General features: G+C 38.6%; 2 protein-coding genes across 15 annotated transcripts; both read right to left on the reverse strand.

Annotated features, from left to right (window-relative positions):
* Window positions 1–6,600: 6,600 nt before the first annotated feature.
* Window positions 6,601–9,180, reverse strand: LOC134532350 (uncharacterized). Its single transcript, XM_063368778.1, has 2 exons — window positions 9,163–9,180; window positions 6,601–8,857 (listed from the first exon to the last, which is right to left on the reverse strand). The coding sequence occupies exon 2, from the start codon at window positions 8,852–8,854 to the stop codon at window positions 6,989–6,991; it is 1,866 nt and encodes a 621-aa protein (XP_063224848.1). The 5' UTR covers window positions 8,855–8,857; window positions 9,163–9,180; the 3' UTR covers window positions 6,601–6,988.
* A 13,591-nt stretch (window positions 9,181–22,771) lies between these two features.
* LOC134531716 (splicing factor U2AF 50 kDa subunit) lies at window positions 22,772–115,192 on the reverse strand. 14 transcript variants are annotated; one of them, XM_063367537.1, is made up of 12 exons: window positions 114,493–114,680; window positions 110,971–111,114; window positions 105,787–105,943; window positions 102,163–102,275; window positions 101,947–102,074; window positions 101,744–101,860; window positions 97,709–97,847; window positions 80,576–80,658; window positions 29,510–29,647; window positions 28,197–28,355; window positions 26,245–26,409; window positions 22,772–23,565 (listed from the first exon to the last, which is right to left on the reverse strand). In XM_063367537.1, exons 2-12 carry the CDS (start codon window positions 110,996–110,998, stop codon window positions 23,434–23,436), a joined length of 1,359 nt encoding a protein of 452 aa, XP_063223607.1. In that variant the 5' UTR covers window positions 110,999–111,114; window positions 114,493–114,680; the 3' UTR covers window positions 22,772–23,433. The 14 variants fall into 14 exon arrangements, with proteins under 14 accessions (XP_063223607.1, XP_063223605.1, XP_063223617.1 ...); XM_063367535.1 differs by having other exon boundaries at window positions 97,703–97,847; window positions 114,493–114,583; XM_063367547.1 differs by having other exon boundaries at window positions 29,510–29,632; window positions 80,576–80,655; window positions 114,493–114,568.
* Window positions 115,193–142,089: the final 26,897 nt, after the last annotated feature.

The raw sequence follows: 142,089 nt of genomic DNA on the forward strand, positions 1-142,089 counted from the left end.
TTGGGAGTTTTTAGTTCCCTTTTGCGTTCTTTGATCAATCGTAATACCTTATTAAATATATCGAGCACCTTCTCGTATTCTATTATCAAAAGATCCAATTCTATTGTTGATCTGTCTCCAATCTTAAGCCATTATTAAGCCATCACCTATGTTGTGATCTGCAATGTACTTTAGTCATCTATGTGTAGACTAACATTCGAGCATCAAAATCTTAATTCATAATACTAACCATTAGTCATGTGCGAAGGTCTCTTTTTAAATGCGAAGCGAAGTCGAAGCGAAGCTTATATTGTGCGAAGGAATGTCGAAGGAAAATCGAAGTCGAAGGATTTGAAATAACATAATTTTTAATATTAAAAAATTGTTAAATAATTATGTTTCATCATGATTATATAGACTAAAGAAAATTCCATTGTACCAAACATCTTCAAAAAATGTATACTACATAAGTACTGTTAAATGTCTTAATCCACAGGAAAAATAAGTACTTTTCATTTATTTAAAATTTGTAAAATTCATTCATCTGGTTTTCATTAGGTCTTTGAATATATATACTACAGTATATATATTCAAAGATTAGGCCTAGTAAAGTTAAATTCCACCTGGCTTTGAAACGTGTGAGCCAGCCATTTGAGGCTTGAAAATTGTCAATTCCAAGCCTTAGTGCCTCCATTCGTGCTTTTTCTTGCAGTGCTGTGCCCAAGATGGGTATGTTATTAGAGCGTGCTTGCACAATCCAATCAAAAAGATTTTTGTCAAGGTCACTATCGATACATTTGCTATATCTTTTCCTCTTCTGGTGCAGTTTTGCAGCATTTTCTTCAATTTTTGCTCTGTCTTTTACTATTGTGGACAGAGTTGTAGGTGCAATATTAAAGCGTTTTGCAACATCACACTTTTTCTTGCAGTTGTCAACAGCTGTAAGAATCTCTAGTTTTTTGCAATGCTGATACCCACACGCTTTTGGGTACTCATAACTTCTACGGGTAGGCCTACCTACATATGCTGCCCTAATACACTTAATATTAAAAATATAAACAGGTTATCCACGTCGTCATGTCGCGTCGCCATTAAACATGCTTCACGAAACGTCACAAAATGTTCACTAGCGTCGGAAACGTGCCACTAGATCTGTTAAATAAATGTTGCATACATATTACATTTGTGTACGATTGCGAAAGATGTCAATCTGAAATGATGTTTACAAACAAATTATAGGTTAGGTCATCGTAACAGAAAACAAACGGTAACAAAAACGCGTTAGTAGTCGTTGGCCATCGTATAATCCACGTTTTATGTATCTAGCCAGATATGGCCGCCATCGGCCAATATCCATTGCTACAAATTCAAACGCGAAAATATGCATTTTGTAGGATAAATATTATAATCGAATCGTTTTTTTCTTAATTGAAAAAGTTAAGCGTTTTTTATTTATAACTTTTGATTATTCCGCATAAATGTTATGTTGTTACACCAATCACACAAAAAAAAACGGACATTATTTTTATACGAATGAATTTTCTATCCGCACGGTTACCAGCACTGCAACTGCCATTTTACTCAACCAAATAAAGAAAACGTCTGTAAACAATTTCCACAAGACCTGTCGTTAAACAAAGCTATAGAATTGTGAATGAAATGAGAAAATGTTTAATATTTTGTGTATTAATATTGGCAAAACGATATGTATTAACGAGAAATTACCGTCCAGGGCTTTGAAAAACGTACGTTATATATTTATTATGCCTATTAATTTGCATGGCGTTTCAAGAGACCGGCGGCTTTATACGTTATACTGGATTGTACGTTAACAAGAGGGACGTACTAGAGAGAATTTGCTGTATACATAATCGGGAAATTACCCGCCGCAAATATATTTTGGCAGTATATACATATTGATCCAAATAGTGGGCCAAACGTTTCTGGCAAAAATCTTCGACTTTTCCACTCGAATTTTATTTTTGTCGAAGCCAAAGTCGAAGGAAAAAAATATCTTCGATTCGACTTCGATTACTCGAAGCTTCGCACACCCCTACTAACCATCAATCCCTCCTATTCTACTATGTCCCTTTTTTGAGACAGCTTTATTCAGTGAATGTTAATTGCAACTGTAACATCAGCTACAGGGGCTTTATTTTATTCCTCCAATATTATGATGGTTCACACTCGTCATTTGCATCATTACCATTATTGGCAACTTCATTACTGTTCGCAGCTTTATCATCCTTAATGTCAACGGGCACATCTAAATCTATTTCCTTTATTCCTTCCAGCTAATTTAATATTGGTCGCGATTTAAAATTTATTTCCTCACTAGTCATTTTAAATTGAATCGATCATCACAATTATTTTGTTCCTATGTTCCTCATCCAAAGTAGGAACCTACCATTAAATATACCTGATATTTCACCCGCATCCTCCTCACAGTCTTTATTTATCAATTTCCTAGTTTAAATCTTCCACTATGATCTCAATCGATCTGTTCTGGGAAGTTCTTTAATAATTTCAATTTATCACTGTGTTCAATGACTTTCCTTTTAACATGACTTCGAATCTGACATCACTTAATTATATTTTTGAGGTCCAGGCCAATATTTATGAAACTTTGAAATTTGACCCTTCTTGAGACTTGGGGTGTAGAGATTACACATTATCACCCTGCAACTTTTGACTTGCAGTTTTAGTACTCTTTGTTTTTTGCTAGCCACCTGATTTCTCTTTTGTACGATCTCATATTCTTCATCAACAGGATTTGGCCATAAAGTAATGAGACTGGCCGCTACACACAGCTCCAGTCGCCCGGAAGGCGGTTCCCAACCAGAAGGAGGAGGGGGGGGGGAATTTGTGGTGGGGGGTCTAAACTAAGCAACAAACCTGATGGCAGTCGCGTCCGAGCTCTGACGCAGTGAGGATCACACGTGGCGCACAAGCTGTTTTTGCGTTTTTGTCACGGTAGAAAACATCCAAAATGGAGTGTTTGCTGAAGCAGTGCTACGCGAATAAATTTTGCTTTTGCATGGGCAAAACTTCTTCCGAGACCCTTGCTTTGGTTCAAGAGGCTTACAAAGCTGAACCCCTGTCATGGGCCCAGGTTTTCCATTAGTTCAGTGAGTTCAAGAATATACAGGAGACAGTTGAAGACATAGAGCAATCTGGATGACCTTCAATGAGTGGTTTGGGCGAAAGTTTAGCAAGGTAAAACGTCTCTTGGACTCCAATCGTCGTTTTTAGTGTAATATCATTCGCCGAAGACCTAAAGATGAACAAAACAACAGTTCACAAAATTATTTTTGAAAATTTGAACATGCGGAAGGTTTGTGCGAAATTCGTGCCAAAAGTATTGAGTCATGAACAAAAACAAGTTGACATTTCCAGTGAGATGTTGGAGCAATTATAAAGTGAACCATACTTTCTAGTCAACATAATAACAGGCGATGAATCATGGGTGTTCCAGTACAATCGCGAAACCAAGCACCAAAGTTCGGATTGGCACACCTCAAACTCCCCGCACCCAAAAAAAGTGGGAATGTAAGTCCAAGATAAAGTCAAAGTCAATGTTCATTGTCTTTTATACAAGCATGGGATGGTCCAGGACAAACAACGCCGTAGTTTACAAAGAATTCCTTGCGCACCCGCACGGAGGCATCAAATGGAAACGACCGGAGATGGCAGATTGCTGGAAGCTCCCCCACGACAACGCTCCAGCGCACACCACCTTCGTTGTGAGCGCCTACTTCGCCCGGATATGGGTTGCAACCTTGCCAGATGGGCATGTGAGTCCGCCATATTTTTTCCTGTTCCAAAGCTCAAGAGAATCATGAAAGGTTACCATTTCGAAGATGTTCCCACCATCTAACAGGCTGTCGCAGTCTCTGAAAGGGGTTATGGCAACTGACTTCCAGGGAGCCTTTGCAGCATGGGAATCACATTGACAACGGACTATCGATGCCCAAGGAGACTATTTTGAAGCATTTCAACAATATGTACCAATTGGATCAATATTTTTTTTATTTTATGAGATCTAGTCTCATTACTTTACAGACAAACCCAGTAGTATTCTCTTTAAAAATTTTATATGGTCCTCAACATGTGTCTTAACTTTTCATTCACAGATTTCAGTACTTTATTCTCCTGAAGTAGGTAGTCTCATGTCTTCCCCATACAATTGATAGTGAGTGCTGAATCCAATCAGAGTATATGACATGTTATGATAGATGTGGACTGCCTAAGGTAAATATTCCACCCAATCACTACCATATTCAACATAATGTGAAATCATATCTGCCAAGGCCATATCATGCAGGTGTTTTACTCTATCATTTGATTAAGATCTGAAAGGGGTGGACTGTAACTTCTCAATTTGCAATAACTTACAGGTTATTTTCATACAGTGTGAGAACAAGTTACACTTCTGGTCTGATAGCAGTTTAATGGGTGTGTTCCATGCTTCAACACAATCTGTTGTACAAAGTGTTTCTTAACTGAACCGGCTGACTGATCAAGTAATGGCATGGCTTCGCAGTACCTTGTAAAATAATCAATTAAAATAAAAAACTTATTAAAATAAGTAAATATTTCAAAGAAAATTGTAACCATTCAATAAAATAAACTCTCAGAAAGCAAAGTTAAAATAATATTACTAACTCAACAAAGGTAAAGCTAAACATGAAACATTCGTTCTCCAGGGATACCTATGGGAATCATAAAACACTGAAAATGTGGATACAAAGTTAATAAGAAATTCTGAAATCATTCAATTGAAATGATTCTAATTGCGAAACCAATTGAAAGACTATACACACCCACAATGGTAATAGCACAGTACATACAGTTTCCTGTAAATATTACCTATCGTTAAGGGCATTCAACATATATTAGGTTTTAATTCTCTCTCAATTACGTGATGGTTCTTCCAATAGCTGCTACGAAGATCTGCAATGAAGTTATAAAGTTTGGTAAGTAGCAGTCGACTACAAATTGTACGATCATGGCACAGCTACTGCTTCAATCGGCCGGAACGTGAACTTATTCTCGTAGGTAACAGCAAAGACGAAACATCGTGGATTGACTCAATGTATTAATCTCTTCAATGTGGCTGGCATCTTATCATCCTGTAGCCTGAGACACACAATTCTAAGAGTTGGTCCAAGTATGAATTTCGCTGACTATTCACACTAATTCCACATGTTCTTGTAGAAAACATTTTTTGCTACAAATAAATTGAAGTTTAGGCCTCATCTTATTACTTAGCTTACTAGTATCTCGGTACAACAAAATTATTGTCCTTATAACACGTAGTACACCTGATAACGATTAAAATAAGTTTTAACTTCTTGAGGAATTTTACTAATTTCAACCACTCTTAAGAGTGAGCGACAGGCGGGAGACGGAAGGAGGAAATGACAAAATCGTGGAGGAGCCACGGAGGTCACGAAAAAGCCTAGCAAACAGTTCCAGAATATCCTCATAGAGGGCACTGTCGTAGCTGGGTAGCTGCTGTCAATCAAGCAGGATTAGCTGCCGCCACTGTGTCTGCCTAGAGCGGTTGGGGTTGGCTTGGGCCTTTATGAAGAGCAAAACAGGAATGGTGAAGGGGGGAGGGGGGAGCGATCTCGTCCTGTGGCGTAGCTGGCATGTGTAAGGCGCAAGGAACGTGTATGCGCGTCCGCTATTTTTGATCGTCAGTTTCTAGCGCGTGCAGTACATGCTCACGCGCATCAAAAAATATGTCAACCCAACTCGCCATAAATCAAAAACCATTTAGTCAAACGACGTCCAAATTTGTCAGTATAATTGTGAACTGTTTTGCCAACAATAATATCCATTACCGTAATCTTCTTAATGTAAATAATTTCATTTAAATATATATAATAAACCTAGGAGGCCTTAAAAAACCTAACCGTGACTTGATGTATTTGATTTTTAATTGCGAAGTATTTTAAATAAAGAAAAGATAATTTTTTCTGCATGCATAATATTGCTAAATTTATAGAAATAAAAATTGTATAAGTTTCAACATCTGTTCCAAAATGCTGCAATTTAAAACCAAAATATTGTTGAACACTTCTACAATGAGATATGGCAATTCCTCTTGTAAGGGTGCCAATACATGTTTTTTAACACCATATGTCTTGCTGACTCCTGCAATATGTGATGTCGATGAATCAAAAAACCAATCCCTGACAAAGAGAACTCTTCTTTTTCAGCTTCTTCTTCAGCGAATGGTGCGATATGGTAAACACTGCATCAAAACACAATCATGATAACACGAAATGGTTAATCGGGACATGACTAAGCTTCGAGGCGCGGCTAATAGTATAATATCGACCAACTTAGCAGCTTGGTACGCTGTTGATAATATTTACTCAGTCACTGAACTGTTCATTAGTGCTACATTCGTTTAGTCACAAACTATTTATTGGTTGCCGCAAAAAAAAATCTCTTCCCACAAAATGTATTTTCCTCAATATAATAAATGTAATGCAAAGGGGCCGATTTATAATTATGCTGCTTTTCAAAAATGTTCTGTGATTATATAATTTCTTGAAAACTCATGCCAGTTTTGCGCATCTGGCGAGACAGCTACAGGAATACCGTAGAATGGGGATACTTGCAACAGAGAATGAATTCAACAATATATTACACTATGCCAGACTCATGTTAATGGGATAAATATAGACATGGTACATAATATATGCATGTAGAATACAATGATATGCACAAAATGTTTTTACCCAAAATAGTTTTCACGAATAATGACAAAATATAGCTGTTGCAAGTAACCCCATCAGTGGGGTAACTTGCAACACTTACTAAATCATTTAGGAATTACAAGTTAACACTTATGTGGGGTTACTTGCAACAGTTGGAATATTTAAATACTATATTTAAGTAAAAATGCAATAAAATAGAAACCAAATGTCACAAGAAACTGATCAGTAAACCCATAAAAAAAAAATTAACAATGCATGTTATGAATCAGGTGAGTTCATTGAATTTGTTCAGTAAAATACTCTGTAAAAATATGTCGTCCTCGTACTACTCTTGGTTCTCTCAATATTTTCACAATGTTTTCTTTCATCACATTAAAGGTATCTTCCACTGATGGGAAGAGAAATACTTTTTCGGCCTTAGCACTTTTACGGAGAAAAGAACAATAAACAACAGATTCATTCTTTTCCAAGACTTTAGCAACAAAGAACCTTTGAACTGCCTTATTTGATCTGCTATCATACATTAACTTCACCAATAAAAAGTCACCGGTTTTGATAAGACAGAAGTTCGCAGTCTCATGTTCACTTTCTGCATTCTGATGCACATCTGTCATTTCAAAATCCACAGATTCTGATGAAAACTTGGACCATGTTCTAGCCTTTGCATATGGAGTTGAAGTTGTAGGAGCTGAAGTTGTAGGAGCTGAAGTTGAAGCTAAAGTTGAAGAAGCTGTAGTTGAAGGAGCTGAAGTTGAAGAAGGGTCCTGGTCAATGCTGGTATCTTCTAAACTTCCATTTACACTTAGACCAGGATTAACATTAACAACCCTTCTCTTGCGAACTCGAGGGGCTGATGACTGGCCAAATCGGGCTTCTCGCAGAACCTCAATGAATGCTTCAGACCAAGAGCCATCTGCTGTTGAGTTGGCAGAGGAATCTTCATTCTCAGCTGGAAGTTTATTTAAAACTTGTTGCGGATTGAACGGATACAAGCCAGTTGCTCTGAACCCTGAGCATAAATTTTGCGAAGCATTTTCCAATTTTTCCAGTGTTGCATTCAAATATCTGGGAAATAAATTTTTTGGTATTGTCCCCTTGTACTTTGCTTTGAACTCTGCAAGAGTTTGTCGCCACTTAATTTTCAGAGGACGAAAAAAGGCTACATCGAGAGGCTGACAAATATGTGTGCTGTTTGGTGGCAGTAAAACAAATTTAATGTTATGTTTCCTGCATTCTTCAATGACTGGCATGGACAGATGGCTAGCAAGATTGTCCCCAATCAAGACTTTTGGAGAATTTCCACCTCCTTTATCGCAAGATCGGAAATAGGGCAATGCTATATTGCAAAACCATTTTTGAAATAGGTGACCATCAAACCACCCACTTTTGGAGCACCCGTATATTGTACCCTTTGGTCCGTTCTCCATCCATGTATCATACAGGTGCTCAGACTTGTAAACAATCATGGGTGGTAATACAATGCCTGATGCTGTTCCTGAGAACATCACAGAAACGCTAACTTTGGAGTGATCCATAACACGTTCTGGGTACTTTGCCCCCCGTCTAACCACCACCTTTGCTCTTTGCGGATCATCTGTCATATTGGTTTCGTCGTAATTGACGATCATGTTTGGTTTTACTCCATGCAAAGAGATCTGTAAGTTAGCAAAATATTTCTCTAGAACTTCTCTGCTAACACCAGCCCTTGCTCTCGTAATGTTCTGACAAAATCGTGGTGACAGAATTTTCTTGTGCCTTCCTATAAAAGAAAGATACCAATCCCTACCTGGCATATTTTTTTTAAATCTAAGTTCTGTTCGCCCCTCATTATCTAAAAAGCTTTTAACAAGTAAACAAATATCCAACTTGTCAAATGGAAACCCCCAATCACTCGCCAATAAAATCCCATGAACCAGCTTACGTTCTTCATCTTCTGTCAGCACTGCAGGTCTTCCATAACTTTTGGGGTGCTTCTTTTTGAACGCCCTGTAGATTGTTGATCCAGTGATTCCATACTTTTCACCAGCTTGTCTGTATGAAAGGCCTTTTGTTTTTACATCTTCTATTGCAGCTAAAAGGCTTTCCTTCGAAAAATTGGCATAACTACGATGTCCTGGAACTTTCTTGTGTTTTCTGGCCATAACCTAAAACACAAAAAAAAAAAAAATTACATAGCCTTTACATTTACCTACATAAAAGGGCAACATTCCGAAGTTAAACTAACAGGGGAATTAATATGAAGTTGGTAGGTATGTAATAATTACAGAAAAACATATGTGAAGGTTGTATTTTAGGTTTTAATTGATAACAAAAGTGGGTGTGTCTGGGTTGCAAGTTACCCCACTGGAATCACAAATTCATAAAAAAGCCAACTGACAGAAAACGAATTATCATTGCATGGTATGACTATAGGATACACTTCTTGACACTACATTAAAGCCATACATACCTTACAATGTCTTTAGATGTGTACTTCTAAGAACTTCTACAGGAAGTTTCCAGATGTTACTTTTTGCAGATTTTCAATAATAATATTTATTTATGAAAAACAAATGCACAAAACAATAAGTACCGCCTAAAACAACATGTACAAGCTGCAACAGACATTTGTAAACAAATGGCAATAGAAACATGTACACATCGAACTGAATCATGGTAGCCAACACACAAAATATATTTACCTGTAGTTTTGTTGCAAGTTACCCCACCATTGCAAGTATCCCCATTCTACGGTACGGAATTGTATGATCGATGCTATAGGACTTATTATAACAAAGCGTGGGCGAACCGAGCATTCAGACTAAGATTTATAATGATTTAAACAAATCGGTTGTTCCCGAGTGTAATTATGCCATCAAAAGCTGGCTTCATTTCGTGGAAGAAAAATCTACTTTACAAAAATTACGGACGCGAGCGTGATAGCAGCGTTTATTAAACATAGTACGATATTCACCCATATACACTGTTTAAAACTTGGTTCCGATTGGAACAATATTTTTCAGAGCGAAAATTTGTACGAACACAAGTCATAGCCTCGATTGTATACACATGGTTGTTATACGTTCTTTGAATGTTCAATACAATGGGGAATTTTGATTTAGTGAAGTAATTTGTACATAAGTCATTGCAGTTTTTACTGTTAGTCATGTAAAAAACTCCGAAAATAAAATAAATAAATAAAATATTAAAAACAGAAATATAATTTCCAAAGAACAACAAGACAGAGTCAGATGTATTCGAACACAGTCTGAACCAGCTAGGAAAATAAAAATAAATATGGACAATACAACGAAAACATCACAGACAATATATTTAACCTCAAAAAAAACTAGACAGCACAAGAATTCCGAGAAAGGAACTTAGTTAAGAAAAATAATGTATTGAACACAGACGAACACAGTGGACATACAGTGAGAAAGATTTGATGCAGGCAGACAGAAAAACTGGACAAAACAGCAAACACATAAACACAACGATGAAAAAAATACTATGGACAACACAACGACGGCAGCACTAACAAACACAGAAGTTTTTAAATGACAGTAGTTGCGACGCGACGTTTCAGGAACTGACATCTGTTCCCGCCATCAGGCACAAACAGACTGTATGTGCCTGATGTCATTGAAAAACTTCTGTGTTCGTTAGTGCTGTCGTCATTATGTTGTTCACAGAATATTTTATTTCATCGTTGTGATTATGTGTTTGCTGCGTTGTCTAGTTTTTCTGTCTGCTTGCATCCAATCTGTCTCACTGTATGTCCACTGTGTTCGTCTGTGTTTAATACAATTTTTTTTACTAAGTTCCTTTCACGGAATTCTTGTGCTGTCTAGTTTTTTTGAGGTTAAATATTTTGTCTGTGATGTTTTCGTTGTATTGTCCATATTTATTTTTATTTTCCTTGCTGGTTCAGACTGTGTTTGAATAAATCTGACTCGGTCTTGTTTTTCTTTGGAAATTATTTTTCCTGTTTTAAATATTTTATTTATTTATTTGGTTTTCGGAGGTTTTTACATGACTAACAGTTCAAAACATAAATGGCGTATGTCCAAAATAATTCACTAAGTCATGGTTTTTATAGTAAATAATATTACAACCAGGCACTATAAGACACTCACATTTGCGCTTATTGTATATTGTAATTTTTATGCTATTGTAAAAAAATTATTTTGTACATTTTATGCTAATTCTGTTAAATATTTTCGTTTTGGTGCTTACTGTTAATTTGTTCTGGGGTATGTTTAGTTAGCAGTGTATAGATTAATATAGAGAAAGTGTTTTGTGGTTCGAATCTTCATAGAGACACGGTTTCTTTAAAGTTATCTAGGGTCTATTTTCTTTAAAATTCCATTAACGTATTTTTATTAAATAACCAGATATTTAAAAGTTGTAATTGTAATTTTTTGTAATTTAAATTGTTGTAGTGTTATTTGAAAGCAGTGTACTTCACCAGTGTTCAGGCCATATGCACTTATTTCAGATGAAAACCAAGATAATTTTTTTTTTCCAAATAAATGACAAACTGTCGTTGAAATAAATAGTGTAGTTAGGATTATATAAAACAATAGACACTTCATTAACACGTGCATTACAACTATGCCATAATAACAACTTCCGTGACATCACGTGTGTGGTATTAATTTTACGAAAATACAGCAGTACGCATTCAGAAATGTTAATAAATTTAACTAAAATACACGTTGTATACTAAAATAGTTGCAGCAAAGTCTTAGCATCCTTAACGAAGTGCCTATTTAGTTACGAGCCGTTTTCTGGGCACAGGAGTTGTACATTTAATTTTAAGTATGTACCTACCTATGTTCCCTACACAAAAGTAGGTGATTATTGCTTGTACCCAATATTGATGTTTCAGTATGTACCTATTGACCATGACACACAAACGTATACGTATCACGAAAAGGGAAACGTAAAACACTCGCGTTCTACATTCACACGTAAGTATACACATATTCGCATCCGCAAGCGTAAGAGAGATGTAGAAATAGGCAATGCCGAACTATTGTGCATGTGTTCTTCCATGCAGCTAATAGCAATTCACTATTTTATCACTACGTATGCCATGTACATGTCCATTTTATTCTTATTTTTTGTATAGTCATTTTAGGGTCCGCGGCGGTCGAGGGGTCAGACCCCTCGCCACCCACCAAAGCGATCTGGGTTCGATCCCAGCGGGGCAGAAGCCCGGAATTTCGCATGTAGGAATCGTTCCAATTTCGTGGTTGGCGGGGTTTCTCGGGGATCTCTCGTTTCTACCTCCCCGCTCATTCAAGCGCTTCGCCATTGCAGAGCTTCATTGCTTTCATCCCTTAGGGCACGCAGATGTTTACAGGCGCCCAATAACAAGTCTGCACTCGGGGTACGATACCCTAACCTCAGGTACCTTCCCCATACGATATTTATGTATTTGCTAGTTGTTTCCGCTTTATTATTTAAGACGTCATTTCTTCTGTCTGAAATATCAAAAAAAGTCTAGTTTGGTGTACACCTCTCTTTCGGGAATACCAGTTTTGAACGGCCAAAAAAAGGCGGGGTAACAACGATGGCTCAAATGAAAAAAAAATGTCAATAAACAAACAGAAGTATATTTGCGGCACACTTTTAACGAATGGAAATATTTAGTTTTAGAGCTAGATTAAGCACGAAATTCCAACAAGTAATGCCTTCGGCATGTCGGTTAATCTACATACATCGTGACTTTAAAACCGGTGGATGTAGCAATGATTTTATGAAATGTAGGTTGTTTACCTTGTTTGTTGTGTGCTAATTCACACAATTTTATGTTTTTTTTACAGTATGATATATAAAACTTATTTCTTTAAAACCAAAAGTGACATTTCAGTACATTGATTTATTTACCGTGAAACACAGACAAGCTAATTGTTTAAGTTTTATCAAAACGAAGCCGAATGTGTTGTGTATAAATGCATTCCGAGATGTAAAAATTACAGTAAGTGATTAATCATACATTAGCGTACGTGTGGTACGATATTTGACATATATTTTTTTAAGTGCCCAGACGCGCGAGAGTAACAAGCACCCAATCAGTTACGTGAATATGAGATGCAGTGATATGCAATACAACCAGTCACGAAATCTTTTCGCGAAATTCAGGCGTCTCTAATTATAAGCCGTTTGACTAGTTAAATGCATCAAACAGAAGTCGTCATGCACAATTCAACGTAAACATAAAAACCGATGCATGTTTATAATTTCACGTTTGAGCTCGTTTACAATGATGTTGCGTGACGTCAGTATTTTTTTACGCTTATTGGCGCAAGTTTTGTTATGTTTCCGTGAAATCCGTACACTGTAGAACGAGCTGACGGAGTATCGTAAATGGTCGTCTTGCATTTACTAGATGCGTTTCCGTTTGATTACGTTTCCGTGTCATTACATAACGGGCTTTAATGATAACAAGGTTTACTGTCACTGGCCATGAAGGCGTACTGAGAGTAGGGAGGCAGACGTGTGAGATTAACAAAATTGTAAGTGAACAGGGAAAAATAAGGTAACGTTAATAAAAATTAATTATAAATAATTCAATATGATTACTAATTATCTCTTTGAACATAGAATCTGTTGATGCAAGTTTCTTTCAGCTGGCACAAGGAACTTGAACGACAGCACTGATACACTCTGCACTTCCATGGTTCAGTGGTCAGAAAGAGGCAGGTAACAAGGCACTGCCCCCTTTCCTGATCTTGAAGAGAGATAAGCGGCTTAGCGCGGTCTCGCCAGACCCCACTACGAGCAGGTAGTACATGGTTCAGGGAAGTTCCCGCTGCTCAATCCTTAGCAGCACTGTTCAGCGCTCTTCAGCGCGTATTATTTTTAAACGGCTGCGTGTAAAATTCCAAAAACAACGCGAAATTGGACTTTCAACTAACCTTCGATTAGAGTTTCCAGGCAGTGCACAGACATATGTTAGGTATCAAACGATGCAGAATTATTTCTACTGTATAATAGTTTAACTTCCATTTTGATTCATCGAATACGAACTTAGGTGGAAATAGTTTCACAGACGTCTGCACTCGCTACGTGTGAAAAATTGGTAATATTAGCTGATCATCGTTTGACTTTCCCAGATATAGCTCTGACATATTTTAGCCTTAACAAATATCCATGGTGCTTTGTCTCTATAAGGGCTTCATCCCATCTCTCTACAATATGTTAGTAACTTGTAAGAGGCGATTTCATAAAAGACTGCACTTCTACATTATGCAGAGATTTATAATTTAATTATTTTATGATAGAATTATTGCACCTATTAAAACTAAATTTTATTTTACAGGGTGGCCACCCATTTGACATTTTGAAATTCCTGGTTTTTTCCAGGTTTTCTCAACTCACTGAAATTGCATGGCAACAAACTTGAAAATTATAAATCACAACAAACAATGGCTGTAAAATATTTTTAACGCCGTAAAATTATTGAACTACATAGGAATTATTACAATTAGGTATATACACTTAGAAGATAACAGGAAATGGACAACTTACTTGTTACTTTCTTTTCATTGAAATCTCATCTTCAATTAATGCAGCTGCTTTTGCTGCATCTTCTAGCAGTTTAGCCTTCTTGGCTTCCAATTCCTTAATTTCTAAGGCTTTCCTTTTCTTTTCTTGGATAGCAACTGACTCTTCATGCTTTTGTTTTCGCTTGATTTCTGAGAGTTCCACATATTTTGCATGAGCATTCCGGCACGAATGGATAAGACTTTTATCAATTAGAACTTTTCCTATGCCCCCTAAAATTGATACAGAATCATACACCTGTCTTAATGCTATCAGGCTCTCTTCATGTTGATTTTCAACAAGGCATTCTGCATTTACTGAAAAGCCCCTTTCCACCGATGCATTTCCATGGGACATAATCAGCATCATTTTAACCAACAATGTAAGATTTGGTGAAAGCTTATCAACATCAACCACTTGCATCCAAAATTTATCCAACCTTACTTCATTTCTTCTGTACGATTTTACAGATTCCAGCAGATATGGTAACTTGCATAGCTCCCTAAATTCACTTTTTATTTTGTCTGCTAACAAACCAGCCATCCACCTCTTCTCAACAAGTGCTTCTAAAAGTTTTTGCATCCTGTGTTGAGCTAATGTGGGACTAGCACAAATTACTGCTGGATCCAAGCAGGATACATTCTTTGATAACCTAAATGAGAGAGGCGACTTAGAAAGAATCTTTTGTACAAATGATTTGTAGAATTTGACACAATCATGTTTGAAATGAAGAATATCTACTTCTTTCACATGTAATTTAGAGTTCTTTAATGCATCTTTTGTGGAAAATCCCAAGTCAACATTCTTTGCAAATACAAGATTGTCACTGAGTGTTAGATCTATCTTCGTGATATCTTTGTTCTCAATTATATCTCCTTTCACAAACCTTTCCATTACAGATTTGACCATCAAATGAAGAGCACTATACAGAAAAGGAGCCATTGGAGCTTCATTCTGAAATTCCTTAAGGAAAGGCTCCACTTCTGCTGCCATGGCACTAAAAAAAGCTAATTTAGGCCCAAGAAGTTTGTCATTTAAAAATTCAGAAACAATTCTGTAGCTTTCACAATCTGGAACTTTCTTTTGTTTGGTAACATTGCTAGTGTACAAAAGTAAGTCAGGTAGCATAGCCTGAGCCCTGGATGCCACTTTAGCATTTTCCACCCATCTAACTGAACAGAACTTGTGGGGGAATCTGGATGAGTTTGTGTAACTTATAAAATCTCCTCTCCTAGAAGGTGAATTTTTGAACAAATTGTACAATGCCCTTAAAAACTGAACCAACTTCCAGCCTGTAGATGTAACACCTGTCTTAAAAGCATTATGCACAGTGTGCAGACCACATGTTCCTAATTGAAGAAAGTAAGGAGCATCAACATTCCCTTCATGTAAAACATATTCAAGGTCTTTAACTACTTTAAGATTTACATTTGGCCCATCCATAGAAATTTGAATGGTTTTCTCAAGAAGCTGAGGAGGGACTAATTCTTGAATAGCTCCCAGAAGGTCACTGGCACAGGCCTTATTAAGGAAAGCAGAAGTGAAGTATCTACTAGTTACCTCATTGTTATCATCGTCCCAAAATTTGACATGAATGTCCATTTGCTGACGTTGGGAGATTTTATTAAAGCTTTCATCAAATGCCAAAACAACATGAGGACAACTATTTAACTTATTTTTTAGTTTTTCAGTGAAATAAGGAGCTATTCCATGTACTACTGTGTAAGCTAACTTTGTTCTCTGTATCTGCAATTTACTAGCTATGGTACTGTCAGCAAACATGATGGGTAGCAAAGATGCCAAACCAGCAGCACTCCTAAATGACAAATGAAACATAACACTTGCTAAACACCATAAAATCTCTGCCTTGGACGTTTCTTCGTTAACAAGAAAAGTTTTTAATGCCGGAACTACACTGCTTGAGCAAGGCAAATCTAAAGATGGTGTAAGTGTTACAACCGAAGATGTAGGCTTTAAATCATTTTTTTTCTTAACGAACACATCCATAGGTAAAGATCTTGCCTTATTTGCTGCCGCAAATGTGTGCTTTGCACCTTTAGCATGACTAACAAGGGCGGTTCTACCCATACTACTAATATTGATTTTTCCATTACACAATTTGCACAATGCATTTGTACTACACTTGGGGTCCCTTTCCACCCACTCAAATTCATCTTTGTACTTATCACTGTACGTGGTAACGGAACACTTCGGCATATTAATTACACACTGTTGCAGATCACATAACCTTACTGTACAGAAAAAAAGTTATATTTACATCATAAAACAAATAGTTGTTACATCAAACTCTTTCTGTTGTTCACGTAAATATGATTTATTCATCATAAAACAAATATATGCAAAATCAAACTCAAATGCGGCGATTTATATTAAACGATTACTGTAAACATAAGACGGACTTGAGCCACGCACAAAAATACTTCAAATGATAAATCCTCAAATGCTGCGCGTATGGACTTCTAAACGTAATATTCCAACATCTCACACACTTCACTTGCGAGTTGCGTAGAAAATCGTATAACCTTGTCCGAGCACTAAAACTGTACAACAAAGATGGCGAAGCGCGCGTGCGAACGAGGAAGCAAACAAGTCATGTGACTTGACTGTTGACTGCTAGAATGCATGCTGGGAGAAATATCGATCGATCGCTGTGCGCGTGCGTACCTGCGCAAGCAGACTCGTCACATTTTTTTTAATAGACATCGAAAACTGGTTACTCGCCATCATAATGCGTTATTTTAACTTACATTTAATAAGATAATTATTATTTGAAGAGTTTATACAACAAATGTATTGGAAAGCTAAGGTTATTTACTGCTGATGCGTATACATTTCATGATGAAAAATCCCGCACATACACGTTCCCGACTCTCTACGAAAATTCCTGGCTTTTTCAAGGTATTCCCGGTGCTCACGAAAATTCACGGCTATTTCACGGATTTCCCGATTTCCCGGTTGAGTGGCCACCCTGTTTTAGTAAACAAGAAGGTTACATGCATATATAGTTAACGCGTCAGACACGAGACTTTTTAAAATTCTGTATAAAACGGCTTTAAATTATTAAAACTTAAGGTTTAATATCTCAATTAAAATGTTATGAAAAATTTCGAAACTACGTACAGACAACAGTAGCTAAATAAAACTTTTGACAAAATTTCATTCCAATATGCAGCAAAAAATTTAACTAACGCTCACTCTTAAGTAAAATTGTCTTGAAATATGGAATTCAATCCTGTTGGTTGGAAATAATGTTTTCCAAAACTAGAATTCGTCGATACATGGCTGATTTGCACGGAAGTTCAAATAAGATTAGAAGTTTCCAAACTAATGCTCTCGGATATTAGAACTTCTTCCTAGTATGCACTGGCCAATCAACACAGCTCTTACAAATTTGCCATACAGTCATAAATTATTTCATTCCAAAATAACAGATCAAAGTTCACTTTCACACAGTATCAAAATTACACCTGAATCAAATTTCGTCATATATAAGGAGTATTCTGCTGGGAGTTTTCATTAAAATAAAATTTACAGATATATAAAAAAAAATTACAAAGGAGACTTTTAATTGGCTATCAACCAAACTTACAAATCAAAGATAAGTATCCAAGTAAGAAGTTATTTAAAACGTACTGAAACAAAACCACAGAGGTTACCCTCGGAATTGCAGAGTAGTTTGGAAAAATGTTAAAATATTTAATTAGCAATTAATTATTTAAAGCAGTCTTTACAGTGTATAACCAAATTCATTATGAAATTTAAATTACAAATAATATTAAATATAATTATTTATTTCATGTTTACGTGAGGTTGACTGTTTCATAAATTGGGGTTACTTGATTTTAAACGCTAGTTTCACAAGTCACACACTTCATATAGATACCCTTGAAGAATAGCTGATTATGGTCAAGCCACACCCTTCATAGCACATCGTGTTATTTAATCCCAATTTTTTTTTTTAGTTTTGAATTTCTCAAATGATTCCTGATGCCATATTTTCCCCCACCGGCATCACATGTGCATTCTGGTTGTGTTTCATATATTTTGTTTAAAATTAACACATGAGCCCCACTCTTAATAACTATCTCTATTAATCCGCAGAAGCAGGTAATCTCCGGAATTATTGTAAATAAATTCCATGTTGAATTATTTATTCACGAAACACAACTAAATAAATGGTCGCATAGTAAAATCAATACAGTCTGAGATCAAAACACATGTTTGCAAATGATTACTATGCTTCTCCTGAAACGACTGACTAAACTACATGTTGTAACAACCCAGATTACATACAGGCTTCCTCATGCAATCCAGTAATAATCATTTGTTATAATTTTTTTTTTTCATATTTCAGGTTAGATTATCAAATTATGGAAAGTTAGTTCCTTTTAGACATTATTGTGAACAAAATTCCCCGGGTTTATTGTTTTTATTTTTAAAATTCATAAGTTTATTTTTTGAAGTAATTTTTTTTTTGCGGTCTTCTTTGTGTGGGAAGGCGTGCTGACGTAATTCTTTGTTTTTCCACGACCGAGGCTTTGTTTCACACGCTAGGCATGTGAGTCACTGTCACGGGAGTGTGAGAAAGAGACAAAATCGCTGCGGCGTGGGGACAGAAGTATTTCGTGGAAGTTTTTGTTGCTGTGCGCCTTGATTGGCTGACAATTACGTCAGCGAGCCTGCACAAAGGGAAGGAAGGCTGTAATTCAGTCATTGTCTGAACACCGGGCAAGGCGGTCGTTCGAGCACCGGGCCGAGCAGGCCGTGGCCAGGCGATGGCTCCACGTTTTTCGCCTTTCTGAATAAACAGTTTAATTTATTTTGATTTAAAAAAAAGACAGGTAATACATCGAACATCGAGTAAGAATTTTTTCATGACCTGCTACTAACCTGTATGTTCCACACATCACATAATTTTGAGCTAGCCAGAGGTGGTGAGTGGTAATGTTTACAGAAAAAAAAACCAAGAATTCATGAGAAAAAAAAATCAACAGAATTTCATTATAGTAACCATTTCACAATTTTTTGAGATGCCTAAATGTCAACCTAAACACAAAAAGCAATTTGGTACTTCCTGTGAGTGAGGGATTGGGCATTGTGCTGCTAAGGTTGTTTTGATTGATTCGAGTAATAGTTACTAGACAAAAATAACATAGTGTGATTTTTAGGTGCTCTCCAAACCATCAGTACACCGAATTTCAAACTTGTTCTTTTCCAACTAGTCCACTGGCATAAATGTTCTATAGAAGTTATACAGTAAAACCTGTTCCTTACGAACACCTGTATAGCGAAATCCTGTTTACAACGAAATCATGTCTAGGTCCCACCCAAATCCTATACAAATACATGTATTTTTACCCTCTTGTAACAAAATAATTATAACGTGTGATTTTACAGAACTCCTCTATTACGAATCAACAAAATAAATGGCACTGTACAAAATACACAATTTTGTGGTGAAATACTTGAGTTCTGCTCAAATATTAACGTAACGTAAACAATTGTGGACTGCCATCTTGCTCTGCATCATAGAACTATCCACACTACACAGAAGAGAGCAGTACGTCGCCAAAGAAGCAGCCGAAACAAAGATGACATGGTACAGTTGGTCGACTGCGCGCGATAAATTAGTCGTCAGTGCTGTGTGTCGATCTCTCGAAAGCACGAAAGTTGTGCGCGAATTTGATATCGGCAGTTGGTTTAGTCTATGGGTTTAGTCCGGGCTTGTATGAATAATCTTTCGTGAAATTTTTGGCTTTGTGTTCTGAGTTTATTGCTGCAAGTTTATTTCCGTCGTGTTCTCAAGCAATAAGTATATGTATGGTAGATTTTATTGTTTTAGGCATCCTAATAAATTTTTTTACTGTACAATTGTACACAATTGTTTGTAAGAAACAATTGGACATTCAATTGCATCTGGTTCTAACCACATACGAGGGTTAAGTGCAATCATCAGTACATACACGGAATTTTTTAGAAACTATGGACAAGAAAAAGAGAAAAGCCATTTCTCTTTCAACGAAGCTGGAAATTCTTCATGCAGTAGATCTGGGCGAAAGAAAAACAGATGTTGCAAAAAGATTTTCAATTCCGAACTCTACCTTGTCAACAATACTTTCGCAGCGAAGTGATCTTGAAAGTAAGGGACTTGTACTTGGTGCCGAGAGAAAAAGACAGAGACACTGCAAAAACGATAATCTTGATAGTAAATTATTTGACTTTGTAATGGAATGTCGAGCAGCTAGCATACCTATCTCAGGATCTATCCTTCAAGAGAAGGCCAAATATGAGGCATTAAGAATGGGGATAGACAATTTCCAGGTATCGAATGGTTGGCTGCAAAGTTTCAATGTTCGTTGGAACCTGAGTACTCTGAAAGCTGCTGGTGAGGAGGCAGCTGTTGATCCTTGTGTCCAAGAAGAATGGCAGCCACAGTTGCGAAGACTTACCAAAGAATATGCATCGCGGGACATTTTCAATGCGGATGAGGCGGGTGTTTTTTTATAACCTCCTCCCGGACAAAACTTTTGCTCTGAAAGTAGAAGCATGCCATGGGGGGAAGCGGATGACACCACCGAAGAAGTCGACACTGAGGTACTTAGGCCATCGAGGCAAGACGTGAATTAGGCCTTGGATGTTTTGGAGAGATTATTTCTGACGTCTGAAACAAGTAGCTCTGGAACAAATCTTAAAATGTTGCGAGAACTTGAGTGTGGTGTGACTAATGAGTTAAGCAACCATACCAAGCATACATATATTAAAGACTATTTATCAAAGCAGTAATATTAATTGTTTACATGTTTTTATTCTGTCCATGCTGTAGTTTAGGTATTTTTAAGTTAATGTGCAATTGGCTGCAACTAGTTCTCTCGAGTGCTGCAACGACTGTATGTACATACAATATGATTTCCTGCCCAGTTATTTTCATCTAGGTATGTAGTATGTACATTATATACAATTTATTTCCCTAAATAATACATGTCTTAATTTGCAATTTAATGCGAATAGTGTTAAAACATGACTCTTGATTCGGTGCAATGTTAAATATGCATTTGTTATTTTATGACATGCTTTTTTATAATTTTGGATTTCACCTTTTTATAAAGAAACCTCTCTTATTACAAACATAACAAAATCAAGTCCCCTCAGTTTTGTTATACACAGGTTTTACTGTACAAACCTTATTCAGTGTTCAGGATTTATCCTGATCACCAAGCTTAACACCAAAGTATCCATGATAAGCTCTCTTTACAAGGTCACTAACAGTCTTCCTGTTAACTTTTAATATGTATTCTCCACATAGGTAGCAAAAAACACCAGGATGATTTATACAACTTCTTCTACTGGAACTCATTTTTTATCAACTTTGAACTATCCTGCACAGCTAAAACTCACAAGCTGATCTCAAATTTAGTTGCATTGAAATGATGGGATTCCCAGCCTGGGGTATCCCTGTGACGAAAGGAGTCAAACAGAAGGTTTTACTTCTTTTTTTACACTTATCTCCAAAGTAGAGCTCATAGAAAAAAAACTAATTTCATATTCAAGATTCAGTGCCCCAAATATAGCTACAATCAGTTCCAAAATCCTAGGCACCAAAAAATTTTTTTCTTGTTATGTATTATTTATTTAATTTCCCAGAAGCCAATACACTACACATTTAATTATATGTCAATATGTATTTGTTATAATACCTATGTGAAAAAAATTTTTTAGTGGTGTCATAATTCTTTCTATTCAAATTCAACATTTGTATTCGAGAATTTGATATTTGTATTTGATTCAAACTTAAAAAACTGATATTCACACAGGCCTTACTGGCGTTAACGTTTTTTAATGTTTTTAGCAATGGAATATTTTCTTTCAAACCTAACTCTGAAGTTGCAGTACTTACACATTAATGTAACGGCATCGGATGCCTGAATGCAGTTACTTTTAAACTCGTTAGCTCGTTGACTTGCAATAACCAAATTCTTGGAATTTTTTGTGTGTGGAGCAATTAACATTTAAGACTGAGAATACATATTACTGTGTTATTTACACTGTCTTTGTTAAAACTGCAAGCAGGTAGTTATAAAAAAAATAGTTTAGTCTCTGCAGATAATAGACAGTTTCAATGCAAATGCATAATAAACAGTAGTAAACGTGGGGGGGAGTGGGGGGAGGGGGAGAGAGAAAGAAAGAGAGAGAGAAAGAGAGAGAGAAGGGGGCTGTGGCTGCCTTCAACGGAGGACAGGAAGGGAGAAGGATCATGTGACAGCTTCCTTAGCGCTCTTACCCCCTCCCCATGTCAAGGAAATTCCAAGTTTTGTCATCTGTCACCCTGAGACCACATTTCAAAGGAAGTAAAAACAATTGTGGTCAAAACAGGCATGAGTATCACAATTTCACAATTAATTTTGATGCAGAGCATGTAGTTTTTCAACTAAGCTGTTCCAGCTCTCTGCGTGGCATGTGACAATACCGTGATGTTCTTGGTGTGGAGAAGACGTACAAAACACAAGCACAGTAGGAAATTTTTATTTGAGCAGAAATTCATGAAGATGGAAAAGATTAGAAACTCCACATTTCAACTTCAAAACATCATTATTGGCGTTATTTTTTGAGTTGAGAAAATATTGCCCAATAACTAGCATACGATTAATTTTTACTGAACTAGGATATAAACAATACAAACTTTATAGCTAACAACTTCTTGAACATAATTTTAATATCCATTATTTTACAGAAAGTACTTACTCTAATAATTAATACAGATAACTTCAAAAATAGGCTAAGAGTTTGCATTCCAGAATGTATTTAAAAGTTGAAGCTTTTATAAACTAATATTACAAAATGTTTCAGAACTTACATGGAAAACATGTAACAGTACTGCTTAAATTGATACTAAACTGTTTTCAACTGGACTCCAAACAGTATGCTTAAGATAAATGAGAACTTTTAACTGTAAAACACAAATAGTAGATAAGAGTACTGTATTTTGTATGTACTTGTCCATATTGTTTAAAAATGCCATTTTCTGCACCCAATGTCAACTTCGTATTAACTCAACATTTCAGAATTCATCATTTCTATAGCTCATAACACTCAATTTTCATTTGAACATTATATCTTCACAACAGCAATCACATCCGACAGCTAAGTAATTACATGCGTTTTAAAAATGTTAGAATTCACGTCGATGATACTTGTCTGGATCAAAATAAGATGTAACCACAACACGATTATTGAACTTGCGGCCTGTCAAAGACTGTTGTGCTTTCTGACAGTCGATAATAGAATTGAATTCCACAAAGACCTGAAAAATAAAAACAAAAACACTGAATTACATCAAATTAAGAGTACAGAGTAACCAATTTGTTTTAACTCTTTCAAAGAAACAGGAGAAAAAACTTAAAAAAGTAAAAGGAAAGTAGGGATGTGCGGGTACCCGATATTTTCGGGTACGGTTCGAATCCACAATTACCCGAACCTGGAATCGTTGTACTTACATGGATTCAAACAGTATTACGGATATTTACAAATGTAATAAATTTATTTAATACAGCTCAAAAATACTAGCAGTGAAAAATCAAATTAGGCTACTATTACGTAAGTATTATAATATGATGTATAGAAGAAAATTAATTTCCCTGTAATTATTTATGCAATGAATAATGTCCTTATTCAACGAGCGTCACTGTTGAGCACGTAGGTATATTTCAGTTTGTTTCACATGTCAGATTTTGTCATATAACCATTTATTTTAATATAAAACTTGCAGTACACTTTTGAAAATGTTTTTTTTTTGCAGAAACTCTAAATATTTCCTGCAACTGCGATTGATATGCTCGTCGATGAGATTTCCTTACAGCGCGGGATTCGTTCAAATTCATAGTTACCTCCATACTGGTCTTTGTATTTGAGTATTGAATTGTAATTTACAATATTTCATGGTGAAACAGTTTTCAGACATCGGTTTAGAAAAAAAAATGAGTTCCTATAGTCATGATGGGGCATGTGTGCTGCCAGTGACGTCAAAACGAAAACATCATAGTTGACGTAGCTTTGTTTGGAATTTTTTTCGCTAAAACTTCAGATTTTAAGTCAAAGTGTAAAACATGTGCACGTGAACTTAAATGCACCTCTGGTAGTACTTCAAGCATGAAGAAACATTTAATGCTGCACAAGAAAGAGTATTCTGAAACTTCTGAATTCCAATTGAATTAGATAGGCCAAGTAGGGAATATTTGAAACGTGCTTCATGTTTTGAATTTCATCGTTTAGAGGGTTTATTATTAATTAATTTAATATAATTATAAACATTTCAATCTCAGTGTAAGAAATAATTGCCAGTAGTTACAGTTAGAAAAAAGAGAACACACATTATTTTTAATTATTCTGTGCTAAATATTCGGAATCGGATTCATATCTCAAATATTGCCAGGGATTCAAATTGGATTCGAACCAAACTGAAAATCAAGGATTCACACATCCCTAAAGGAAAGGAATTTGATTAGCATTATTCCACTAGACCAAAAATATCTTATGACCAAAAAGAAAACAGATTACTGTGAATGTCACTTTACCATTGTATAACAAAGCTAAAATAAAATGCTTATGGCAATAAAAAACCCAATTATGTAAAGAAAAAAAAGCTGTATTTAGTTTTTTCAATAAATACATGACTGTTTAAAGAACTCATTACATATAGCTTGAATCATCTACAATAATATAATTTTATATATCTTTAATTCATTTAAATTATTGTGTTAAATTTAATAAAATTATACAGTTACAAACAGTCGAAATTCGTATTAGTGATAAAAAAAAAACAAGACAAAGCCCTTTCAAGCTCTCAGCATCGCATCGAAATAAACACACAATTATAGAACTGAAGGTGCAGTAAAGAAAACAAAATTTAGTAGAAGCCACCCTTAAACTTGTATGACCTATTGATAGTTATCCGCCATCGTTATCTTTTTGTTTCTCTCCACACATTCCACAGTGCTATCAACAGTCTCATTTTGCACTTCTCTTGTAGTAGGCTGAATTGTTCAAAGCTTTGAAAGTAAAATGGGTTGCCAAAATAAAAATTTGTTTATTTGATGTTTTTACTCTTCTTAATAATCACTTAACAAATGCATAATGTGGCAAAAACTTATTTTTAAATGTGAAGAACAGAAGAAACTGAATTATTTTATTTATACATTACATCAAAATTTATACTAAAAATTAATGAATTAAAACTTAATTGTGTATATATATCTAAGTCATACGAGCCAATGAGTGGGGAAGTGATGTGAATGCAGTAATGAGGAAATGCATCAGGAATCTGGAGTGCCCAGAGAAAACCTAATGGCTAACAGTATCATCCACGTTTCCTACGAGTGGCGCCCGTCAAAAAACCAACTCGGATTTCCTTGGAGGGAATAAAACCAAGAAGTTTATATCAAGAGCAGCACAATCTCGTTTATCCAACCTTCCCTTATTCAACATTGCATATTATTCATAGTTTTACTGTAAAAACAAAATCACAATGACATAATGATGCTGTAAAAATGGTGAGACTTGGCAGCAAAGAAACTGCACATGTCTGGAAAGCAGACTACATTTTGTATTATAAATAATTTCTTTAAATCAATACAGCACTGAACTTTACCAGTGACTTAACTTCAGAGAATACTGTAACTGTGCAAGTTTTCCCCCTTTTTTCTCTGCTGTTAAAAATGATTATACACGTACCGTAATGTGTAAAATTTTAACACAAAAAACGTTCAATACTTTTTCTTTAAACCACTCTATTATCGAATATTTTCACTTAGCTGACGTTCTGCTAGCCCATTTATGTTGAATTATTGAGACACTGCTGTTCATTGAAAATTCTCGACTTTTTATTCCCTTCCAAAACCCAATACAGACACTATGTAAATGAATACACATAAGAATATATAGATTTTCCACACTAATAACATGAAACTGATAAATATATCCTCACCTTCCCGCAGCCCGGTACATCCACACCCTCGATAGGTCTTGGAATTTCCACAGAGCGCACCACTCCATACTTGTTACATTCTTCTTTGATATCTTCCAAAATGTCCTCATATTCTTCTTCATCACGCAACTCATCAGGTGTCACCATGTTCAGGAGACATAACACCTGAAACCAATACGTACCGCAAATAAGTAACATGCTATAAATAAATAATTTTATAAATTGCCTATTTTACACATTTGCAGAAGACCCTAAAAATAATTTTTAAATGATACCAAAATAAAATACACTCACGTATTACTTTAAAAAATATGATTTTGTGAATTAACTGTCAAGTAATTAGGCCAATTTTTTGTTACGATAACTTACTACCAGTGACCCAAACACAACTGCAACCTTGGTTAAAAATATTACAATGAACACAAATTGTTGTTCACATTAATTATTAGAAATGTTCAATTTGAGATAAAAATAATAAATAACACTGCAAAAAAAAAGATAATAAATAAAATTGCAAAACCAAAAAAAAAATATTATTGTAAAAATTTACAAATTAAAAAAAAATTTAAATTAAATTATTCAAGGAAATATGTAGTTAAATTATTTAAAAAAATTAAAAAATGTGTTACATCTGATAAACCTATAAGACAGAATTTTTTTTATATCTGATTAAACCACAAAAAGACTACATAAAAACCTTAAAATTAGGCCTGTGCGAAAATCCAAATTTTCGTATACGAATGCAAATAATAAACTTTTAGTATTCAATTTGACCTCGCATACTAACACTTTGAAATAACCAATATTCGTTTGCTTATGAATACTTGACATAGCATGCCTCGTGTGTTTGTCAAATACCAACGTTCACAGGTGAGATTAAATCATTTTAGTGATATAAATACCCTTTTTTGGTGTTTAATGGGACTTCAGAATCAAAAACATGAACAATAAACATCTTTTTTAAACCTACAAGTATTAAAAGTTTTTTCGCTACTACATATCTCGCTATACAGTAATAGAAAAAATTGCGTAAACATAACCAATTCAAAACACAGCATATTTCTCATTTCAAACTTTAAAATAAAATACTATTAGTTTCTTTTCATCACACGCACTAAAAGTGGAGAAAAAAATAAACATCAACAACCATGGACTACAACACCACAAAACATGGACACTCCAGTGAATGGGCATTAAAAGACGTAATTGTCGTAGTTTCAACGGTGTATAAATCATTAGCCACAATCTAACACAATGTGATACAGTAGCAGCTTACTTGCTGTCTGTATCTATGACAAAACAGACGTTGCGACTCAAAAGTATATAAAAAAAAGCAACCTAAATATTGCTGAACTAAAAATACAAATTACCTGGCGCCAGTTGACAACGAAAACTCTGGGAATAACTAGGGTTTAAATATGTAAATATAAGCTTATTCAATCACTGCTTTGGAATACAGCATTAAAAAAAATCACATGTTTTGTAAAAAAAATTGATTACAATGGATTTCACTGTATTTTGTGGTTCGTGAAAATTTTCTGAATCAATATGCAGGTTGCGGAAAATAAGGCGAATAGGAACTGAATTGAAATTTTGGTTGGCTGGTTGGTTGATCAGGTTAAGTTAGGTTAGGGTAGCTGCATAATTAAAAACCAATTATTTCACAATTTAAATATTTTAACGAACATTTTTCACATAATTATTGTAGCTAACTTAGTCAACCCTTAATTTTAAATTATATTAGTCTAATTTTACTAAGTTTTTTACATGACATGGAATTTTTTTTTAGTGGGATTATAATTCTCATTCCACCATTGGAATTCAATATTCGTATTTGTAAATAATTTTACGTTCATATTTCATTCAAAATAAAGAACTAATATTCACACAGGTCTACTTAAAATACTTTCAGCTCTGTAATAAATAGTGTAAACTCAGCGGTGACTACTCGCCTCTGTGGCGGGCCCGGCCGCTCCGACCATGGTCATGCCAGGCACCTGTAACTGCACTGGCGCCTGCTGGCCTATCTGGGCGTTCTTCGCCCCCACGCTGGCGCGCTGGACTATCAGCTTCTTGTCGCCCAGCTGCATGCCGTTCAAGCCGGCTATGGCCTGCCCAAACACAACACAGGCTTCACACACCATTCAATCAATCACCTCTGCGACTACTGGCCGTTTCTTTCCGTTTGGCATTCAATTAAACAAGAATCAATACGCTCGATACCAACATTTTCAAACTGAGTGACTTACCTGCTTTGGTAACACTAAAATGCAATGAATTCATGGAATAGGGCAGCATAACGTAACTTTAATATGATTATACTATTTCCAAAAGTTACCTGGAAATAAAAATTTTCTGTTTTGAATCATTGAAATGCTACTATTTTAGTATTTAGTATTAAAATAATATATAAAGTCAATTGGGAAATATATATGGTTTCTTGTCCGATCATTATGAGGTAACATGTATTCAATACAAATAGAGTAAATCTCTGTTAAGAAGTTTCTTGAGGTACTTAAAGACATTTATTTGTTTACAAGAAAAATGAATCGAAGAGTAAAATTGTATCTATTTATAGGTCCAGTGCTGAATTTTTAAAACCTTTTATAAAGGAAATTTTTTGTGGGATTTTTCTTACTGTACTAATAGGTTCTTGGAACACTTAAGTGCTGGCATGTATATTAATTTTTTTCTGTTTTGAGCAAACATGATCTAGATGTAATATTAAGAATTACTTTATAAAAAATACAGATTCCACTAAATAAAAATTGTACTAGATTAATGATGTGTACACGTACAAGCATTGCCCCTTTTTATCTCCTGGTAATTTAAATGATTATATTAATCTATATAAAAATAAAACCAATGCCACAAGTTCGACAAATTAAATAAAGCTAATATTTAAAATGACCACACTGCATATTACTTATGCGTACTAAAATTATACCAGCCAGGTTTTAATAAACTTGTGTACATATTTTACTTTAATTTTATAAAAATACTATACACAATTGCATGCTTTTACAATTACTGCTTTTAACTATGAACAGTCTTCTTATGTGCTTATGGCATGTATTGATGAATATTAACATCATAAAATCATTTATTAAAACATTATAACTATTTGTTCTCAAAGAAAACTAAAAGTTTTAGTTTCATTGAACATAATCAAGGACTATGACCAAAGCCTTTATCACTATTATCTATGACTACATAAACAATTAGGAACAATGTTCTAAATTGCATAGTGAAAGGTGATCGTTACCTGATCTGTCATCGTGACATCAGCATACTCGCAGAAAGCGTATCCCTTGCTCAGTCCAGTCGCTGAATCCTTGACCAAGTTGAAGGCTCGCAGCTGCCCGAATGACATCAGAAGCTCCTTGACCTGAGATGTAAAGAACTAGCTAATAAGTAGTAACAGAAATAAACCTCACTACGAGAGACAAATGTATTCTAAAAGGGACAAATTTTACTGCATCATTACAAACAATACAAACTCTAAAATTGCACTGTAAAATAATTATTATGAATTACAAAAATTAAGTAAAGAAATATCAAGAAATTACTTTCAATGATGAAAAAATTATTGCATTTTTAATATAAAGAACATAATTTACTCTATAAACATTTTGCAAAAAAATGAAAAAAGACAACACTAGTTTATTTTTAATAAGTAATATTAAACTGCAGAAAAACATTGAAAACATTTTTTCAACAAAAAAATACCCATCTAAATTGGCACTAATAACAATAACAATGTTCTTCAAACAGACACTACCTTAAGTGTAATGTACAACTCATTTAGAACCTAAATAGACCAATTTAAAAAATGGAAAATTTATTTGCACGTTTTGGAAGTTTGTTAAAGTTCAGTATATCTTCTGCAGTTTACTATTCAAAATCTCTGTTATTACCATTAATATCAGAATTTCTCAAAAACATAAATTTAATCACAAACAGGCAAGTCTTGAAATGCATTTACAAATTTAAGTTTTCATTATTTTAAAGTTCAGGCTATTAACAAACATCAAAAATAAAAATATAGATGCTATATAAAACTTAACTGCAAAAACACATACTTTAAAATATGTATTGCCATTAAGTTTGAAAAGTAAACAACTCTCTGTATTTTCAATGGGAATATTTTATGCAAAACTACGTCTAAACAGTGTGATATTGAAACACCCCCAAACCTAGCCTCTTTCACAACAAGAAACCATAACTGTAAAACAAATTATCAAGCGGCATTAAATACAGTATCCACACTCCAGGTGTGTAACCCTGCTGAGACTCCTATCCACTGTGCCTGCTCCCCTGGACATAATGAAATGTACACAACGAACCACAAAGAAGGTATTTAAATTCTGCTGCCATTTTAAAATTGTACTTTCATTATTACTTAAAAGCATGCCATAACTTTAAAACCTCACAAATCAAGGGGCAAGTGTGTATGCTCTATGAAGAGAAGGCAACATTGCTAGGGTACTGAATTTGCCCAACTCATAAGACATTCAAGATAAATCTTGTCATGTTTTAGGCTAATCCAATCATAGGACACATCCATACCCACATTTTGGGTTACAATGAAGCTTCTGCCAAACACCAAAGCAATAAAAGCAAATAAACAATAGTTTAGATAGTGATGTTTTAAGACATCTTAATTTTGAGGAACATAAGTGCATCTCAGGCCTGAGAAGGCTTTCAAACATGCTGGAAAGGATGATTAACGAATATACACTGTGTATTTCATTTGGGGTTTGGCACCATGTCTAACTTCCATATCGTCACATAGTAAACATTTACTGAAATGTTAGTTAAGCGGCATTAGCTAAGCAATGATACTGTAGTTATTAATTTCATCTAACTAGACGGGGCCAGGTTAAGTATGGGCTCAGTGATGCATGGTTGAAATAAGCAAGCCTTAAGGATGCAGGGTATAAAGGGAACAACGGGCTGATAGTAGTAGAGTTGAAGGGGGCAAAAAAAGCCATACCACCATTCAAGGACCATGTAGTCTGCATTTCAATTTTGTTCACATCTGGGTTGTTGGATGAGAACAATCACACAATTATTCCTTTTGCTCTGTCTATTCATACTCCAGAAGATCACAGATATCTACTTGAAAAGGTCACTCAAAAGAAAGCAATAGAACCATCACTTCCTGAGAATTGGGGGGGATATTTAATTAGTACAGTTTAATATATATGATTCCTTGAAATTTGTAACTTGGTAATCATTTAGCTATATAAAGAAAATTTATCTCTTAAAACCATTAAAACAGTTTAGTACCAACAATAAATAAAAATAATAAAAATTAAATTTTCATCCCTTTGCTTTCAAGAATTGCCTGCTTATGACATAAGAAGCAAATGCTAGTATCAAGGTTTGATTAAACATCCACTAATGTTGATTTTAAGCAAGTATCAGCAAGACAACTTCACAAACTGTGTGTTGCCCAGACAATTATGTTACAAACAATTATTTTGGATGCCACAGTCAATAGATTAATTAAAATTATTTTTACAGTGAGCTCAATAAATAGTTCATTTTAAATATTACCATGAAAAAATTAAAACATCACAATAACAATAAATTATATATTAATAGCAAAACATTTCAATGCTTTTAAAAACAAAAAAAACACAAGATAAACACTAATATAATCATATAAACTAATCCCATTAGTAACATGAAATTCCACCAACTACATACACACCTATAAACCTTATCAAAGAATAACTGCTAGTACTCTAGTGAGCTATCTTAAACCTAACCAGAAAAGCATGGGAATGTCACCATATTTCTACAGGTAACAACTTGCTTCCTAATAGAAACTGGTTACATGGCATTACAAATAAAAGCTGTGACAAGCACAATTTTTAACAAAACAGTTTTACTAAGATATGGCCGGAAACTCTTGTGCAATTGTCACATGACAAGACATCAACCGACTAGTGTGTATCAGTGGTCATTAACAGATTAACACATGAGTAAAAAATGTGTGCATTAGCTGTATATTATTTTGTGTGTTACTACTAATGTTTTCATAAATTAATAAAGTTTTTCTGCAAGCTGCATTATAAGAATCATTTTGTCTAAATTGTTTTTACTGAAATGCTTTAAAATATATTTTTGAGAAGGTTCAACACTTTCATCAGTTCCTATTATAGAGCCAAATTTATAGTCCCGGCTTAATTTAGATTCCAAATCTCCAGCACACAAGATAAACACAGAATGTTTTGACCATAAGTTAATGTGCTACAACGTGGGTGAAAATAGACAATAATTGAGCATACATACTCAAAACCTATGTAATTATATTTTCTTGCCTATTTTCCAAGTTTTCCAAGCAGACTTAAAAAGATAACCGAGATCCAAAAAACCAATATTACGTAGTGTGCACAGACAAAATATATGCTATGATTAACAGTATAAACACATTTGAATAAAATCTGCCTCTCACATTTCAGAATCATCTTGGGAGTATCACTAACTTCAATTTCAACACGTTTGTGCTAATTACAAAAAAGGTATTATTCACAACATACTACCTACGCTAATGGTTTTAAAAATAAACACCAGTAGTTTGGTTCCTTTGAATACATTTTTGTCATTTATTTGGCATTGCATGTCCTCCGCAATAGTTTAATAATTTGAGTTTCACTCTTGTTATAGAAGCTTCTGCTAATATTGCATAACATGAGTAAAAATCAGGTGTGATATTTCTGTGAAATTTTTTGCACCATGGAAAAGTCTATAAACTTAAAAAAAAAAAAATAATAATAGACACCATTACATTTTCAAACAAAACATTACATGATATAAGAGTAAAAAAATTGGAAATTGAAAACATTTTATTATTGTTTTTGTGCATTTATAATAAATTTTATACTGGAGGCAGGACAATTTGATTTTGAATTCTGTTCCTGCATGGCAGTTCATATCTCTTTGCACTTTTATTGCAAATAGCAATGTACAAGAGAACCTCTGTTTTAATTACAGCTTTTTTTTTGTTTTCCAATTATTTGCAACATTTTATTTCGGTCTTGTTTCAATGCAATAAATTCCCGTTGATTACAACGTGCCTACAATCTGCTTCTCACACTCTACGCTATCTGTTTATACTATACTAGCTGCAGTACCCAGCGTTGCCCGGGCTGAACAAAGGGTGAAGGGGAACTGTTTAGAGATCAGATGTAGTTAGTAAATTGTCTTCTTAATTTGAATGTCAAGTGTGCAAAATAATTTATATCACTTTCAGATCCAGACAGACGTTCTTCTGCCAGTTTATAGTTATTTATCTGGTCTGTATGTAATATAGACTCTATAAAGCAATATAGAAAAAAAACTGAAAAATAGGGGATTACTAATATTGAAAATATTCCATTATCTAGCTAATGCTCGGCATGCATTGCAATGCATCATTCAGTTTTGTTTTGTAATATGTTTGAAGTAGTTACACATATACAAATAATCTATCCATGTCTCTAAATATATATTTATCTCTATCTACATCTATAGTCCTATATATCTATGTATCTCTCTATCTGTATTTATCTCTTTATATCTACATATATACCTCACACTATCTCTATGTATTCTATATGAGGGTAATGATTGCTTCGTTGTTAATATCACATGGTTGTTTTTTACTTGTATGGGAAAATTATGAATGATAAGGCATCTAGTGCATGGCAACAATGTTAATAGGCAATAGGAAATAAACTTCTAGCGCCTGCGGCATTGTCAACACACACTTTGTACGTGTACTGCATGTTGTATCTAACCTCCAATGCATTTGATTCTAAATTGGACTTTTAGTAAGAATCCCTAATGTTATTGATAATATAATATAGCCTAGCCTTCCTCGATAAATGTACTATCCAACACTGAAAGAATTTTTCAAATCGGACCAGTGGTTTCTGAGATTAGCGCGTTCAAACAAACATAAAAAACAAACTCTTCAGCTTTATAATATTAGTATAGATATAGATTTACATAAATTCAAGTTCCGTGTGTCATGTACATTGTACGTAATAACACTTTCATGTGAAATATCAAATCCAAAATGCTGTTGTGAACAGTAATGCTGTAGTTCCTGTTATTTTCAGTATGCTCATTTTTACAAAGTACTCATTAAAAATGGCATTGACAGACTACCAACACTGGTCCAATAATGGCATAGACTGAGAAAATGTTAGCATGCTGCAAATGGAAGTCCTGACTTCCATCAGTAACGTATGAATATATTTACAAAAAATTCATATTTTGCCAATATCCATTACTCAATATCGTTGATAATTTTAATTTAAATAAACAAAAAAATTTGTATTTTACTGTCAGAAATTAACTGAATTTTTGTGTTTATCTTATCAAGATGGTATCACGTAAAAGATGGAAAACTTTCTCAATTGATAACTGAACATTTTAAAATGTGTGGATGAGCACAAAGGTACTACTCATGTTTCACTAGCTGAGAAGTTAAGCATGTCTATTTCCACTCTGAATACAAGTGTGAAAAATCATGAAACGATTGAAGGAAATGCAGTTCAGTGTGTGGTTTTTCAAAGATAAAATATATTCAAGCACTAAAATATGAGGAACTTGAAAGTACTTTATGAAGGAATGGTTTGTGGGTGCAAGGGCCTCAAATGTACCCATTAACAGTGCATAAAGATGCAACTTGCAGCTACACGGCTTGGAATGGATGACTTCTGGGCATCAGTTGGATTGACTGTTTGAAATGACATAACCTTGAATATTAAGTAGGGATGGGCCAATAAATTCCTTAAATACCATCAAATCCTTGTATTCAAAGGATTTGATATTCAAGGAAAAAAGATCTGAAGAAAATTTTTACAGAAAATAGTGAAAATCTGAAAACGTAGTTCATGAATAAAACATTATAGTTAATATATCTCATTTCTTGCACATTATTTAATTTTGGACCCTTTATACTAAGGTTCTGATTCGAGAGGTATAGTCAAAAGTACTTTTTGGTATTCGGATTAAAGATTCGGATTAGAGAAAATTGGGAATTGACCCATCACTAAAAAAAGCAGTATGTGGAGAAAATTAAAGGTAGACTATTAACGTGGAAGTGTGGAAACAAGATCAGTTACACACAAGGATATGACCCAAAGGACAAATGAAACAGGCCTGTTTTGCTCTCTTCTCCCAGAAAATTTACCAGTTTTGCTATCATTCAAATACAATCTTCTGATGCTCATTTCAGTACTTTCGCGCTTGTGACACAATGGATTTAGAAAAAATTTATAATATAAAACTTTATCACTTCCACGAATATTATAGTGCTTATATCACAGATCAGTCAAAGGTGATTTTTAGAAATTTATTTATTTGTGTTGCGTCCTTCGCACTATCTCTTCTTCCTGCCACAGAAATCGCATTTGTAGATGAAATAATGCCAATGTCAAAAAATGAACTGGAGGGTTTTCTGGGTGATAAAAAAAGGAACAGAAATAGTGTGTAATGAATCATCAGTAATGAATACTGAAGATAGCCTAAATAATACTAGTAAAGATATGCCACAAGAAGGATCAGATGCCAACAAGGACTCATCCGAAAAATGAAAACCCAGCACTTGTGAGGAAAAGAAAAGAATCTATATTTCACAAAAACAGGTTCAATTTTCATAGAAAATAGTTCTTCCAAGTGTTGTCCTAAATCTATACAACATATAAGTTATTCAAGTATTTTTTTAATGAATATATTTTTTTCTCATACAAGTGCAGAGACAAAGTAGAGTGTAAAGCAAAATCCCCACAAGCCTCCTTGCTTTCAGTGATTCGGAGCTCCATAAGTTTCTAGGGTTTGCATTTCCTGTGTGTCGATGATTTCAATACAAGGTTGTATCGGAGTACAGTTGTTGGACTTGAGATTGTTATGAACTGTATGCAGGTCAACATGTTTTAGAAATTTTGTTTTGTTTCTTCACTTCAAGGATAATACTAACAAGTTACTGATGAAGCTGCATCTGAATACGATAAGCTAAATAAGTTACTAAATATGTTAGCCAGTAATATTGGCACTAGAGAAAACCTTTATTTGAAATCCTTTTAAAGTAATTGTCCGTGTACAAACAGATTTGTTCAACAAAAGCTAGGCATCATCCTAAACAGTATATGCTGTTGAAACCCCACAAATGGAGCTATAAAATCTTTGGTTTATGAGTAGTATCTGGATTTGCCTATAAATTGGAAATCTACTCCGAAAAAGAGAATCGAGGTGAGAAAAGTGTGAAAACTGAAGATGATCGTGGTGCAAGCAGCAACACTGTTGTCTACGACTCTGTAGGGAAATCCCTCAATGCTGCAGCTGCAAAGTGTATTTTGTTAACATTTACACATCTGTGCCTTTGGTTACATTCCTTGCAAAACATGGCATACAATCACTAAGCACAACTAGGAGGAATAAAAGATCAAACTGCAAACTCCCAACTGATGAGGTGATGAAAGAAGAAGAGTAGCTGCATTTGAATATGTAGCCCAAGAGGATGGTGTCTACATTTTTAACACACTGTGGAAGGATGACAAATGTGTCACGTTATAGTCATCATACCTAAAAAAACAAGTTAACTGCCCAGCAGTGATCAGAGACTATAAACCAACACATGGATAGGATGGATCTACTTGAGAGACTCATTGGATGATACAGGATTTCAATGAGAACAAAGAAATGGTACGTGAGACACTTCTACCATCTTGTTGATATGGCTGTTATCAAAGTTTGGCTGCTTCATCGGCATTGTAAACAAAGAATTATTGGATTTTTGTCTAGAATTGCAACAACTCTTCACACAATTGACACAAAGACCCCCTCCAGCAGACGTTCAACTCCATCACACAAACCACTTTCCTATTTAGAGCTCAACAAGAGTAAAGTGCAAAATCCCAAACTACACATCTCGGACATAGGTACATCCTGTGCGAAAAGTGTGGTGTAATGTTTTGTTTAAATAAAGATATTGTTTCATACAACATAAGTGAATACAGTATTAGGTGGTGAACCATTGTATCCAAGTAAAATCTAGAACTGCTAAAATTTGTTTCATGCAACATAAATGAATAAAGGAATAGTAAACATTGACAAGAAAATTTTTAAATAAGAAAGAATATTACATCGTGCTTATAATTTAATTGTTTACATTTGATTATATTCCAGTTTTTAAACATTCATGTGCATAACTTAGTATACTGAATAGCTGTAATATACACTTTTATGAAAACAGTTTATTATTTGATACATAAATTGACATTTTGCATGCATAATAAAATTGTGTGCATTAAATGTTCACATTTTTAATACTACTATGTCCATAATTATTCATCTATGTAACAGAGCAATTATTTAAATATATTTAACCTACCTATGGTTATATCTATGTATTTTTTTTAATGTAAAACATTATTGACCTTTCTCATTCAAATTATTTTACAAAATTTAAAAAAAAAATAATTGTACGGTTAAAAAACTATATTTTACTCCGTGTGATATTTTTGAGGTAAATATATATGTGTAACCAGTTCTTAATTTAATACTATGATTATTTATTAAATTTATATATTTTCAGACATAAAAAACTACATATTAAAATATTAATGCATAATAAATAGAGAAAGCTTATTAATCCAGCACGTTCGGTACTACGGAATTGCCTAATAGCAATTTTGCCAGATTATCGAACGTCAACAGTTTTAAAGGGAATCCCAAATACGGAATGTAAAATGTAACCTGCTAGGAACAGAGAAAAATGTACTGCATGAACAGCAACAGTAAACTCTGAGAGAATTAAAAATGCCAGCAGCACAGTAATGCCACCTGGCAGCTTCCAAAATAATCTGAGCAAGAAAAGCTGCATGATTGGTGCCAGATTAAAAAAAGTGCTAAACCACAGAATGTCAGAATTAAGACGTTTAACTTTAAAAACGTTTATTTTCACTAAATGTATATTTTGTCAAAAATATCCAGGGTATCAACCTGAAATCAGTATTGAATACTGAAATTATGGTTATCACCTTACTCCAGGGCTGCCACCACTTTGAAAACAATATCCTTGATTGAAATGTGAAATATCCTGTAATATCCTTGTTTTAAATACAAAATATCCTGTAAAATCCTGTACATTAAAAAATACAAAAAATTATGCAATTTTTATGAAAATTACTCTATCATAATGTACGTGAATTCTGCCATATTCTTCCTAGAAGAGATATAAAACAAAGCATTTAGCATTGGCAATTCAAGATATGACCTGTGCCCTGTCTTGATAAGGTTGAGCTTACTAAATATCTTTTCCACCCCTGCATTGCTGTGTGGAAGGATAAGTATTGCTTGCCTTTGCAAGTTTACAAAGCAGTGGAAAACATGTTTTCCCATTAATTTCATACTGTGACACTTAATGCCAGGCCTGCCACCAAATTAGGTTCCTAAACCCTCTTTACCGCATTTAAAAATCCTGTAAAATTTATAGCCGTAATTGACATAATTTATTTTTCGCAGTAATTTTAAATATACATTGCATTCCAAAACATAATTTTAAAAAAAAAATCAAATGAATGTAAAAAATGTTTAAGATTTGCCACTTACATTACAAAACTAATAGTTGGTATCACAATAAAATGAAAAGTATTTTAAAAATTTCTCTTCAGTATAGGCTTTGGTGCTTTTATTTACAAACTATAAATACATCTATACAACTGAAGTTATTTACAAGTTTAAAAAAACAAATGTATTTCACATCATTAACTAGCTACTTTTTCATGTTCTGTGCTCTTTTCCGCATCTCGTCAGTGGACTTGAAAGCCAGACATACAGATGTTCTCATTGTGCAATGCAACAGCGCATTTAGCATTGGTGATTCCATTGACGATCTGTGAACAGTTTTGACCATCTTGAGATCGCTGAAAACCTTTTCCACAGCAGATTTTCTCCAGTTGCAGCACCACTCAAAGCCATTACTTTGTACAGATGAGTTTCAACAATCTCAGATGGAAAGAACCTTCCTAACACTACAACCTGCCTAGTGACTGTCAGTTGATTCATCAATCATCAGTGTGAAAAATTGTGTTTTCATTGCATAGGTAACATATCTGCAGCTGATGTTTATCAAAGATTGAATAATTATCTGGCTAGTTTTATTGCGAGAACAATGAAAGTTTCTTGCGATTTCACTATCTGGAAACATTTGCGGGACAAGTTTCGTGAAATTATCACTGAGTTTCACAGATAAATTGTTTTCACAAACGAAGTTCGCCCATAACAGTTCCGCATCAATTATTTTGTTTGGTTTGGTTACAAAACTCGTCAAAGAACAACTCTGATCAGCAGCTCGTTGGTTTTTCGCATGAACATACGTCTTCAAGCCGCCCTTTGTCACGTTCAGTTCCGAGTTGCAAGTCGAACAAACGGCGGAAAATTCCGTTTTGCCACGCCTAAACCATTTCAATTCTTGCTCCCATTCTTTACGATAACGCTGTTTATAAAGTGACCTGGCCGGCGAAGCCTTTCATTTTTTTTTCCATCACAATCAGCTAAGACCAAAACTACTACTTATATCACGTATGAAGTTCGTAAACAAATGCCGCACCTAAAACATTGTAATTGCAAAAAATACCAAGGTTTACTGACGCCATGACACTTCTTAGCGTTTAACTCAATAAACAAAAAACATTTCCCCCGAAACCATAGATATTGTACTTCGTGAAACGATATGTGGGAGTATATGTTTTTGGTTTGTGGTTAAACGATTGGAAGTTCCATGGCGCTACACGTAATGTGAGTGTTCGCTTTACTGTTGGATGCTTGTATGGTTTGACAACTTCAAATAGGTAGTTGAATGTAAATATTTACACGAACGAAATTCAAATATGAAAATATCGGCGAAGCGTCGTAAATATCCGTGAATGTCACCGTTTATCCGTTAGTCCGTTTTAAGCTTCAAATATCCGTGAAAACGGATAAAATCCGTGAAAACGGCAGGCCTGCCTTACTCTATTAGTACACCATACCAAAAATTGTTAGATACAATGTATTTTATATAATTCAAAGGATTCAGACACACTAACCTCAATATTTGGCATTGACTTATAAAAAAAAATTATAAAATGAGAATGAATTAGGGTTTAATGTCTTGCCATTAAACATTACATCAGGTTTTCTCAATTGAGTGATAAAAAAATATATAAAAGAATATTATTTTAATATCCGCAATTCTGTACATGCCAGTTATTATTTATATATATATATATATATATATATATATATATATATATATATATATATATATATATATATACATATATACATATATATATATATATATATTACACACACACACATATATATATATATATACACACACACACACACATACATACACACACATGAGTACATTTTAAATAAATAGAAATTTGATGAACCTGTATATATTTGGCAACATTCCCATTTGCCACATTATAAACAATTCTTCAGTTAAACCACTTAGCCACCAGAAGACTAATCTATACCTACAATCAGAGCTGTCATTTAGCTTCCACATAATTATGCAGAGAAAAATAATAACAATGGGCAAATTATTATAGAGCATTAATGTAAATTACAAGATATGTATCAATCCCAGTCTCAACTATTACAGCATATTATGTTTACTACCCAAATGAAATGTAATTTCTGAATTTTTTATTGTTCTAAAATTCAAATATTATGTGCCCACAAATTCCAAAGTATGTACATAGCTTTGTGTCATAGGTGGCTCAATACATAAGCACATTATCATAAAACCATTCATAATGCTAAAAATACTTTGCTGTAAAAAAAAATGGAACATTTTTTGCCAACATTTGCCCACTGTTTTCTCAAGAAATGTCTAAGTACCTATGTAAAAAAAAAATACAAAACCCTGAATTTTTTTTTCCTTATAGAAATATGTTTATAACACTAATTGGGTGGGGTACACACAGTCAAGTACTAACTCATAATTAAATAAAAATTTCCAAATACATACCAGAAAGTAATCTGCAGCATGTTCCAACTAAACACTACTATAGTAAATATTAAAATAAGTAGCAGTGCCTGAGATCAACTCTTTACAAGTTACTTATAATATCAATAATTGATATTTTAGTAAAATAATTTCCATCATTAACATATTACAAGAAAACGATGCTCTAAATAAGTGACGTGTTCACATGTTAAAGATTCAAACCTTTCAACAAAAAAAAAGACTTGATAAACATCCCACAAGAGGTGTCATATTTTATCATTTTAATATACTTTATAATTAGAGATGGGCCAATCAAATAATAAATTATAATCAAATCCTTAAAATTTGAAGGATTCAATGTTAAAGGAAAAGGTCTGAAGAAAAATATTAAAGGAAATAAAGCAAATTCAAAATTCAATACAAATAACCTCTGAAGTTTATAGCTAAATTTTTCTTCAACAGCATAGTTAATATTTTTCATTTATTGTACATTATTTTACTTTTGATCCTTGCCACCTCAATTCAGATTCAAGGGGTATAGGTATATTTGAGCTACTTTCTGGGATTTTAATTCCCGATTCGGATTAGAGAAAAATTGGGAATCGACCCATCACTATTTATTATTATTATTATTATTATTATTACCAATTTGGAATTATCTTTATAAATAGTATGAATAAGTTACAAAACACAAATCTTTAACCATTATATCTAAACAGTATCTTCAGTTTATATCAAATTTAATCATATTTACAGGCATTTGAAAAATTATGAATAGAAAACCGCAAAATTGCTTATAAATGTTTTAGTGAAGTTTTAAAAATGCTGATCAATGGCACCGCTGCTTGCAGTGTTAAAAGCAGATACTGATACGTACCGCTGCACCACCTCTGCTGTAAAGAACTGTACTTGAAACTCAAATAACTGCACAAGTAAATAAACAAAATGGTCCACACTTGCCTCCTGAGGTCCACCACAATCGTGCGTGCACGTGTTCAGGCCTCTGATATTATCGTATCGACAAGCAAAGGATGAGTCATACTACCCGCGATTGCGAAACCTTAGCTACGACAGAATGGGGGAGAAAGCAGAGGCATTGATGAGAACGTGTTTCAACAGCACACAAAACGATAATTTGACGCAAAAAAAAAATTAGTTTAGCTCGCTGGTCCAGAAACCTGTTTCATGCTGCAAGACACATCTTAAAACAGCACGACTTATGTAATTTGTAACATACTTAATTCAAACAATGCCACTGATAAACATTATTGGTTCCTATGAAAAGTATAAATGTTACAAATCACAGCCATGTTCTTTCTGCTGTAAAATTAGTTTGTAAGACCTGAAAAACAGTAATGTTCTTCGAAACCTGAAATGTTTCAACAAAATGTAGCATCCAGTTATGTTTAACCTGAAATACAACATAACAGTTGCTAAATTCTGGATAAGTCACATCTTGAAACCTGAAAAATCCACGTATAACTGAAGTGTGCTCGGCTGTCCCCACTTTCTCATCACCTAGATAAACCTGAAAAAGAGCCTAGCCTGGAAAGTATGCAAGTCGCACCAGATGAGCTGAAACTAAGAATGTAGGAGCCATTCCATTCTGCAGGGTAAACTAGTGAAGATCACCTCTCCAACTGACGACAGTGAATCAACTAAAACCAATAACTGAGGAGAGTATATAACTTATACGCAGAGAAACTAAACAGCTGATTTCGAAAGAGGAAAGAGGTAAAAAAGAAAATAATCAGCAAACTGTAAAAATGGAAATTTTGCAGGCAGTTCTCTTAAAACAAAAATTTCTGCTGCCACAGTCAGTATCCATATCATGTACTGTGCAAGAACTGGTATTTCTTCATACCCTACTTTATAATATTTGTGAACAAATCAAATAAAAACGATTACAACATTCTGATCCCTTATTACTTGAACCACTTTTTTATGTGATAAAATTAATAAAACTCACATTATCTATTGGCACATTAACAATTACTGAATATGTAAATGTATTGGATATCAAACAGCAGGCTAAAGATTGTGAAAAAAAAAATATACAAGTAAAATATTTAAGTTGCATTAAATTGCTGTTAACCTAGTTGTTCAGAAATCCAAATCTCAAAAAATTGCAAGTCACATTATGGTCCATATGCCAATCAATTTAAACTTATTTCCAGAATTCTAAGCACAATTTTGCATGTTAGAAATGTGTATTATATGTATGTATGATTTATATATACATATAGCCAGGGAATTGAATTTTAAGTAGTTAAATATATTCTATTGCTCTTGGCACTAAAAATTTAAACACAAGGCACAGTTTAATGGTGCAGATTCTGTTAAAGAACTGTAATATTTTATGATCTGATTAGGTCTCAGGGTCTCATGCAAAAATACAACCGTTCATCCTTTTTAGAGGTATTTGTGTGTTAGCAACATGTTAAGATGATTAGATTTTACATTAGTTCACGTTTTTAAATATTAATGAGAATTTACTTATTTAATTTAATTAATTGACAGTGTAATTTCACATATTTAATCCCTGTTGGATAAGTTTAATGTATGTTCAAATATTTTTACAGGCATTATTTGCTATTTTTCTTTGTCTGAAAGCAAGATGATACAATGCACCCTAAATTACATCAATGTTAAGATTGAGACAGGGACAGACAGGTGTACTTTTGAATGGGAACAGAAATCAGGTCATGGGTAATGTGTAACAAAGACTGCAAAGGATAAAGGTCAGTTTTCAGTACTATTCGCTGGAATTGTGCGGTTCTCCGTTATTGGCCTACTACTTCAGCTCTGTCTAGTGGGAAGAAGATGAAATCATCTGGGCTGAACTCAGGAAAAGTTTTCCGGACATTATTTAAATTAAAAATATTCCGCCCACGGATTCTATCATCATTTTAATTTGAACGACTTCAATTCCTAGTATAACTGTCATTTTTGATGAAAATAAATAATGCACACATGTTACACATGTTATGTTCATGTTGCCTCATTAGAAAAAAAAATTTATCAAAATTGTTAACAAAGAAATTGTTTACTTAGGAGTAGTACGTTTTAGTAGGTAGATATTTATGAAATTTTTTATAACACCATAAACTTACAAGAACTCGATACTTTTAAGCACTTATTTGTTAAATCTAAATGATGCCACATATAGTAGATCACAACTGTGCGAAGCTGGGGCGTTAGTAAATATAAAACCATATTAACTAGGCACAAATAAATAGGAAGTGAACAGCTATTAAAGGAAGGGTAAGCTACCATTCTTTGATTAGTTATATTATAGATTCATTGCATCATGTTTAGTGTTAAAACAAATAGTTTCCATTGTACAGTCACACAAAACATTCGTGTAAACGAAAAAGAGCATTTCTTCGAATCTGTAACCATGCTACTTCAAATCGTGCCTTTATTCAGTTGCATCGCTACTTCAAAACAACGTTTAATTAACAGTGTTACTTCGAGGGGCAGGTGTTCTTTACATCATTCTTTAAAAAAAAACATTACAGAACTTATCAGTTATTGTAAAATGAGATAAAAATCTCCAAATTTGTTATATTCAAGCACAGCAGTAGTTTTTTAGTTTGCAATAATAGAAAAATTTCTCATCTTAATTTTTGTATACACAAAAAAAAAAAGTAAATATGTATGAAATCAAAATATGAAAATGGACTAATTGATAACTATAATCAGCCTAGCTTTAATAAGTCTTTTCCCCACAATTTCGCTGCTTAGTTAACATTCTGTTCCATTCGCCAACCTAACACATATGTATTCATTTAGAAGTGCTGCTTTGGAGTTAAGTTCTTCAAAAAAGGCAGGCAAGGGAAGAGTATTTTATGTTCACATACAAATCATATCCATACATAATAAATGTAACACATACTTTGAATTAAATTTAAAAATTTCCAAAGTATTTTTAGTGTCCTTTTTAAAATAAAATAAAAATTGTGATTCAAATTATTCATTGTCAAATATTCATTTCACGCTGACATTCATCTCACATTGATGTTACTAGTAAATGAAACAAATTTGAAAAAAGCTAAGAATATAAAATTGATAAAATTTTTAACTAGTTAACTCAATTGAAAATCGATGGTAGATATATATTTATAAAAAAATTTAGAAATGTTGGACTACCTGCACTTTTACAAGTTCTAACTCAGGTGGATGTGCTAACTTGGATATCAGCAAATCTAGTGTAGAAAAGGCTTGGAATGCTGGCAAATATAATGAATCCATTATGAAAAATGCTGTACAAAATAGAGGAATTTCAATTTTTCAGACGAGCGTTAACTATTTGATTGAAGACATCAGAACTAAACAAACAAGATTAAAATCAAGGTAAGTTCTCTTCACAGTAAATGCAGAAAACCAAACAAGTGGAGGAAGAACCACAACTGTTTGTAGAACTCGCATGACGGACTGGAGTGAGATGCGAGAGAGCTGGTGAACACATTGCCTCCTCTAATTATAGGCTAAATGAAACATACACACTTACTAGAACAACACTTACCTGCTATACCTTGAGACAGCACACAGCAAGCCAATAACCAACATAAAATATAACCGACAAATTAAAAAAAAATACTATCTTTCACACCACCAGAGAGTCAGTAACTAAAATGCAATCATTACTTAAAGCAACCAATGAATGTCTCGCGTGAATTTAAAAGTAACAGGTGCATTGCTAAACTGCCACTTTGCCTGTTACATCACAGAAATATTGTATTTGCATCAGTGTTCTCCCCAGAGGCTTTCTGCCAGGCACCCATCATGTTTTCAACTCATTGTTCAAATACCAGCAGCTGTCATCAGCATCCTGCCCTCCCCAGCTTTTGTGAGTATTTTTTTAGAGGAATAAATATGTTTTGCCATTCAGAGGGATCAAATGGTCATGTACTTTCAAGGTCACTGGTGACCTACTTTATTTTATTTTATAGTTTGGGATATTCTTGTTAATATTAATTTCGATATTTAACTATTTTATTCAGAAAAGGTTTTTTTCCTATATTTTTACTAGTTTTAAAGGGCTTGTGACGTTTCTAGAACGTAGGACAGTATTTTCTGTAAAAGGAAAGAAAGATGCCAGACTCCATGGCACCGAAATGATAATCAGATACTTTATCGCATCCAGTGTTAGAGAGACGTTCAAAAGGACCTTCGGAGACCTTTTGGTTCGACAGGACCTTGTGGTTAACAAACATAGCATCAAAAACATAAACTCAAAAAATTCAAGTAAAGAGTAACACCATGACAATACATATGTTTTAAAATAGCCTACCAAAACATTTATCCTCACACCACAGATATTGCTACAACTTCAGCACTAATGTGGAAAAGAGCCTTGGGAAAACTGTTTTTGGTCTGTTGAATTAACAGCTCCGAAGTGTCATGGGGCCTCACATAATTGAGATATTTTATTGAAATCTACACATTGTTTACTAGCAAAGTGAAATGTAAATATTTACAGGAACATAATTTAAATTGTAATACATTGGGCCAATCACTGTATTTCCACAAATCGCCTTTAATCTTCAAATGTCAGTGAAAATCGACATCATCAGTAAAAATGGTAGGCCTTTATAATAATACCACCACAATAAGAAAATCCCACTTAAGAAAATTTCCCGCATAGTAAGTAGAGCAGTAACGATTCACAAAAAATTGCCAATATGCTGAAACAACTGTTGCCGATTCACCAAATCCAAACTAATATAGAAAAAAATACATTTTAGCTAAAATGTTTTTATAAATTTACTAAATTACCCAAAATAACTCATTCTAAGAAAAGCATGCAATGCAAATGCACATGTATTTTAGTTTCTAAACGGAACTTAACCTCTCTTTTTTAAACTTGGCTTTTTAGCTTGTTTTCATTCGTTTGTTGACAACCCGTTAGTTGCTTATTGTAAAATAAATATACTAATGAGGGCTGGAAAAATTTAATTTAATACGTAATTATATAAAATAAAATAATTTAATAGGTAACCATCAAATATATTAAGTCACAAAATAAGAAGTTTAAAACAATGAATTTAAAATACACAAAATTGCGAGACTTTGTACGTTTACAATTCCAGAATGGGAATTCCAATACAATCTAAACGCATCCAGCGGCCAAAATTTACGGTACCAAACATTTATACGGAAATGCGTTTCATGTGGTTGCTTCGCACGGGAAACAGTAAATGTAATTTACATTATGTTAAGTTCTATATTATTTGGTTAATATTATTTTATTTTATTTTCAAAATTTTACCCAAGTTAATTAAAAAAAGGTCTGCGTCACAATATTACGAACATTTGTCGTTTAAGCAGTTGGTATTTTCCATTGTTTTTAGTGGTAGCCATGCTCTAAATAAAGCAAGGTTTTGATTTTATCCAACTGCACTGCGCTGGTGATATATTTATTTACGATTTATTATATTCAAGAACGTTATTAATAAATAGGATGTTTAAGTTTGATATGTATGGTTGACACACGTAACTAAGAAATGATGCGAGTTCAAAATATGTAGTATGTAGTACGAAAAGTAAAAAGGGTACACGTGGATTTTTAGGTTATGACAGGCACTTTCTTTCTTCAATAGTATTGGCAGAATATTAATGTAGAAACGCCAATTCAAGTAAATATCGGCAAAATCGGCTTCTGCCAATTCATATAGGCACAGCTCTAATAATACGTTTTAAAAACTCTTAGCATTATCACTAGGGCCATGCAATTTTCGCGATCGCGAAAAAACGACGAAAAACGCGAAATATTCATTAAATCTGATTTTCCCACGAAATTTGCCTTTTTTTTTGACAATTCACGATAAAACACGCGAAATAAGCAAAAAATATTTATTAACTCGTTTGTTCAACACAACAGAGACAGTGCCACCTTGTACCACCTTACTACGAAAATAATATGCAATACGTTTTATAACTGTAAACACAGCAAGAAATTTCAACAATCTTTAAAAATCTGACGTGAGTAGAGTATTAAACTTGTATTCTCATAAATTCATGCGGTAAGGGATGTGGATTGGAATCCAAGCGGTATTTTTTTTCCCCGTAGCAACGTTACCAATTTATAATATATTTTTTCTAACCTCAGATAACTTGTTGTATATATAAAGCTCTCGGAAAAAAAATAAATAGAACCATCCGTCAAAACGATCGTGGTAATATATTTTATTAACGAAGTCACGCGCTATCTTCTTTGTTGATACTGCAAATTTGACCAAAGAGTCACAGACTCTTTCTATGCATAGATGTGTCTATCCAGATGTAGAAAGTCGCTCACCCGAACGGTTCCTAAGGTTTCCGATTGCAAGTAAAAAAGCACCATAATTAAAGGATTAAAATATTTTTATTTTACGGTCATTAAGTATTTTAAATAACGCCAACCTAACCTATAAGATAACGTTTAACTTCGGAAGATTTCAGGTTGTGCTTGTGGTTTCTATTTGAACTGTAAGTTATCCATCCAATACAGCACAATGTTTTTAAAAGGCAATATCGCCACTATTACAAAATGGCGCCGTTCTGGAAATGTTCAGTATTCACATTAGGTCCTGAAATTAAAAAAAAAATTTTTCTTGGAAGTAATTAATTGTTGGTTAGTTCAAATGCCAAAAACATGTAAAGGAATTTAAAAGTGATGGCTTTTTCATTTTTGATGATGGAAGTAAAATTATGATGTGCAAGTATTGCACAAGTATTGTATATAGTGTGGAGTGGCTACGAAAAGACTTGATTCCTGTAACTGCAGTCTGATACTTCAGGCCAACCATTTCAAGCATACTAGGGACATTGTTGTACATTTTAAATAAATTATCAATATAAATATACAGTGAAACCTCTTTAATACAAACCTGAAGGGACCTAAAATTTTGCAGTTTGTATTAACGAGGTTTGTATTAACAGGTGCATATGCTCACATTAATAATAATCGAAAAAATCAAGTATTGATTTTTTACTCGAAAATTAGTCAAATAGAGAATTAAAGAGGCTTGAAAAATTGATTGATTTTTTTCTGCACTTTTTTAGTTGCATAAATGTCCTTTACTGCACTGCAAAGTTTGTCGAAGGAAGACAAGACATCAGTGTCTACATCACTAGCAGCCAGAACATTTTCCAAGACAATTAATGCTGAAGTGGACTTCACTCTAAGAATTTTTAAAAAATATTTCAACCTCAAAATTAGTGTCAGAAATATATGTTACTTGTCATTAAAGTTAAATCAGTTGAAAAATAAATAAAAATGGAAGTATTTTACTTAATTCAATTTACACTTGCAAAAAAACACACACACAATAAATCTACATGGAAATTAAAGTCTTTTTCAATATCCTGAAGTCTGAAATATGTTTACTCATGTCATCAAATGTAGAGCTGTACTGAAGAAGCAGATTTTGCCAATATTTAGTTGAATCGACATTTCTGCCTACTTCCGATACGCTTGTTAATTTTCGGCCGATATTACTGAAAAACAAGAGAGACTGCCATAACCTAAAAATCCACGATTACCCTTTTCGCTTTTCGTAGTAGTACTGCATTTTTTCAGATCGCATTATTTCTTCGCAGCATGTGCCAAACGCACATATAAAAATTTAACATCCTATTTTTCAATAATGTTCTTTATTTTTAATATGTCATAAATAAATACATTACCGTCACTGTAAATATACATCTCGGTTGTTACGGTAACTGTAGTGCAAATGTGGTAGCTATCGTGCTTCTGTAGTAATTATGGTATCGACAAAGAATCTTTAGTTCTTTTTATGGTAATTATCTTAGGATAACAATTGGGTTTGTACTGTAGTTATGGTACATCATCCAATTTATTCGTAAGTTGTTGTTCATTTGTCTTTTCTTCATATTTACGTGCGCCATTACTTGGCTGCAGATTTAAGTTGATTTTTACGCTATCCCAGTCTGAAGGGGAATTAAAAGTGTTCGAATAAACGTGAACTTTGAAATAACCGGTATTTTATTAACGAGGTTTCACTGTACCTATCTTTATATATATATTTCTTGTATGCGTGTGTATGTCACTGAACTCCTCCTAGACGGCTGGACCGATTTTGATGAAATTTTTTGTGTGAGTTCACGGGAATTCGAGGATGGTTTAGATTCACAATTTGGTCCACTGGAAAATGTTTATTTAATTAATTTTTTATTTATAAATTGTTGTTGATCATTGAATGGTTTAGGTTTACAGTATATATATATGTGTGTGTTGTGTATTTATTTATGTGTTGTTAATCTTTGGATGGATTCTATGGATTGTTGTTATTACATTAAAATTAAAATAGAATTACTTATTGAGAATATATTATTATTTATTGAAAACACATTTTAAAGTGTAATTAAAAATATACATTGTGCAAATTTGTGAGGTGCAGTATTGAAGTGAGTAATTAACATTATTTTTTCGTAATTTTAATGATGCATACACGTAGATTCAATACCAATCAACTTAACCTACAATTTTAAATCATCAGTTCTCATTTTATTCTATGCAACTTATGACGTATTGAACGCCTCTTTAAAAATAAAAATATAAGTTTGTAAAATAAATTATAACATTTATAAAATAAAAATTGCATATAGTAATTAAAGTTTAAAGTATATTTAAAATTTTAGTTTTATATTTTTTTTTTATTATGTTTTTTATGATTTTTTTTAAGTTTTAGAATAATATATAATTTTAGGACAACGCCTGTTGGGTCCACTTTACAGTGTGTGTTCAGGTGGATTCAAGAATGGTTTAGATTCACAATTCAATCCGATAAATAATATTTTTAATTAATTGACCCGGCAGAGGGTGCTGTGATCAGATTCAGGGAAATTTCCTGTAAATATTTTCAAATTTAAAACGTTTGAACAGAACAACGTGTGTTGGGTCCGCTAGTATATGTATATATTTTTAAAATTTATCGCAAGGTATATGCATTAAGTGGCTTGAATATAAATGCATTATATATTATATGCTAAGTTGATTAGTTTTAATATGCTATTCTAAAGTTAATAAAGTGTATATATGAATATTTGTATAGGAAATTCAATGGAAAAATAATTTTTAAAATAATATTATTTGCCGGTAATTTTTTTGCCGATTTTTAACACCGCTTTTCAGGTTTTTTTAACGATTTTTTATACCGCTTTTACCCGTTTATAATGACGAAATACCTCATTTTTATTCACCACTTTCAGGTGGCCCTAATTATCACCTATTAATACATACAATTTTAGGCAAATTTAACCTTTTAGTACGTTTTCCCAGTTGATATGAATTGGAATTCGAGGTATAACACTTTCCCCTTTACCGACACCTGTTAAAATAGTGGCGCCAAGTACATTCTGCCCCAATTGTGTGATCCGAAGCCTCGTTCAATTACATAGTCGTGGAGCATCTAGATTTCGCAAAAGCATAACTTGTACATTTAGTTTCATTTGAAGATTATGTGAGGGTACACCCGAAAGTTCAAAAGAATTTAAAAACTCCTCAGGATATGAAGTGCTTTGTTCTGTATCCATGATTGTATCTATTGACAAATACTCCATTTCCCCTTGCACCTCTTTTAAAATATAAATGTTGATTTCATTAATGATATATTTTTTTAGCACCAATATTGCTCTTGTGCACAACCACTGATCCCTATTCAAATTTTTTTGAAAAGCTGGGAAAACTAGAGTAATAAGATCTACAACAATTTCTATTAAATTAGAAAATTCTCTTGAAAGTAAAATACAACCTTCAGCATAACCATCCAAACAACCATCACCGAAGAAAATAAACAGACACCTAACCTCAAAAATTAAAAATTGGTTGTCTGTAGTCAGTTTATGGACGATAGTTTAACGTGACGTCATAAAAAAACATTGATGAAATGATTACATACTTTTATCAATAAAATTGAATCATTTTTATTTAATTATCCCTATTTTGTATGGATACAAAGAAGGAGTGAATTGAAATATACAATTTAATTGACAAATTTACTTTTATTTGCACTCATTAATTCAAATATGTTTATTACTTTAACGAAGAGATTATTTTACCTATAACTTTTATACATGTTTGCTATTTAACTTCTTCCAATCTGCGTTATTCTGTTAAGGATAGGACGATGATAGGAAAAGTAGGAAACGAATGAGTGTGTTTCAAGTTTAATGTGCCTCGAAAAAGTCAAATCGATGGTTGTTCCAATCGAGTGGAAGAGAGATAGATGTGGCGCAAGCGTACAATGAGTGTAACGGGACACAGCGTAATAGGACACTTTTTTGTGCGTGCAGCCGGCGTTCATCTATTTATTAGACGTTGACACGTTAAAAAAGTTTAAGTATTGCTAGGCGGTGACAGAAAAATAAAATTGAATAGTGAAATGACAGTCGGTATTATAGTATTGGAATGGCAAATTATTTAATTTACTTTTGATATGTCAGATATTCAAATTACTCAAACTCGCAGTCAGACAATCATACATACATATATCAATTTTTTTGCCCTTTGGAAAAAATATTTTTTGACGTGACGTCTAATAAATCGATGAACACCGGCTGCACACACGAAAGTGTCCCGTTACACACATTGTCCCATTTCGCTGTGTCCCGTTACACTCATTGTACGCTTGCACCGCATCTTCCACTCAATTGGAACAACAATCGTTTTGACTTTTCAATCATTTTTTTTTTATTTATTAATATTATGTAATTTAATGATTGTCCACCGATTTTCAACAAAGTTGGTAAGGTTATTTAAAAGTAATGTTGAAATTTTCAAATACGTTTTTGTACGAACAATGGTGTTTTACAGTTACACATAATAATTCAAATTACACTCGGGATCTTTAGCACAATGTTTTAAAAACTATTGTAACATATTATAAATAAGTTTGGTGTATTTGGGATGCGTATTTGTTATAAAATCGTATAATAAAAACTAAATAATATTATTCCCCTACGGTGCTGCAATCTACGGTGACGGACACGAACCGAACGAGTCACGCTATTACATCAGATTCCACGGAAACCAGGCACTCGTTAATACATACAGTGAAAGTCCGTTGTAGCGAATACGGTCTATAACGTTAAGTCCGCTATAACGATAATTGCCATCGGCACCGTCAGTTTTGCATATGCTGCGTAGGATAAAAATTTCGGAAATAACGAATGCAGCGTGGGCTCATTTTCGCTATAGCGATAGATTACACACCTGTAATTTTGCTCTAAAAAATGAGAAAACATCTACAATTACCTTAATAAATGAAAAAAAGCTTCGCACAATTCCACGCGTCCGGCAAATGAAACAACGAACAACGCGCATGACGTGGCCGTCTTGGCAACACTTCACAAGGTGGGGCCCCACAGCGAGCATAGCTTGCCTCACGGCGACGAAAGCAAGATGGCCCCGCTGCGAGAATTACTTATTTAGAATCGCGCCGACTGTAGCCCGTAAATGAGCATAACTCGTCTCACACTTGCATCGTAAGCGTGCGGGGAGTTGACGAACACGGAACTTGTCGAGCTCGTCTCTTCTAATCAAAAGGAAGGGGCGTCTGAAGATGACGACGAACCAAGTGTCGTATCTGTTCCGGCGAAAACGTCAATGATGGAGGAACTTGACACAATCAGTCGTTTTTATCAGCATACAAATGCTTCGACGAAATATTTGATGAACTTCCAAGAGGTCCAGTCGTTTATTTTGTCCGAAAGTCTAGTGAAATCAAGGCAAACGAAAATGGATTCCTTTTTTAAAAAGTGATTTTTAATTTTGTGTTATTTTCCAAGGGTCTGTACAAGTGATTATTTTTGTGTTACTAACCAATTGTCGGAATAATTATTTTATGTAATTTGTAAGGTTGTCTAACGTAATTAGAGATTTTTAAATTTTTTTTTGTATTCAAAACTCCGCAAATATGCACCCGATAGCACCAGCTTAGCGCACGTCTCCAGACGGCCTTATCACGGCCACGCGGTCTCATATTTCATAGTCGGCAAGTGCTGATATAGCTTAAAAATGTTATTTTAGTAAGTTTTAAGTATATTTCCTTTACTTTGGTTGTGAATTTCCATAGTAAAAACAAGCGCGAAAATAATATATTTTAAAAATGCTGCAAAAATAAGATTTTTTTTTTAAATTTTGGCTATAACGAAAATTTGCTATAACATAAACTTTTGGCGCCGTTATAAATTTACGTTATAACAGACTTTTACTGTATTTTCCTTTGTTTATCGCGAGAGGCGTTATTATTAATGAATTATTAAAAAAAATGTTGTGCCCGGGCCACAATTGCGTATCGTTTTGAGCATTGGAAGACATAAAAACGTAAAATATTCTTGATGAATTTTAATCTGTGGTTTTCATTGCTTATTACAACAACAATTTCGGCAATAAAGGTTAATTATTCTTGTATTTTAAAAATCTGATTACTAGTATAATTTCAAGTATTTATTCTTTTATTATTAAAAAAAGTAGCATCTGTCGGCTAGTGCAGTAATAATAGGTTATGTTACAATTGACTAAAAAATTATGGTGATTCATATAATTGATGATAGATATTTGATTATATGTTTATTTATATGAAAACTTGTTCATGATTATATTTAAACTTTATAGCTACACGCCAGTTTTTAAAATTAATTACAAGTCATCTACACATAAACTGTTTCGTCCACTGTTTATAAAGTGAAGTGAAAAGTTAATGTGGTTTTCATTGCTTATTACAACAATTTCGGCAATAAAGGTTAATTATTCTTTTATTTTTAAAATCTGAATACTAGTATAATTTCAAGTATTTATTCTTTTATTATTAAAATTAAAATGATTCAATTTTATTCATAAAAGTATTCAATCATTTCATCAATGTTTTGTTATGACGTTGTCACGTTAAACTATCGTCCGTAAACCGACTTTACAGACAACCAATTTTTTATTTTATTGTATATGTACTTTACTAACCGTGTTTATAATATCATTCCTGTCATTTTTTATATTTTATTTCAAATCATTATTTGCATGCAAACTTAAAGTTAGTTTTTTTTATAAAAAGTTTCCTATGTGTTTTACTATACCCTTGAAAATAAGCGCACAAAATTTCATGATGATCGGTTGAGTAGTTTCCACGTGAAAGCATAACAAACAAACAAACTCACATTCGCATTATATTATTAGTAAGGATTCCACTAGAATTCTTTGAATAAAATGTGATACTTGACTACTACAATTGGACCTAATCCTCTTACAGCTGAAAACTGTTAAAACTTAAGTGTGTGCTAAAAATATTTTAGGCTAGTTGCAATTGGATACAACAAAGTTATTTCATTATGAGCAGTTTGCAAGTTGCAAAACACGCGGGAAGAAATTTTAAACCACCACCACCATCTACAAGTATGTAGTTTGGATTAGTCACATTTCTTTGCACGGCAAAAAAAATGAATGTAAAAAAAATACAGAGTGAGTGGAATCTTAATGTTAAGGGGGTGCCTCCCATTTCAGATCAAGATTTTATATTTACAGCAATTACAGATCAACTTGTAGACTTTTCCAATTGTTTTACTTTCACGAAATGAAAAATATATAAATCTCATACTTTTTGCATAATTAGCTGCCAAAGTTACATTTTTAACGTTATTGGGTTGTACAAATAAGGAGAATTTAATTGATTGCAGAACTGAATTTTTTTAGGTTTAACTGTCATGTCACTGGCTACTTGAAGAAATGATTTGAATTTCTTTCAGAAAATATTACCGTGTTTTCTCACATAATCGTCGCAGATTTTATTCTAAAATCAAGTTTGAAAAGTAGGGGTGCGACAATTTTGGGGAAAATTTTTTTTGTTAGGTAAAGTTATTCATAAAAACAAAACCCGTTCATGGAAAGTACGTTTATTTAAAAAAAGGCGGAGTATACAAGAGCACGCCAAACAATCTATATTAATAATTCCTTAAACAAAAACCTCTCTTCAACATTAAAAACTCTTAACGCGAACGCAAGCCACTAGAATCTGACGAACTAACGTGTCATAGTGGTAGTACACACTTGCCACGAAAGAATGCGGGCTATCAAATGTAGTTAACTCAGCACCTGATAGAGAGCGCGCGTTGCATCCAATCGGCGAGATATTGATATTCGACTACGTGCGCGCGCTCTATACGGGAAGCAACATAACCAAACATGAATGATGCGCTGGCTACATTTTTATAAGCGGTACGCCGCGGTAAAGCAGACAATCAGATAAAGGAAATACAGTTTAAAAACGTCTTTAAAAGAAAATTTACACGTCAGACAACTTTGTATTTCCGTTTATTAAATAAAATAAGTGGTAATGACCAAAATTAAATTTAAGATTACACCTACACCGCGGCGACGCAGACTATCAGATAAAGGAAATAACTTTTAAAAAGTCTTTATAAGAAAATTTACACGCCAAACAACGTCGTATTTTTCCGTTAATTTATTAAGTAAGTGGTAATGACCGAATAAATATTAGATTTCTACTTTAAAATACATCGTTTTATATGGAAAAGATACCTACACAAAGCATTCAGCATCTACTAGCGGGACCAAAAACATCATGCAATGTTTACGCGAGAAGTTTTTTTAACCCAATTTTGACAGCCTAAAATATGGTTGCGACGATTACGCGCGTGCGACGATTCTGCAATAAAACACGGTAATTTGTTTTACCTGGCATTTCAAAATTCTCAAATTTGTTACGATTTTGACAGCCAAGAAACATGAAATGAGTTTTTGTCATAGAGACACGGAAATTTCGCGAATCGCGATATCGCGAAATAACACCGCAATTTACCTTAATTCGCGACAAAACACCGAAATCGCACAGCATCGAGAAATAAAACTGATAATAATGAATTAGACCACCCATGCAAGACATCGCGAAAAACAAGTAAACACGACGTTGACGGCACATCGCCATTTTTCTAAGTTCCAACATGGCCGCTTTGTAGTAATGAAAGTAAATAATGATTTACAGTATTCCCGTCACGTAATCATGACAATTTGAAACGAAAGCAGTAATTGCAATCATAAACTAATTAAAAAGAGAAAAATGTACCTGAGCATCAACACAAAGTTAATAAAAAATACCGGCGATGTTTTCAACACAATATAGCTGCCATGATTTTCAACCCGCTGTATTTACACATTAATCTTGTAGAGAAATATAAAATTTTAATTGTTCCTTTCATGTTGAACAGTTAACAACCTCATGCTTTCAACTACGTTTGACTGGCTTGGCAACCTACTCGTTAGAGCTGTAGGTGTAGCAAACCGTATGTATTCGGTACTGACTGAGTAACGGGTGCGCCATCTAGTATCGAGTAACGAAACGTTACACACGGCTGGATTTCGTTACTCGCATTTTTCGTATGTTTTACGCATGCGCGCGCATATTCGATGAATTTACGTTACAAAGAACGATGTTTGTTAAAGTATAATATGGAAATTTGTCGTCCAAGTTTTTTACTGTTTATAAGAAAGTATTTTTTACAAATTAGAAATATGTATGTTTTTGTTCTTTATTATCGCGTATTTTCACGTGTTTTTTTGGTTTTTATCTTAAAAGAGATAATATAATAAAACCGCTCTAATGAGATTTAATTGTTTCTTGGTTAACAAAAACTGTTAATTATCAAATATTGTTAATTGTTTATATTCTATTTATTATTATTTACGTGACGTCATACTGTACGCGTACGCAATACGACTCGATTCGTTGCTGCAACATAAATTTGAATGTTATGCGGTATCATAAGTAACGAGTAACGTAGCGACACGATAGTAACGAGTACTAATTGTTATAGTAACGAATACATACGGGTACACTTTTTTTCGTTACTTTTACACCTCTACCACTCGTAAACATGAACACATGGCACTACGCCGATTGATAAGCAAAATCAGTGACCTTTAACTGCCGTAACTACACTTCTCAGCAAATGCAATACGACCGCAGAGCAAGTGAATACGGCGTCAACGGGACAAAGAACAGCAGCAAGAAATATTAAAAGAATACTAAGTTGAGACATTTTGTGCTGAGGCAGCGCGCTAGGCGACACCGGGCCGTGCCGAGGCAGCGCGCTAGGCGACACCGGGCCGTGCCGAGGCAGCACGCTAGGCGACACCGGGCCGTGCCGAGGCAGCGCGCTAGGCGGCACCGGGCCGTGCCGAGCTGTTTCAAGCCTACAATTTTTATTTGCCAATAGTGTTGACTTTAGAGTGCAGTATACGAGTATACGCCGTGCCACTATTATTTAGCCAAGCAAAACTTGTAGGTCATAAAACCAAAAACCGAAATTTGATTTTTTCAAAACGAAATTTAAGGAAAAATAAAACCATTTTTACGGGACTCTAGTCATAGAAATGCAAACCATATCATGAAGTAGCCAGTGGCATTGCAGTTAAACCTAAAAAGTTTCAATTCTGCAATAAATTAAATTCTCCTTATTTGTACAACCCAAAAACTTTAAAAATGTAACTTTGGTAGCTAATTATGCAAAAAGTAAGTGCTGTATATATTCTTCATTTTGTGAAAGTTAAACAATTGATAAGGTCTAAAAGTTTATCAGTGATTAAAATAAATATAAAATCATGACCTGAAATGGGAGGCACCCCACTAAAGTACGAGATGATAAATTGACATTACAAACATAAATTGAAAATAACTGAATGTATATATATTTTTTTTTATTTATTTAAAACTGAGAAATTCCCGTGGACAGTCGTTAAGACTTGGTATGATGGGCACAACAAATATACAGGGACAAACATAAGGTTATCACCTCAAACATATGGACATTTTACCTTAGGAGGTAAAAAAAGGATTATTTTGGTTGGAATTATTAGGGTAACAGTATCACCAAATAAAAAAAGGAGGAGTTCTAAATTTTCACACATCTTGCATATTAAATTTTACATTGGAAATGATAAGTGTTTTATTTATTTCACCCCTGTGGGAAGTGTGGCAAAAGGCGAAAAGTCCATGAATTTAATTTCATCAAGTCTAAGCACCTGGTCGTAAGCTTTTGTGGCCAGAGGCTTCTAGGTTAAGACCACGTCCATGAAAAAGATGTGCCCAATGTTTCAGCGTTGTGTTGAAGCCATTTTCCAGGACCTTTCAACAATTAAAGAATGTCAATAGTTTTAATTGGAATTCCATCTGTGAAAATGTAACCCGTTACAAAATATGAACCGACTGAAACGATACTCTCAGGGATAACTAACACGCTGGCAGCATAGTAATTCAGGGTGTCCAGCAAACCAGGATAGAAAAATTCCCTGACTTTTCCAGGTTTTCCAGACAAAAATGAAAATTTTTCCAGAAAAATTCAGATTGATATCTTTCAGAGATTTCTTAAATAAAAGTAACAAATCATTTGCAGTTGTGTGACCCAGAAATGCAGAGTTGTAATATCGTGTAAGTAGCAACAGCTTCCTTTTCCTTGTTCCAGAATCTGACGTAAATATCCATTTGTTGCATTTGAGCAACTTTGTTTAAACTTTCATCAAAAGCAAGAACAATATCATGACAGTCAACAACATTATTTAACTTTTCCTTTTGAAAGTAAGGAGCACGGCCTGACACAATTGTGTATGCTAATTTGGTTTTCTGTAATTGCATTCCAGCAGCTATTTCACTATCTGGAAACATTATTTTGAATAAAGATACACTATTGGCAGCAGACCTAAGAGAAGAATGCTGCATAATGGCATTCAAACACCACAAAATTTCTGATTTTCAGGGTGTCTACCAGATCTAGTAAATGAAATTCCCTGATTTTTCCAGGTTTTCCAGGTCTAAAACTGAATTTTTCCAGGTTTTCTTTAACACAATTACGACATTCCACGAAACTGAAAAAAATTCAAAACAATACATTGACGGGTTTCAAAGTATTTCAACTTACTTAAATTAGTAAAAATATTACCTTCTTCTAGACGTGGCCAAAGTGACTCAATTGTTGGCAAATAAAACATGCTGCTACAAATATTTCACACACTTACTTTTGCAAAAAACATTAATAAAAGGAAGCTCCCGTCAATTTCGCAGTGACTCAACTATTGCGTCTATAGCACTTGCTTTAGAACAAGCCAAATCCAACACTCGAGCCTTCTTAAACTGCAATGCCTTGATCTCCTCTTCAACTCTTCTTTTTTCTGCCTTCTTCTTGTCTGTAGCTTCCTTTTCTTTTTGTTTTGTTTGCAGGGCTTCCTTATGCCTACAACTAGCATTTCTTACATACTGTAACATAACATGGACTTGATGATATCAACATGCTCTACACCTCCAGAACGTTGAACAAAGTCATACACTTGTCTTTGTGCAATCAGTGTTTCTTCCTGCAAGTTTTCAGTCAGCAGATTAGAATTCACTGAAAATCCTCTTTCCAATGATGCATTTCCATCATCATCCTCACAAACTTTAGAAGGCCTGTTTTGGTAACTACTGTATGCTTATTATATATACTGTATGTGCCTTAAGAATGAGCATCCACAAGTGATCAAGGCGCCCATCTTCTCGAGAAAAAGACGAGAACAGTGCTTCAGAATCTTGCGAGGAACATACCAACTCATATGATCACTCAATGTTATCAGCTTCTTGTCCTGATAGCCACCTGTTTCGAAGACAACATTCTAAACTGTTCCTTTGGGAAGTTTGTACTTTAGGGGACTTTTGTCTTGAAGTTTTTTTTACCATAACCTTTGGACAAGTCCTAACATCATTTTTCAGTAACAGGACAGACTTTTCTGGTTATTTCTCTTTCTTCATGGCATGGCATACTGCATAACCCAACTTGATATTGTTAGCAGTCAATAGATTTTCCTGGTTATCTACATCCAATCGAGATACATTGCGTTTTTCCCTAAAGCTCTTCAGTACCTCTGGTTTCACAAACTTTCCTGCCAAAGTTAATAAAATGTCTACCAGTGAATCATACAGAAAAGGTGCCATGTGTGCTTCACTTCGGAACATTGTAAGAAACAATTCCAGCTCTGATGCCAAAGAGTGGAAAAATGTAAATTTTACTTCTAGACAGATGAAATAGAAACTTCACTAACAAATTTCTTTAGGTGGGGTAACGTTTTCATGGCACGCTCAGCAACTGCAGTAATTTCTAACCATCTGATTGCACAAAATTTCTTGGGAAAAAGCTCTGATCTAGTTATTCTAATGTAATCTGCCCTCCTTGCAGGTACATGCTTAAACAAAAAGTAACTGTGCCTCAAAAAACTAACAACATCCCATTGTGTAGCAGAAATTCCAGTTTTCACCATGGACCGTATGAAGCCCACAGCTACCAATTTATAGCAACGATGGCGAATCTTCACCAAAAGTGTCTGTGATATGTATTTTCAAAGCTAACAAAAATGCCCAGTTTACGTTAGGGCATCCATAATTACTTAAAATTAAATGCACCTGTCGGTGTAATCCGAACGCGGGAAGCACATGCCGCAGCACGTCACGTCAGCAGGACAACAGACCAGCTTGAACCAGTTTGTATCACGTGATTTAACGCCACTTCCGAATCCAATGGTAAATAAAAGAAAATGGGCGTGGGAACTGTTCTTTATTTGCCATTCAAAAATAAAAATAGGACGGGATACACTTGATGCTACGTCAATGCAAGCTGATCAATAAACAAAAAAGTATTGCCAACTACAACCTACCAAACAAAAATTCCCTGATTTTTGAAAAAATTCCCTGATTTTTCCCTGATTACAATATTCCCTGATTTTTCCAGGTTTTCCAGGTTTTCCAGGGTCAGTAGACACCCTGGATTTTGTAACACTGTCTGTCCTGAAATATTGTTCAACACCTCGAGAACTCACAGACTGGGATCTACTAGGCAAATCACTATTATGTAATAAAGAGCTTTGAGATGATTTGACGTTACCTGACGAATGAAGTTGTTCATTAGAGGCTTGTCCATCAGCAACTTGAACATTGAATTTGCTTGTGGTGACTTTAGACACAGCAGTAACCAATTTGAAAAAAATACCAACTGACTTGGAAGAATCCACTGCATTATTTGCAAGTTGGTGTTTTTGGCCTTTCATGTGGCTTGAAAGAGCTTACTCGACCATATTACTGAGGGAAACGACAGTCTTGCATAACTTACAAAAAAAATTAAATTTATCGTCCGGCACTTCCGCGCACCAACTAAATGCTGGGTCAAGTAGCCATGTCGGATTGAACGATGTTTTCTTGAATTTAGACATTATTCAATGAAATTGTAGAGGCCTAGTCGCAGCTCCAGTAAAATCTAGCAGAAAGACCGCAAAAGATTCGCAATAAACAAAGCCTACGTTTGTATGCAAATTGCTACAGTGTAAAGAAATATGCTACATTTTATAACTTCCTAAGATCACAGCACTAAAATTCGTAAGTATTTTGGCTATGATTAGAGTACAAAAATTTCCAAAATAATATTCGTATCTTTCAAAGAAAAATTTTTGTTTGGCAATCTGAGAGAACTGACGAAACGTATAAACAAACGGAAGAAACTGCAGTAATGGTGCCGGTGGTCGGTTCGGCCAGCTTCGGTAACTACAGTCGAGAACCGCCAAAAGTATGATATGTTGTAACCCAAAATATGGTACAGTAGCAATATATTAGGCAGACTAACTATGAACAGTAGCTTACAAGTTTACAATCTATGGTATTATCTGCCCCCTTCCTAACATTGCGTGCGGTATTATCATCAAAATACGGTATGCATGTCGCAAGTCCAGATACGTAAAGGAAAACATTAGTTTAAATATGATTTGATTTGTAAAATAGTAAAACTAAAGAATGTATTCTGTAAAACTTTGAGAAAAACCTTCATGATAAACGAATGGTTAGTAGTTTTGGTCATTTCCAGAACTTTCACAATTTTCCCTGACTTTTCCCTGACCACCAAAATTCCCTGACTTTTTCAGGTTTCCCAGGTCGCCGGACACCCTGTAATTAGACATCTGCGAATTGTGATTTTTCAGTTTGAATTGAATATCAAAAAAATTCACGAATTTCTAATTTTTTTCGAATTGAATTTGAGAATATTTATTAAAATAATATAGATCATTAAAAAATTTTTAACATACCACCTTTGAAAAACTTGTCGCATAATCCACAGTTTAAATCATGTAACTAAAATTAAAGTGAGACTATATTGAAGCACCAGATTCTCAAAAATTTAAAAAAAAATTAAAAATTATATGTCTGTAGCACTAACATAAAATCATACTAATTAGGTACTGTATTTTGTAAATTTACAGACTGGCAATCATTAGTGTGTTTGAACGTTTGACAGTGTTAGTTGGTTATTTTATAAAGTGAAACATGGCTACGAACATTATTTACAATAACACTTATTTCCACTTTTCATGGGGTCAAAGTAAAAAAGTTTAAAAAGCGAGAAAGTGCAAATAAAGGAAAGACCATAAAAAGTATCACAGCTTACCTTATTTAGCATGTTTGACTTCCAAGGATAAAAATATTAATAAAAATATCACAGCATAAGGAAGTCGTACAAAATAAAAATAACAAATTTACAGTTTTTATCGCTTAAGCATCGCACATTTTATTCTAAAATCAAGTTTGAAAATTAGGGGTGAGACTGTGGGTTCTATTATTATGCAAGAAAAAAAAAATAAAGTAATCTATAAAAACAAAACCTATTCATAGAAAGTACGTTTATTTAAAAAGTAGACTTTGCGAAAGCATGCCAAATAATTTAAATTAATGAGTGATGAATAAAACCATTTTATTCAATATAAAAAAAAAACCCTGAGGCCACTTGTGGCGGCCTCAGTCGTCTTGATTTTTTTATTATTACTTTTATGGTGCGTAAAGTTTGTTTTAAGATGAGTAAATTGTTTTATAATATTATACTAGTTAATGGTGTATGTAAATTATTTATTTATTGTTATTTTTTAATCATATACTTGTGTTATTGTACGCTTATTATTCTTATTCGGTAGTGGGACCCGCTAGAAATAACGAGAACGATCGAGCGGAGTGAGGGGTGGCAGTAGAGGAGGGGGGTGACGTCAGCTGACGTGAGAAAGTGAGGCGACGGCCAGCGGTTTTTGCGGTGAGTGTGTGTTTGGCGCCGGCCGCGGAAGTACTCGGTGCAGACGAGAATTTGCATTTTCAGCGATGAGCTACGAGTGTTACGTTATGTGATTAATATTAGGGATGACGGTAATGCCACGACACCCTCGGCGAAGTAACACCAGTGGTGGTATATGAGAATGCGATATCGTGGGCCTAGTGCACTGGCCATCAATGTAGCGCGATGCTAGAGGCGCTAAAAGGTGAGCGGGGTTTACATCCGACCCCGGCGGACACCGACTACAGAGGTATGCTTCTAGAACAAGTAAGTGCGAGAACTGGATTTGTACTTTTTGTTCGGCTGGTTTGACTTGCGGGCAACGTGTTTAAAAACAGAGTGCGGCGATGGAAATTGCTGGTAGAACTATCTAGACTGAAGGACGTCACTATTTCGTTTTTCCACCCTCCCCTCCTCCGTAATAGACTTTATGGGACTTTGGTTTATTTTAAATATAGTGTAAGAGTGTTTGTATGCAAATGTCACCAACGTACGTTAAATTTAATTATAGCAATTTAAATGGTATCATGAATTGAATTTATAGGTTCCTTTCCTTTTTTACAGTACTTAATGTTGGTCATTTTATTTCTGGTAATTCATTATATATATTACAACTATCACAATAAGTTTGGCAGGGCTGTCGGTCAATTTAGTACGTTAATGATTCCTTTTGCGCACTGGTCAAATTTTAAGCCAGTCCATGCGCGTCTATTTAAGTTAATTTTACTACACTTTCATTATCAATATGTCAGTGGAGACGCGTATACAGGACTGGCGTGGCGGGTGCGGACGTGTTCAACTACCCCGGTATAAGGGGGGTTGGCCACAAGTGCGCCACTCTGCTACGGCAGTCTTGTTATTGGTTTTTGCAGTGATAGCGAGAATTACGTTTTCAAGCATAATGGATACCTTAAATAAACCTTTGAATTCAAGTTTGGAACGCGAAGATTTGGTGGTATGTTTAGGGGAAGCGGGATTAAATGTAACAGCTGATGATGATGTACCATTTTTAGAATTGCTATGGGCGGAGTATAATTTAAAAAAGGAGCGAGATATGTTGGTATCTGCATGTGCGGTAGAACCCCCCGCGGAGGATTTGGCTGGCCGGATTGTGTGTGATTCTTTTGGTAAAGACTTAGATAAGTTTCCGGTGTTGAAAGAAAATACGATTGATGAATTAATTAGGTTTTGCTGGGAAGTGGATCGGGTGCAAGAAAGTTATATTTTTGAAAATGATTCACAGTTGTTGAGGAGCGTAATTGGTAAAAGCTATGGGTTAGCGCGTCATATTATTACGCGTGGTGTAAAAGATAAGTTATGTTGGGAAAAGGTTAAAGAGTTATTATGGCGGAATTTATGTCCTAAGCGGGTCAAGTTGGGATTAATACACAAACGGGTTGGACGTTTTCAGAAACCCGACGAGAAGGTGGCTGTATTTATGTTGGATGTGTTACAAAATATAAAATTGTTTGGGGTAGAATTTTCTGAAGTGGAAATCATTGATATGATTATTGAAAACATGCGTCCGGATATAAGGAGAGAATGTTCTTTTATTAAGAGGCCACGGAATTTAGAAGAATTACATGAATGGGCTGTAGAAGTCAATTTGTACAGGAAGAGTATGCGAGAGTGACAGGTCATGATCCTTACTCCAAGCCGGTTCCTGATCCTATGGTTGGTATGGGGGGGATTAAAAATGAGGTTGAAGTGATTAAAGGCAATAATCATTACAGAGATGGGGAGAGGAGTAAAAAAGAATGTGTCTTTTGTATGAAAAAAGGGCATTTGGTACAGTTTTGTTGGCGGCGTTCAAAGGGATCTATGGGGCACGGGGATATTAAGAATAACAGTAACAATAATAATAAAGAGGTTATTTGTTATTATTGTGGAGAATTTGGACATTTTCGTAAAGAATGTAGTAAACAGCGGCGGAAATGTGAATTATGTGGCTATTGTGGGAAAAGAGGCCATAGGTCGCCGAAGTGTAGGCTAAAACGGCAGGATAATCATTTAGATTTAAAGATAAGCATAGAGTAATGGTCATGCGGGAATCTAACAATTTCTATGCCTCTGTTAAAGTGGGCCCAGAGTCAATAAAGGCCTTAGTCGATACGGGGGCGAGTAAGAGTTTCATAAGTTGGGAGTTTTATCAGCATTGTAAACAAAACAAATTAGTTAAAAAGGGAAGTGACCTTATTGAGGAGGGGATAACCATTCAGCTAGCTGATGGGAAAGTCCGAGAAAGTAATAGGAGTGTTAAATCGCATATTAAAATTCAGAAATTTTCATGGTATCGTGAATTTTATGTAATCCCCGACCTTATTTGTAAGATGATTTTAGGTTTGGATTTTTTAAGCGACACCCGAACTGTAATCGATTGTAAGAAACAACAGTTGTGTTTTGGTTTTGAGCCCCGGTTTAAAGTAGGTTTAGTGAAACCCTTGGGGAAAAGAAAGGTGATTTGTGGTGGAATTGAAGGGGTGAGAGAAAGGCTTAGTGAAAAAGAAATTGAGAAAATTCAGGGTATTATTAATGAGTTTCAGGACGTTATTACCAAGAAAGTAGGAAAGTGTGTTATGGAGCCTTATGAAATTAAAGTTACCGATGAAGTCCCAGTAAAGTGTACCCCTTACCAATGCGCCCCACCTAAAATGCAAGCCTTTAGAGCTATAATTAAGGACTTGCTTAAACAAGATATCATAACCGAATCTAACTCCGCCTATGCTTCTCCGGCCTTTTTAGTGAAAAAGAAAACACCTGGTAAATATCGTTTGGTCCTTGACTATAGAATGTTGAACCAAAAGATCCGGGTAGATCCTTTCCCCATGCCTAAAATTGAGGTTATTTTCCAGTATTTAAGCCAAGCCAAATATTTTACCATTCTAGATTTGAATGCCGCCTCTCATCAATGTTTGCTGCAACCCGCTAGTCAAAAGTACACAGGTTTTGTAACGCCGTGGGGGCACTATGAGTGGAAGAGGGTCCCTTTTGGGGTGAATTTTGGTGCGCAATGCTTATCTAGAATATTGGGGAAACTACTTCAGAATGTACAATATAAGTTTGCCATGAGCTTTCTAGATGATATATGCATATATTCAAATTCCCTTGATGAACACCTGGAACATTTGCGTGTCGTACTTGGTAAACTAAGGGAAGCAGGTTTCAACTTGAACCCCGAAAAAATTTGTTGGGCGCAAAAGAAAATACACTTTCTAGGTTTTATCGCAGGAGATGGAAAGATGGAGATGGACCCCCAAAAAATAGCCCCAATTGTGAAATTTCCCCCACCTAAAAATGTAAAGGGGGTGATGAGGTTTCTTGGAATGATTGGGTTTTTTAGTCGTTTCATCCCCCATTTTGCTGAATTAAGCAGTCCTCTAAATCACCTAAAAAAGAAAGGAGTTGTATTTGAATGGGGTAAAGAGCAGGATGACGCCTTCAGAGAGTTAAAAAGAGCTATCTCTAATCCTCCGGTTTTGACCTTGCCCGATTTTAGCAAAAGATTTGTAGTACAGGTAGACGCTTCGAGCCTTGCCTTAGGGGGGGTGCTTTTACAAGAAGGGGAGAAAGGATTACAACCTGTGATGTACATAAGCCGTACGCTCAATAAACACGAGCAGAAATATAGTGTATACGAGAAAGAGGCATTGGCATGCATTTACGCCCTAGAGCGTTTTGAAAATTTTATTGAGCATGACGAATTTGATCTGTGTACCGATAATCAAGCTATCACATGGTTGTTTACCCATCCTCGTCAACTAGGAAAAATAGGTCGATGGGTAATGCGGTTAACCAGATTCAGGTTTAAGATTAAGCACATTAAAGGAAACGAGAATCCTGTCGCCGATGCCTTATCTCGTATGTATGAGGCTGAAGGACTGCAAGAGGAGGAATTGAATGAGCCTATTCAGAAAGGGGATGAGGATGAGGAAGAAGGGGTAGTAGATGATGAATGTTGCAATGTATTGGGGCAATTTCCAGAAAGTTTTGTAGACTTACGCAAGTGGCAAGAGGAGGATGGGGAAGTAAAGAAAATTAGGAAAGGGATATTATAATCACGGTATAAGAATTTTGTTTTTTTAAAGGGATTGTTATATTATGTGAAAGATGGTAAGAGGAAGGCCTTTGTGCCCCAATCAGTAGTAAATTTAGTTCTACGGTATTATCATGATTCTGTGGTAGGAGGACATGGGGGAATACAGAAAACCTTAGTGAAGATTTCCGAGTCCTTATATTGGCCCGATATGAAGGAAGATGTGGAGAAGTATGTTAAAAGTTGTCGGGTCTGTCAGGCCGCAAAACAGCCACGTACCACTAAAATTGGGGAATATGCGGTGGAAAGGGTTGAACGTCCATGGGAACGTGTCTTTCTAGATATCTTTGGGCCTTTACCCAGGTCGTTAAAAGGAAATGTATACTTGATGAACTTGGTTGATGGGTTTAGTAAGTTTTGTTTTTTTTTACCTTTGGGTGGTACTTCTAGTGGCCGTGTAGTCAGTGCCTTAATTGAGAGAGTATGGGGTTTGTTTGGTGCTCCTGAAAGTTTAGTGACTGATAATGCCACCTATTTTACAAGCCAGGTTTTTGAGCAAATGTGCTTTAGTTGGGGTATCAAACACTTCACTACGAGCCCTTATTACCCCAATCCGAACCAGGTGGAAAGGGTAAATAAAAATATTAAGATTGCTTTAACTATTTTTAGTCAAAAGGAGCATAGGAGATGGGATGAAAATCTGCAATTTTTGAACATGGCCTTTAATTTGAATAAACACGACTCCACCCAACATACTCCCGCGGAGGTGTTTTTAGGGAGAGATTTGAGTCATCCTCTGTTAAATGTATGGGGAATACACCCGGAAACTTTGAGTATTCATAGTCCTAGACGTTTGGAAGAGGTATGGGCAGATGTAGCGATGAATTTAGAAAAGGCTAGAAAGAAAATTTGCTCGCAGTATAACCAAGGTCGGACTCCAAATCCTTTCGCGGTGGGGGAGGAGGTGTGGTGTCGTGAACATCATTTGAGTGATAAAAGTAAATTTCGTACTGCCAAGTTGGAATTTGCCTTTGGTGGGCCTTATCGGATAATCAATTTTTGGGGCCAGTGACGGTCTTATTACAGAAAGTAGGTGAGAACTTAAGAGTAAAGAAGGCTCACATTAGCCATCTAAAGGCAGTAAATTGAGTTTTCAGTGTCTTCAATTGTTAAAACATCCACATTGTAATGTTTGCTTTAATAAGTTAAGGAACTATGTGGCCTAATCTTATTGTTATCCTTTTTTTGGTGTTTTAGAATTTTAGATTTTTAGTATGTAATGTTTAGGATACGTTTTGCCTTTTGCCTTTATATTTGCATTTGCCATTTTATATACGTATATTTTTGATAAGTTTTTTTGGATTGCTACAGCACTTGTTTAAAAGGGTTTGTTTTCCGAATGGATTTTTTGGAAGTTAGTACCCTTTAGGATAGTAGCTTTAAAGCTTTTACTGTAATTTCCGATTTTATAAACTGTAAGTTATTTTTCTGTAATAATCAATTTATTTAGTACTTTTCTCGTTTAATTTTTAATTTAGTTTTTTTTAATGATGTAAAACTTTTTTGAGACTTTGGCTGTAGGTCGTGCTTTTTGCCCTTTCTTTGTGCTTTCGAGTCTACTTACTGTTTGCGAGTGTTTTCTAGTTTCTTTCCTAGTCTTTTCGCGTTTCTTTCTTCTCTTGTTCGTGTTTCTTTGGGTGGCTTTACGTATCGCGGACCTGATAGTTAAAGGGCTCAAGGAAGTATTTTTTTTATTTTTTTTTTGTCGGGGTGGTTGAGGCCACTTGTGGCGGCCTCAGTCGTCTTGATTTTTATTATTACTTTTATGGTGCGTAAAGTTTGTTTTAAGATGAGTAAATTGTTTTATAATATTATACTAGTTAATGGTGTATGTAAATTATTTATTTATTGTTATTTTTTAATCATATACTTGTGTTATTGTACGCTTATTATTCTTATTCGGTAGTGGGACCCGCTAGAAATAACGAGAACGATCGAGCGGAGTGAGGGGTGGCAGTAGAGGAGGGGGGTGACGTCAGCTGACGTGAGAAAGTGAGGCGACGGCCAGCGGTTTTTGCGGTGAGTGTGTGTTTGACCGCCGGCCGCGGAAGTACTCGGTGCAGACGAGAATTTGCATTTTCAGCGATGAGCTACGAGTGTTACGTTATGTGATTAATATTAGGGATGACGGTAATGCCACGACACCCTCGGCGAAGTAACACCAGTGGTGGTATATGAGAATGCGATATCGTGGGCCTAGTGCACTGGCCATCAATGTAGCGTGATGCTAGAGGCGCTAAAAGGTGAGCGGGGTTTACATCCGACCCCGGCGGACACCGACTACAGAGGTATGCTTCTAGAACAAGTAAGTGCGAGAACTGGATTTGTACTTTTTGTTCGGCTGGTTTGACTTGCGGGCAACGTGTTTAAAAACAGAGTGCGGCGATGGAAATTGCTGGTAGAACTATCTAGACTGAAGGACGTCACTATTTCGTTTTTCCACCCTCCCCTCCTCCGTAATAGACTTTATGGGACTTTGGTTTATTTTAAGTATAGTGTAAGAGTGTTTGTATGCAAATGTCACCAACGTACGTTAAATTTAATTATAGCAATTTAAATGGTATCACGAATTGAATTTATAGGTTCCTTTCCTTTTTTACAGTACTTAATGTTGGTCATTTTATTTCTGGTAATTCATTATATATATTACAACTATCACAATAAGTTTGGCAGGGCTGTCGGTCACTTTAGTACGTTAATGATTCCTTTTGCGCACTGGTCAAATTTTAAGCCAGTCCATGCGCGTCTATTTAAGTTAATTTTACTACACTTTCATTATCAATATGTCAGTGGAGACGCGTATACAGGACTGGCGTGGCGGGTGCGGACGTGTTCAACTACCCCGGTATAAGGGGGGTTGGCCACAACCCATAACAAAAAACATGTTTTGTAATTATACGCATAACGATCATGCAGGTTAACTTGGTTCCTGACAGAGCGCGCGTGTGCATGCAGTCTGCGAGCTATAGATATAAATCTTCGACTACGTGCGCGCTCTCTATACGGGAATACAGGAATCAACACAACCAAACTGGCGCTGCTTACGTTTTTAAAAGCGGTATAAAGCGACTCCCGAGACGTTAAAGATGAAGTTTATAACTTTTAAAAACGTCTTTAAAACACGATTTACACATCAGATCACTTTGTAATAGGATTAATTAAGTTAGTAAGCAGTTTTATCAGAACGAATGGCGTAAACTGCATAAAGCAATAGGCGCATTGTAAACAACGGGAATTTATTGCATTACATCAAATGAGATTAAAACGGGACAGAAATAAAATGGTTCAAATAACGGGAAAACGTGAATAACGGTAATGTAAATTAGGGTTTCACTGTATAATTTTTGTAAGTGGAAGATGTAATCGTCCATTTACATTTCATTTAAACATGGGGGGGGGGGATGTCTTATATTAGTGTATCCGGGCCAGATATTGCTAGTCGAATTATTGTAAAATGAATTTGATTCAAATTCACTAATCGAATATCAAAAAATTCGGAAATTTTGAATATTCGCAGAACCCTAATAGTAATACAACCTGGTGCCCACGGTGAGGCTTGTAGTCCACCTCAGTCCTTGTTTTCTGTGAGTTTTCTATTTGCATTGATAATTTTTTTGGTGTGTGAAAAAAGTAACCCTGTCATCTTGATTTCAGAACTGATTATTTATTTAATTTTGATCATTGTTCTATTAAATTAATTCCTTGGGTTTACAATGTTAGTATCTCCATTTGTATTTTTAATAGGTGGTTTTTATATTTTGGGCCAATTTTTTTTTTATCAGCTGTTGATTTACTTGCTACAAATGGTTGATTGCATTTTGGATTTGCTAGCTCACGATCAACAAGCACAATGGCAGCACAAACACCTTCGGGGAGTGGAGAGGGACGTGTGACCCAGGATCTAAACCATCAACACGTAAAGAAGCACCACAAGAACACGACTAGCTGGCAGAGCTTTAAGACACACACACAGTTGCCTTTTCTGGACTACACGACTTCCTACAGGACGAGACCTGGGTAGCTGAACACCAAGTCATCAACCTAATCTACAGCTGCACATTTCATGAGTCGTATTGGATCCAATTTCTACATAAACATTTTAGTCATTCATTTGCTTCACTTTGTGGGTGCTGCAAATAGAATTTAAACCATATTTAATTCGGAACATACTACTTTCTCAACTTTCATCAAGTTTAAGTTTAATACATTGTACTTTTTTTTTAACTAGGTACCTCGACTGCAACTGCCTGGTTTGACTGCTGCCATAGTTTTTCTGATTGCGCAGCCACTTTCCATTTCAACATCCCTAGTTATGCAACTTTTTTTTCGGAACTTTGTGCAACATAACTTCAGTCGAAAATTTCTGTCCAATGTTATACTACACAAACTTTGGTAAACAACTGGCAAAGCTTTGAAGGTCATAATTTAACAATTATCTTTGGCTATATATTAAGACAGAAATGTAAACTTAAACTTATAAAACACTAGCTTCCCGACCCAGGCTTCGCACGGCTATACTAATGGAAAAAAATTAAGCCACATCTCCCATTTACAGTGATGTTAATAAAAAAAATTCAGTGAAAATTTATTACAATGCTGTATAATGTACCTGAGAGAAAATGAATAGCACCGATGGTTTCCCGACTCATGCACGCAACGTACAACTGATGTACCTGTACTTCGCTATGGCAGTCTACAGGCAGATCACTCTTGCACCACTCATACATGCCCCTCCTTGTGGGTACGCCACTGCCGCGCAATGCCCATTGCCATGGAGATGCAGAAGGCATGAACAATGCAAAATCCTGTTCTCATGCAGACAAAGTACCCACTGTTGCCTGGTTTTAACCACCCATGGGATCTAATTTTCGGAAAATGTCATCCTGCATAACATAAGGAACATTACTGTGAAATTTCAAGTCTGTAAAATATATATACTTGAAGAAAAAGGGCAATAAAAAAAACAAATTAAACACAGAGAGAGGAATTAACAATATTTTAGGTTTGCGATTTAAAGTGATAAAAAGTATTTAAATACTAATTGAACTCTTATGAGGGTACTGATTGCTTCGTTGTTAATATCACACGGGTGTTTTTTACTTGTATGGGAAAATTAAGAATGATAAGGCATCTAGTGCATGGCAACAATGTTAATAGGCAATAGGAAATAAACTTCTTGCGCCTGCGGCATTGTCAACACACACTTTGTACCTGTACTGCATAAGATATCTAACGCCCTCCAACGCATTTGATTCTAAATTGGACTTTTAGTAAGGATCCCTAATGTTATTGATAATATATGTAATATAGCCTATAGCCTTCCTCGATAAATGTACTATCCAACACTGAAAGAATTTTACAAATTGGACCAGTGGTTCCTGAGATTAGCGCGTTCAAACAAACGAACAAACAAACTCTTCAGCTTTATAATGTTAGTATAGATAATTAGTGATATCCATCTTAACTTCAAAAAAACCTTTTCAACTGTGTGTTGCATTAATGTTTCAGTTCAACCTTGTTGAATAATTCTTTACGTAATGTGCTTGTTCTTGTTGAATAATTCTTTACGTAGTGTGCTTGTTGAATTCCCATTTATTGGTCTACCAGTGATAATTAACCTTCTTTAAAGGATTTTGTCTACACATTCTGGTTAGTCCAAAAAGTGTTTTATTTGGGACTATAATCCAACCAGCATTTGAACAATGCTGCTGCATGTAATTTACTAGAACAGCTGTTCCTGTACTATAACAATGGCTCATAAGATTTTAGCATGTTAGTTTAATTACCGGCTTTAACGTTTTGAATTCTTTATTGAGCAGAAGATGAAGTATACGCAGGAAGAAAGCAGGCTTCTGTAGCTACTCGATAGTTAAGTCATGAATTTTTAAAATTATGTAAAAGAGTGCTCTTTTTTTAATCTTTTTTTTCAAAGAAATGTGCCCGGCTTTACTTTGGATATTTTTTCGGATTTTTTTTATTTAACCAAACTGACAACCACACTTTTCTATGAAAACAAAAAATTCCACGTAGGTGTAACTTTAACAGTATGGGACACAAAAATTTTTGTATGTCGCAAAATGTGGTAATTTTGTAGTTACAAGAAAATCTTTAAAAATTAATAACACCTAAACTAAACATAGCCTATCGTCGCAGCTGTAGTTATTCTTTACTTATATGTAAAAATATTTCAAAAAAATTTACTATATTTCTCGGCAAAACTTTAGATTGTATGTGTTATTTTATTATTTTACACAGTGGTCTTAAACTTTTGACCGGTACTGTATGTGATAAATAAAATGTAATATAGGAATTTTTCAAAAATGTGATGTGGAAAAGTTAACCTAGGATCCTGATTCAAGACGCTAAGTCATCCTATCAAACAAAACAGGATGGCAGCAATGAAACAATCGCAGGCTAGTGTATTTTCACATCCTGCCAATACGCCAAAGTCAGATTTTGCAGAGTAGACATCTTTATTTATAAAACCTGTGTTTTATTTCTAGGTCAAGTAGTTGTTCATTTCTTGAAGGTATATTTGGAAAAAACCCTGTACAAAAATTGTACTTTATGTCAATTCCTTATTGCATTGTATGTTCGTGTCCACCATTACAGTTCCACAACTATCATAAGATATATAAATAAATTAATAAAATAGACCCGACCTACATGCACCTACAAAAACCATCCGCTAGCAGAATAGATACAACTACAGTAAAACCTTTTTGTTGCGACCCCATTTATTGCGACCACCTCTCTATTACAACCCGATTTCGAGGAACCGTGAAAAAATTGCCGAAAATCCGAAGAAAATCGGACAGAAAATAAGTTTCTTGTGGTGAGTAGCATGTTACTGCGTTTCTCTTGCACAGTACTGTACTGCCGTAGGCAGCGCATATCTAAAACTAGAAACCATTTCCTGTCGACCGCTGTCCGCTTGACAACCTCCATTCCACGTCCCTTTGCCGGCAGGGTGCAGATAAAGGTTTTTGTGGCAACGTGTTTACGTTTAGCTTTTTGCGAGTGTCTAGTGTGATACGCAGTTAAGGCAAAGCTACCTGCTGGATTTCTCTTGATTTTGATTACTATCAGTTGACAATGTTTGCTTGGTTTTTGAAGTCCGATTTAGTATATTTTCTGGCTTGAATTTTTGAACTAATACAATGCAGGAAAAACCCTCCGGCCGCAGTGTGAACATGGTAGTCGGCCGCTCGCTCGCCCTTGCTCACCCTCTCCCTGTACCGTGGCGCTGCGGCCGATCTCGGATGCTGCTTGTACTTGTTAACAATCATGTTATCTGCTTCATTTTAACGAGAGTAAAAATATATTAAAACTGTCAGAAAATTGATAAAAGCTTTGTGTGTCCGCAAAACAGGGCACAACACTGGCCCGCCAGTTGTTTTCATTCAAAACGTGGCTAAAGAACTTGTATGGATCAGGCAGAAAACATCTGGCAATACGTGTAGGTTATAAGGAATCTTGCTATGAATTGAGATGTTATGTTTTTCGAGTAGATATACACAGCGACCGACTGGATGCACGCCCGCCTCGACTTGTTTTAACTGCCGCAGCAATGTTTATTTGGACAGCTCAAGCAATTATCTTTTCCCGTGGGTTGACAGAAAAAGGTCGCTTAACCCAGCATAAAAAAAAAGGCTACGCCACTTATTCCCCAAGCAGCAAAAACACTGCATGCTGTCTGTCTACCCCACATTTATCTTTCTTCTAACATTTCACGTCCCGCCTCTCGCTCGAGCAATAACGAAGCGACCACGCATTGGGCCGTTTTATGCTTGCTTTGGTGACAGCAGCTTCATTTTATTAGGTATATTTCTTTTCATAGGACCCTTGCTATTAAAATACATTTATATTTAAGTTTGAAAGTTTGTAAATTCCTTGCCAGAGATGACTGAACTCGAACTTGGTGTGAAAAGTGACATATATTGACAGACTTTTTTTGGGCGTGTTTTTGGGAGGGAGGGGTCCGAAAATATTTACAACGATCCTACCCCTCCCTCGCCACTTTAGTACTCCATTCATAATAGCCAAATTTTACGGGAGAAGGGAGGGTGAAAAGGGCATTTTCTCACTGAAGGTTTTTCAAAGGGGAGCGAAGTTGAGGTGTTATAGGGAGGACACTAGATGGTTTGTGTGTCTGAGAGGGATGAGCTAGCCTTGAAGAATGTAAATGAGGGGAGGGAGGGGTGAGCTTATGCTTCATGAAGCCGCTGCCGCCAGCCAGTCGGGCGAGCTTCGTGTACGCCCACTCGCGTTGCAGAACCTACAGCTGCCATATTTTTAAAGGAAATGTCCCATTATTTTTTTGTTATTCTTACAAGAACATTATTGGAAGTATTAAAGCCGACAAAAAAATATGATGTGTGTTAAAATTAACAGACTTTAATGATCTTTAATTTCTTTTTCCTTTTTTTCTGATTTTCACATTTTGGTCAAAATGTCCAATTTTTTGACGGTTCCCGAGAATGTATTCGTATGATCACTGCTTCGTTAAATCCGGGGTTCTTGACATCGGGGTTCTAGTTTATTTAACTACGGCAAGCAGAAAACGTACGTACATGTAAACTAACCAGTAAAAATAAACTGTCTTTTGATATATTTTCTTTAGAGGTGGCCTGTAGGGTGATGGACTTGTCATGAAGGTTGAAGTGGGTTTAAAGCAAAGCCGTCTAGAATTGTTAGTGACAGCATCCTGCCATTGTAGGCTGGTTTCTAAGCGAGTAGCGGTTTGGGAGGGAGGGGGGTTGAAATCAACTGAAAATTTCGGAAAACATCTATTACGACCCCCCCTCTATTACGACCCTATTCCTGGGAACCGTGAGGGGTCGTTTCAGAGAGGTTTGACTGTATTTATAATCAAACTGCATTTCTTTAACAACACTTAAGTAGATGTAGGCACAAAAAATAATACTACAAACACAGAATTCAAACTATTTTAAGTAAAAAGAATTGTGCTTGCTTTTAGGTTTTAACATTTATGTTTGGCTGCTGTTGCTGTCTCAAGTAAAAAGTGAAAGCGAGGAATTTCTTCGTGAAGTCCTCATTCAACTTGACTTAGAGAAGTTCCAACCTAAGCTAAAATGTGTAACATGAGGCAAAACTTGCAGCTCCTTAGCAGCAAGCATGCAACACTCAAGTCTTTTTGACTGTGGTCATGCCACTAGTCAAATCCAACATTCCTGTTTAAAAACTGTGGAAACACTACACATTAACCAGCTCTGTACGAATCCATTGTACTCTGCGCACATTGCACTCAATGCACAAAGTGAGCATCCAATTAAATGTCTAGTCCCAATCACAGAAATATATATATATATAAAAAAATGAATACTAGCCACCACTGTTAAGATTTTTTTCACATTCTGAATTTAAGTTCAGTCAAATACCATGGATATACAGAGACTGGTAATTAAACTAATAACACCCATTTATAACAAAAAACAAAAAAATATATACGAAAACAGGTAAAACCAAATTAAGTCTTCATATTCCCTGTTATATAAGTACAAATAAACAGATTTAGACATTACTGTACTTCGAACAAATCAGTAATAATTAAAATTAAAAAAAAAACACAGTAAAAGATAACATTTACTATAAGATGTATTCTTATATAGCAGTTCAAAAAGAAACTAGAATGCTCCTGGCAAAATACATGTAGTAAGAATGTGAACAAATGTAGGATGTGAACAAATTTTATATTTAAACGAGAAAAAGTTCCAGCAATTTGTAAGCAAATACAAGTACCATCAGTTTCATTTTTTTATAAAGCAAAATTTTTCTTTATATGTATCACTGGAAAACCAATCCCGTAGGTGCATGGTGCTGCGCAAGGTTTGCTGGAAGCTTTTCAACCACCCAACGAGAACAAACCACGATGTGGTGTGATGTGAATTTCCAGACTTTCAGAGAACAATTTTCAGCAACACACCTTCCATGTATGTTTATGTAACTGATTTTGTGTTGTGATTGGCCAGGGTGACCACAGGGTTGCCTCCCTTTATTTCTAATTATGTAAAGGAAAGCTATCTGCATGGTGAAGCTAGTTGTTACTTGACTGTCGCCATGTGTGGTTGCATCAGGTAACTCGTGAAATTCTGATTATAATTCCTTAAGTTACAATTTAACACCTTCTGGTCAGGGCCAGACAGAGTTCCAATTTTTTTTTTTGTTATATTTTCAGATTATATTTAATTAGAAATTTGACCCCTGGTGTCAGCATCGGCCCAGGGTGCCCCCCCAACCCACCATCTCACAGGATCATTCCACGGGATAACATACCGAGTTAAGTAATTTTAACTAAGCAACTTTATTTTTTATATCGAGTGGCATGAAGCTATGATAAACTGGAACTGTGATTGGTATGCATTGCGAAGTTATTTGTTACTATTTTGCCGGGCCAACCTGGAATGTAACTCTCTATTCTGTACCATTGTTTTTTAGTCTCTCTGAAATAGACAAATCAAATGTAACTAGTACATGTAATAATTTAATAACATGAGTGAATAGAATAAAAAAGTATCTAACAACACATATTCCTAAATGTACTAAAATATTTAAGTCTAGTAACTACCAAATGAAATCAGATATTTTTTTTATAGTTGAAATGAATTAAGTTATTACAAAAAAATGTTCCCTAAATTACCATGAATGTCATAATGAAATTATATTTGGAGGGTAATAATAAACTCTTAAAATGTTGCGGTAACAATTTTTCTCATTATTACAAGGATAGAAAAAACTAATATTTTACCTACATGAGCCCACCGAATTAATGTATTTACATAACTAAATAAAAATTAGGTTTTTTATGCCTGTCAAAAAATTATGAAAAATAAGGATATTATTATAAGGATATTATGTGCATTAATACCAGAATCCAAAGAAGAAAACGGTATGTATTAAAAAATGAACACATAAATAAATTTCTGTTTTAAAAAAGTTTATCTACATTAATAAATATGTCAGATATAAAATTAGCTTTACCGTAAGAAAAGATTTAAATTTAAATTGAAACAAATATTTCAGAATCAAAATTTTAAATTAGAAATGGCATATTATTACCAAATTATTAATAATGTCTAAAGCCATGATGGACAACCTTCACTTTTTTTGAAGGCCACATATTTATTTAAACTAATTTAAGGGCCAGTACATATGAATAAACTTTAAATTCTGTACAAAAGTTTTTCAAAGCCATATTATTCTGTAGGATAATCAATAAAAACTGTGTGTGGCATGTGATGAAATGAAAAATAATTTTCTTAGTAACAGTATTTACAAAAAAGTTATTTAATTGAACCATAATTACAAAGAAATAATATATACATATATAAATATATAACCAAATTATAAAGTTTTAATTTTTCCCCTCCAATATTTCTGTGAGAATATCATGGCTTCATAACAGTGTCTACGGACAAATTATTCTACATATGCAAACAATAATGGCTAGTAAACAACAGTTTAGAAAATATTTTTTTATTGTTGAAAGATTGTTGAGGCAAGTCATACAAAACCATGTTGCAGGCCGGTTGCAGATGAATTTAAATTTTTCTCACACAATAGCTAATTACCTTTACAGCAAATAAATTTCATGGCTGCTGATAATAAAAATATATAATCTGATATTCTGCAAGCAAAACAATGTTAATTACAGGAACCTATTAAGTTTTTAACCATGGTTACTTAGATTATTATCTGCTCGAACAAAACTCGATAAATTTTAAAATAAAGAAAATCTCCTAGTAGGGGAAAAAAAAACACAAGTAGTCTATTTACATTTCACAACCTCAAAGTGTGGATGAACCAAGAAAATCTAATCTGTGTAGAACACTGCAACCTGATGGTCATCAGATACAAAACTCACAACAGAATATTTTACTGAACTTACTGGCATTGCTTACAGATTGAGAGCCACAATTTGCAAAAATCCTCATTATTAACCAAATATAAATCATATATAAAGTATTTTAAACCAAGATTGGATTTATTTTGGAATATTTCTCTCTTACCAACAGTGATTTCACCAAGAGCAATACTAGCACTAATTTGAGGGGGAGTAAAAAAAGGGACAGAAAGATGGAGTTGGTACTCACTTGGTCCTCATTCAGATAATTAGGTAGCCCACCAATGAAGATCTTGTGCGGTGAGTCTGGGACAACCGTGCTAATCACACCTGCTGAGCAGTACACAGAAAAACCTCTTAGTGGCAATGGACTGTTTCACTCAGCGGAAAAAAAGTCATTGTATACACAGCAAAACACAGTAGAACACGTGCAGCTACTGCTCTTCCCTGCTTTTCATTTGCATTACACATTAAAATATATAGTGCATGACACAAGCAATCAAAATATTCAATATTAACCTTTACTCAATGGCTGTAAACTATTTACTTCTTTGTAAAATGACACAATTCGAGGTTATCTTAGATTGCCCAACTGCTACCTCATATAACATTAAAATATTCTTTAATTTCACAAGCATATACTTCACTTATATTATTCAAAACCACTTCAGTTATAATAAAGGATCACCAAAAATATTTTTAACAACTGCACTAAAAAAAAAGGATCAATTAAAATCTAATTAGCTATTACATGAATTCAAACAATCATTAATGTTATTACTTTTCAGGAAAGAAAAATGAAAGTATGGTTTCTTTTAAACACTGCCAAGCTTTGAATTTTAACAATATCTAGTGCATTTAATCAAAAATAGAGAGATGATTTTTAGGAAATCTGCTGATACTAATAAGTTGGACGTTGCATTATAATAACAAGCTTCGTATATTTTGCAGCTGGAAGAATATTTTAAAACTGTGAGAAAGTAACGAGCAATACGCGGTAGGAGCAATTCAACCAAGTAAATTAACACACCATATACTAGCACCAAACTGCAAGTTATATCATGGAATTAAGCAGCATTTAAAGTTTTAAATTCAAGGAATGTCATTATTTCATGACAAAATTTGTATGTACCAAAGTGCATGAACCAGAAATGATTTCATTTCTTTGATTATGCATATCTTAAATCACTTTTAAAATGCAAATGCTCACCAGTTTATTTTTATTGTTCTGAATGTATCTGTTTCAGACAAATTTATCACAAATAATTTTATCGCTAAAATGCAGCATATAAACAATACACTATTTCATGGCATAAGTATTAAAAAACAGTATTTATAAAAAAAAACACTGAAATCTTCTTGTTTTAAAAACTAAATTGGACTAAAAATTAAACCTTAGCTCTATTGATAACATGCCCAACAATACTACCATTTAAATAAAGGGCAATTTTGTTTCACTGTGCGCATAGCTGAAAATGAAAAGCTAAGAGCCATGGTGATGTTAAATGTTTTGGCAGGCCGGAGGAACGGCAAACATTCATCATTTGCAAAATAAAACTTTTCCCCAAAAAGCACTTTTGCCAGGCAATCTGTCATTGCCATGATAAAGAATGTATGACATGTGACTTAATGCAAGAATGGTTACAACTAGTGTGAAATCTGCAACACGGGAAAAAAATAGCTGTTTTTCGGGAACATCTGGCAACAAAGTTAATAACACCTTACGCAATTTGTAGGCAGTCTTGATAATTATTCGAAAGATATAACAAAGCCAGCTAAAGATCTTGTACTTTGCAGTAAACAAGCCATTTAAGGACCACCTTCATCAACGGTATAGCGATTGGCTGCTTGTGGATGACCACTCTTAGACACCAAATAGGAAAACTAAGAAGCTTTCAATTCACCAGCTAGCAACTTGAATTTCTACAGCCTGGCGAAGAACAACATCCGCACTCATGAACAGCACTGAAGAAAATCTGAGATGGCATTATAAAAATGGCAGTGTCAGCAGCCACATTAGTGTCAGCAACATTGTAGACTGACAGTGAATAAAATCTGCATTTGTTTGCCAGCATCACAAGAAACTCTCCACTATATCCATAAAAAATGGTTAACGAACATAATTTAGTTTGTGACAAGTTTAAATATATACGAGGGGGGACCCAAAAAACCGAACTGAGTGTGCCATGCCATCACTAACCAGCTGCCCAAACGGCATCAGTTTGTAGGTTAACGTTTGATCATAGTGCTGTTTTTTCCTTAGTGTTCTCGTGTTCTGCCTGCAAAGTTGTCATGGTAGATTTAAAAGAACAAAGAGTGCATTTGAAATATTGTTTCCTTCTTAAAAAATCAGCAACGGAAGCTTACCAAATGCTTCAACAGGCTTTCAAGGAAGATGCTATAAGCATTGAGTGGTTTTGGCTAAACACGGTGAGTGTTAAAAGACCATGGTCATTCTGAGCGCCCATCAACATCTCGAAACAATGACAACTTTGAAAAAATCTGCCAAAAAAATCAATGAGGATCGTCATTTCACAATCTACGAAATTTCAGAAGAGACAGGAGTGAATTGGAACTCATGCCAGCGGATTTTGACTGAGAATTTACAAATGAGACGTGTTGCCACTAAATTTGTTCCTCGCCTTCTCAAAAAGGATCAAAAAACATTCAATTGAATTTGAGCCAGGACTTGAAAAAATATTTTGAAAGTGATCCAAACTTTTTGACCAAAGTCATTAAAGGTGATGAGAGTTGGTGTTACGGGTATGACCCAGAAACCAAGCAAGTGTCAAGCCAATGGAAGACTCCCAACTCCACCGGAACAAAAAAAAAGCACGACAAATGAGGTGGAAGTTAAGATGATGATCATTGTCTTTTTTGATAACCGTGGTATTGTGGACTGGGAATTTGTTCTCCTGGCCAGACTGTTAACCAGTACTTTTACTTGAAAGTTTTAGGACATTTGCGAGAGCATTCGAGGAGAAAACGCCCCGGAACTTTGGCGATCAGGTGACTTGATTCCTTCATCACAACGCCCTCACACACACGGCCTTACGAGTACTATTTGGCCTATCAGGGGCGGTGTCCCCCTCGTAGTTCTATATATTTTAAAAATGATTTCCACTCCATAACTCCTAGACTCGCAATAAAAAAGTTTTGGCTCATATTAAATTCAGTCACATTTTTTGGGGGTAAATATGGTACGTATCTTTTAAGTGTGTAGCTGTAAAAGAAATTTTAATACTTTTAATTACATGAATACATTTAAGTTTAGCTAGCTACACAGACAGAGATATTAATTGCATGTATAACAAGTCTATGTATGCAATTTCACAGGGCAAGAATAATGCCAATGGAAAGAGCTGAAAAAATATTTCTTACAAAACTTATAACAAAAAGTAGGGCTGATCGGTTCCCACATTTTCAGTTCGGTTTGGCTCGGCTCGGTTTTTTGTTAAAAATGTCGGTTTTCGGTTCGGTTCGGTCACTACTTCAAAATTTTTCTTTGAGCTGTCATACCAAAAAAAATTCCACTATAGTATTTGATTACTTGCAATATCTCGCAAAAGTTTAATTTCTTAGGGGAGTCACTTTCTCAGCAATATAAAAGTTATTTTCAACTACTATTTGTATTTATAAATAAGTTTATATGCTACTGAAACAACCATATGTGTAAAAAGGAACAGAACAAAACAGTTTAGAACATTAATAATTAGTATTACATTAACCTTGTTGCCAGCTTCACTTTCATTTGAGTTTAACACCTAAATCTATTTAAGACATAAGTATAAAATCAGTGAAACTTACAAGTATCACATGTAAAAAAATAATTTATAACATTCATAAAGAGAAAACCTTGGAATCACCTTCACTATCATTTCAGTCAGACCCCTAAATAAATTTAACAGAGAAGTATAAAAACAATGTATCTTCCAAATGTTACTTAATTGTGTGTAAAAGTAACAATAAAAGTTAGCCTCTATGCCGGGAGTTAATGGACAAGCCAACATAAACAAACGTCTTAACCAAGAAAACGTCTTAACCTACCAGTGCATCAAAGGCAGAATGAATCATAATGACCATATTTTCAAAATACACAAGTAAAGTATTCATATTTAGTATGCGGTATTTACTAGGATTTTTTTTCCGTCACGTGCGTAACATCATCATCTTTGCGGAACACGGGCGGTATTATTTTTAATTCCTTCGTCACAGATGTTCATAGTTGCCTCCAATTACCAAGACGTAGTGGCAAAAAAGAATTTTTATTTTACGAGAAATCAAATACTCTAGACTATAACGACGCAAAGCCGCAATTATCACGCGCGAATAGTAAACAAACTACATCTAAAGGGTCTGACGACATGCACATTCATTCTCCAACTGCCATTTGGAACGGAACTTGGAAGGCAACTAATCGATCCTAGCGCACGTATAGCGCATTCTGTGATGTGAAAATAGAACTGAGTGACGCCATGCGTCGTGAGCGCCCTGCAGAATACGAACGGAACTAAGCAATGCTACGAAACTTCTACCGTTTTAGCTTACGAACCGGAATTAAATAAATATTATTTTAGTAACGGAAGTGATATATTCTTTAAATAAGAAAAAACCATATATTTAAGAGAAAATAGTAGTATTCCGACAGAAACTTCCGACAAACATAGGAAATAGTGAACTGTAAGAAACGCTTAGACTTTACTATCCCATGGTTAAAATGGCGAACATTAAGAGAATAGATGATTTAAACGTTTTATAGTGAAAAACTTAGCATGCGTCTTAAATGTGTTTTGATGTATTATGAAAGCGGTACGTTTCTTATCCAATATGAATGTTAAATACATTATTTGGTAGATACTTGAAGTTAGTTTTTAATGCCCTAATAAAAGCCGAATCATCGGTTTTTTCTGGGAATTCGGTTCGGCTTCGGTTTTTACTAAAATGACCGAACCGAACCGAAAATTCGGTCAACCGATCAGCCCTAACAAAAAGTAAACTGTTTTATTTTATGTACACTTATTTCAGGGCTTAGATTTAAAAAAAATTAAACCATAACTTTATCTGGAACACTTCCAAAGTATTTTGCTCATTTAAGAAGTTTTTTTTAAGCATATGTTTATATCTGTAAGAAGCTGAAACTATACATTTAAGGTGTAACGAATGTTAAAGTGTGGCGACATAGTTATTGTACCAGTTGCATAGTGTGATGACAGAAAGACAGTCTTGTAAACCATTATTCAAGGACTGTTCAGCATTATTATTTTTTTTTTGGGGGGGGGGGGGGGGGGGGGAACAGAGTAATGAAATAACTATAAAATATTATTAAAGTTTTAAGACACTTGATTTTTGCGCGTTTCAATAATGGATTACAGTTGATAAAATATGCTACAATATAATTTTTGTTATGGTTTAGCTTGTTGCTGTTTAAAACCAAACACATACTTATGTAAGACTCAATTATTATGGATGGGCCAACCAAATCCTCAAAACAAAGTTATGGTTTGCACCTTCTTGAGCAATCGAAAATCAAGGAGTTTTTAAGGAACCTCTCTATGTCACAGCCTTCACCACTATCAAGAGGTCGAAAACAAGTATTTGTAATATCAAGTCCCTCAAGAAAATAGTGTTAAATGGTAAATGTAATGCCGTGATCACTGCTGTGTTGTACTGTTTACTTCACATTCCCAGTAAAGCAAAACATAAGTGAGTGCAGCCTTTGTTGTTTTCATTTTATTAGACAATCTTACACCGTGTTACAACCCAGACCTCCCAGCTAGCTCAAAATAGATCTGAATTAAACATACAAAAATACACTTCAAGAATTTGTTTGTTTTAAAAATACTGTTCATAGTTCTTTTAAACATTGCTTCAAATAAGTCATGATAAAAATAAAGTCTCTCGATAACAAAGACCGATTTTTACTGCTTTTTATTATCCTTTACCGAAAATTCACACAAGTACAACTTCTGACCACAACATGGTTCCTGATAATTCACAACACATAACAATAAAAGTTTGTTAACTTGAGAGAACAATTTACTTTAAGCAGGTACCGGAATGTCCAATGAAAAGTTACAAACCAAGTACCTACATGCTTGGACGATGAAACGACTCACGTTGGCCTTGTTATGGACTTAACAGACGACTGCAGTCAACGAATTCTACATGAAATGTCCAAAAATGTTTATAAATCGGCATCAAAGTTCATCCATAAGAGTAAGGACTTGCAATGCTACAACCTTTGCATCCTTAAGACAAGAAAATATGTGGCAAAGATGGTGCACGTTACAAAAATTTAATTATTCATGTGTATGAGTCCCAGACAAACTGAAGTAAAAGTATGAATATAAGGTGAGTCGGGTCACAGAGAGTCTACAAGACAAAGTTATTTATTCATTTTCTTGAAACAATTTTGAAAACTGTAAAAAAATATGTAGCACTTAACACAGCATTTTATTAAGGACATTTTACAAATTAATTAAATTTTAAACAATTTTAACTAAAAAAACTTATTAAAAAATTAGTTAGAATAGTACGTATGTTGAATATTAACAAAAAATTCCATTTAAAGTGGAAATTGGCAGGAAAAATCATCTATAGAAAGATGTTAATTTATTCCGGCCCCCATTTTCAATAATACATACTTTAATCATTACAATCATATATAGGGATGAGCCAATCAAATCCTCAATTATCATTAAAATCTTAGTATTCATAGAATTCTATATTCAATGAAAAAGATTCATACCTATCGTTACCATTCCCAAAGATATAGTAGTTTGAAAATGTAATTAACAAAATATATTTACAATATGATTTGATTCTGTAAACTTAGTTTGTGAAACTTCAGCACCATACTTACTGTTTTTAATTTATTGTATATAATTTTATCTTTGAAACTAAGACACGTAGATTTGGATAAGTGATTTGGATTTGAGAAAATTGGGATTTGACTACCACTAATTGTAAATAATATAAACAATTTCCATTTTTTAAAATACATACATCCAGCTCAAAAATAACTCAATATAATGAACAAGTCATGCCGAAAAATTACACAACAGTCACTAACCATGCATCACAAAAAAACTGCAAAACACAAAACTACAAACAAAAATTACAATAATTCAAATTGCAAATATTGAAAAATGCAAAAGAAAAGCAAGGAAAACAAGCAAAACATGCTATTATATCAATTCACAATAATTACAGCTGCTTTACAGAAAACTTTGTCAAAAAACCTGGAATAAGTAATCATTGTTCCATAAGTTACATGCATAATAATCTTGATAAATTAAATATTTATAAAAATCATACTATCCAATTAAATTACATTATTTCATGAAAGTTTTTAAACCCAATCTATCAGCATTGCATGGATTATCATACAAATTAAGACGACAAATTCGAGTTTTCAGAGTTTTCCAAATTCTTCCAGAAAGTGGGAAACATGAAATGAAAAAATAGGAAGTTAACCCTCAAAATATTATATACTAAAAAATACTTTCACAATTAATTGAGCTTTTTGCACATCATTTAGTGTTCGCAGGATTTTTTTATAGTGAACACTTGCATACTTAGCATATTTTACAAAATGTTACACTATTTAAAATAGTCCATTAGTAAAACCAGTTTACCAGTACCACAATCATGTGGTAGATGGCAAACCACCATAAAAAAGACATGAGAATAAATTCCCAAAGAAGTAAAAAAGAGAGAGAGAACATTAAAATTGTCAGAAAATTGTCTTAAGTAAATGTAAAAAAAAAAATATGTAGAAAAATTTCCCTGACTTTCCATGACCAAAATTAGAAATTTCCTTAATTATTTTCACATAATTTACCTATTTTGCAATTTTCTGAAAGAAATAAAGACAATCCAGCCTTCACCATCTCTGCAGCTGTACTAATTCATACTGAACCTTGCATATGCATTTTCCAGTGTGTGTGACTATGCACTAAACACTATCTGGAAATAAATGTGTTCAAAATCTGGGTGATGGCAGACTGGGGCATGACAGTCCCCTTCAAATTACTATCACTAAGAAATATCCATGACTTTACCAGGTTTTGAAGTAAATTCCTTGACTTATCTTAACTTTCACCAAAACGTCAATATCCTGTTAAACCACGAACATAATCTTTATCATTGATGCATTAAAAATAAATTTCTAAGCCTTATATAACATGGATATTTTCTGTGTTTAGTAAATTTCCAGGTCTTTACCAAAGCAAGATCCAGTTCTTCTCAGAGAAAACTTGGAATTTTCCACTACCTGATAAGTGTATAAATAAATTTTTTATAGTTCTCCATCATGAGAAGGGAGGTTAGGGGAGAAATGTACGAAGCACACAATTTCCAGGATACGTAATAAGTATTAAACAAAGCTTCCTTGAAAAGCAGCTGCCAAACAAACCAGTTAAAATTGATAAAGAATAAAATAAATAATAAAACTGAACAAGTGTTCTACTGCATTTTTTCATGGCCACTTCAAAAACATTAGTACAGTAAAGTACCATTGAGTTATTTCCACATACCAGAATTTAAAGCCATGCAACTGAACCAACTGAAGTACACTGTTATTCTTTTGTCTGCTGATTTAATGTTATGTTAGAATGTAGTAAAAAAGCTTATTTTCATGCTTAAAGTAGCCACTACAAATAAGTGTGTAGATTACAGGAAAAAGACAATATGAAAAAGTCTCTGTTCTAGTTGTAAATTGTACAATGAATAAAGCTGCAGTATTTGACTTATTCATAAAATAAACATATTTTTATTAGTGTTGGGACGATTCCTAAAATATACCGATTCCGATTCCATTTTCGATTCTTAAATTAAAGGGTCGATTCTTCGAATCCGATTCCGATTCCTTAATTTTTATCTGACAATGTTCAACGGAGTAATATACTAAGAAAAAAAAGTTGTTTATGATTTTAAAAATGCAATTGCGTTGTGTTTCATTTTCTGTGCAGAAATTAACATTATATACAGCTTATATAATGTTAAAAAGTATATTCATTACCATCAAGTTACGCTACCTTGAATTTCTAGCACAATTTGGCCTTTTAACCTTGCATATAGTTGGATGAAACACGTGTTCAAACACTGCCAATAATCAAAGATGTCTTATGATGTAAATTGTAAATAATGTTATAACTTAACCAACTTTAGATACCTTACATTAATTAATTGTAAAAAAAAAAAAAAGAAGTTTGTACGGTTAGGTTAAGAATTTTATTTTCAAGCACAACTAAATAATGATCCAAATAAAATGACAATATAACCTCGTTTATACATATTTCAAGGGACCGGGGCGAAAAATATAAAAAGTGGGAAATGTAAAAAATAAATTTTATTATCTCATTATGATGGAAATGACAAGAAACAAATATGCACCACAGTAAAATAAAATGTCAGAGATGCTTACGTTTTAATATATTACCTAGAACTTAATTATCTCACTTGGTGAAAAGAATAAATCCATCCAGTCTTGCAGTTCTTCACAACCGTAAAGAGAAAATAAATTTTCGGTTCTTGAGTAAGAAAGTTCTGTGCATGTTTTAGCATCTCAAAATTTCCACATTTTATGGTGAGATTTTCTTACATAAAATATTTAAACTCTTCAAATAATCACGTGTGAACATTTAATTCATTTCAGAAATTTATCGGAAACAATTCTGTTAAACTAACACAACTACTTTCAAAAGATTGTTTATGTTTGGTAATAAAAATTTATGAACGTTTCAGCAGCAATGTTTGGAAATTCTGATTAGCCAACTGCCTTTCCAAAATATATCTAACGTAAAATGAGCATCGCTGAACACGCACAAGAACGCCGATTTACAGCAATTTGGATATGTTGCTTTTACACTTATTTTAATATGGTCACAATAATCCACTGTGAATTTGGGTAAAATCTCATTCAAAAATTATTTAATTTCTTTCTTTAAAGTTTAAAGTGCAGAAATGTGAAACATCTTAATTTTCACGTTCACGTCACCAAAGATTTGGTTCATGGCCGTATGGTTTACCATGGCAGGTAGCACAAACAAAAAAAATAGGTTGTTTACAATGGCAAATGTAGCTGCCATGATCAAATAGTTAACGTTTACATTATTTTACTTGCCGTTTACATTTACATAATTTTCTTTTAACATTTATGATTTTGTCTAATTATTTTTGAAGGTTTACTATTAAATGCAGTGCTGCTGCAACGTAATTTCCGAAAAATGCTTTCGCTTAAAGCGGGAAAGTAGATACTGCATTTGTACTGTAGGGAAAATGGTGGTGCAAGTAAATAAATACAGTAAAACCTTTTTGTTGCGACCCCATTTATTGCGACCACCTCTCTATTACAACCCGATTTCGAGGAACCGTGAAAAAATTGCCGAAAATCCGAAGATAAACAGACAGAAAATAAGTTTCTTGTGGTGAGTAACGTGTTGCTGCGTTTCTCTTGCCGAGTGCTTCCTGTCGACCGCTGTCAGCGCTTAACAACCCCCATTCCACGTCCCTTTGTCGGCAGGGTGCAGATAAAGGTTTTTGTGGCAACGTGTTTACGTTTAGCTTATTGCGAGTGTCTAGTGTGGTACGCAGTTAAGGCAAAGCTACCTGCTGGATTTCTCTTGATTTTGATTACTATCGGTTGACAATACACAGCGACCGACTGGATGCACGCCCGCCTCGACTTGTTTTAACTGCCGCAGCGATGTTTATTTTGACAGCTCAAGCAATTAATTTTTCCCGTGGGTTGATAGAAAAAGGTCGCTTCACCCAGCATAAAAAAAAAGGCTACGCCACTTATTCCCCGCGCAGGAAACACACTGGCTGCCGTCTGTCTACCCCGCATTTATCTTTCTTCTAACATTCCACGTTCTCCTCTCGCGCGAGCAATAACTAGGGCCACGATTATATGGTGAATCGCGAAATCGCGAAATTTTCCGCGAATTTATATGGAAAATGCGAAAAAAAGCGATTTTTAAGAAAAACCGCTAAATAACACCGAAATTACACAATACAAGTCTCTTATATTTTAATGTGAAAAGCTTAATAGTCAAGACTTGCCCGGGTCCTGGTTGATAAGCTGGAAAAATTTCCTGCCTTGCATTTCTACATGCTTCCTCTAATCAGCTTTAGGGCGCCGTCTGGTCAGCGTGTGTGTTAGTGAAGCGGGATGATAAGATCGACGCTCAATGGTAGTTCTAGCGCGGTAAAACCTCTAAGTGCAAGGCTTCTGAACTGGCGCGCAGTCATCTCGTTCCCGTCAGATAACAGTGAAATTTGAGCGGTGACCATAACATTATATGGCGGAAAAATAAAGATAAAGGTGTAATGCATTTCCCTATGATACTTTCAAGAAATTTGTAACGGGTTTTTTACACCTAAAACTTCGAAAACATGTCTTTTAGCCATTTTATCTCAAAAGAACCATTAACAAATTCTTAAATGCTTTTCGTAAACAGACTCCAGTCGGATATATAGTATAGTTTGGAAATTGCGTAGGTTTTTCGTGGCTGTGCGCGGCACACGACTGTAGTTGCCATGCGTCACGCGCCGAGAATGTTGTCCGGCAGGAAGGGCGAGTATAGTTCATTTGCGGCAAAAATGAATACTTTTACGGCCCTGCTAAATTTTTCCATTAAATAAATTTTGAAGTTTCAGTGATTTTCCTTCAGAAATAATGTTGTGTAACTAACAAACAATTTGTATCAAAACAATTAACGGTAAATGGCTGTCGCGGGGGCCCTTAAAAATTTTTCATTTTACCAGAACTGGACTATACAAACCTGGCTTTAGTCGCACACAGTTTGGTGAAGGTGAGGAAGGATGTTGACAGTTTCACATGCCAAAGGACGTTGAAGTAGGAGGGGGAGAGAGACACGATGGTTTGTATGCCTGGGAGGGATGAACCTTGAAGTCTAGACAAGGGAAGGAGAGGTAAGCCGTATGACGTCATGCATCCGCCGCCTGTGCTGCCGCCAGCCTGTCTAGACGATATTCCCGCGCTCCCACTTACGTTGCACAAGCTACTGCTGCCGTATTTTTAAAGGAAATGTCCCATTATTTTTTTGTTATTCTCACATGAACATTATTGGAAATATTAAAGCCGACACAAAAAATACGCTGTGTGTTAAAGTTAACAGATTTTAATAATCTTTCATTTTGTTTTGTTTTAAATTTTTTTTCTTCTGATTTTCACATTTTGGTCAAAATGTCCAATTTTTTGACGGTTCTCGAGAATGTATTCGTAAAATCACTGCTTCGTTAAATCCGGGGTTCGTGACATCGGGGTTCTAGTGTATTTAACTACGGCAAGCAAGAAATCGTACATGTAATCTAACCAGTAAAAATAAACTGTCTATTGACATATTTTCTTTAGAGGTGGCCTGTAGGGCGACGGACTTGTCATGAAGGTTTAAAGCACAGCCGTCTAGCATTGTGAGTGACAGCATCCTGCCATTGTATGGCTGGTTTCTTAGCGAATAGCGGTTTGGGAAAAGGGGTTGGGGGGGGGGGGGGGTTGAAATCAACTGAAAATTTCGGAAAACATCTATTACGACCCCCCCTCTATTCCGACCCTATTCCTGGGAACCGTGAGGGGTCGTTTCAGAGAGGTTTGACTGTACGTTAATCACCGTAATTCGTAAATCAGTAACGTAAAAAAAGATTGTATTATGTAGTTTAAAAGTTATATTTGCATGCATTTTAATATTTTCTTTCGTTGCGTGAGTGATGTATTTTGCAAACTTAAAAACAATGCAGGAATCGGTCATGGTCGATTCCAAAACCATTGTATTCTGAATCCCACGATTATACTGGAATCGGTGGAACCGACCGATTCCGGAATCGGAATCGACCCATCACTAATTTTTATTATGTTAATGTTTGTGATATTTGCACTGTTTAAATAACCTATTAATAGAGACATGCATATTTCGCGATTGCGATAAAACGAATTTTTACGCGAATTTGAGTACATTTTTAAGAATAACGCGAATTTCTCACATTTTGGATAATAACGCGAAATCCTTGAATTTTCGGCGAACAGTCAGAACATTTTCCTCATTCGAACACGGCAATTCAATTTGTAAATACAGTAACAAACGTGAAACAACAAAAAACCAAAGATAACTACCCACACAGTGTATTTTATAACATGAAAAGTTGCTTTTATTTCTAAACATGTAACAATTTAAGCCTAGGCGTGTAAAAGTCCGAGTAATTACAGCAGGAGACAATCTAAAATGTACTAGGGAAAAACGTAAACTCACGAATATAGAAACGTAACGGAAATGTCGGAAATATTACGTGGCTGATCGTAACATTGTAAGTGCTGATACTGTATTTATGTCACAACTTAGCCGAAATACTGGTACGAGACATGAACTTCACAAGATAAAATGAGTGGAATCTTGGTAACTGTTTTATACGTATTATATAATTTCGGAAGTATTATACTGTTGACGCATATTTTTTAAACTAACCATTTATTTGTGGGGATCGTAAATTATTAATTATTGGTATCAAGACATCAAGATGAACGTAAACTTGAACATGTCACGGCAGCGAGTAAGCGGGTGCGTATACCAATAAACTGGTATTAGAACTGGACAAAACTGGTACACGGGAGGTGGAGCTTATATTTTTTTCCGCTAGGCTCGCTTCTATTGGCTGGCTGCTGATGGAAGGTCACGAGTCTGGGCGGAGCATTGAATGAGTTATACTGCGCATGCGCAGCTCAGAGAACAGACGCCGCACTGGGCCGCACTGTAACAACAGATGATCGAGTACAATGACCTTTCTCCGCGCAAGGCGCGCAATTGACGGTAAATTTTCATCAATTTGCGCCCCTTTTTTATTTATTTTTACTGTGTAATGTAGCCCGTTCTGAACGCGGCAGGATGCGACTGTATTTTAATTAACTTTAACGTATTTCTTACTTTTCCCTTTATTTACACTTTCCCGCTTTTTACACTTTTTTACTTTGTCCCCATGAAAAGTGCAAATAAGGGGTTTTGCTGTATTTTGATATTCGGCTCGCCTGGACAGTCGATTATCACGGTGTTTACAGCAGGTTGTTTCTCGAAGCGTTGTTCTCTTATATAGTCTTTAGCGTTGTTTGTCCATTGCGTCCATTTTTATTAACCAAATACCAAATTTAAAATGCAAACACGGTGACGATTCGTAACATTCTGTTGTGCGCAAGTTAAAGTTTAACGGGTCGAATTTTGTTACAGATAGTTTTCAACGTCTGTGAAATAAATTAAAGGTGTACAATTTAAAGGTCGGCTAAAACATTAGGCCTATTAAAATGCCTAAAGTGCCGGTAACTGCAAAACAGCGAGCCTCTGAATTTTCTCAACACGGACTTTATGCTAGTGATTCAACCACACTTTTTTGTCGTCACTGTAATGTCACCGTCTCTTGGGATAGGAAAGACTCATGTGAAAAACATGTAGGCAGTGAAAAACACAAGAAGCGTCTCTCTTCATTGCAAGGCTCATCTAGTGCGTCTGAACGCCAGTCGTCAATATCTTCAGCGTTTCAGACAGCAAAAAATAATGTCCAAAAAGACAAAAAGTTGGAATTTATAAAGGAAACAGCAGAGACCTTTATAAAGGCAAATATACCCCTTGAAAAGCTTGATGATCCTAATATCAGGGCATGGCTGAACAAATACATCGAAGGTGCTGGAGACATGCCACTTGCGAGAACAGTCCGTGAGAAATATGTAGGGGACATAGCCAAATGCAGAATTGAAGATGCCAAAACTGCATTAAAGGACAAAAAAATTGACATACTGTGCGACGAAACAACAGATAAAATGGGTAGGTGTGTATTTGTTGTTTTATTTAGAATTCTGAATCTTCAACAGGATAAACCAGAAATATTTGTTGCAGGAGTTCACTTTCTTGAAGCTGCTAATGCCACAAACTGTGTGAGGGCAATTTTAGATTCACTCAAAATGTACAATGTACAGTATGGTGATGTGCTCTCAGTAGTAACCGATGCTGCTCGTTATATGACCAAGGCTGTTAGTACTCTCGAAGTAATCCTTGGAGACCAGTTAACGCATGTCCAGTGCTGGGCACATAAGTTAAATCTAGTTGGCAATGTCTGGGTGAAAGAGTTGCCTGAGTTGAACAATGCTATGAGCAAAATAAAAAATGTGTTCAACAACACCAGGAAAAGAAGGCACCTGTATGCTAGCTTTCTTGAAGAAAAGCATGGAGAGAAACGTCCATTGTTCCCACTTCCTGTTGTTACTAGATGGAATTCCTGGTTCAACAGCGTTTTTTATGTAGCAGACTACATACATGACATTGTTGATTTCTGCAAAACAGATGAACTAAAGGCAACACAAAATTCAGGGGTTGAGTTTCTGTGTTCACTCACAGAAAATGACATTTCTCTCATTCTTTGTCAAGCTGTCTTTGTGAAAGAGCATGCCAAGAGCCTTGTAGAGCTAATACAGAAACTTGAAGGTTCTTTGTATCCAACTGCCCATTCACTATATGGGGACTTGCAAGGTATAAAAAAAAAATTTGAAAACATCACTCGTGGCATTTATTTTGAGGCAACCAGTAGAGCTTTGTCTAACATGCCCCCCGCTAAAGCTGCTGAAGCTAAAGTGTCCATCACAAGAACAGCAACACAAGCCCTTTCCAAACTGAACTCTCTCATGACAACTGACCCAAGTAGAAAGAGATTTGAAGCAATTCAAATTTTTAGTCAGGAAAGTTTGTTGCTTGCTAAATTAAACCCAGAAATGGTGCAGAAACTGAAAACTGTCCATAGTCTCTACTCCATAAGCACTGAAGAATTAACAGCTGGTTTTGGTCAGCTTCAGGACATTGTTACAAAACAAATGGAAACAGACAATTCAGTGGACGTAGTGAAGTCATTGAATGTAGTAAAGCTGTCACAGCCATTGTTTGCTTCCAGCTGCCTTGAAGCCATCTGGATGCCTTCTGCAAACGTTGACTGTGAACGATTTTTGTCCTCATATAACACAGTCTTAACAGACCGCAGGACAAATTTAAGTGAGGCTAATTTGTGTATCATGGCTACTTTTGCTTTCGAGAGCTAAAGTTTGAGGATTTTGTTCCATGTGTTTATGTCACTATTTTAGAGACTTCATATTTATTCTTGCTGGTTTAGGTACTAAAATATTTTCAATTACTGTATGTAAAAAGTGATGTGTAAATTCGATTGTAAATTACTGCTGCTAGTGCAACTGTACAATGCAAGAATGTGTCCAAAATTTCAAGGTATGCTTAGCTTAATTTTTTTAATTTATAGTGCTAAAACTATTTAAAAAATAACACCGCTTTTGATGTATGATAACACCACTTTTAAGGGTAAATAACAACGAATTTTGCTATAAAATAAACCCCAAAACTGCATGTCTCTACCTATTAAGAAATTTTTTACAACGTTAATAGTTAAGTCAAAACTGTGCGATAACTGTAAAATTACTGAAACGGAAAATTGAAAACAACCGGGAGAAAAGGTTCACTCAACATTATTTTTCCCCTTTCCTTCCATCATTTTCTGGTTAGAAACTCCTTTACTTCAAAAATGCAAAATACCTAAGAATTTTAAAACATCACATTATAAAAAAGTTGGTACTAAACCAGGTGCAAAGTACACAAAAGCATTTTTTTTTTCACAAACAAATAAGGCCCTCATTTTAAAAATACAAGATGCCACACAACAAAAAGAGCATTAAATTACATGTGTGCCAAATATTGACACTAGTAGAAAAAGCTTACATTGGAGATATATTTTCTTTTCAAAATTTGTTTACTTTGATCGAATAGGGCATAACACAAGAATCCATTCCAAAATGGTGTCCCAGTGTTTAAAATGTAAATAGCTATTTATATATTTTCGGTGCAGTGTAATTTTTAGGTAAAGTTTCAACAGTAAATCAAACCTGAAGAAAATTGTGTTAATTGCATTACAGCATGAAGGTTGGTACGAATTTTTACTATAGCATAAAATGTTACAATTTGTTACGTTAAAATAATAAATACTTTATAAAGTGCAAATACAAAATTTATAGGATGTAGTTTAGGTTCATCACATTAATAAGTCTACACTGTACAGTTACAAAGGTATAAGAATTCTAAGAAATAATATTGTCTAATTTTGATAAGATATAATTACAAATTGCAGCTTTATTAGTTGACAAAGCATGTCATTTTACAAATAAAATATTACTATAAACAGTAACCAAAAATTTGTTTCCCCTTTTTGAAAAATTAAAATTTGTACAAGTTGGTGCATTTTGGCTTTTTTTTTTTTTTTTAACGCAGTTCTTTACTAATGGTTAAGAAGTAGACCATGTCAGAAAATAACATGCAGGACTTACGCATACCAGGAACATTAACAGATGGATTTTCAGACATTCCTGGCATTGGCTGGTAGTCGTGTGGTCTTCTGATTTTCAAACTCTGTCCCTTGAAGTTTATGCCATCAAATGCCATTGCCTGGGTAGTTTCATCTATGGAGCGGAACTACACAAAAGAACATGAACACATATCTTAGGGGGTCAAGTCAAACATAATTTAGTCTCGTAACAGACCGTAGAGCTACGTCAAGTCAACTCTATAAATTCACAAAAGCAGAAGCTACCGCAGTCACATTTTATAACGCAATATCCAATTTCTTCTTTGTCATTCTTATAGGAAAATAATTGAGAGTATTAAAGCCTGCACCAATTATATGCTGCACATTACGAAAAAATATTTTTTTTTAAGATTTCATTGTGAATTTTTTTTTCTTCCGATTATTCATATTTTGGTGTCAAAATTTCTGATATTTAGACGGTTCCTGAGAATGTATTTGTAAAATCACTACCTTAATTAAACATGGGTTCGTAAAACCAGGAGTTTAGTTTATTTGCTATGACATTACTGTTGTAAAGTAAAATGGGTGTCTAGCCAGCAAGGTTATAATCATACTTTTTGTAAAAACAAAAATCAAGTTTTACTGTTGGCTGGTCAAATGGGATCATGTGGCATAATTATACTAATTTGTGAGTTTTGTGGAAAAATATCACGTGTCTATATTTCAACTTGCAGCCACAACATAAAAATATTTAGTGTTAAGTATTTTAAATTCCCACGATGCTTATTATTTTTAACAGGAATTTAAGGCAATAACCAATAGTTCATAAGACACAGATAGCACAATTTCTTAATAATCTTTTGTTTTAAATAGGATTTATCACTTGGAACAGAAAATCAAAACTGAGGAGCCCCTTCTAAATCAGAATCTATAGAGCCATTCCATTTCAATTCAGGCAGAGGCATGTCAGGTCACCATCTCGGATTTGCTTTAAAAAATTACAGCAGTTACAACCTGTTGAGACAATAAGTGTGCTAGAAGGATTTAGCACCAAATTTTTTTTTTACCCATGTACCCTTTTGAAGTTAGTTCAAAATCAAAAAAAGGTGGAAAAAAGTATGTTTTTCCTATGAACTGCATTTCAAAACTATTAAAAAGATTCCGTTGATTTTTTTTATTTTGTAGTTATTATATTGAACTACAGAGTGGTATAGTTCCTATGAGCCCCATGAAAATATCTTTAAGGGGAGAAAACTCAAAAATATGACCAAAAAATAATTTTTTTTTTGAATTTTCAAAAAAGGTTTTTTACATGGAATAATCAAATGTCATAAAAGTAATTCTGGCAATATATATATACACACACACCTATTACAGTAGTTTTACAGAAAAAATTGTTTTTAGTTCTATGATGCACGGAATTATTAACATTTAACTTTAAATTTTGCAAAATTTGACAAAAGTGACATTTTTGATTGACAATTACTCAAAATCCCAATTTTAAAAATCTGAAATTTTTTTATATTGTAGTCCTAACCTTTGTTAATAGCATGCACTTTGTTGGATAGTGTGTTTTTGTCTGTAACCATTTCTACAATTTTTTGCAAACGTAAAGTTATTACATTTTCTAAGGTCTGCACGTCCAATTATGTTTTGTTGGTCTCTAAATATGAGATATAATTCGTAACTAGTTCTGAAATTGGGAAATATGAAGGGGGAGTCCCCATCTGAATATTCCCAGGTGCTGTAAGGGGATAATTCCCTGGTGACAAGGGGAATTACCTACAGGACTACAAGGGAATTCCCAAACTTTTGCTGTTACAGTTGTGTTGTGTGTGTTGATGGGTGATGTTCAACTAGTGAACTAAATTACATCTGACTTTCATAGTAGAGATAATTAAATGTGTGGATTACATTAAAAGGCACAAAAAAAGTGTTGTTCAAAAGTAAATGTGTGAGGATGTGTAAGGTGAATGATTTAGCTGATGATCCTCAAAGGTTTGTGGATGTATATCTGTCTCAGTAAATAGAAATTATATTTTGTGTAGTAACCGAGTTACTTTTTATAAAAAAAATTTTTGGAACTTGCTAAAGAACCTGCAGAAGGAATACACACATCAGGGAATTTTATTCCGGAGGATGAACTTGTAAATGTTTTAAATAGCAGTCTCATCAAAACATTAGATGTAGGAGTATCACCACTGAAATCCCCTTCAGAGGTGAGATTGGATAGGAGAGAAGGTTATGCTAGGAAAAATAAGATCAAATTAGTCGATGAGTTAAAAACTGTAGCTGTGAACAAATTACAAGACATATCACGTGCATGTTTTAAGTGAGTCTGAAGATGCATTATCATATTACCTAAAAGATAGAAAGGATGTTGAAGGGAAGTCCAAGTAAAAAAAAAAAAAAATGTTATTTACATTAAAGATGGTAACGGTGAGAAAGTAAAAAAAGTTACAAGACTCATGACAAGGTCAATCAAAGAGACATACCAAGCATTAAAAAAATATACCCCTTCTATAAAAATGGGTCTTTTTAAGTTTTATGCCTTACGGCCAAGGTGGGTGAAAATTCAAACAGAACAGACTGTTCTTCTATTTACTCCAGGAACTTGCAACTAATTTGTGTAGCTCTTCGAAATATAACAAATAAAAAAAATTGAGGAAGAAGATCTACTGAAGAGTTTGTGTGACGAAACGAGGAATTAAGATTGCTGGCTCGAGGAGTGTGGTGACTGTCCTGGCACAGAAACATTAACTGTTGAAAATTTTGGCTTGAATGAAGGGGAAGAAGTTACATTTGCGATTTGGAAACATGGTGACCTTATGAAATAAAATGTATCTGTAAATAATTTTCTGGAACATGTAAGGCATTGGGTTAAGAAAGCTAATTCTCACATTTACATTAGGAAAATACAAAAGGAAGGAATAGCTGAAGCAAGAAAATAATGCTCTTGTTTAACATTTTGATTTTGCTGAGAACTGGTCGGTTGTATTATCTGATGAAATCCAAACTTACCACTTGCAAACTGATCAGCTTTCAATGTTTACCTGTGTTGCATATTTTGGTGCGGAAATAAAAAGTTTTGTTGTAGTATCTGATGATACAGCTCAAGACTCTGCTCACATTCTCTGTGCTTTAGAGATTATAAAACTGGAAATTTCAAAATTTTGACAGTTAGAACTTTTCAGTTCAATAGTGTACATTACAGATGGGGCAGCTGGAAATTTCAAAAATAGGTTTCAACTGTATGAATTAGCCCCAAGTCTCCTCTTTGCAATGACATCGCACATGACTTTGTATCTTTATTAGATAATAGGATATTACACAAAACATAAAGGCTTGAAAATGTAAATTTTGGTACACGGCAGCGGCCATTATGGTCTGTAAAATCAAAATGGTGGCAGATAAAAATCAGTACCTTCAGGTTTGCACTGTCGAAATATGTGACAAAGTATCCTATTTTTTCAAAAATGGGTCGGCAACCACCCTTGGGTGATTTTTCATGGAATGATCCCGAAGTAAACTAGCTTCCGACTTGTGGCTTTTCTCACTGTGCTGACATGCAGGATAGCAGAATATAAACGATGGCTGAACAATCGGGAATGAAGGAAGCAAACAGCATTAAGGAAAGAGCAAAATTATTGTTTGTTGATTCATCACATTATTAATTCATTGCATTATTAATTTGTAGCACTGTATTTAATGCTACATAGTGCCGTTGTCGTTGCCATTGTGCAGGCACAAAATAAAATATCACGTAAAAGAAAAATCGCTACTTTGAATCCATTTTTGCAGTACTTCAAATCATGCAGTAATTTACTGGCATTGTAACTTCAAAACCGTGTCACTTCTTAGGGGCAGATGTATCTGTATTTGTATGACATAAAATTGGATTTATTAAGTTCTGACCAAAATCATCCCCAGAAATATGAATACTGGACTATATAATGCCATTAAAACAAAACAAAAAATTATATTTAAATAACAACATTTTGTAACTGGTAACATCTTGCATTGTCTGACTTAAATAAACCTTAAGAATACACAAGAATATTACCTCGAGGAAAGCGAAGTTTTTGTCCAGATTGATCTGACAAGCCAGAACAGGGTTTCCGGCAGCTTGAGCCAACCCAGACAGGTGCATCTGCTGGTTGAAGAACTCCATCATTTCTTCCTATAAAAGAAAAGTTATAATTTAACAACCACCACATCCCTAACAGCACATCAGAAATGCCCCTGCATGCTTCTCTATCTACTTACTTCTGTCACACCAAAAGGTATGTTCCCAACGTAAAGTCGTCGAGCTTGCCTTGTTATCGTTGAACCAACCACAGGCACAGCCGCCTGAGGCGTGTCTGCAACTATGTTGGCAGGAATCTGACCAGCAGCTGGAAACCACAGGCAAACAAGTGTTAAACAAAGCATGATTATTGTAAGTCACAACTTTTTTGTCATTACGCACTCCAGCAAACACACCTTGCATGGCCTTGTACTGCAGAGGTGTGATATGTTCGAACCCTGGAGGAGGAACATCCCAGTACAGTGAAGGCTTTCGTCTCCTGGAGCGTTTCTCTTTCCTTCCCGCAGACCTGCAGACAAACAATGCAAAAAAACTTAAACCCATTCAAATAACTATTACTTCACAGTTTTCCCCAAAACAGAAATTTTTCTTCTTTTCTCTTATAAATTTCCCCTATAAGCCTTGTGTTTGAATAATTAAGCTACTTCCAAATGGTGATTATTACCAATTTAAGTAAATCATGGTGCCAACTTTAAGACCCACTTATAAGTTCAGTCACGTCGAAACAGGTGCAAATAGCATTAACATGCCGACAAAATAGTTTTGTTGATTTTTTTTTTGTTCAAAGCCCAGAAGTCATTCGTAAGAGCAGTAAAAAAGTACTATTTATCTTTTGGAATCCCTCTTTTTGATTAGCATTAGGAAACATATGTGCCATGTCTAGCCTAGATTGTGTCTTTTATCTAGACATATCTTATTCTCCCTCTTACCCACATGTATTCTCCCTTCAACCCATATTCGATGTAACCACCCCAGCTTACTGCCTTTTCCTTGGATGGTTGGAGGAAGTCAAGCAAGCTCTGGGTTCCCCAGCTGCATATATTTCTTATGGCCTACACCTTCAGAGGAACAGAGCTGCCAACCTCAAATCACACCCATCAGTAATGGCAATTAGGTATATGAAAAAAGTACGCGTAAATCATGCACGATAAATTTTTCCTGGGGCATTATAACACACTCACAAGATAAAACAAGGACAATAATATGCAAAAGAAAAAGAAAAATATGAATACAATGCAAATTAATGAATAAAAAAATTTATTAGAACAATACAATCATCTGAATATGTAAGAAATATTAATAATTTTACTGGATATTTTGAATCTTCAATTCAAAGTATTCAAAGTTAAACTTTAAAACAACTGTCTTTTTATTTGCTTCTTTTATCCTGATTGGATAAGAAATGTCATCTAAACAAACATAAGGACTTGAAAACAATAACTGTGTTCGTTACTTTCGTTTCTTCAGATGTAGTGAAAAAACGAAGATTTAGATTTATTGCTAGTCACTGCTTTAAAATGTTCTGCATGTTTCTTTGATTCAATATGCCCTCTACAGTCATCCCTTCCACCATGTGCAATCGAAAAGTCACACGTGCATACATTACAAAACCGTGGCGTTCCAAACATTTGAAAACGACAAACATGGCCATTCTTTTGAATATTTAAGTCAAAAGTTCTGAAGACCTGCGCGTTTTTTTTTTTCCCCCCCAGATGCACATTATTCTGTCACACGCTTCATTTCTACAACTGGCACTGAAGAACACAACACTATCGAAAAACATAAAAAAATTTCACGTCTGTAGACACGTCAAAAACCGGACAAAAACACTATGATGAAAAAAATGGCTTTCAAGAAATAAATTAACACAACACAGGTTAGCCATTGTGATGTAAGTAGCCTTCAAACGATAAGTCCGAGAATATGTACTAGTTGTATCGTACAACGGACGTAATACCATCCCATTATTATTTGAAAACACTAGAATTAATTTACTTATTTCGACAGTACATCGTACATGCTCACACTTACTAGTTCCGTTATTTTAGCAACCAAGCGATGTATTCAAACTGCGTTCACGAAACACGCACAGCAGAAACGGAATTTTCTCCGTTACCATGCAGCACAAAGCCTCGTTTCCGTAATAAACAAGCTATGTTCCGTAATTCCGTAATTCGGGGTTAAAATCCGTAATAATTACGGAAAATCCGTAATGGTTGGCAGCTCTGGAGGAATGAGGTTATATTTTAAAAATTATTGAGATTCTAAAAGATATTTTTTTGGATTTGTTATGAAAACAAAACAAAATTCTTAATATAGGCTCACCACTCTTGTTGAATATGAAATAAAAATTGACAAACATAGAATACTCAATTTGTAAACTGATAAATACCTGTAACAATAAAAAATATAAAAGTAATATAGAAATTTATTATGTTAATTCATAAATTTAAAAATTCCATCTATACATAAAATATTCCTGTACTTTATATCTTATAATACTACAAGTATTGAAAAAGCCACTCAGATCTCACGATGCAATTTTACAATCTTCCCCTATCACAGCAGGAAAGGAGGTGTGGCAAACCAAACTGTAACCCTTGAATTTGCCTTACATGAGCAGCAATAGCCAAATCAGGAAATTTACTTGATCACTTGCTTGCTCACATAATAAATACATCCCAGCATTTAGAAAATTGGTTATCTGAATTAATTTAAGTCAGTCAACAATATTATTTCTTTCATGGGAGTGATGCAGCTGCAAATTAATGTTTTTGCAGGAGAGACTGGGGTCGGTACATGTTCTTTTCCCTTTTTTTTGCTTTACAGATATAAGTGTTTCATATCTAAGTGTTTAGCACAGACGGCATCTTGGCAATGCCCTTATATTTGAAGTTATTTTGTGCTGGAACTAGAGATACAGCAGCTCAGTGTACAGTATCTCACACACCTCTGGGGCATTCCCACAATGAATCACAGTGCTGCTGTCATCCCCGACTCTTCCAAAGAATGTCATATGCTGGACTACTGTAGTATCGAGAACGACACAAAGCTGACTATTCAGGTGTTCAGGAAGGCGGCGGAGTAATCGTGGTTGTCAGCATCACTGACATTTGCAAGTGCATTTAGCAGTAAATTTTTTCACTCACATTATGCTAGCTTTAAGTTTTTCAGTTACAGACCTATAAGTTTATGACTAACGTCTTATTGCAGTTTTAACTTTCATGTAGCTGTATCCTAATCAAAAAGGACCTGTTTTCACAGAGCAGAGCTATAGGACTAGATACATGGAGGGAGAGGCAGTGACTATCACTTTCATAGAACTCTAGATAATGTACATAAAACACACTCACAGCACACAGATAATTTACATAAAACACTCACAGCACACGAGATAATGTACAATAAACAGTCATCATGTAATTTGAAGTAATAGGATATAATATTTTCTATGACATTGATTTTATATAAAATAAATACTTCAATAACACCGACTTTTTTTTGGCTTGGGAGTTGGAAATTGATCAGTTGGAAATGAAATAGGTAATAACTTTATTTTAAAATGAGGTTAATCCACACCTGCAAAACTTTTCTGAATAGATCAGATTTAAGCCTCTTCAACCGATTGTAGTCGGCCGTCAACCTATTGCCAATTAACAAAATCAGATCTGTACACTTCAAAAAAGGCATTTCTGCTACACTAGTCCAGATAATGTAACTCCCACAGACAACAGCATGTCCACTGCATTTAGTGACTTTTACTTAATTTTTTTTCACCATCCAACATATTTTCATGTTCATTATACATAAAATATAAACATTTGTTAACACTCACATTAAAATTTAAAGCAATGAACAATGTTAAGGTGAAGAAATATCAATTCAGATTCTATAAACAAAAAAAAATTATAAAAATAAAATTTTGTTGCCTTTTTTAATGAACTTTACTTTGATTCAGGACGTAATTGACCAAGTGAACACCAAGAAGAACTAGATCACTCGCCAAGAGCTCCACCTACCCGGACCTACTCCGCCTGTCCCGCGCACGCTTGTCTTTACTTCTGGAGCGGGAGCGCTTGTCCTTGCTGCGCGATCGTGATCTCTTCCTGTGTTCTCTGGAGCGGGATCTCCGCCGCCTGTCCTTGTCCCTGTCTCTGTCCTTCTCCCGATCCCGCTCTGCAAGACAACACTCACCATTACGATCTGCACGTACACACTTCAAAACAAGGTGGCTACACAACTTCTAAAAACTATCTCTTAGGAATTTCTTAATCATGTGCATCAACTGACTGCAGCTTTCTACCAAAGAAATAAAACTAAACAGAGACTGTTCGAATTTATACTCTTAGCAAAAAATTAACTAAAAACCACAAAGATGGTAATTATATTGCCTTTAAATCTTTACATTCAAGAAGTATTTATAAAAGCCTATAGAATTATTTAAATGATCAGTTTTCCCATTTTTTTTAAATATAGATAAATATGTGTTTTAAAGTGAATGAATTAACCAAAACTTAGTCTCATGCATTGAGGTGAAAAGGGAGTGAAATGGTGAGGTGAAGCATGAATAAACAAATAATATGAGAAAAAGAGAAGCACCCAGAGAAAACAACCATCTTACTGCAAAGTCTACCATGTTTCATACTTGCCATTAATCGGTTGTGACCTCTCTAGCAAGTGATCTGGTCACAAAAACTGTGACCCCCTGAGATGGAGGACCAAAAGAATATACTTGTAGGGAAAACAGGATTCACTAAATATATTTAGGTTGAAAATTTTTGAACCAGTTCAACCTATGCTGCCCCCTGTACAGTGTCTACTGAAAATGAGTATTTAGGAACCATGTTCAAAAATTTTGCAGCAATAACAGGGTTCAAAACTCCTTATATAAACAAAAGAGTAAGACTTTTCAAAACTTTTGGGAAAAAAACTTAAACGAACACAAAAACCACTCAGCAAAAACTAACTACAATTAATTTAATTAATTTAGGTAGTCAAAGATATACTTTTTCTTAAAAATACTTCACCAAAAGTCTCAATTATTCTTGCAACTAATAAGCAACAGACAATGTTTAAAAAAAAAATTATAACTACAAAATTTACAATAGTGTGCACAAAAAATATTTATAATATATTCGCTTTAGGGTAAATTTTCATGTTTATTTTTCATTAACAGTCTCTTAATTGCATAGCACTCGATAAACAAACCAATATTCTGGGAATATTTTGCTTTTATTTTTTGTATTTGCACAAGACTTTCAAAGACCATGTGTACCTTGTCTAATGTATGTGTGTGCAAAGTTGAGCACATAAGACCACATCATAAGCATGAACCCAGAGCTGCCCAAGACCAAATATGTATGCAGCAATGCATTTTGAGCATCCTCACATGGTTATTTGCAGCTCAACTAAACTTGCACGTGGGAACAAAGAGAAGCCAGTACAAGACTGCCGACAGCCAGGTCATCTCTGCTACGAAAAGGGGCTTGTGTGTAGAACTAAGAATAGCACTGAGGCGCAATGACGCACACAAACTCGCCTTCTGGGCAGGCAGCAGCACAAGCAGTGTTACTGGAATTATAACTCAACAACTGCATTTTAAAATTTAGTTATTTTTTTTAATTTGTTAATTTACATTGTAAGAATAATCAATTGCGCGAGCACAAAATAACTTACAACGAAGCTTATTCTATGATCTTACAATTGCTGATAATCTAAAGTACATGGTGTGCTTCAATGGCTAATTATTGCTCTCTGACCCATAATAAACTGTAAGTACTGAAAAGTATTGTATTCAACATTTTTATAAATTAATCATTACCTAAAAGGGAAAATGGATGAACTCAAATTCATATAAAGTTTTAAGGCAGTGATGGTCAATTCAGTGGCACGTAATTGTTCCATTAAGGGTTAGGCAGTGACCCACCACTATAACAAAAAATATTTACATAACAGCTTAATTAACTGAAATAAAACAGGGCCTGAGACTTTTTGAAATCATTTTAGCTTGAAAATAACACTTTTAAGTGCTTTAGGTGAGAAAGTTTTATTATTCAATACTTCTCAGTAGCTTGTAGTAATTTTCATTCAAAAACATAAATGGCATGAAATGAATGATTTTAATTTTTGTTTTCAACCTACTCATCAATTAAATTATTTTACTTTTGAAAATTTAGTTTTAAGACTAGCCAAATTTGAAAAGTGTGGTTTTGTTGATACCAAAAAATATATTAGAAACAAACAAATTGACACATTACATGATATAATTATTTTTAATTAACAATCTTTATTTAAAGTTTAGCCAACCCTGTTTTAAGCATAAATTACTGTATGAGGTAGCATATTAGAAGTTACTTTTAACAATTAATGTGCAGACAATGTAATAGTACGTTGTGGATTACTTATTTAAATGGCGAGCGACGTAATATTACATTTCCTAAGTTTCAGCCTTGTTTATATGACTGCCGCAATATTATTGCATTTCAATACTTGAAAAAAATTCTCTAGTCTCTACAGTTAACACTAGATTGCAGAAAAAAATGGCTGACGATTTTAGGTTGTGGATATTAGCAGTAAGCAGTTGACAATCCAGTGATTCAGCCTGCATTTCAACAAGTCGGGACATAGATTTTTTGCTGAATTGGATGTTTGTATCGCTGTCAAAATGAGTAATATAGATTTGGATTCATCAGAAAATAAATCAGTAAATAACTCTGGTGAAGATTCTGACTTTAATGTAAATACAATCTCTGGCAATTAAGTTTGCCTTTTTTATACTTTTATCAATTAAATAAAAATTTTAGTTTACTTTTAAAATAACATTGCAATCATTAGTTTGCATTCAATTTTTTTTACATTTTCTTATTTTTTTTATCATTAGCAGCGATTCAGACAAGAAAACTTCAGACAGTGACACTGCACCTTTGCATTGTACGTCTCAGAATACAGTCCAGCAAGATAAAAGCTAAATAGATGGTTTTCTGTGGACAGTTCCATACATTACAGTTTATACAGGTTTCAGTGGTCCTAAAACCAGTATTTCACTGGATGAATCCTGTGAAGGGCTAGACTCTTGAGTACTTTGTGGACAATAATGTCACACAAATACAAAGAAACAAGCCAATTTATACGCCTGCCAAAAATTTCAAAGGTTTGCTCTGAAGGTAAACTTTCTGTCAAATCACGATTTAGGGAATGGAATACAGAAACCATGAATGAAGTAAAAAAGGTTTTTGGCCACTTTTTGTTTGTCAGACCAGAATCAGGCAACACTGGATAAATGACACTTTTTTAATGCAGTTTTAGTCCAAATGCCATGCAACATGACAGGTTTTCGTCACTGTTCATCATTGTTTCACATACATAACACAAAAGACAAACAAAAAAAAAAGAGAAGCTGATCATGATCCACTCTACAAGAAAGACCATTATTGGATGTTTTGAAAAGTAAGTTAAAAAATGTTTTCATCCTGGGCAAGGCTGTTACAATTGACAAAGGCATTTGTCCATTTAGAAGAAAAGTAAGTTTCAAAGTTTACAAGTCACAGAAGCCCAACAAGTACGGAGTATAAATTTACAAGTATCTGATTCTAAAGAAGGGTACATATGCAGTTTTGAAACATACAGTGGTAAAAATAGAAACACTGGCCATTCCGCAACTGCTTTTGTATAAAATTTGGTCGAGAATTTAGGTGATTACAAAGTTTACGAGAAATTGTTTAGCTTTTAGTCTCTACTGTTTTAATGGGAATTTAATTGTAAGTTTAGTTATATGTATTTTAATTCAGTGTCATTTGTTTGGAAGAAGTTTAAATCAATTTTAAAAAATGTATAATCTTTTTTATGAGGCTCATAATGAGTGTTAATACAGTTTGGTAAAGCCACAATTTGTCGAATCCTGATTGCAAGAAATGCTAGAAACTATGCAGGCGGTAAATTTATTAATAAATCATTTTATAAATTTTCATTTCACTTTACTAATTTTGAGCTCGTATATGTTTTAGACCTATTGACTCGGTGTTTGACTGCATTATGGAAGAGAGTTAATTTCACTAAAACCGGGAACTCAGTAATACTTTTGAGGATTTGGTCAAAATTAGATAATTTTGATCATTTTTGGTTTATTTACGCTCCTTAATGGGTATCACTGTTTCCCATGCCTCCTCTGAAAAGGGAGGGACTGCAGTGAAGTTTTAAATATTTACAATTACAAATAATAATTGACATGGTGTTTAAAAAAAATAATTAAAAGTTTATTTTCTATTACTGAAGAGCACTATTATGTATTAGAGTATGCTGGTATTGGTGTTATTAGTCAATAAAATAAAATAATTTTAAGTTACTTATATTTAACACAATAAATATAATTAACAATAATTCTCACATAAACTAGGTGCACTTTTCAAAAAGTGATAAAAGAACACTTGGTGATTGAATTCAAACTAGCATGAAACTTTAACATCACCACACTTTGAATTATGTAACTTTGTAGTAGCATTATTAATTATATCAAAACCTTTATCACCTGACAACCTTGGCAAACTAGATTAACTAGATGTGTAATAATGTATGCATTTATTTTGCTAGGCTGTAAAGCATCTGTATTTGCAATGGCACACGAAAATGGTATGGCAAATAAGAAAATTAAACTGAAAACCCATTAGATGGTACTTGGGGAAAAGGTTTTTAAGGGCCATCTTTAACAGTAAATAGGTATTGTAAAAAAGGTTTCTAACCTATTTACAAAAAACATCACTAGATGGTTACATATTTATTTATACAAAACCTACTATGATTATCATTTTATATATACACCATTGAATCAAAAAAAAAAATTTTAATGAAATTTTTTTCCTATTCCGCTAAAGAATGAAATCATGTGTATTTCCAAGACTAATTTTTTCAAAGAATTAAAAGCATTTTCAACACAATACTAAAACAAAAACTTAATTTGATGAAAAAAATTAAATAACTTAACATTTATTACATTTGTTGACAGCTATTACAAGATTTATTCTTTAAAATTCTTAGCATTAAAATTAAAACCTTTAAATATTATATAACATTTACATAACTGCCACCACAAAAGCTAATATCAAGCTTGCAGTGTTAACAAGTGAAAGTGATTGATAAAATTATACGTGAATCATATTCACTTAAATATTCACTAAATTTAAATCTCCCATGGCAAGTGAGCAACGAACCAGGTGCTCCTTGGTGAGAGTTGTTCATGCTATCCTCTGTATAAGGTCACCACAATAGAATATTACTCTATACAAGCAGTTGTTCTGTGTAGACTCTCCTTCATTAAAACATCCTTTTTTCTACACAGTGGGAAAGCAGCAACACTGAAAAAAAAAAGTAATCATTTTATGCTGGATAATTGTGCTAAAAAACTAATTCAACCTGTTTTTAATAAAATAAATGAACAAAAATTCTAGCTTTGCTGCTTTTACACAAGAATTAATTTTAATGAACAAAAAAAAAGCTCTGCTTTTGCTGCATGTTCACCATAGAATGTGTTCTGCAAATTTCACTGTCAAGTTTTACACTTGCTATGTAACTTATACTTGACATTGTGGTTGGGTGTGTGTTCTTTGATTACAAAATGTTATCAGCTAGTGACATCAAGAAAATTTATTGAAAACATTTTCTGCTCTGCATTAGGTACAGCAACCTAAACAGTAAAGCAAGAAATATGAGTTGTCATTATCTATGAACTAACCAGATTATGCTTTCTAACCATAGTGGTATTTGGCTTGTAGCAGGGATACCGTTTGTTCTAGGCCATGTAATCCTATGAAAAATGTTCTCTAGTTAGTTCCCCTTTCAAACCCCTCATATGTGTGTAGTAAGGATTTATTCACCCCATTAAATAGATAATTTGGAGCAGTTTCTATTTCAGAAGGAAATCTAATGATAATCTTCTTATAGAGGGGCTTCCATGTAAAGTAAAAAATAAAAATCCCAAAATTACTAACTTACAATGTAGCTATCCTGACCTAACCAACCATTCACACATTTCATAGTATTTTTAATGTAGCTTGACTATTCCCTAATTTCTCTTTCACTTAAGTCTATAAAAGATGAAAGATAACATGGATATCTTTCATGCACATAGTTATCCCGTAATATGTGCTACTGAATTACATGTGCGAGCAGCAAACTACAGTAATCTTTAGTGAACTTCAGAACTATTCATGTCTCGGAATGGACTTGTGCAACTGGTTGGTACGTTACGTTGTTAATTCCCTAGCATCATCTTGATGGCTTGATCATTGTACATAATGCTCGCAGTTTTAATTCAATAAATCGGAAGATACTGTACATAAAAAATTTATATATGATAATGTATTATGATTGTAAGTTGAATAAAAAGGATTTTTTTATCTTACAATTATAATTCTTCCTTATTTCGCAATTCCTTTCATGTGCTGAATCTTCCGATGTACGAAACTAAAACAGTAAGCATCATGTACCACAGGATCAAGTCATCAAGATCATTCGAAGTACCTACTGAATTAAAACAGCAAGCACCATATACCACAGGATCAAGCCATCAAGATCAAGCCTTCAGGATAGAGGGAAAATCTTGGATACATGAAACACCAGCCATAACAAACACAGAATATATGACAGCTGTAATCAAATAATTCGTTGGAAATATTGAAAAAGTCAATGTGTGTCAGCTACTTCAGTGCACAGCATGTATTCCTCACAGAAAATGAACGACATTAACAATTCTATTCAAATTTTTGCTTCCCATTAGACTCATCAGTTACAACGTGACTCAAAATATTACATACTTTAAATACAATGCAACGAAACAAACATTTCGTAATACAATTACTTATTCAAATAAAAAAAAACAAAGATGAAAGGTAAGCATTAAAAATTTCTCACAATACAATTGCAATAGTGGTCATTTAAACAAATTGTATTATAACACCTACATAGACTAAAGTACTCAGAATTTTTTTTCTTCAAAAACCCACAGGGCAAACAAAAAATTTCGGCGATTGCGTGAATGTATTGTAATGTAAGCTGTAAACTGTTAATTTTTCACAAACCAGTAGGAATTAAGAAACCTTTCTTTCAAGATTAATTCTGGAACGTCACAAGTATTTGGAAAACATATACTCCTATTTTTAGCAGGTAAACAATGAATGGCAGCAGCAGCGTAAAAGCAGAGGTATTGTAATGTAAGATATAAAAATTTCATTTTCCACATACATAGTAGTACATAGTAGGAATTACGAAACTATCCCTTCCAAGTAAATTTAATTATTCTTTCCGTTCTAAAAAGCAGTTATGTCCGATAATCACCCCCTAAGTTTTCCCTATCTACAGGAAGCTTGGCAATTTTAATTTAAAAACCATATTTGCTTGGATTATTCACTTAGGGAGTACATTTGTTTTAGTAGGTACCACCTCCAATAATCTTAATATATCAAACCAAACAAAATTTATATCACAATTATTCTGCCATAGATATACAGCCCAACAGCCATTAAGGTTATAAATTTCCGCAATACATGTATAACATTCCACAATTCTAAAACTGGACCTCTAAATCAGGAATAATTATCGAAAATCTATAATACTATGTAGCAATCCTTAACATATTGCAAATTGATATATATATATATATATATATATATATATATATATATATGTATGTGTGTGTGTGTGTGTGTGTGTTTGGAAAGGGTAGGTCAGATATATATATATATATATATATATATATATATATATATATATATGTGTGTGTGTGTGTGTGTGTTTGGAAAGGGTAGGTCAGATATATATATATATATATATATATATATATATATATATATATATATATATATATATATATATCTGACCTACCCTTTCCAAATATTTTGCTTTGATGTTACTTGAAAGATTGCAAAACTTTCCTACTCTACGAAAAAGAGAAATTTTTACACTACCTAATGAATTAAATGATTCACTTAACCAAATAAAAAAACATTTTACCTATTGTAATTGAAACACTCACGACATTCCTTTCACCTAACACAGCAAATGCAATACACAGAAACATTACCAATTACTAAATCATTTAAAAACCATAAATTACCACTTACCTTTTATTCTTTATGGCAATAATAATTATCAATATTCCTCTAGCATGCATTACAAATTAGCCATTTCACCTTGAAATTCATTCATTATCACATAACACTAGCCAACTTCTCATCCTACCACCACCCTTCATTCTGTACACTATACCAATACCTACCAGCATGATAAACATTATATGAAAACTCATTTTTGAGACATTTTACTTCAATTTACTCATTATCCCATATATTAATTGCCACGGTTATACTTATTAAACGCAACTTTTACATTTTATTTTTTTATTTTACAACTCGTCCCATTTGCATTTCACAACACATTTTAATTGAAATACCAACAAAATATTATCTCCTGCATTGAAACCAATATAACTTTCTTTCCATTTTCTCAAGTCTCACTTTCAACCCAAACTTGACCCCACGTCATTATTCTTAATCGGAGCAAGTAACCATTATATTTATCTATCTAAAAATTTTAACAAGGCCCCGAATACTGCCGGCCGCCTTTTCTTTCAACGACCAAGATGTCACAAATGTGTGAAATTTATTCACGTTATACTCTTAATCAACTCGTTCTCTAATAGAAGCACATGAGGTCAGTTCATTTTCAAGATGCATTACCAAAAATTCTTATCTCTTGCGCAAACAGAGAGCTCTTAAATTGATATTTTTGTACACGCTACGCCAGTAACATGGCGACGGCGGCATTTCTAAGGGGGGAAAATGCCGTATCCAATTTATGACATCAAAACAACACAAAAAGAAAAACCAAACCATACCATTTAAAAATTTATTTTAGAGCATAAAACTTCTACATGATAAATAAAAAAGATATACCCTAAGCAACGGTGAACTTACCTCCCTTATTTTCTTCGCCCATTGCCAATAACGCAAGAGCCGTAAGAAAACACGATGAAAAGAAAGTTACTGTTTACAGACTTATAGATACAAAATTTTATTTGTAGAGGTAAAATAACTACAAATATCAAACACAAAAGACAGCTGCAAAATTACAGCAATTTAATAAACTCTTCTCCTTCCCTTCTACTTCCTTCAACAGGACAGGTTCAATACCAAAATTAATCAATGGCGATGTTCCCAGAGTTCAGCATTCCACTCCACAACGCCCATGAAAAAAAAATAATTTAAAATATGAGAATTATATAATTACAATACAAACATTAACAAAATTTGTGATAACATTGGTTTTTAAAAAATTAACTTTTAATAAATAACCATCAAACAACAATATCTATCCCTTACACGAGATTTTCGAACAAAAGATTGATTCCGTAGTTTGCAACAAACACTAACTAAATTACTAAATTGTTGAATTAAAATTCCCTTAGGTCAAAAATATCACTTGCTTCATCAAGGTGTCAATATAAGGGGGAAAATGTCTAGTCACCGACACCACCAAGTTACAAATATTTTTAGGCCATTGCAATTTCCTGAACTTATTTTAATATATATATATATATATATATATATATATATATATATATTTTTTTTTTTAATTTAGCCATTTTAAAATTATAGGTAGTAGTTGAGTGGAATGATTGAATTTAATAGTACACCAGGCTCGCTGTAGGAAAGGTTTTGATGGAGATTAAAAACGGACGAAAACTAGCTTCTACTGCGCAGCTCAAGTACCCCCCCTTCTTGGGGACGAAGAGGGGAGTGTAAAGGAAAGAAAACACGTGTACGGTAACACCATACTGAAAACATCATGCGGCTGTTATGTAGTTGGTTCGCCTACTGTAATACTTGATTTACTATCCCTTTCAGAGTGGTTACTTTCGGCACAGCAAAACACGTATATACAGTATACATTACACTGAAACCAAAATACATTTTCCAGGTTACTTACCTACTGCAGTTCTTCAATGCCCGACAACTCGCTGTCCCTTTCAGAGTGATTTCTGTCATCACTGTAGCTATCAGCTTCACTTGAAGTGTCAGTTTCTTCGCCTAAGTTAATTATCACTTCTTCCACAGCGATATCAATTGCCCCTTCCTGTGTTCTATATCCGTTTTCAATTGTTTGTACGTGTGCACATACTGACTTCCATTTGTCCTGATCTATCTCGGAGAACCGTTGATTGCACAAAGCGATAACACTTTTAATGTTAAAATCAACATTTCGTTGCGCAACCCACTGTTTAACGTCCGCCCAGATGAGTTCGATGGGATTTAAATCAGGGTGGTATGGAGGAAGACGTAAAACTCGGTGAGAGTGCTGTGACATAAGCTCGTCAATAACGTAACTCTTATGTAGTTCTTTGTGTTTTTTTATTATTTCGTACAACTCTGGTTTCAACATGTCGGGCCGGAATGAAATACCATTTTCACGTAGCCATGTCATCATGTCCTCTTTCTTGGAGTTGGAGTTAGGACACTTTTCACGGAGTTTATTGTGATACGGTGCGTTGTCTATTACCAGAACACTGTTTTCTGGAAGATTAGGTATAAGCTTCTCTAATACCCACTTCTCGTAATTAGTGGCGTTCATTTCATTGTGATAGTCACCCGTAGCTTGCTTTGAACGCCACATTAACAACGCATCCTTGATAAAACCCATTTCGCCACCTGCGTGAACAATTATCACTCGCTCGCCTTTAGATACGGGTTTCAACAGGCCTGCATTGCTTTCGTCACTCCATGATTTTTCTGTACAGTGCGAGCTCAGTAAATACGTCTCGTCCATGTACACTATAGGCCTGCCTTGCTGCCTAGCTTCCTTTATCTCTCTTAGATACGCAATCCGTTTGTATCTTATTTCTTGTCTCTCTGTAAGTACAGAACGATTTGTTCTCGTTTTCTTCCATCTAAATCCCAATTCTCGTACGATTTTTCGTAAGCTTGTTGCTCCTCCCTTAAAACCAATACTCTTTCGTAGTTCTTGTAGTAGTCTTGGGATAGTAGGGGCGATTTTCTGATTTATATAAAAATTGTGAATACTTCGTCGCACAACACACTTATCAAAATCGTCAAGTCCCGTAACATGCTTCGTACGCGTCCTATGCTTGTTTGGTGTTTCGAAACGTGTGCCCTCGCCGACTGCAATACGCTGCATCTCTTTGGTAATCTGGGTAACTACATTTGTAGACACGCCTGTAGCCACAGCAACACGTCTTCGTGCTTCGGCAAAAGGGATGATAGGCTCTTGAGCCGCTTTTTCATTGTTCATGAACTCAATCACATTCGCAATAACTTCTCGCGTTTGACTATGCAGAACCTTGTGTTTCAGCTTCGAATGTATTGGAGGCATTGTTACGTATATACCTCAAGAGAACGTGCACACAAAATCCGACAATTCTCGCGGTAGCCTACTCTGTTAAATACGTACACAACACAACCACGGAAAGAGGAAGACTGATATATTCACGCACGGTAGTAGTCTACTAGACAGCCGTGCGCTATCGATGGCCTTCGCAGGCACAGCCAATTAGAGCACAGGCGCCGCTTTGACTGCCGAGGGGGGCGGTATCACAACCTGCGCGTCTCAAAGCCCTTCCTAGCCTGCGCGAGTTGTACCTGGCCTGTACAAAATATTTTCCTTGATGACGTACTGCCCGGGGCAGCATCAAAGCCTGGTTCTCAGTACTATTCCTCGCGTGCTGTGCTAGCGGAAAGTAACCTGCCAGCAACACCATCAGCAGCAGATGCTTTAAGGCCCGTCTACAATAGTAATGTCCTAAACTGTGTCCGAAGGACACTCATCGCTGATTGGTCCACGTGACCCTCTGACGTTGACGTCCCTCGGCTTCAGGCCCCCGTTTTCCCGTTGAAATAAATGTCCTGTTATGCCCATGCTGCTCTCGTCGGAGAGGTGTGGGTCCAGGCCAACGTGGCCGGGACCGGGAAATGCGGGACCTGGAGGGAGAGTAACGTGATGGTGAGGAATGTTGGTAGGTTGTCGCAAGCAGAACACGGCATTAACGAATTTCACGAGCCAATTTTTATTAACGTATAAAGACCTGCCGCAGCCTGGCGGAACCGTCGCGGAACAAGTGCCCTACCACTGCGACACAGACTCCCTGATGACCGGGCTGTTCGCGAATACGTTTCAACACGAATCGTAAAGTTCTCAATGCTAAGCTGACCCCGTGAGAGAGGGCTCGAAGACGGAGCGCTGGGCGTACGCGGCCCGTTACGTAATGTCCCTTAGGCGGCGAAAGTTCAGAAACCCGTAACACCACGTTCACGTTGTAGAAACTGCCCGCTGGACACGTCTCCCGAAAACTCGTAAATTAACAATGCTAAGCTGGTTCGCGGTGGCAGCTCAGCTGCCGTGACAATCTGTGAACTCAACGAACGACTAGCCACGAGCGCAAAGTACGCGGCTCGCGGAGCGACGAACACGTCTGTCTCCGCTCGAGACCCGGACGCGACTGACTCTCCCCGCTCGCCCGCGGGCCGGCACCCGCGGGTGGCGGGGAGGGAGGGGAAATCGGCCGGCGTGGGAGGGAGCTCCGTCCCGCGGCGCGCCAGGCTGCAATTACATACTACACGGCGAAACCCTTCAAAAAAGTTACAGAATTATTTATAACGACTTACACGAGACATTAATTAAACGGCGAATTTACACAATAATTAATAAATAAAATAAGTTATTTAAATACATTTAAGACCCTTGATCGTTTACAAATATATACACACAGAGATAAAAGATAAAGTCACATAGAAAAACACTCATTGGCAGGCTAGGGCGCATGCGGGTGCGTCCCTGGCCGTCGCACTTCACATGGGGGAACACGCTACCTCAGGCCCACGTCGGTGGCCAGGTACGGCCTCTGAATCCGGGAGGCACGACGACTGTCGTCATATGCCCCCCCCCTCCCCGAGGCCGTCCTGGCCCCCGACACCGACCTAGACCGGCAATTGCGTCCGCGTCCGGCTACGTGTCTGATCATCGGAGTTCGTCATGTCATTCCGTCTGGGTCGGGCAAACTGGGGCAGGAGCTGCATCACGCTGCAGCGTAGCCCCCCATCGGTCGTCGGTCTCACGTCTCATGGTTTGTGCTGACCCCCCCACTCGTAGTCCCGGAGGTAGTGGGGGGCCGTCTTCTCACGCGTGGACCGGCGCAACGCAGGTCCCCTCCCCGCGTGAGCGGTCGTCATCGGCTCCCCGGAAGGCAAGTCCAGGACCACCTGCTGGGCCCTGTTGACATCGCCCTCCCCACTGAGGAGCCGGACCGTTACCCCGTCTGTCACGTCCTTGCTCACGTCCGTTCCTGTCACCCGCCGTTCCCAGGGGTGGACGTACCTCCGTCCACGTCTCTGGACAGGCTCCGGCAACGTCACCACTGGTTCACTCAGGTCGACCAAGTCACCCTGTGCAGTGTCGTCATGCGTCACGTCCTCGATGAGTGGTCCATCAGTGTCGTTGGCGTAGGCGCTGACGTCATCAGGTGGGAGCACCCGGTCCACGAAGCGCTCCAGCTCTGCCATGCTTGCGCCACACGGACCCCTCCCGCCCCTTCTGACGGGCGTCCTTCCCCCGCCCCCTCTTGTCAGTCGCCCACCATCGTCTTTCCCTTGCTGACCCCCCGTGGGAGGTTGGGTCGGGGTCGTCGTGCGGGCCCGTTCATGTGTCGTGCCCCAGGTGTCAATTTCCCCGTCAACACTCCTGCCAACCCCCCACTGTGACCTGGGGTGGGAGTGTCCTCGTCGACGTCCCTGATCCGGCTCCGGCGGCGTCACCACAGGGTCACCGAGGTCAACCAGGATTCCTACTGGGACGTTGTCATTGGCCCTGTCCTGGACCACCGGTCCGCTACTGTCGTGACTGTCCCCGTACGTCCCGTCCCGTGTGTCGCCGTCCCCGTCAACGTCCCCGCCTGCCACTCGCCGCGACCCGGGGTGGGCGTGTCCCCGTCGACGTCCCAGGTCCGCCTCCGGCGGTGCCACCACAGGGGCGCCGAGGTCAACCAGGATTCCTACTGGGACGTTGTCATTGGCCCTGTCCCGGACCACCGGTCCGCTACCGTCGTGACTGTCCTCGTACGTCCCGTCTCGTGTGTCCCCGTCAACGTCCCCGCCTGCCACTCGCCGCGACCCGGGGTGGGCGTGTCCCCGTCGACGTCCCAGGTCCGGCTCCGGCGGTGCCACCACAGGAGCGCCGAGGTCGGCCCGTACACCTTCGGTGACGTCATCCTCGGCCCCGTCACCGACCACTGGTCCGCTGTCATTGTGGTCGTACTCGTCGTGCGGGTCGCCTATCAGTCGAATGTCGTCCCTGTGTACCTTAGTTGTCCGTCCGTCGGCGCGACGCACGAGGTACGAGGTGGTGCCCAGTCTGTCTACGATCTCCTGTGGCCCCGCCCACTTAGGGGCCAGACTGGCGCAAAAGCCCCGCTCGCCAGCCGACAGGTGATGACACTTAACAAACACCTGCTGGCCAAGCTCTAGTCGTGCTGGGGGCTGGTGCGTCTGCGGCGTGCGTCTAGTCAGGTAGTCAGCTTGGCGACGTCGGGCGTCTTCCCGCAGATCGTCTGTGGTCATGTCGTGCGAGTCGGGGGTTGCGCGCACTTCCCCGGGCAGGGCGAGGTTTCGGCCCTGCACCAGTTCAGCGGGGGAATGGCCCGTGACCGCGTTCGTCCGACGGCGCAGGCAAAACAGCAGCGTCGGCAGGTGCAGGTCCCACTTGGTGTGGTCCTCGTCCAACCGGATGCGCAGCTGAGTTTTAATGTCCTGATTCCGCCTTTCGCGCGCGGATGGTAGGTGGGCGTCGTGTGATGCTCCACCCCCCAACCCGCGCAGGACACTCGCCAGCTTCTCCCCGTGAACTGCACCCCGTTGTCCGTCAGCAGGACCGCGGGGTACCCGTATCGCGGGAAGAACTCGCGCTCGAGCAGGGCAATCACGGTGCCGGCCTTCACGTTTGGTACTGCGAACGCCTCAGCCCAGCGGGTGAAGACGTCCGTGACCACAACAATGAATCGCCGACCACGGGACGTGCGAGGATACGGCCCTATAATATCCACCGCCACAGTGTGGAAGGGATCCCGGGGCCGTCGTGGGAACTGCTGCTCCTTGCCGTCGGGTCTCCTGGACTTCCGCTCCTGGCAACGCAGGCAGGCCCGCACGTAGCGTCTCACTTCTGCCGCGTCGCCAGGCCAGTGGAACGTCCGTCTGACCTCACGCAGCGTCTGCTCCGCACCCGGGTTTCCCGCCAGGGGGTGGTCATGCAGGTAGCTCAGGACCCAGCGCCTGGCCTCGGGCGGCACGTGGGTCCGCCACCCGCTCGACCTGTGAGCCCCCCTGGTCTGGAGCACCCCGTTCAGACTTCGGCAGCCCGGTACCACCCCCTCCCCACACTCTGTCAGTCGGGTCCGGGTGTCGGGGTCCCGGAGCTGCGCCGCGTGGACCCACGCCAGCAGGTCAGTCATAGTCTCAGGTCGCGCGTCGGGTGCAGGAGCAGTGGGGCTTGTCAGCACGTACAACGTGCACGGTCGCGGCACCGAGTCCTCTACCCCGCGCTCACGCTCAGGGAGGAGCACTTCCTCCCAGCCCTGGTCGTCGTGGAACTCATTCTCAGGATCCGGATTCCGGGACAACTCGTCGGCCAACTGATTTTCACGTCCAGGAATGTGTTCGACCGTGAACGAGAATTCCTGGATCAGCATGGCCCACCGAGTGAACTTAGACTTCCGGCCCTGAGCGGAGTCCAACCAGCGGAGGCATTGGCTGTCGGTTCTCAGCGTGAATGAGCGGCCCTCGACGTGGTGACGGTACCTCTGCAGGGCCCAGACCACCGCAAGGCACTCTTGCTCATTCACGTGATACTTCCGCTCAGCCTGCCCAAACTTGGCGCTGGCGTACTCGATCACGCGCCTCTCGCCCCGGTCATCCATCTGATACAACACCGCCCCCATCCCCTCCTGACTCGCATCCGTCTGGATGAAGATGGGGCGGCTGGGCACCAGGCGTGAGAGCGTGTGACAGTTCCTGAACCGGCGCTTTACCAGTCGCAAGGCCTCGTCCGTGGCGGGGGTCCACCGGAACTTAGTCTTCGGCGACAGTAGGTCCGTCATCGGGGCCGTCACCGTGGCGATGTCGGGGACGAAGGACCGCAGTCAGTTGAGCAGCCCCAGTAGCTTCTGGAGCAGCTTCCTGGTCCTCGGTGCCCCCTTTCCCTCAATTAGCTCCAACTGCTCAGGTCGAGGGCGGCACCCCTCCGCCGTCACTATGTGTCCTAGGAACTCGATTTCCGTGGCCCCAATGTGGCATTTCTTTGGGGCGCACGTCAGTCCGTGTCTGGCCATACGTTCCAGCACCAATGCCAGATGGTGCGAGTGTTCCTCCCAGGTCCTGGACCAGATGATAACGTCGTCCAGATAGGCACTGGCGAACTCACCAATGTACCCATCCAGAACACGTACCATCAGGGCCTGGAACGTGGCAGGGGCGTCCATGAGACCAAACGGCATGGCGCAGAACTGGTAACGTCGACCGTCTGGTGCCGTAAATGCCGTCTTAGGGCGGTCCTCCAGACATACCGGCACCTGCCAGTAGCCTGATTTTAAGTCTAGTGTCGTGAAAATAGTGGCGTCCCCCAGTCCTGCCAATGTGTCTGTGATATTGATCTGCGGGGGCGGGGCGGGAATGGTCAGTTTGTTTATCACCTTGAAGTTCACGCAAAAGCGTAGACTTCCGTCTTTCTTGGTGGCCAGCACCACCCGCGAGTTATACGGGGAGGTGCTGGGTTCAACTACCCCGTCACGTAATATCTCGTCAATTTGAGTCTGTATGGCCTCCCGTTCTCGGATGCCAAATCCGTATACCTTCTCAAAGGGAGGGCGGTGCGGTACCATCGGTATCCGGTGCTCCGTCACGTTTGTCCGTCGTAGCCGGTCCGTGGCCGCAAATACCTGTGCCTGAGAGGTGAGGACATGGTTGATGACATCGACGTACTCCTCTGGAACACCGTGCTGAAGGTCCTCTAAGTGGATGACTGACTGAGGGGGACTGGGGGGAACCTGGTGCACGCCGTACACCGTCCAGCGCCCCTGGGTGCCGAAGTGCATCCGGCCAGCTCGTACTTCCACGGTGGCGTCGACCTCGTGCAGCCACGGGACCCCCAGGATCAGCCCCTCGCGGAGCTCGGGGACCACCCAGGCCTCGACGTGGCTAACGTGACCACCGATGCTCATCGTTACCTGAGTGATGCCCCCTGCTGCGACGACGGCAACCCTGGTGGCCAGCTGCACCAGCTCCCTCCGCGGCGTCACTGCCTCCGCTCTCACCAGGTGGGCCGCGATGTAGGTACGGTGGCGGCGGTGTCCACCAGGGCCAGCATCTCCCGCCCGTTAGCGTGGACGGGGATTCGCAGCAGCTCTGGCTCCTCGGGGCCGACCTGCCCCAGCTGTGCCGTCGTCCATCCCCCACCGCCCCCGGCCTCCTGGCCGTCCGGGCGTGGGGAACTCGCGGCGAGGTCCGCGGCTTGCTCTGGCGCTGACGCGCTGATGCTCCAGTTGTCCACCCCGTCGACGGCGTGTTGACGAGGCGGCTGGTCCGGCCCTGGTATAACCGGCCTCAGGGCCGCGGTGGTGGCGCCGGCAGTCAGCTGTCCCTGCACGGAAATGGCCGGCGGGATGCCTGCGCTGATGCTCAAGTTGTCCACCCCGTCGACGGCATGTCGACGAGGCGGCTGGTCCGGCCCTGGTATAACCGGCCTCAGGGCCGCGGTGGTGGCGCCGGCAGTCAGCTGTCCCTGCAGTTGCCCCGGCGTGGGGACAGCTGATGAGGAGCAGTCCCGTTGTCCCCTGCTCCCCGGCGGCATACAGGACGTTGGTGTGTTAGGCGCCGGTGGTGGTCGACGAGTTCTGTCAGTTACTGGGACTGCCGGTGGCTGGCGGGCCGGGGAGCGGCACCCAGTTGTCCTTCCGTCCCCGGTCCTGCGTTTCCCGCCTGCGACGTGTTGCCTTCGCGTCTCTCCTCCCACGCGGCTCTGGTGGGGCACAGGCGATGCAAATGGTATGCCTCCGGGCAAAAACGGCATCGTGGCGGACGTTCGTCTCTCTCCCGCGTAGCTGTCCGCTCGTGACGCCCTCCTCCTGCTGCCGCTGTCTCCGGACGTTCCCTGGCGCCTCCACGGTCTGTTGGCTTGCGCGGTCCCGCGCCGTCGGCGTAGCTCACCACGGCCATGTCACTGTCCATGACCTCTGTGACCGTTATCCCCTGGGGCTCCGAACGGACCCGGGGAACTCTCGCACCTCTGAGCGCCGTCCTCCACTGCCACATGTCACGTTCGATCACGCGGGCGAGGGCCACGAACTCCTCCGTGTCACGACCCGTGGCGGTCCTCATGAAGGGGCGGAACTCTGGTAGCAATAGTTCGACAATGGTTGGCAGCGCCGCACTCACGTCCCCACTCGTCCCCAATCGGCGGAACATGCGTAACTTCTCGTAAATGAACTGCTCCGCACTCTCGTCCTCCTCCTGGTTCCGGCAATAAAAAGTTCGCAAACACATGGCACGCGCCTGATCGTTATCAAACCTCGTCTCGACTTGGCGTACAAAATGTCCCCACTCGGTATCAAAACTCCCGGCCATTGACCACCAGTTTCTTGCCTCGCCGCAGAGCTGTCCCGCCACTCGCGACGCCCACTCTGCCCGTCGCACTCCGTATAGTTTCAGGAGGTGTTCACACTCCCGCAAAAACTCCCGCGGGTCCTCGTTGTCTCTCCCCGCGAACACTGGCAACTCGAACTGCGTGCTCACGTACAGCACTACCGGCCCATACGCGTCCGCGGGCCTGTCCCCCTGTTCCCGTTTACTGTCCTTAACCGTGCTGTCCGTGCTGTTCGCGCCCTCGGCCGCGCCGCCAGACCCGCACACCTCGTTTTTTACGTCCATTTTCACGGAGTCTCCTTCCTCACACAAGTCTGATTCGAAACTGATTAGATCGTATCTTTCTTGTCCCGCCTGTTTCCACGCCATCCTGTCCTCTCGTGCTACTGATCCACGGATCTTGAACACAATCTCCCCCAGTAATACAATACAATCCTACCCGGCGCGTTATCTTCAGTCCGGGATACCGCTGCGCTGCCGTCTTGTATTTCTGTCGCCCCCACGACACACTATCTCTCGCCGAAACGTCTCGTGTTCGCGCCGTTCCCGCGCTGCGTTATCTCTCGCCGGCGCGCCGGCGCGACGTCTCGAATTCGCGCCGCTCCCACGCCGCGCGGCCGCACCTGCTTCCGTTCTGTCCTGCACCTGCGCGCTTGCGTGCGCTTGCGTGCGCTTGCGTATGCTTACGGCCACACTAGTTGGGCGCCAAATGACGTCCCTCGGCTTCAGGGCCCCGTTTTCCCGTTGAAGTAAATATCCTGTTATGCCCATGCTGCTCTCGTCGGAGAGGTGTGGGTCCAGGCCAACGTGGCCGGGACCGGGAAATGCGGGACCTGGAGGGAGAGTAACGTGATGGTGAGGAATGTTGGTAGGTTGTCGCAAGCAGAACATGGCATTAACGAATTTCACGAGCCAATTTTTATTAACGTATAAAAATCTGCCGCAGCCTGGCGGAACCGTCGCGGAACAAGTGCCCTACCACGGCGACACGGACTCCCTGATGACCGGGCTGTTCGCGAATACGTTTCAACACGAATCGTAAAGTTCTCAATGCTAAGCTGACCCCGTGAGAGAGGGCTCGAAGACGGAGCGCTGTGCGTACGCGGCCCGTTACGTAATGTCCCTTAGGCGGCGAAAGTTCAGAAACCCGTAACACCACGTTCGCGTTGTAGAAACTGCCCGCTGGACACGTCTCCCGAAAACTCGTAAATTAACAATGCTAAGCTGGTTCGCGGTGGCAGCTCAGCTGCCGTGACAATCTGTGAACTCAACGAACGACTAGCCACGAGCGCAAAGTACGCGGCTCGCGGAGCGACGAACACGTCTGTCTCCGCTCGAGACCCGGACGCGACTGACTCTCCTTGCTCGCCCGCGGGCCGGCGCCCGCGGGTGGCGGGGAGGGAGGGGAAATCGGCCGGTGTGGGAGAGAGCTCCGTCCCGCGGCGCGCCAGGCTGCAATTACATACTAGACGGCGAAACCCTTCAAAAAAGTTACAGAATTATTTATAACGACTTACACGAGACATTAATTTAACGGCGAATTTACACAATAATTAATAAATAAAATAAGTTATTTAAATACATTTAAGACCCTTGATCGTTTACAAATATATACACACAGAGATAAAAGATAAAGTCACATAGAAAAACACTCATTGGCATGCTAGGGCGCACGCGGGTGCGTCCCTGGCCGTCGCACTTCACATGGGGGAACACGCTACCTCAGGCCCACGTCGGTGGCCAGGTACGGCCTCTGAATCCGGGAGGCACGACGACTGTCGTCAACGTCATGTGTCAAGTGGGCGAAGGTCCGAACCTACCTGGTCAAAAGACATTCATCAATTTGAATTTTTTGTCCCAACCTGTGTACTTCGGACACAGAAAAAGAACAGAACACTCACGATATTTGAATTTCCGGTTCCCGTTTGAAAACGTGGTGTTTGTTTTTGTTATTGAAGAAAATGGAAGGTGTAAGTCAAGAAGAGCCAATTTGCCTTACTGAATAAATATATAATATTGAACTTCCACAACTTTCATAAGTTCCATCTCAAAATACAAAGAATCAAACAATAAACAAAAACATTTGGTTTGGCACATTTACTGCGCTCTGGTGACAACTTTAGAAATCGATACATTCGGACATCGGACATCGCAATTGTGGACAGGGCAGTTTTCGGTGAGACAATGTGACGTCACTCACATTCGGATAAGGACACGGACCACGGACAGGTTCGGACTATTTTAGACGGGCTCTAAGTGTTGTGTTTATTTACAATTAAATTTTTTTGAAAGTAGACAGGTGGCATAAGTAACTAGGATGTTTTATATATTTATAAATGACACTAATACAGACTGGCAAAGAGATTATTTAAATTTTGTTATTATTTGTGTGATGTCACCACACATTGTGCATGGAAGTGGCCTCCCTGGAACATCCACTTCAGTTCAGCTAGGGCCACTGTCGGGGACGGGCACTGTCCCAGGTAGCTTCAGCATTTCTTTAGTGTCCATTGATCATTAGTTTCAAAATGTATTATCCTTTCTACAGCTGTTTGTTTTCGAGCTCCACGAGTACCCATTATTTTGGAGCGAAAGCCTTTCATCGCATAGCACTTGGCCTGTGGGTTATGTACAGTACCAGCCCACTCCGAACTTTCGTTTTGTCTTATTGGCACAGTTGTGTGTTGCCAAGTGTTTTTTTTTTTTTTTCGGATTCAAGTGTGCTGCCAGTTAAGGAACTCCAAAATTATCAGTGTCATTACGAGTGGTCGTGTAGTACACACAGTGCACCATAGCAGCCTAAAAACCAACAACTCTACCTTCAGAACTGTGAGTAGTTCTTTAATTGTTCCTTTACCAGTCATGGGCTAGAGGAGACAGGGCATTGCCCCTCACATATGTAAATGCATACTTGAGGGCCCGAGCATGTGAGCCATCGATTCATGTTCTCCATTTCCTATCACCCATGTTCTCGGCATGAAGGCATCTCCAGTGGTCAGCGCAGGCCGAATGGTCCATGCACCCGCCTCTGCCAAGGAGGCTGCTCTAACAGGATTAGAGCTGGGCAATGCTAAGAACCATCACCTTCCACCTGGAGATGTCAACTCTCCATGAAAGATGGAGATGTGGCCATGCTATTGTAAGTCAATTCAGTTTAATTTTGATAAATTAATATTAATTTTGTTTAAGTATATAAAATTATTACCACTGTCAATTCAAGTTGTACCTCCAAGTCGCGCACTCCCACACAACACACCCAGAAAATGCAATGGGACATAAAGTTCCGTGCAATCCTAGGGAGCACCAACGGGTGTTCTCAGGTCTTAATAAATCGTTAAATGTGTTTTTTTTTTTGCCGAAACAAAGTCCACTTTTTAATATAAAATATATACTTTTTGTAACTGCAAAATAAGTTTTAATCAAATATGATATATTTCGTTTCTTATCTCTCAACTCGCATTAGGTAGACCTTATTTTTGAGTCAGGGTCAGTAGCAATGCTATTATAGTTAAATGGCTTTGGAGAGAATCACTTTTCTATTTAATCCCCTTATAATACATACTACTGTCCTTAATTTTAAAAAGATAGATAGGAACAAAAACGCAATATTAGTATTGCCATCGTCCGTTTTCTCGTGTTCGAGACCGGTCGTGGATCCTAGCGAGGAAACTGGTTTTTAATGAAAATGTGTCCGGGAGGGCGTCAGGCTAGCTCTGTGTCTAACCAAAAGTTGGGTCGGTGGGTGCGTTGCTCCTGAGTGGCCCGCTAGGACCGTCGGCGATGGTTGCAGTTGGAGGGTCCTTGGCTGTTAACACGTTACAGGCCCTGCACAGCATCAAACGCTGATTCCTGGCTGAATTAGGGAGGTTCACACAATAATACACACGAATTCGGTTTTGTACTGTCGGTGACACGTTGCGCACGGAGTGTGCGGAGTGGACGTTGGTTCGAGCAGTTACAATTACAGTTTACACTTACACAGGGCCGCTGAGAGAATTTGTGGGCCCCTGGGCAGCTGGGGTAGTAGGTCCCATTCCTTTTTTTTTGCATACCACTACTAAGTACTACGTATACCATAAATATATATGGTATCGTAAAATTGCATCCTTCATTTGAACATACATAACGATTTTCTAGTTACGCAAAAAAAAAAAAAAGAGCATTTGCATGTACTATCTCAGTGCACTTTTACATTCTTAATCCCATAAAAAAAAAATTCTTAAATGGTAATCAGAAATTGCATTATTATATGAGTGTTTAAAATACATAAGGATAATAATTTATTGTGAATATAAATATTCTTAAAATAATTTAAAGTAATAATAAATTTTATTATTTCGAAAACATCAAACACATTGTACCACGTTCATTACATTGAAAAATTTGTAATACATATTAATAATTTATACAAATTAATTTAATACCCTTAGTTCGCTGCAAAATCATAAATGACATGCATTTTAAATAACAATGATACATATTTTACATCCTACTAAAAAACAACAATTCAAATGTCATATACTATATAAAAATGTCTAAATTTAATAACACTTCAAAATGTTTTACAACAGAACAGTCATTACTTCATATCGAATCATTACATTCAAAATAATCATACACTGTAGTATATTATTTAAAATTTTAAACATCGTATAATGCATTTAAAAGGATTATGCTACACAATAATATTGATTTACAAACAATTAAATAGTTCAGAAGTAATCACAACAAATCTGTTTTCCGTGACTTTTTCGAAGCAAAATCGTTAATTACATCGTCGTAGTTCAATGACTGAGCGAGATCAGGCTCTAAGGCAAGCAAGGTGAGCCTACTAATCCTTTCCTGAAACATGGTTGAGCGATGTACATTTTTTATTTCCTTCATTTTGCTGAAGGACCTTTAGGCTTCGGCAACTGTCACGGGAATTGTGCAGAACACTCGAACAGCGATACACACGTTTGGAAATAAACTATCCAATTTTAATCTCCGTAGTGTGTTTAAAAGCTGGATTGTTTCAACAGGTTTGGACCAATATTTGAAACATGAATTTGACGCCGTCCCCACTACCTCCGATTATTTAGACGTGATTTTGTTAGGTTCGTGTTCTCAGGGAAGGTTCGGCCTTGTGGCTAGAGGTAGGGGTCAACGCAGTAGGGCCCCCCGAGCTGTTGAGGCCACTCGGGACGCCTGAATAATAACACAAAACCTCTTCAGATAGTTGGTGAATTTAATACAGCACAGCCCAATACATGGTGCTGCCCGTTCTGGCCGTAACGGTTTGCCCGACGCGACTAGTCACACGCGCAGCTCACTTCCTCAGTGGCGGCTCACGATTCTTATGCGCGTGAGGGGCAGACTCGTATACGTGACGCGAAAGTTACAAAAGACACTCTGACATGGCACACGATATTTTGAAGCACAATACACTACATTAATACCTAGCTCTGGATAAACTGGGCTAGCAACACGTAGGCCCGTGTCTCCGGCGACTCTACGTGGTGTCTAGGTGTGTCCCAGGGACTAAATCGTTATTAAGTTTGGTGGCGCACTGCCGTACGACGGTGATACATAAGCCCTGACATGATGAATTACACTTAGGCGAACAACTATTCCACTAACACATTACACTTGATAAACTGGGCTAGCAACACGTAGGCCCGTGTCTCCAGCGACTCTACGTGGTGTCTAGGTGTGTCCCAGGGACTGAATCGTTATTAAGTTGGATGGCACGTGTCGCCTGCTGGCTGCCCCGTGCGGGCCAAAACTAAGTAGCCTGTAGGCTAGGTTGGGCGTGAAGCGCCGACGTAAAACCACATACTCTCCCCACAGTACTTACGTATGACGTAAAACACTCATCTCGGAGCACTGATTGAATTAAGTTAAGTACCTCATGGTAAATTTAGGCCGACCGCGGAACTGTACAAAAGGTTGAAAAGAAATTACACTATAGAAAACTACATGTCGGTGAATGCAAAGGTTGAAGGTTCCGCGTTGCGCGCAGGCTGCCGGCCTGGTTGAGCTCTCGAAGGACACTGGCGGTGTCGCCGCGCACGACCCCCCTCCCCCGCCAGCCCTCCCGCGGAAACGTGTGAATTTCGCGGGAAACTGAACCGGCCAGGTTCGGGACAAATCGCACATTGAAACATGATTTTGCAAAGACTTAATTATTAATTAATAAAAAATAATGTTTAATAAAATCCTGTGGAAAAACATAATTATAACGATTTGTTGTAGTGCGGCGGAAGGATATGCCACACCCGGCCGGATCCTTCCGCCGGTGTAGCACTCGTACGGCGTTCGCCTCGTCGCACGCACTGCACTTTGCTGCGCGCACGAGCGCGTTCGGTGCACACGTTTCTAGGAGACGTTGATGAGGCATAGCGGTCTATGCGACATATAGGAGCATTGGCGGTCGGCGTCAAATGCCCCCCCTTCTCTGAGACCGCTATGTGCATCAACGCCTCACTACACACACACACACACTTAAAGATACGCCGGCACACTGACCTGGTACACCCGGGGCGGCTGTCCATTGGGCGGCGTCGGGTACCTGTGGGTCAGCGTCATCGGCGGCCGAGGTGGGCGGCGGCGGCGTCGCGGCGCCTTCAGCGGCAGGTGGCGTCGCTCCCATGGCCGCGCACGTGGCAGGCGGCGGCGGCGCGGCGCCTTCATCGACAGGCGGCGGTGCTCCCATGGCGGCGCACGTGGCAGGCGACGGCGACGCGGCGCCTTCATGCGGCATGCATGACATGCGCAAGTGACGCACCCACAGTGGCGCGCGTGGCGGCGGCGCGCCCCCTGTGACGTGCGCGGCGGGCGGATGTGACACGCCCCCTGTGACGTGCGCGGCGGGCGGATGTGACACGCCCCCTGTGACGTGCGCGGCGGGTGGTGACACGCCCCCTGTGACGTGCGCGGCGGGTGGTGACACGCCCCCTGTGACGTGCACGGCGGGCGGATGTGACACGCCCCCTGTGACGTGCGCGGCGGGCGGAGACACGCCCACTGTGACGTGCGCGACGGGCGGAAGTGACATGCCCACTTTGACGTGCGCGGCGGGCGGAGGAGAAACGCCCACTTTGACGTGCGCGGCGGGCGGAGGAGACATGCCCCCAGTGCATTGTGGTATGTCGTCGGCAACCTGGTTGTCTCCCGGACTGGGTCGCGATGTGGCCGCGTTGAGACGTGCGGCCGTACCAGTCACTCTCCCAGTGGCTGGAGGCGGCGTCGTCGGTGGTGCTGGAGGTGGCGTGGTGGATCCGCAGTGACGCTGCGTGTGATCGGCGACCTGGCTGCCTGCCAGGCTGCATCTCCCTGTGGCTGTGTCGGTGTGCACGGCCGCGCCTGTCGCTGTCTCAGCGGCTGGGGGCGGCATCGGTGGTGCTGGAGGTGGCGTGGTGGATCCGCAGTGATGCTGCGTGTGATCGGCGACCTGGCTGCCTGCCAGGCTGCATCTCCCTGTGGCTGTGTCGGTGTGCACGGCCGCGCCTGTCGCTGTCTCAGCGGCTGGGGGCGGCATCGGTGGTGCTGGAGGTGGCGTGGTGGATCCGCAGTGACGCTGCGTGTGATCGGCGACCTGGCTGCCTGCCAGGCTGCATCTCCCTGTGGCTGTGTCGGTGTGCACGGCCGCGCCTGTCGCTGTCTCAGCGGCTGGGGGCGGCGTCGGTGGTGCTGGAGGTGGCGTGGTGGATCCGCAGTGACGCTGCGTGTGATCGGCGACCTGGCTGCCTGCCAGGCTGCATCTCCCTGTGGCTGTGTCGGTGTGCACGGCCGCGCCTGTCGCTTTCTCAGCGGCTGGGGGCGGCATCGGTGGTGCTGGAGGTGGCGTGGTGGTTCCGCAGTGATGCTGCGTGTGATCGGCGACCTGGCTGCCTGCCAGGCTGCATCTCCCTGTGGCTGTGTCGGTGTGCACGGCCGCGCCTGTCGCTTTCTCAGCGGCTGGGGGCGGCGTCGGTGGTGCTGGAGGTGGCGTGGTGGATCCGCAGTGACGCTGCGTGTGATCGGCAACCTGGCTGCCTGCCAGGCTGCATCTCCCTGTGGCTGTGTCGGTGTGCACGGCCGCGCCTGTCGCTTTCTCAGCGGCTGGGGGCGGCGTCGGTGGTGCTGGAGGTGGCGTGGTGGATCCGTAGTGACGCTGCGTGTGATCGGCGACCTGGCTGCCTGCCAGGCTGCATCTCCCTGTGGCTGTGTCGGTGTGCACGGCCGCGCCTGTCGCTTTCTCAGCGGCTGGGGGCGGCGTCGGTGGTGCTGGAGGTGGCGTGGTGGATCCGCAGTGACGCTGCGTGTGATCGGCGACCTGGCTGCCTGCCAGGCTGCATCTCCCTGTGGCTGTGTCGGTGTGCACGGCCGCGCCTGTCGCTTTCTCAGCGGCTGGGGGCGGCGTCGGTGGTGCTGGAGGTGGTGTGTTTGGGTCGGCCTGACGTGTCCACCCGGTCTCCGCGTGCCAATTGTACCACAGTGGCTGGATGGGTGTGGCCTCCTCCATCTGCGGTGATGTCGTCACCACCCCATATGGCGGGGGCGGGGGCGGAGGCGGAGGGGGCGACGTGTCTGCGTCGGCCTGACGTGTCCACCGGGTCTCCGCGTGCCAATCGTACCACAGTGGTTGGACGGGTGTGACGTCTTCCATCTGCGGTGAGGTCGTCACCACCCCATATGGCGGGGGCGGCGTCGGAGGCGGCGTCCTGTTGAGGACGGACGTCTGGGTTGTCAGTGACGCGGGCGGTGTCATGGCTGTTACCACGGCGTGGTGGTTGGCCGCGTGTGGCAGCGGCGATGCGGGCTGCGTTATGTGCTGTCGTAGCGGTGTCCGGATTACGTCCGGCCCCTCGGTGTCCGCTGCGGTGTCGTCCTCCTTCCATTCGTCCTGTTCTTCGTACTCCCAGTTGTCCCCTGGGCATGGGTAGCCCTCGCTTGCCCATGCCTTGTAGGCCTCCTGGAAGTCGTTCATTTCTAGTGACCAATGGTGACTTGTGACGTTGCTCCACTATGCATGCTCGCCGCTTCGTCACGACTCATGTTCGGCGCGTAGCAGCTGCGCAGCTGCGCCACCTGATCCGTGTGTGAGGCGCGCAGACTTCCGCTCCCACAGCCGTTATCTCGCCTGGCGCGTATCTTGATGCGCGTCTGGCGTGTAACTTGACGCGCGCCTATCGCCAGGTGCCCGCTCCTTTGGCTGTCTGCACGTCGCGTCCGTTTCCGCGCGATTCCTGACTTCCTACGCGAGCCCTTACTGGTACACTAATTTGAAAAATTTGAGGAAAAAAAATTTGAAAAATTTGAAACAAAATTTGGAAGTTAATTTTTAGAAAATGAAAGCCACACTAGTCGGGCGCCAATTTGACGCCGTCCCCACTACCTCCGATTATTTAGACGTGATTTTGTTAAGTTCGTGTTCTCAGGGAAGGTTCGGCCTTGTGGCTAGAGGTAGGGGTCAACGCAGTAGGGCCCCCCGAGCTGTTGAGGCCACTCGGGACGCCTGAATAATAACACAAAACCTCTTCAGATAGTTGGTGAATTTAATACAGCACAGCCCAATACATGGTGCTGCCCGTTCTGGCCGTAACGGTTTGCCCGACGCGACTAGTCACACGCGCAGCTCACTTCCTCAGTGGCGGCTCACGATTCTTATGCGCGTGAGGGGCAGACTCGTATATGTGATGCGAAAGTTACAAAAGACACTCTGACATGGCACACGATATTTTGAAGCACAATACACTACATTAATACCTAGCTCTTGATAAACTGGGCTAGCAACACATAGGCCCGTGTCTCCGGCGACTCTACGTGGTGTCTAGGTGTGTCCCAGGGACTAAATCGTTATTAAGTTTGGTGGCGCACTGCCGTACGACGGTGATACATAAGCCCTGACATGACGAATTACACTTAGGCGAACAACTATTCCACTAACACATTACACTTGATAAACTGGGCTAGCAACACGTAGGCCCGTGTCTCTGGCGACTCTACGTGGTGTCTAGGTGTGTCCCAGGGACTGAATCGTTATTAAGTTGGATGGCACGTGTCGCCTGCTGGCTGCCCCGTGCGGGCCAAAACTAAGTAGCCTGTAGGCTAGGTTGGGCGTGAAGCGCCGACGTAAAACCACATACTCTCCCCACAGTACTTACGTATGACGTAAAACACTCATCTCGGAGCACTGATTGAATTAAGTTAAGTACCTCATGGTAAATTTAGGCCGACCGCGGAACTGTACAAAAGGTTGAAAAGAAATTACACTATAGAAAACTACATGTCGGTGAATGCAAAGGTTGAAGGTTCCGCGTTGCGCGCAGGCTGCCGGCCTGGTTGAGCTCTCGAAGGACACTGGCGGTGTCGCCGCGCACGACCCCCCTCCCCCGCCAGCCCTCCCGCGGAAACGTGTGAATTTCGCGGGAAACTGAACCGGCCAGGTTCGGGACAAATCGCACATTGAAACATGATTTTGCAAAGACTTAATTATTAATTAATAAAAAATAATGTTTAATAAAATCCTGTGGAAAAACATAATTATAACGATTTGTTGTAGTGCGGCGGAAGGATATGCCACACCCGGCCGGATCCTTCCGCCGGTGTAGCACTCGTTGTACGGCGTTCGCCTCGTCGCACGCACTGCACTTTGCTGCGCGCACGAGCGCGTTCGGTGCACACGTTTCTAGGAGACGTTGATGAGGCATAGCGGTCTATGCGACATAGAGGAGCATTATCGGTCGGCATCAAATTGATTTGAGATTTTTCATTTCATCATATATCTCCATGACAGCCCCTCCAGCCAGGGCCCATCACTGCATTCTTTACTTTGCCGTCGTCCGGGGTCTCAGGCTCGAGTCCCGGTGTGGCTCCTAGTGGGAAAAGGCGGTTCTTGATACGTATTGTCCGGGTGGGTGCCAGACTAGCTCGGCTCTAGTCGTGAGTTTGGGGTCGTGGATGTATGTGCCCCTGCGTGGCCCACTAGGGCCGGCGGCGGTGTTGCGTGAGATGATTTTAAATAAGAGACGTGGAGTTGAGGTGGTGGTGTCGTACCTTTTATTCATAGGAGCGAGTCGTACACAATACAACACTCTACAGAGGTCCCCGGGGAGGGGGGGGGTTTACTCGTTATTCCGTGGCGCCGTATTGTTTGTGTTCCGCGTTACGTGGCCTCGGACGTTGTTACGTCTCATACGTCTCACTGGTTACACGGGTAACGTAATTTCGTAACACAAGGGCGGGACACAAAAGTACACTGAATTAAGGGGGTGCGCACAAGTTACGTGGCACTCGTTACTCGGGTAACGTAAAATAGTAATACAAAATACTGGACACAAAAATACACTGAATTAAGGGGGCGCGCACAAGTTACGTGGCACTCGTTACTCGGGTAACGTAAGTTAGTAATACAAAATACGGGACACAAAAATACACTGAATTAAGGGGGCGCGCACAAGTTACGTGGCACTCGTTACTCGGGTAACGTAAGTTCGTAATAAAAAATACGGGATACAAAAATACACTGAGTTAAGGGGTGGGCGATTGGAGACGGCCAATCCCGTTTACGTATGTCTCTGCGCGGGTGTTGTGCCCACTGTGGTGAAACACGCACCGCAATTAAGTTTGTCCAAGCTCCCTTGCGGGTTTGTGGTCAGCGCCGTGCGCGTGACCTTAAGTAAAGTTCTGTGCGTTGCGGGAGGCGGCCCGTGCCGTATACTGAAGATCAACCCCGCTGACCAAGTGTGGTGCGGGGTGTCTTTAAACTGATGCGGCCGGATTAGGTCCTGGACCGAAAAGGGGGACCGGGTACTCACGGAGAGTTTAAGTAAAAAAAGGGGTTCTGTTAATTAGTGACTATATTTACTGGACGTTACTTTCGATGAAGACAAAGGTTGTTGCCTCTCCGTGGGACGTAGGTCCGCCCCGGTCCGCGAGCCGTGATGAACTGACGAACTGGCATGGCGTCCGAAGGAGGCTCGGCCTCTCTTGCGCCAGGTTTGACCTCATTACGCTAGACTCTAAGTGGGTGTGTCTGGAAGGGGTTTTTTTGTCGCTAAAATCCTAATTTAATGTTCCAGGAGGAATGGGTACGGTTCTTCTCTTGTCTACTCAGGTTTTCGCGGGTTTGCCTTTAATTGCTGTTCGGCTCGCCTGACTCGGGTGGGCCATGGCCAGGGGTGTGTTCCGTTAGCGGGGGCGTATACTGGAGGGTGCAGGACGGGCTCTGGGGTGGTCGTCCGCCGGACGACGTCAAACGCCCCCCCAACGCGAAGCCCGACCTTGCGCCGCTTATGGTCCTGCTAACATGGGGCCACCCCTAGCTCCGGCCGCCCCATTCCGGCGTGGTTCGCGGCTCAGCAGCTGGTCGGCTCCGCGTACCGGACCCGGTGGTCGTGGCTGACTAGGCCAGCGTGCGCGTCGCCCCGGTCGCCGTCGTGGCAGGCGTGCCGGGGGCGGCGTCGTGGCGCCGGTGTGTGGTCAGCGCCTGGTAGGGCCAGTGCACTGGACCTGGTGATCGTGGCCGACTGGGCCAGCGTGCGCGCCGCCCCGGTTGCCGTCGTGGCAGGCATGCCGGGGGCGGCTTCGTGGTGCCGCTGTGGGGTCAGCGGCTGGTAGGGCCAGCGCACTGGACCTGGTGATCGTGGCCGACTGGGCCAGCGTGCGCGCCGCCCCGGTTGCCGTCGTGGCAGGCGTGCCGGGGGCGGCGTCGTGGTGCCGGTGTGGGGTCAGCGGCTGGTAGGGCCAGCGCACTGGACCTGGAGATCGTGGCCGACTGGGCCAGCGTGCGCGCCGCACCGGTTGCCGTCGTGGCAGGCCTGCCGGGGGCGGTGTCGTGGTGCCGGTGTGGGGTCAGCGGCTGGTAGGGCCAGCGCACTGGACCTGGTGATCGTGGCCGACTGGGCCAGCGTGCGCGCCGCCCCGGTTGCCGTCGTGGCAGGCGTGCCGGGGGCGGCGTCGCGGCGCTTCCTAGCTCCGGCAACAGCTCCACCCGGGTGGTGCTCGCAGTGGCCGCAGTTGGTAGGGCCCGAGCACCTGTCCCGGGTCGTCCCACGCCGAACATCCGGGGGTCGACTCGTCGAGGTGGCCTTGCGGCTGACAGGCTCTGCGCCCTGGTCCCAGGTCGTAGTCGGCTAGGTGAACTGGAGGTCTGTGGGTCCGTCGGGGTCGTTCTGCGGGCTCGCTGGCGGGTTCGCTTGTCCCCGGTCGATGTCCCGGTCCGCGGAGGTCCTCCTTCTGCGGCGGTTGACAGTTCGTGGACTGGTACGGACTCCGTTCCCATTCGGGTATGGCGGCTGATGCTGAGGTGGCGATCTCCGGGTCGGTCTCCTCGGGTTGCGTGACGATCGGCGTTGGCCCGTCGTCGTTGCCCGCGTCGGATTGACCTATGCTGTGCGACAGCTCGGCGATCTCCACGGTCTCTGCTTCATCGCCCCGTGGGTAGTATTGCGGTGGGGGGCTCTCGTACACCCCGCTCCCCTCCCAGGGTACCACTGCCGTCTCCGGTGCGTCCTCGTGGACCTCTTCTGGTTCGTCTGGCATGTCGTGGGCGGGGTCGCCCCCGGTGTCCCCCGTGGTCATGCTAAGGGCGTAATTGTCGAGGTACGAGGGCGGGCGCCGCCACCGCCGTGGTAGTGGCCTCGTCTCGTCGTCTGATACGGTCTCCGCGGGCGAAGTCCCGGGCGTGTCCGCGGGCTCGTCTCGGGGCCTGTTGGACGTGGTGTTCGTGAACACCAGGGTGCGGTATGGGCGTGGTTCGGGTCGGCTTCTAGCGGGGGTCGCTTCTGGCAAGTCGTCTTCTTCGTGGACGGCGTCGCTCTCTGGCGTACGGCGTCCGTTTTCGTCCGAAGTGGGGGGTCCTGCGTCTCCGTCTGGGTTCCTCTCCCCAGGCAGGGCGGTGAGTCGGATGTCGTCCCTGTGTACTTTCTTCAGGCGCCGTCCCTCCGTGCGGACTAAGTACGTCGTCCTGCCTAGCCGTCGCCGTACCATGTATGGCCCGCCCCAGCGCGGGGCCAGTCCTGCGCAATAGTTGCGGGGTGCGGCTGAAAGCGGGTGTAGTCGCGCGAACACCTGATCGCCGACCTGCACGGCGGGTGGAGGATGATCTGTGGTTGGGGTGATCCAGTTGGCGTATCTCTCCTGCCTGTGTCTTGCCTCGTCGTGCAGAGTCACCCGTCGTTGGTCGCGTTCCTCCGTTGTCTCGTCGGGGTGTGGAGTGCCGTGTGTGGCCCATTCTCCCGGCAAGGGCAGGTTGTGGTCCTGTATCATCTCGGCCGGTGTGCGGCCGGTTGCGGCGTTGGTGCGGCGCTGTACACAGAAGAGGGCATCAGCCACGTGTAGATCCCACTGTGTGTGGTCCGCCCCCAGCCGGATCCGGAGCTGTGCCTTCAGTTCCTGGTTCCGGTGGTCTGTCGGGTTCGCTCTCGGATGGTAGGCGGGCGTCGTGTGGTGCTCGATCTGGTGTTCGTCGCACCAGCCCTTCCACTGTCGCCCCAGGAACTGGCTGGCGTTGTCCGTCAATACCGACTGGGGGTATCCCCAACGTGACAGGAATTCCCTGGTCAGCAGGCTGATGATGGTAGTTGCGCGCACGTTCCCGCATGGATACGCCTCCGTCCACCGCGTGAAGAGGTCCTTTACGACGAGGAGGAAGCTTTTACCGCGCGGCGTGCGGGGGTAGGGACCCATCACGTCCAAGGCTATCGTTTGGAAGGCGGTGGTGGGTTCCCTGGGTCGTTGTTGCTCCTCGCCGTCACGCCGCCTCGCTTTTCTCGCCTGACATATCTCGCATTCGCGCACGTACGTACGTACGTCGTACGTGATGTGGGGCCAGTGGTAGTGCCGGGTGACTTCCTGTCGTGTCTGATCGGTCCCCGGGTGTCCAGCGAGGTCGTGGTCATGGAAAATTCGAAGGACCGCTTCTCGGGCTTACGTCGGGACGTAGGTCCTCCAGTCCTCCTGGTGTCCGGGTGTGTGAGTCAGAATCAGGCCGTCTCGCACGCGCCACGCCTCATGTCCGGCGGTCGCTTGCTGGCGGCGTTTTGCCGCGTCTATTGACGTTTCCTGTGCTCGATGTACCCGGTCCTGGACGTCGGCCACGGTGTTGGGTGGGTCTTCGTCTCCGGCCGCGTCGGCCGTAATGCGCGCGCATGCCGAGTCGTGCGATGCGTGTCCGTGTGGTGTGTCCGGGGGTAGAATCTCCTCCCAGTCGTCCTCGTCCGTCAGCTCTGTTCGGGCGTCGGGTTCCCGTGACAGTAAGTCGGGGAGCTGGTTCTCTGTGCCGGGAACGTGCTCGACGTCGAAGTCGAACGACTGGAGGAATAGCGCCCATCGTATGAGTTTGCCTTTCCGCCCCTGCATCGTACGCAACCAGGTGAGGCAGCTGTTGTCTGTCCTCAGTGTGAAGCACTTCCCCTCCAGGTGGGGCCGGTACTTTTTCATAGCCCAGACTACGGCTAGGCACTCCTGCTCGTTGCTGTGATACCGGCGTTCGGCCGGTCCGAGCTTTGCGCTAGCGTAGTCTACGACCTCGCGGTCCCCGTTCGGGTCCGTGTGGAAAAGCACCGCGCCCACACCGAGCGCGCTGGCGTCGGTCTGGAGGTAGAGGCGGCGTCCGGGGTCTACTCGTGTAAGGGTGTGACAGCGAGTGAAGGCGGCTTTTATTTCTTCAAAAGCGCGTTGCGCGGGTTCGCGCCAATGGTACCGTGCCCGTGGTGACAGGAGGTCGGTCAGCGGTGCGATGGTACGGGAGAAGTCGGAAATGTACCCCCTGAGCCAGTTCACTAGGCCGATGAACCGTTGGAGTTGCTTCCTCGTCCGCGGTGGTGCCACTTCAGCGATCTTGCGCAAGTGAACGGGTTGGGGTCAGTTGCCAGCCGCGCTTACCAGGTGGCCCAGGAATTCGACCTCCTGGGTCCCTATATGACACTTGTGGTGTGCGGCCGTTAGATGGTGTGTGGATAGGCGTTCCAGGACCAGCGCCAGGTGTCTGGCGTGGTCCTCCCACGTCTCGGAGAAGACGATCACGTCGTCGAGGTACGCGATCGCGAATCGGCCTAGGTACCCCTCCAATACTCGGGTCATCATTCCCTGGAACGTGGCCGGTGCGCACTTTAGCCCAAAAGGCATGGCGCGAAATTGAAACTTCCGCCCGTCTGGTATCGTGAACGCGGTTTTTCCCCTGTCTTCCGCTCTTATGGGCACTTGCCAATACCCAGCCTTCAGGTCGAGCGTACTGAAGACTTTCGCGCGGCCGAGTCCGGCTACGGCGGCGTCGACGCTGATTTGAGGTGGGGGTGAGCTAATCGTGATCGCGTTTAACGGCCGAAAATCGACGCAAAAGCGTAGCGAACCGTCTTTCTTTGGGGCTAACACGACACAAGCATTGTAATGACTGTTGGACGGTTCGACTACCCCGTCGCGAAGCATGTCCGCCACCTGCTCCCGGATGGCCCTCTGCTCCCGGAACCCGTAGCCTCTCGGGGCCTCGTGTACTGGTTTGTCGTGGGTGGTCGGGATGTGGTGTTCGGTGATGGTGGTGCGCTTCAGTGGGTTGGCTACCGCGAAGACGTCCTGTCTTTCTGCCAACACGCGTTCAACTGCTGTTCGGTGTTCGTGTGGGACATTGTGGCGGAACTGGTCTAAGGTTACCTTCTCCCGCTGACTCTCGGGGGTAGTGCCTATGGCGTACACCGTGAGTCGCTCGCGGGTGCCAATGTAAACTCGTCTGGGTTTCATTTCGATTACCGCATCTTGTCTCGCTAACCATGGTTGGCCTAGTACTATCCCTTCGTGTAAGTCCTCTACCACCAGGGCGGTTACTGTGGTGACGTCGTCCCGAATGCGTACCTCGAGTTCGGCTTGCCCCACTGTCGTTCCCGGTTGTGTGCTGGTTGCCAACCGCAATTCGGCCTGGTGGGGCTGCAGCGCGCCGGGAGGTACCAGGTGGGGGGCCACGAACACGTGGCTCGCGCCCGTGTCTACTAGGGCTGCCGTGGGTCGTCCGTTGACTTCCACTGGGATGCGGAGTAGGCCGTCGCGTGGGCGGACTAGCTGGTTTAGCTGCAGTGTGGCTGCCTCTGCGGCGGGTGTGGGTTGGCTCGGGTTGCTCGGAGGCGCGGGTTTTACCGCCGTGCCCCCGGGTGGGCGTTTCCCGACGTGTTGGTGACGGGTAGTGTTTACCGGCGTGAAGGGCAGTCGAGATGCCAGTGGCGGGTACCTGCGGGGCAGCCCAACTGGCATCGCGGTAGTGGGGGTCCCTGTTGCGTCGATGTCCCCTTGGGCCTACCGGGTGGTGGTGCGTCCTCGATGGCTCGTCGCGGGTAGTCGGGTGGGTAGCCCCCTGCTTCCCGGTTCTGGATTCTCGGACCCATTGGGCGCCTGACCAGGCCTCGATCGGTGTTCGTGGGGTCGAAGTGCCGCAGTCCCCGGATGTTCCGTTCCGTGTCTATGGCTTGTCGGACGTAGTCCTCGACTTCCTCGGCGTGGTAACACCGCATGAACGGTTGCAGTTCATTGTGTAGGAGGGTGGTTATGGTTGCGAGCGCGGCGGTTGGTGCGGCGCCGGGCGCTACTCGGTTGAACAGCTGCATTTTCTTGGCCAGAAACTGTTCAACGGGTTCGCCGTCGCGTTGGCGTTCGCCATAGAACTGCGTAGTGCATTGGACCAGTGCGTGT

The sequence above is a fragment of the Bacillus rossius genome, chromosome 5 (assembly GCF_032445375.1).
Source record: "Bacillus rossius redtenbacheri isolate Brsri chromosome 5, Brsri_v3, whole genome shotgun sequence".
In the NCBI taxonomy this organism is placed as follows: Eukaryota; Metazoa; Arthropoda; class Insecta; order Phasmatodea; family Bacillidae; genus Bacillus; species Bacillus rossius.

What these genes read in the sequence shown, in the direction of transcription:
- LOC134532350 (XM_063368778.1), bottom strand. Translation starts at nt 8,854, where the DNA reads ATGGCCAGAAAACACAAGAAAGTTCCAGGACATCGTAGTTATGCCAAT.
- LOC134531716 (XM_063367535.1), bottom strand. Translation starts at nt 110,998, where the DNA reads ATGAACAACTCTCACCAAGGAGCACCTG. An exon ending in AAAACTTCGCTTTCCTCGAG is followed by an intron (nt 97,848 to 101,743) that starts GTAATATTCTTG and finishes TCTTTTGTGTAG; the next exon opens with TTCCGCTCCATAGATGAAAC. An exon ending in ATTATCTGAATGAGGACCAA is followed by an intron (nt 29,648 to 80,575) that starts GTGAGTACCAAC and finishes CTTATTAGCTAG; the next exon opens with TTCTTTACATCTCAGGTCAA.